Below are 116,474 nucleotides of genomic sequence, written 5' to 3' on the forward strand. Positions count from 1 at the left end.
CTAATGTTCCAAAAGCATACTAACATGGAAGAGTGGATGAGGAAGAAGCACCACATCTGTCCTCTGCTTTTTTTACCCTTTCAACATGCTCTTTCTTTTTTAGCTTCAAATCTTGGATAATATTTGTCACTCCAAGAGAAACAGCTCGTTGTTTCTTACCGAGTCCTCAGTAGCTAACAAACTCTTAGGGTCTATAGAGTTTAGGACTTCAAATTTGTTCTTTAAGCCCACTATAGCACCTTTTCCACCATCTTTTGTTGGTCTTGCTCTCCCTCTTTTAATGGGAGGGTTACTCCCGTTTTCAGTGTTTAGTGCTTCCACATGGGTAGCCTGATTTACTTCCTTAGCAACTTCTTTGCCAGAATTAACTCTGTCATTATCCTTGCAATACTTTCCAACTGTATCTACCAAACTTAAGGCAATCTGCACATAATGAACATCAACATTCCCTCCAGGATTAGCATCATAAATTACCTCCTTCAGATTACCATTTTGCTCAGTAGGAGCATTATCAATTTTAACTCCTGCTACAGTTGTGTCACTGCTAATTCCAGTAGCAGATTGTTTTATCTCCCTTTTAGGTCCCTTAACTCACCAGACATGCTCTACTCTCTTCCCTTGGGGACAGTATCTCACAGAGTGACCAAACCTACCACACGCATCATATGGAGCTGGCTTCCAAGGTACAGTGACCTTGATCATAACAATTGATTCATCACATAGCAATACATCAATATATTCTGGAATTTTTGAGCCCACAGAAATTTCCATACATACTCGAGCATATTCAATTCGTTCTCTTGATGTCGTTATTGAGTCCATATGCAGGGGTTTGCCAATTGCACTTGCAATGTAACTAAGCCCTTTTCTTGAGAATAATTCCAACGGACATTGTACAACTGAATCCATATCGGCATTCGAAACAGATCAAAATGCAATTCCCTCAGATTTGGTTCCCACTTCCTAAGGAATATATGTCTATGCTGAACATGCCAGGGACCATTTTTTAAAACCCAGTCCCTGGTAGAAGCATTGGCAAAAGAAAAGACAAATAGATTTGAGCCAGCCAAACTTACTTTTACCGGAGCAGCTTTACCCCACATCAACTCGATTACCTTCTGCAATGTTCCAAAATTTGGTGTTGATCCAATAAATTGTCCAACCAGCGCATATATCCACTCCAGGATCCCTTCCTCAAACACAAATTTCAGAGGCTTCACGACATAAGAACCCTCCACCTCCACCGAGGGAAAAAATCAAGTTCCTGCTCACTCCCTGCCGCAAAGAGCTTCCTCCAGTCCGCTATTGCTTCAGCAGACATAGCCCAACAAAACCCCTAAAAAATAATCGGGTTTTAGCAAGAAAGAATCAAAGAATCAAAGGAAAAAAGGGTTCATCTTCACTCGCTATTAGACCTGCTAACATGCATCGAGAGAGAAAACGGTTTTAGTCATTTACAATTTCTACAAAATAATTGTACGATAAGTAAATGACTTAAAAATGCTTAAAGACTTCCACAATTGATTAAATCTAAATCACTGAGTTAAAAAAATTACATCAATTAAGAATTTTAAATAATTTTAACTATTAAATTTTATCGATATTTTAGTGGTCATCGTCACATGACAAACTATGGTTCTGCCACCAGATATTTACAAAAGAAAAATTAAAATTTAAAAAAAAAATTAAATTATAAAAATTATTGAAAAACTCTATTTAAAAATAAAAAATAAAAAATAATATTCAAATTACAATACAAGTTTACAACCACAACAATAAATTAAAACACATAAAAATAATATTTTTTTTTATAATCATTAATACAAGAAAACTAATTCCTTAAGATTATTCAAAGAAAAAAATTTAAAAACTTAATCAAATAAAATTATTAAACTATGAATTATAAAAATTATTAATTGGTATTAAAATGTATACAATTTTATAAGAATCGTAAAACTTTATTAAACTATTTATTAAAATGAATTATTTTTTTCAAAATAGTTTTATGATTTTTATTTTTGAATGTAAAAGAGGCCAGTGGCCATTACAAAAGGAGATTAAAAGCGAATTAAACCAGGACCATGCAAGTCCCGGGCAGTATAGGCGGTGATTTCTTGGGGTGCATCAGTGAAGATGCGAATGAGGCCATCAATGGTTGTAGGAAATTTGGCATGGCAGTTAGCCGCAGTATCTGCTTCACGACGAATAAGGACAAAATCCAGCAACCAAGGCTTCGTCATTAAGCGGGCGATAGAACGAACAAAACTGACGGAACTAGAATGAGTTAACGGAGGAGAAATCAAGTCCACGCTAAATTAAGTCCTTCAAAGATTCCCCAAAGCTCAGCTTGCAGAGGAGTAGTGACACCAACAGATTTGTTGAAACCAACGATCCAATCACCGGCATTATTGCGGATTAGGCCACCAACAGATCCGAGGGAAGAAGAGTTATGAACTGCACCATCAGAATCGAGAGTGCACCAATCCACCGGGGCAGGCTTCCATTGAATCAATTCCGGCCTAGAGGCAGCCATACAATATAGAGAAGAAGGTTGCGCAGAGATAAAGTGCTCAGACCAAACTTTGCTTAATTTATGAATTCAATATAAATATTTCGTGATTAAGTATACTTATATTATTTAGGATCTATGTGAATTCAAATCATAATATTTACTTTAAAATTATAATACGTGAAAATTGTGCATCATCATCATCTATATCAATCGACTAACATGACATGATACCAAATACAAGTCAAAAACATCAATAATTGCAAAATTGGAAGCAAACAGTAAGTCACCAACTTGCATGATTGATGTAAAGATAAAGAAAGTGAACCATTTGAACGTACCTGAACTAAACGTCACTCTTCCACATCCACTGCTTCACAAGCTGTTCTAAAGTAAGCCTCGGGACATCTAGGCTTTATTTTGAACTTATTGCAAAACGGCAGACATGTCTCTGAGACATTTTCAGCCTCCAACATTGCATAAAACGTTAAATCCGATCCCCATCGTCTGATAAATAGATGCTTAATTTCTCAGGTGGATAATCATATGCCATCACTGATAAAACCGTGTTCACCACCATGCTCGACGGCTCTATCATTGGATCTGTCGTGCACACGAATTTGTCAATGCCCAGTAATTCGTTTCCGAACCTTGTCAATATTGAAGCAAATGATTTTCACTCAATCACCAAATAAACCAGCACATTATTGATTTAGTATACCTTTGAGAGAGCCTGTGTATGTAAGGAATACGATCCACACAGTTCCATACTTCCATCTACAAACTGTAGTGAGAAGCCAATAAAAAGTGAACCATATAGCTCCGACAGGAACAGGCCGGTCTAAGTCCATCTCGCAACTTTTCCTCCGACTGGGAAAACCTTACTCTGTAGAGTAAAACGAAACAGATGCGGAGCAAGATGGAAGCTGCAACAGACCTGAAATGAATTCTTCCCTAAGTTGCCTTGTTTCGAAGAGTGGAGCATTTTCAATTTTTACCATTTAGCTCTCGACCGAGGGTGTGCTATGATGGAAGATGTAGTAGTTCCTAATGAGTTTATGGATTGAGTGAGCCTTTTTTCAACGTCAGATAATGTATGGTGTTCGTAAGTTTATCCCAATATGGCATGCTTTTACGTAAGGGTTCATCATTGAAGATTACATGCTTGATGATGATATCACTTCCAATAGTTTAGGTAAGAATTATGTAGGTTGCACGTATTTTTATTTATGTCTGGGCCTTCTTTAAATGTGCCGTTGGTTAATGACGCTATATTGGAGGATTTTTTGTTTTTCTATACACCACGATATATTGCAGATTGTCGGATAGAATATGCTTGATTGGGATATCACTTCAAGGCTAATATCCACAAGTTAAATTTTGATACGTGTGCGCAAACATTCGCAGAAGAGATTTTCTACGGATTATTGGGTTTATTCAGACCACTAGGCTTGACATGATCATTGAAGGATAAAACATATTATATTTGATTCCTTTAATTTAAGAAGATAATTACTTAAATTAAAAGGATAGTGTTTGATTTGAACTCGAATTTCTTAGGATAAGATAAAAAAAATTGTTAGATGAGATTTAATCTCAATCGATTTTAGGTCATTGGGTCTAAGGGGACTTAACTATAAATAAAGAGGTTCTCTACCTCATTTGTAATCACTTGATTCATTCCATTCTTTCAGAGTAATAAAACTCATGCATTTACTGTTGAAAAGTCAATGAAAGGAAAATGGTGGCTAGCAAAATTGTTGAAAAGTCATGGAAAGGAAAACGGTGGCCAACAAATGTTGATAATTGAACCAATTTTTTGGTTGCTTTCAGTGGTGCTTTAAATGCACCGAAATATTGGAAATTAAATAACAGGTTTTGTAGACATTTGGTAAGGGATAATTACCAAATTGGTTTATATTTTTGGGTATTTATAAGATTAGTCCATAAGCTTCAACTATAAATACCCTAGCTCATTTAGCTTCAAAATCATCCCAAAATCCCAAATCGTTTCTTTCTCCCAATACTAGAGAACTTTCTTGTGAGTAGTGAGTGTTTTGTAAACACCTGTAAATTTTATCTCTTAGTAAAAGATCTGCAGCCATCCGAAGACGTAGGCACAATTGGCTGAACTCCGTTATCAATTTCGGGTAATATTTTTCTGCTTTTATTACGCATTCTCACTAATCTGGTTATAGGGAAATTACTTGTACTCAGATTTATTTCCCAACAACTGGTGATCAGAGCTTTTGGTTCTGAATTTTGTCAATTTTTTGCGAGGTTACTATTCATTACTATTCACATGAATAGTGAATTTCATGAATAGTAAAATTTTGTCGGTGATACGAATTTGTCGACGGAGGTGTTCTAATACACAGTGGTTCGCAAGAATTGTCAGAAACGATCCAAACAAAGCCAGATTCGAGTGGGAGTGATGGCTACAGACGAAGAAAATGTGAAAATTGAAAAGTTCGATGGTTCGGACTTTGGCTTTTGGAAGATGCAGATTGAAGATTTTTTGTACCAGAAAAATCAATATCAACCCCTCTCATGAAAGCAACTAGAGGGCATGAAGAATAAAGACTGAGCTCTTCTCGACAAACAAGCCCTCAGAGTTATCTGACTGACGTTATCCCGCAATGTTGCTTTTTAATATAGCAAAGGAAAATACCACGGCGGGTCTTATGGCGGCTCTCTCCAGTATGTATGAGAAGCCATCGGCCTCAAACAAAGTTCATTTGATGAGGCGATTATTCAATTTGCGGATGGCAGAAGGGGCATCAGTGGCTCAACACCTAAATGAACTCAACACAATCACAACCCAGTTGAGTTCCGTGGAAATTGAATTTGATGATGAAGTTCGAGCTTTAATTCTCTTATCATCTCTACCAGACAGTTGGAATGCTACTGTTACAGCAGTTAGCAACTCATCGGAAACAACAAATTGAAATTCGATGATGTTCGGGATCTGGTATTGAGTGAAGAAATTTGACGGAGAGAATCGGGTGAAGCATCAACCTCCTCAGCCTTGCACACAGAGTCTAGAAGAAGAACTTTAGAAAGAAATTCAAATCGTGGCAGATCGAAATCCAGAAGGGGAAAATCAAGAACAGGAAAGAAAGATTTTACCTCTTATAATTGTGGCAAGAAGGGTCACTTTAAAAGAGATTGTCGAGCACTGAAGAAAAATACCGACGCACAGGAATCTGCCAACATGACAGAGGAAATAGGTGATGCCATGATTCTAAGCGTCAACAGTCTGATTGAATCATGGATCTTGGATTCAGGGGCATCTTTCCACTCCACCCCATGCCAAGAAATCATGGAGAACTATGTCAGTGGTGATTTTGGGAAAGTTCATCTAGCTGATGATGAAACCTTGAAGATCGTCGGAAAAGGAGACACATATTCCTGGACCCTGAAAGGTATGAAACATATTCCTGGTCTCAAAAGAAATTTGATTTCTATAGGACAGCTTGATGGAAAAGGATATAGCACAACCTTTTTAGGCTGTGAATGAAAGATGACCAAAGGAGCATTCGTCATTGCTCGTGGTAAGAAGACTGGTATTCTCTATGTAACCTCAAATTTAGAGAATATCATTGCAGTAGCAGATGCTGATGGAAAATCAAACATATGGCACCAAAGGCTTGGCCATATGAGCAAGAAAGGGATTAAGACACTTTTGTCAAAAGGGAAGCTTCCAGATCTAAAGAATGTAGATGTCGGACTATGCGAAGATTGCACCTTTGGTAAACAAAAGAAAGTCAGTTTTGTAAAGATTGGCAAGACACCTAATGCAGAAAATTTAGAGTCGGTTCTGATGTGTGGGGATCATCTCCACTCCTATCTCTTGCAGGCTCACTATATGATCTCACCTTTATCGATGATTCTACAAGGAAGGTGTGGGTTTATTTTCTGAAGAAGAAATCAGAAGTCTTTGATACCTTCAGAAAATGGAAGGCCATGGTGGAAAATGAGACTGGTTTGAAAGTCAAGAGGCTGAGGTCTGACAATGGAGGAGAGTACAAAAATAGAAGATTCAGAGATTTCTGCGCAAACAATGGGATCAAAATGGAGACAACAGTTCCCCATGACACCGCAGCAGAATGGCATAGCAGAGCGCATAAACAGAACTCTGAATGAACGTGCTAGAAGTATGAGGATACATGACGGATTGCCCAAATTTCTATGGGCTGAAGCTATCAACACTGCAGCTTACCTGATCAACCGTGGGCCCTCAGTTCTTTTGGATGGCAGAATACCAGAGGAAGTTTGGAGCAAGAAAGAAATAAACCTTTCACACTTAAGAGTGTTTGGTAGTATTTCTTATGTACAGATAGATTCTGCTGAAAGAAGTAAACTTGATGCCAAGTCAAACAAATACGTCTTTGTTGGTTATGGTGGTGATGAGTTCGGTTACCAATTTTGGGACTACGAAAATCGAAAGATCATCAGAAGCAGATATGTCATTTTCAATGAGAATGTGATGTACAAAGAATGATCAACCATAGAATCAAGTAGCTCCAATACCGAAGATGAAACAAAAGAATTTGCTGAGTTCGAGGAGATTTCTGGAAATGATGTTCAAATCAGTCCTGAAGCAGTTCAAGAAGAACCAGGCACACCGAAACTAAGATGCTCCTCCAGAATTCCTAAACCAACCCAGCTTTATTCGTCTTCTTTGCACTACTTGTTGCTGACTGACAATGGTGAACCAAAGTGCTATGATGAAGCAATACATGTAGAGGATTCAATCAAGTGGGAGTCTTCCATGAAAGATAAGATGGACTCGCTTATGTCAAATCAGACGTGGGAATTAGCTGAATTACCACCATACAAGAAAGCACTCCATAACAAGTGGATTTACAGGATCAAAGAAGAGCACGATGAGAGTAAACGCTACAAAGCAAAGATTGGTTGTCAAAGGTTTTCAGCAAAAAGAAGGTATTGACTACAATGAAATTTTATCTCCAGTCGTAAAAATGTCTACAATCAGACTGGTGTTGAAAATTGTAGTTGCAGAGAATTTACATCTTGAGTAGTTAGATGTAAAGACAGCTTTCCTTCATGGTGATTTGGAGGAAGAAATCTATATGAGGCAGCTAGAAGGCTTCATAGAGGCAGGCAAGAAAAACCTGGTATTCTGGTTGAAGAAGAGCTTATATGGTTTAAAACAAGCTCCTAGACAATGGTACAAGAAGTTTGATAGTTTCATGGGTAGCAATGGTTTTACCAGATGCCAAGCAGTTCATTGTTGCTACATTAAGAGGTTCGACAACAACTTTATTATTTTATTATTGTACGTTGATTGATGACATGCTCGTTGCAGGCTCAGACATGCAAGAGATTATACACTTGAAGCAAGAATTGTCGAAGCAGTTTGCTATGAAGGATCTGGGCGCTGCAAAGCAGATTCTTGGAATGAGGATTAAGAGAGACACAAATTTGGGGACTTTGATGTTATCACAGGCTGAGTACATCAACAAAGTACTCTCCAGATTAAACATGTAAGATGTTAAACCAGTAAGTACACCTTTAGGTGTTCATTTCAGACTCTCCAAAGAATAGTCACCAAAGACAGAGGAAGAACGTGCACACATGGTGAAGGTACCGTATGCCTCAGCAATTGGAAGTCTGATTTATGCCATGGTTTGTACCATACCATATATTGCTCATGCAGTGGGAGCTGTTAGCAGGTACATGAATAATCCAGGCAAGGTACACTGGGAATCTGTCAAATGGATCCTTAGATATCTGCGGGGTACCACAAACAAATCACTTTGTTTCAAAGGTGGAGATACGATACTGACAGGCTATGTAGATCCTGACTTAGCCGAAAATGTTGACATCAGAAGGAGCACTACAGGGTATGTCTATACTCTAAGAGGAAACCACAGTGAGTTGGGTTTCTCAACTACAGAAGATAGTTGCTCTCTCTACAACTGAAGCAGAATATGTCGCTGTTATGGAAGCCAGTAATGAGATGGTTTGGCTCCAAAGTTTCTTGGAAGAGTTAGGCAAGAATTAAGAAAACAATATCTTGTATTGCGACAGTCAAAGTGTTATCCATCTAGCAAAGAATCTGTCTTTTCATTCCAGGATGAAACACATACAATTGAGATATCATTTTATCCGGTCTCTTCTGGAATATGGGATTTTGAAACTTGAAAAGATTAGTGGAGCTCAAAATCCGGCAGACATATTGACAAAGACGGTGACTACGGACAAACTGAAGTTGTGTTCAGCTTCAGTTGGCATGCTAGAATAATGAGACCATAAATGTTGTTGCATTGATCGAGGTGTGGAGACAGATTAAAATCAGTCTTCAAGTGAGAGATTGTTGAAAAGTCAATGAAAGGAAAATGGTGGCTAGCAAAATTATTGAAAAGTCATGGAAAGGAAAACGGTGGCCAACAAATGTTGATAATTGAACCAATTTTTTGGTTGCTTTCGGTGGTACTTTAAATGCACCGAAATATTGGAAATTAAATAGAAGGTTTTGTTGACATTTGGTAAAGGGATAATTACCAAATTGGTTTATATTTTAGGTTATTTATAAGATTAGTCCCTAAGCTTTAACTATAAATACCCTAGCTCATTTAGCTTCAAAATCATCCCAAAATCCCAAATTGTTTCTTTCTCCCAATACTAGAGAGCTTTCTTGTGAGTAGTGAGTGTTTTGTAAACACTTATAAATTTTCTCTCTTAATAAAATATCTGCAGCAGTCCGGAGACGTAGGCACAATTAGCTGAACTCCGTTATCAATTTTGGGTATTATTTTTCCCTTTTTATTTCGCATTCTCACTGATCTGGTTATAGGGAAAATACTTGTACTCGAGTTTATTTCCCAACATTTACTCTATTTGTTTCTTGTCATTTTGTCTCTAGTTTCTTAGCCTTTTTATGTTTGTTGCCTCTCTTCATGGCTTAGATAGCCCCACCATAGTTTACGATTCTGCATCTTATTCAACCCTAGAGGGTTTATGTAATATCCCAAAATCAGGGTGAGTGACTAAAATGGAATTTTTGAAACTTTGAAGTATGATTTCAAAAGATTATAAATACAGAGACCTATTTGTAAATATTTTTGAGGGATTGTTGGTAATTATTAAATGAAGTAAAGGGTAAAATGGGGATTTGACAAGGAAGATTTTTATTTTCCCTTATAAGAAAAGGAAACCACGTGGGAAGAGAGAAAAGGTTCGAGAGTTCTCTTCTCTTCTCTTTGTCCTTCTTCACACGTGAAGGCTTGAACAAAAGGTGAGTCTTCTATTTAGATAATTTATGATTAAATTTAAGGTTGGATTATGATCATTAGATGATAACTAAGCTTAAGGAAAGCTTAAGTTATCTTAAAATCAAAAGATAAAGGAGTTAGGGAAGATTAAAGATTTGGAGTTCTTGAGTGAAATATTGAAATAGAGTTTATAATAAGAATTGAAAGTTGAGTTTGACTTGCCATCAATAAGAATAAGAGATTTATGAAGTTAGAAAGGATTAATAACAAAGTTGAAAGTTTAGTAAGATTCTTAAAATTTTAAGAATCATGATGAGATATGGAAGATGAAGATGGTTTATATGGATATAAGTTGGTTTAAGTAATGGTAGTTGAGTTTAATGACATGATAGGGGCTTAAAATAGAAGAATTGAGTGAAAAGTTGATGGTTTTCGGGCTTAAAATACAAATTCTGGGCAAGGTGTATCGATGCACATTCAATGTGTATCGATGCACTCTTTAAAGAAGAAACATCGAATGCAATTAGTGCATCGATGCACCCCCTTAAAATGAAAACATCGAAGGTGATTGGTGTATCGATGCATGGGTAGTGCATCGATGCACATGTTAAATAATGCATTGATGCATTGTAGAATGTAACGATGCACTTCAAATGGAAAATATGAATAGACCTTTCTTTTGGTCTAAGAAATGATAGATTAGAGTATATCAATTGGATATTGATATGTATCAATGTGTGATTATGTAGATATCGAACATGAACAAGTTCTGGAATAATTATCAAGTTAAGATTCGATCGAAAGAGAGGAAATCATAAGTGGATTAGAACGTAGTGAGGCCAAGGTGAGTTCATATTAGATCGTATATGATATAAAATGGAAATAAGACTTGTGACAAGTCTATTTCCTATAGTGTTATGCATAAATTCATGAACATGAACATGTGTTTGTTATGAATTATATGTTGTTGTAGGTATGATATGACTTGTATGAATATATGTTTATATAAGGAATAATATGCATATGTGGTATATGAATATAAGAGATTCAGTGAATGAACATAGTTGATATGCAGGATTATATAAGAATAAGATATGAATCATATAATATAGGTTATATGAGAAATATATGTGAATAAGATATGATATATATGTTTATGAGAAACCATGCAAGTGACATGAACTATGTGATATGAATATATGGAATATGATACAAAGTGATGTGATTATATGGTCACAAGAGATAAGAGACAGGTGAAAGTGAACTAGGTGATTATATGAATATGTGACACGATATATTGCTAATGCCCATGTTATGTGTAAAGAGAGCTAGAGGTATAGTTGGCATGCCAAGAGTCGAGGGTCTAAGCGGTCCTTCGGGACATACAATGATCCTTCGGGATATTTCATAGTGGTCCTTCGGGAAAAATTTCATAGCCCCTAGTGGGAACCTATACGAGCTGTGGTGACAGCATAGTGCACAACCTCAATAGACTCACTTATATATAGTTCTCAAAAGTGTACAAAGACTAAACAAAGAGATAACAATGAAGATAGTACTTGTGAAGTATATGTTTTTGTGATATGAACTGTATTATATTATTGATATGATGATGTGTGTATGGTTTGAATGAGTCATATGTTGATAAAAAGATATGATTAAAGGTTATAAATGATAATAATATGGATAATAGAATAAGATTAATGATGGAAATAATGTGTGATTTGTATATGTATACTTTATATTATATATAACGATTGTGTGACATCATGAAGTGATGTGTTCATACATGTTTAAGCATTTAGAGTTTCCTTTATAAATTTAATGCCTCACTAAGTCATAGACTTAGCGTGTGATTGTTTCACACGTAGGTTACAGAAGCGAGAAGAGAAGCAAAGAAGAGTAAGACAGGTCAGCATCTCCCTTACAAAATTTCAGATCAGAAAATAGATGATTTAAATGTGTTTGGTTAATTTGAATATAGTTGGCATGTACTAATTGATTGAGTTGAATATGCTCTGATCGATTTTAATTATTTTGGTCAATTTATGTAAATAAATCGCTTTTATTTTAATGAAAGTTTTAAATTTTCTTTGAATTATGAGAATAGTCAAAGTTTGAAAAGTCAATGTGACACCTCAGACTCGTATTCGAGTCGGGTACGGGTTGGGGTGTTACATTTAATGGTATCAGAGCTAAGGTTTAACCGATTCTAGGCTTAAACCGAAATCAAATGAGGTTTAAAAATGTGTACATGCCAACTAAAAGTGAAAAATTCTGATCTGATAGTGTAAGGAGTATGTTGTCTTGCTAATAGAATAAGATTTGTATGATATAGTTGGAATTGATTATAGAAATTGTCAAAGTAAAGTAAATCGATAGCTGACAAATCTGATGGTGATAGCAATTCACCTGCCCTGGCCAGGCAGGATGAAGAGCAGAAACCTCAGAAAGTGTCTTATAAGATTAAAGGTTGATTTCAGAAAGTTGAAATCATATTAGAATAGTGATAGAAGATCTTTATTGTTTTGAATCGGAAAAGCGATATGGATTAGTTTTGTTAGTATATGGATAAGATAGAATATGGTGAACAAGTGTCACCATAAGAACGTTAAAAAGATCAAATGACGTGGTGAGTACTTATAGAAGAGCTCAAGAATAAGTGCATCAGTGACAAAGCGTATAAGATATAGAAAGCCAGAGTTTATGAGTTGAAACAAAGAATAGTGTTCTACATAAGCAAAAGTGTGGATATGATAAGAGATTGCATTTTAGAAGTAAAAAGTTAGTGTTGGCTAACAAGAATATGTGATGGGAATATACTGGAAGTATAAGATTATAAGATATTGTCAGGATATGATAACCAAATATGAAATGGATCTGGATACAGTTGTATATTTGGATCATGGTAATGTGGTATAGTAAAGGAAATAAGGATTTGTATATTTGAGTAAGCTGAGGATTGATAAGAAGAGTTGGAGAATGTGTATATCGATGATCAATTTATAAGACAAATGAAGTCATAATGTTGAGTTTGAACACCGGAATTTACAGGATGTATGAGAATAGAGGTGAAATTGATAAGTTAAGTAAACTAATTTTGAGATAATTTCGATTGGAAATGATGTATATGATTGGTAGAATATGGATTGTGCCCTAGATTGAACAGATGTTATTGACTAACTATCAGAGTAAAAGTATAGAGTTGTGAGATTGGAGGAAAAGATAAAGTTGAGTTAATCAATTATGATGTGAATCTGAATATAGTTGTGTATTCAGATCAGATAGTTGTGATGTAGAAAAGGATATAAATATTTGCATGAAACCTTAAGGAAGAAAAATACAAGTATAAGAAATGATAAAGAATGAAGCTCTGTATAAGAAATGGGTTATCAAAGCTATGAGGATGCAATGAAGATTGGTACATGGAGATGAGTATAGGTGATAAGACAAGAGTATGTGAACATGAAAGGAAAGGTATGATTTGTGTATAAGGAATAAATAAAGAAATGAAAGGGATAGAATTAAAGGATCGGATACGATAAAGGTTATATGGAAGTGTAGATGATAATTTTGATATAGAAAGTAAGAAAAGTCTGCAAGGTGATGTGAAAAGATTCTTTAAAGTGTATGTTGAATCATATTTAAAGAAGATTTAAGGTCATGTTCTTGGTTAAATGATGATAGAAAAAGAGTTTGGTTATGGTTATAATATAATTAGAGATGGATGTTACTGTCTATGTGATGAGTGACATTATATGGAATTTTAAAAAGGTCAGAGGAAAATACAACATCGAATGAGAGAAAAGACATGAATGGATTGAGGTTACTGTTTACTGTGTATATAATAAGTGACAGTAAATAAATGTATAAAGGAAAAATGAAGTTGAAGAACTAAATGAAGGAAAGGTTAAGTATAGGAGGCAACATGAGAACATTAGAAGGTATGTTCTTATTGGTATGTGCAATGAAAATTCGAGAACGAATTTTCTTAAAAGAATGGGAGATTTGTAATATCCCAAAATCAGGGTGAGTGACTAAAATGGAATTTTTGAAACTTTAAAGTATGATTTCAAAAGATTGTAAATGTAGGGACTTATTTATAAATATTTTTGAGGGATTATTGATAATTATTAAATGAAGTAAAGGGTAAAATGGCCATTTGACAAGGAAGATTTTTATTTTCCCTTATAAGATAAGGAAACCACGTGGGAAGAGAGAAAAGGTTACATAGTTCTCTTCTCTTCTCTTCTTCCTTCTTCATACGTGAAGGCTTGAACAAAAGGTGAGTCTTCTATTTAGATAATTTATGGTTAAATTTAAGGTTGGGTTATGATCATTAGATGATAACTAAGCTTAAGGAAAGCTTAAGTGTTGAAAACATTTTGATATTTCGATATAACAAATTAAGTTAAATGAATTTTAAGATTTTCCAAAATGATTTTCTAAAGTATGTTCGATAAATTTATTCGAATATAAAAACATTACTCCAAATATTTCAAAAATCATTTTTAATCCTTACTTAAGTGAAAAATTAAGTTTTAATCTTAAAACAATTTCAAAATAATCTTTCAAAGTATTTCGAACCATTTCAAACCCAAAATTTCCAGATTGCTCAGAGGGAACTGATTCCCTCCCATAGGGGGTACCGATTCCCCCCTGAATGGTTTGACTCTGAGATTTCCAGAATGCTCGGAGGGAACCGATTCCCCCATAGGGGGTACCGATTCCCCCCTATTCAACGGTCAAAATATTTGAATTTTACACTTAGGGAATCGATTCCCTATAAGGAGGAACCGATTCCCCCCACGCTCCAAGCTGTTTTATTAATTGTTTTCACACTAAAACGGATATATTATCTTCATTAATTATCCCCAACGTTCAGAAGAGATTCAATGTGTATTTAAACAAGTTCTGAAGCCCTTGATCAGTAAGAAATCATAGAGAAACAAGAGAGAAAGCATCAAACACAAAGTTTATGTAATTCAAGCCAATTTTCATTCAATATTCAACATTTTGCTTTCAAAGAACACTTATTGTGCTCATTTGTAATTTTCTTTGAGTGTTCTTTTCTTGTTCTAGAATTGTGCAAACATCTTACCTTGTGAGGTTTTCTTGTAAGTTTGCAAATTTGTAATCTTCTCTTTGGGAAAAAGAGTGTTCTCAAGAGTTGGGGTATACTCTTGAGTGAATTGTAAGGTTATCTCTTTGGCCTCAAAAGAAAGAACAAATTAGTGAATTTGTTGGAAAATCCTTAGTGTGGATAGCTAAGGTAGTGGACGTAGACTTTATTTGAGAAAGTCGAACCACTGTAAATCGCTGTGCAATTACTTTCAATTTTCTGCAAAAGCTTCCACAAAAATTTTTAATTGCCAATTCACCCCCCTCTTGGCCGATTCCGTCAATCGATTAACTCAACAATTGGCATCAGAGCCTAACTCATTTGAAGGTTTTATCGCCTTTTGAGTCGATTCGGGAAGAGTTATATCGATTATTAAAGTCATCAATGGCCTCCGCTTCAAACTTCGACTCCGGTCTCGATTCGATGCCCGTCAACAAGCCTCCTTTCTTCAATGGAGCTAACTATGCCTATTGGAAGAATAGAATGATGTACTTCATTCAAGCAAGTGACATGGGAGCATGGAATGCTGTAGAAGAAGGATACATCAAACCTCTCACTCCAAGGTTGTGGAGTGAATGAGATACAAGAATGTTCCAGCTCAACTCCAAAGCCATCCATATTATTTTTGTGCTCTTGGACCAGATGAATACGGAAGAGTTTCATCGTGTACAACCGCCAAAGAAATATGGGATAAACTTCAAGTCACACATGAAGGTACAGATGAGGTAAAGAAATCAAAAATTAGTATTCTAACGCATAGCTATGAAAATTTCAGGATGAAACCAATGAAGACATCAAAGCTATGACGGATAGATTTCAACGATTGTCAATGGTCTCAAATCATATGGAGAGATCATCTCAAATGAAAGCTGTGTGGAAGTTAGTCTACTCCCTCCCAAATCATGGCAATCAAAGAAGACGGCAATCATTGAGTCTAAGGACCTATCGTCCTTAACTCTTGAAGAACTTATCGGTTCACTCCTCACTCATGAGATGATGCTTGAAGATGAGGTGGACCTTGATAAAGTTTGAAGAGACACCAAAGGAAGGAGAAGAAGAAAAACATTGAAGTTGCTCTCAAATCCACAAATGAGAGTGATTCTAATGATGATGATGATGACGAGAAATGGCATTGTTTGCCAAACGGTTCAGAAAAATGATGAGACCTTACCCGAGGAAGAAATTTAAACGAAATGAAGGCCTCAAAGATGAACCAAAAGAAGGACCTGATCATTTGCTATGAATGCAAAAGCCAGGGCATGTCAAATATGATTGCCCACAATTGAAGAGGAAGGGTCAATCAAAGAATAAGCACAAGGCTCATGTGGCTACATGGATGAAGAAGGTTCCGATGAAGAGGAACAAGAAGTAGCAAACTTGTGCTTGATGGCATTCGGGGAAGATTCTAAGGTAACCTCTAACTCATCTGATTTTGATGATTTATCTTTGATAAGTTATTAGAGGAATATAATGGGTTGGCTTCGGATTATGAGAAATTATTTTTAAAATATAAAAATGATGTTTCAAAATTGAAAATGAAAATAAACTCATCCAAAACCAACAACGATCTTGAAAGTAAAATCAAAGATTTGCAATCAAACTAGAAGAGTTTGAAAAGAAAAATTTAGATTTGCAAAATTTACTTTAAAAGTCAATGATGATCATCAAAAGAAAATTGATGATCTTAAATCTCTTTTGATAAAGTTGGAACAAAACGTTTTGAAAAGGAAAAATTCAAAATTCAACTTTGTTAGAAAAGATTTTAGAAACTACAATCATAGAAATCCTCAACGAACCTTAAATGGTAAAATCTTTAAAAGTATATGGGTTCCTAAAGGACTCATTACATTAAAGATAAAGATCCTACACAAATGGATACCTAAGGGGACTAGGAGTTTGGAAAACTATGACTATGGACCCAAAGAATTTGGGTACCAAAAATTAGAAATTAATCTATGTTTGTAGAAAAGGAGCATTGCTACAAGGCACGGGAACAAATTCAAACTCATGGTACCTTGATAGTGGATGCTCAAGACATATGACCGGAGACAAAAGCCGGTTCATTGAGCTTAATGCCAAAAATGGAGGAGAATTGACTTTGGAGACAATCAAAAAGGTCACATTGAAGGTATTGGTACAATAGGTAATACCTCTTCCATACAAATTAAGAATGTTTTATATGTGAATGGATTAAAGCATAATCTATTGGTATTAGTCATTATGCGATAAAGGATTCAATGTCTTATTTGAAATTAATGGTTGTAAAGTTATTGACATTGCATCTAATCGGATATGCTTGTTGGTCATAGAATAGGAAACATTTACATGGTGCATTTAGATTCTATTGATATGACTAATTTGTGCTAGTTGCTAAGGATGAACATGATAGTTGGTTATGGCATAGGAGACTAGGACATGCTAGTATGAGTGTTTTGCAACGGCTAATTCAAAGTGATTTAGTTCGAGGGTGCCTAAGCTTAAATTTGATAATGATAAAATCGTGATGCTTGTGCTAAAGGAAAACAAAAACGAGTTTCTTTTAAATCTATTAATGATGTATCAACTAGTAGAGTATTACAATTGATCCATTTAGATCTTTTTGGGCCAACTAGAACTACTAGCTTGGAGGAAAACAATATGCTTTGTCTTGGTAGATGACTATTCTAGATACACTTGGGTTCTATTCTTAAGTACTAAAGATGAAGCATTAGAAAATTCATCACATTTTCAAAAATAATTCAAATGAGAACATCACATTTTCAAAAATAATTCAAAATGAGAAAGGTTACTCTATCACTAGTGTTAGAAGTGATCATGGAACTGAATTTGAAAATCTTGGATTCATTTGAGTTTTTAATTCTAATGGTATTAGCCATAATTTTCAGCACCTAGAACCCCTCAACAAAATAGAGTTGTTGAGAGGAAAAAATCGAACTTTAGAAGAAATGGCTAGAACCATGCTTTGTGAAATAATTTGCCAAATATTTTTGGGCGGAAGCCACAATACCGCTTGTTATGTTGTAAATCGAGTAATGATTAGGCCATTTTAAAGAAACTCCATATGAAATTCTCAAAAATAAAAAGCCTAACATTAGCTATTTTTCCTTTTGGATGTAATGTTTTGTTTTAAACAACGGAAATCTTGGAAAATTTGATGCTAAAAGTGATGAAGGAATTTTCTGGGTATTCCTTAAATTCTAAAGCTTATCGTGTATTTAATAAAAGAACTTTAGTTGTAGAAGAGTCTATACATGTTATTTTCGATGATAATCCCCGAGAAGGATTCTTGTTAATGATGTGTAGGTATTGTACAAGCAAATGACGTTAGACATGACGTTGGAGAATCATCATCAAAGGAAGAAACAAAAGATGAGGAAAACTCATGATCCCTCGAGAATCCAACCATTGAAGAAAGGGAAGTATCTTTTCCAAGAGTACAACTATGTCAAGGATGGTGAAATTATAGGTGATCCATCAAAAGGGGTAACCACTCGATCTTCTCTTAGAAATATCTGTAATTAGTTGCATTTATTTCATGCATAGAGCCTAAGAACATTAAAGAAGCATTAAAAGATGAACATTGGATATGGCTATGCAAGAAGAAAATTAATTGAGAGAAGTAAAGTATGGACATTAGTTGAAAGGCCTAGTATAAATCTATGTAGGTACTAGATGGTTTTTAGAAATAAACTTGATGAAAGTGGTAATAGTGAGGAACAAGCTAGACTTGTTGCTCAAGGGATACTCAAGAGAAGGCATAGACTATGATGAAACATACGCTCTCGTAGCTAGGATGGAAGCAATTAGAATGTTATTAGCATTTGCATGTTTAAATGAATTTAAATATCAAATGGATGTTAAAAGTGCATTTTTAAATGGTTGATCATGTTTTAAAATTGACAAAAGCTCTTTATGGTTTAAAACAAGCTCCTAGAGCTTGGTATGAAAGATTGTCAAATTTTTTAATTGAAAAAGGTTTTTCAAAAGGGAAGGTTGACACTACATTGTTTTTAAAGCATAAAGGTAAAGATTTATTAGTAGTTCAAATTTATTTTGATGATATAATATTTGGTTCTACTAATTATTCTTTGCCAAGAATTTTCTAAGCTAATGCAAAGTGAGTTGAGATGAGCATGATGGGGGAGCTCTCATTTTTCTTGGGACTCCAAATCAAGCAAAGAAAATGGAATCTTCATTAATCAAGCTAAGTATGTCAAAGATATGCTCAAGAAGTTTGGACTGGAAAATGGGAAACCTCATAACACTCCAATGAGCTCTTCAACAAAGCTTGACTTAGATGAAGGAGGTAAATGTGTGGATGTTAAATTATATAGATCCATGATTGGCTCATTGCTTTATCTAACCGCAAGTAGACCGGATATTATGTTTAGTGTTTGCTTGTGTGCTAGGTTTCAATCATGTCCTAAAGAATCACATTTACTAGCTGTTAAGAGAATCTTTAGATACCTTAAGGACACTCCTAGTTTAGGACTTTGGTATCATAGAGACTCTAGCTTTAGCTTGCATGCCTTTTCTGATGCAGATTATGGAGGATGCAAATTAGATAGGAAGCACCTCCGGTACTTGCCAATTCCTTGGAAATATGCTAATTTCTTGGTTTTCAAAGAAACAAAATTGTGTTGCATTATCTACCACTGAAGCGGAATACATTTCAGCCGGTAGTTGTTGTGCACAAGTTTTATGGATGAAACAACAACTTTTTGATTATGGAATTGAAGTAGGTACCATTCCTAGTGTGACAATACTAGTGATATTTGTCTCACTAAAAATCCCATCCAACACTCTAGAACTAAGCACATTGAAATAAGACATCACTTCATTAGAGACCATGTCACTAAGGAAGATAGTTTTTAGAATATGTTGATACTTTGCATCAATTAGCGGATATCTTTACAAAACCCTTAGACAAGGAAAGGTTTTGGACACTTAGAAGAGAATTAGGTTTAACTAACCTATCTTTACTTAGTGTTTAAAATAATTTAGCACTTTTAATAAATACTGAAAAATGCTTATAATAATAATTTTTGATTGCATTCTTGCTATTAGTTAGGGGGAGTTTATGATTCTTGATGAAAAATTAATTTTATGTTCAAAAATCGATTAAAGATTAATTTAATTGATTGAACATAATTATTTTTTCAATATATGAGTTGCCAATACCACTAGAAAATATTAATTTAGCATTTTGTGCTTAAAAAATCGGATTTTAGCATTTTGGTGCAGAGGGAATCGATCCCCCCCTGAGGGAACCGATTCCCCCTTTGAATGGGAACCGATTCCCCCCACAGGGGAATCGATACCCCCTGGGGTTCTGTTAAAATCGGACAGAACCTTCAAAACACCCAAAACCCTCCTTTGTTTTTTTTTCTCTTCCGCCGTTTCCTCTCAACTCTTCTCAAATCTCCATTTTTGCCTCAAATCAACGATATCAATCAGAAATCACTTCAAATATCATCTCCTAAACTTGCAATCATCATTAAAATCGTGCAAACAACATCTAAATCCCCTCAATCTTCATCTTTCAAGGTAATTTTTCTAAAACTCTCTATTTCATTGTTTTTGAACATAGGATTAGTTTTAATTAGTTCTAGGTTGAAATAGTGATCGGGCATTGATTTTTTAATGATTAGAAACTAGATGTTACAACTAATTTCATCAAAAACACAAGAATTTTCCAACATTTTTAAATTTTCGAAATTAAAAAAAAAATTGTTGTTTTTCAAATTATTGTGTTTTGATTAAATTATGTTGTTGTTATGAAAACTATACATATATTGTTTCTCAAAACCGTATTTTTCAAAAGTTTCTCAAAAACTTTGCCCATTAGGATTGATTTAGAGAACCTTGAAATATTGAGGACTCAATTGAGTTTTGGGATTAATATAATTGCATACATTTGTTTTTAAAATTGCAGGTTATTTGATCTACTCCGATTTCATTCACCATGTCCAATCCTAAACGTGCTAGGTCTTCATCTAGTCGTTCTAGTCGTCAACCAAATCCACCTCCTATCCCTCAAAATCCTATTCCAAATCTTGATCCTAACTTGACTATCCAAAATTCTTGTTTCAATCAACCGGGTCCTAAAGATTATCGTTATTGGTTTTACCAATATTTTGACTCATATAAGATTAGGGAAGAACGTATCCCATCTCTTCAAACTATGGTTGATATTAACTTTAAATATCTCCCTATCTTGCACGAATGGAAATTTGATAAACTTTTCGAACTTGAACCCATTGTTTATCATCAACTTGTTCGTATCTTCTACTGTAATGCTGTTTGTATCAAAAATCGTGACAAAACCAAAACCATAGGAGTGCGTTCCTACCTCCTAGGTCAATATTTTCATCTTGATCCGGCTTACATAGCCAATGCCTTAGGCTTGGATAATGAAGGTTTATCAAACGAAAAACATGTTTTAGGCTCTCGCTATAAACGAAATGATAGTGCAAGTGTTTTAGATCTCCATGAGCGTTTCCTTCATCTCATGATCACTTGGTGGTTTCGACCATCCGGGGGTCGATATTCAACTCTTAGAGCTTTAGATCTTTGGTGGTTGCATTGTTTTGAAAACAATATAAAATAAACCTCTCCGAGAATTTTGCTGAAATTGTTGAAACCGTTAACCTAGTGCCAAATAAGAAACTCTGTTCTTCACTAGTTTACGGTTGTATCCTTAGTAATCTCTTTTCTAAAGCTGAACTCCGAGTTGGTCTAGATGCCTCATTTCCTCTTAAGAAACAAATCAATCTTCTTTCTTTAACAAGAGCGGGATGGGTCAAAAATAAGGAAACCGGTGCATGGGTTCGATCTTCTACTCCGGGAGCTAGTTCTTCACAAGCTCCACCCGAAGCTGACGAAGATCCCGAGTTTGAACAATTAATAAGGGATATTGATGAAGTTGAAGAAGAACCTGAACAACCCGAGGAGCACGCACAACAATCGACTCAAATGCCTCCATATTTTCAATCCTTTATGGAGACATTTGATTTTCGTTATGCGACAATGGATTCGCGCTTTTCCTCTATAGAGTCTCATTTATCCACAATGGGAGCTCAACAATTAGAGATTCTTCAGGAGATGCGTGCAAACAATGAAGCAACCAATGCTCGTATTAATGAACTAACTCATGAAGTGGCTGCTATGCGAGCTCGTTTTCCTCCTACCGATCCAGATGCTTGATTTTGTGTTTAACTTTACAACTTTGAACAAAATGAATATTGTTTCAACATTTTGAATTGTTTGATTTTGTGGATTGTTGGATTGTTGGATTTATGGATAGTATGAACTTATATGTTTGGTGTGTTTTATTCGTTATTGCATCATTTACATCATTATTAGCAATATGACCAATTTTGCCATATCACATTATTTATGAATATTGATTACGGAACTAATGGCTAACGTTTCTCTTAATTGTGATCTTAGCAGCTTATGCATACATATACCTAATCAAATGGCTTAATATTTTTCACGTTTATTTGAATTTTTTTTTGATTTAACAAAAAGGGGGAGAAGAAGTGTGTTTAAGTAAGAAGTGTGTGTTTTTAAAATGATAAATGGGAGAAGTGTTAAAGTAAGGGGGAGTAATTTCAAAACTTGATTTCAAAATCTTAAAATTACTAAAATGTTTTGTTATATCAAAAAGGGGGAGATTGTTGAAAACATTTTGATATTTCGATATAACAAATTAAGTTAAATGAATTTTAAGATTTTCCAAAATGATTTTCTAAAGTATGTTCGATAAATTTATTCGAATATAAAAACATTACTCCAAATATTTCAAAAATCATTTTTAATCCTTACTTAAGTGAAAAATTAAGTTTTAATCTTAAAACAATTTCAAAATAATCTTTCAAAGTATTTCGAACCATTTCAAACCCAAAATTTCCAGATTGCTCAAAGGGAACCGATTCCCTCCCATAGGGGGTACCGATTCCCCCCTGAATGGTTTGACTCCGAGATTTCCAGAATGCTCGGAGGGAACCGATTCCCCCCTGTTCAACGGTCGAAATATTTGAATTTTACACTTAGGGAACCGATTCCCTATAAGGAGGAACCGATTCCCCCACGCTCCAAGTTGTTTTATTAATTGTTTTCACACTAAAACGGATATATTATCTTCATTAATTATCTCCAACGTTCAGAAGAGATTCAATGTGTATTTAAACAAGTTCTGAAGCCCTTGATCAGTAAGAAATCATAGAGAAACAAGAGAGAAAGCATCAAACACAAAGTTTGTGCAATTCAAGCCAATTTTCATTCAATATTCAACATTTTGCTTTCAAAGAACACTTATTGTGCTCATTTGTAATTTTCTTTGAGTGTTCTTTTCTTGTTCTAGAATTGTGCAAACATCTTACCTTGTGAGGTTTTCTTGTAAGTTTGCAAATTTGTAATCTTCTCTTTGGGAAAAAGAGTGTTCTCAAGAGTTGGGGTATACTCTTGAGGGAATTGTAAGGTTATCTCTTTGGCCTCAAAAGAAAGAACAAATTAGTGAATTTGTTGGAAAATCCTTAGTGTGGATAGCTAAGGTAGTGGACGTAGACTTTATTTGAGAAAGTCGAACCACTGTAAATTGTTGTGCAATTACTTTCAATTTTCTGCAAAAGCTTCCACAAAAATTTTTAATTGCCAATTCACCCCCCCTCTTGGCCGATTCCGTCAATCGATTAACTCAACATTAAGTTATCTTAAAATCAAAAGATAAAGGAGTTAGGGAAGATTAAAGATTTGGATTTCTTGAGTGGAATATTGAAATAGAGTTTATAATAAGAATTGAAAGTTGAATTTGACTTGCCATCAATAAGAATAAGAGATTTATGAAGTTAAAAAGGATTAATAACAAAGTTGAAAGTTCAGTAAGATTCTTAAAATTTTAAGAATCATGATGGAGATATAAAAGATAAAGATGGTTTATATAGATATAAGTTGGTTTAAGTAATGGTAGTTGAGTTTAATGACATGATAGGGGCTTAAAATAGAAGAATTGAGTGAAAAGTTGATGGTTTTCGGGCTTAAAATACAAATTCTGGGCAAGGTGTATCGATGCACATTCAATGTGTATCGATGCACTCTTTAAAGAAGAAACATCGAATGCATAAGGAGTGCATCGATGCACCCCCTTAAAATGAAAACAATGAAGGTGATTGGTGTATCGATGCATGGGTAGTGCATCGATGCACATGTTAAAGAATGCATCAATGCACTGTATAATGTATCGATGCACTTCAAAGGGAAAATTAAAATAGACCTTTCTTTTGGTCTAAGAAATGATAGATTAGAGTATATCAATTAGATATTGATATGTATCAATGTGTGATTATGTAGATATCGAATATGAACATGAACAAGTTCCGGAATGATTATCAAGTTAAGATTCGATCAAAAGAGAGGAAATAATAAGTGGATTGGAACGTAGTGAGGCCAAAGTGAGTGCATATTAGATCGTATATGATATAAAATGGAAATAAGACTTGCAACAAGTCTATTTCCTATAGTGTTATGCATAAATTCATGAACATGAACATGTGTTTGTTATGAATTATATGTTGTTGTAGGTATGATATGACTTGTATGAATATATGTTTATATAAGAAATAATATGCATATGTGGTATATGAATATAAGAGATTCAGTGAATGAACATAGATGATATAGAGGATTATATAAGAATAAGATATGAATCATATAATATAGGTTATATGAGAAATATATGTGAATAAGATATGATATATATGTTTATGAGAAACCATGCAAGTGACATGAACTATGTGATATGAATATGTGGAATATGATACAAAGTGATGTGATTATATGGTCACAAGAGATAAGAGACAGGTGAAAGTGAACTAGGTGATTATATTAATATATGACATGATATATTGCTAATGCCCATGTTATGTGTAAAGAGAGCTAGAGGTATAGTTGGCATGCCAAGAGTCGAGGGTCTACGCGGTCTTTCGGGACATACAGTGATCCTTCGGAATATTTCATAGTGGTCCTTCGAGACAAATTTCATAGCCCCTAGTGGGACCCCATATGAGCTTTGGTAACAGCATAGTGCACAACCTCAATAGACTCACATATCTATAGTTCTCAAAAGTGTACATAGGCTAAACAAAGAGATAACAATGAAGATAGTACTTGTGAAGTATATGTTTTTGTGATATGAATTGTATTATATGATTGATATGATGATGTGTATGGTTTGAATGAGTCATATGTTGATAAAAAGGTATGATTAAAGGATAAAATGATAATATGGATAATAAAATAAGATTAGTTATGGAAATAATGTGTGATGTGTATATGTGTACATTATATTATATATATGTGTGATATCATGAAGTGATATGTTCATACATGTTTAAGTATTTAGAGTTTCCTTTATAAGTTTAATACCTCACTAAGCCATAGACTTAGCGTGTGCTTGTTTCACACGTAGGTTATAGAAGCGAGAAGATAAGCGAAGAAGTGCAAGACAGGTCAGCATCTCCCTTACGAAATTTCAGATAAGAAAATAGATGATTTAAACATGTTTGGTTAATTTGAATATAGTTGGCATGCACTAATTGATTGAGTTGAATATGCTCTGATCGATTTTGGTTATTTTGGTCATTTTATGTAAATAAACCGCTTTTATTTTAATGAAAGTTTTAAATTTTCTTTGAATTTTGACAAGAGTCAAAGTTTGAAAAGTCAATGTGACACCTTAGACTCGTATTCGGGTCAGGTACGCATTGGGGGTGTTACAATTTGTTTGTCGCTTGATGAGCTTAAGTTCTCATAAGGGCATGGTGATGGCTTACTTAGGCACCCATTCAATCAAGAAAACATCTAAAGTCGCACAAATCAGCTAATCAAAACTCTAACTTCGTGATAAGTGTTGTTAGAATGAGTCATTATGGTGACACCGAGTGTTCCGAGTCTGGTTTTGGAAGAGGGATGTCATGCAAAAATGGTGTTTATGCAGAAAAGGGCATGGAGACTCATAGTGGGAAACATGAGGAAAGTTTAATTGATTCAATGGTTTCGAGGGTGTCCCGACTCAAGGACGCCTTAGTAAATTTGCAAAAGAGCCTTAAAACGGTGAAATCAAGTCTAGAGGAGTTAGACTTTACGGGAAAGGAGCACAAGGTTAAAATTCAAGGCTTATTAATATGATAAATGGACACCTTGAACAAGAGGGAGAAAATCTCAGCGTATATGACCATACTGGACACGCTGAATTATATTATCCCCCATTTTATCCTCTAGAATTTGCACTGAGGTAACTTGATGTCTTAGTCCTATGAATTGTAACATCTGTCTACCTGATGCCATAAAGGTTTCCTTACTTTAAGAGCTAGAGTCTCTAGCTTCCTTAAAAGGTAGAGTATAATAAAATGATTCGAAGTTATTTTTTCCCCCAAATGTCCATGATTCTAAAAAAATTGCTCTTTATGGACTCTCTCCATGGCCTTAGCTCGCTTCTTAGAACACATCCAGATTCATGGAGATTAACACTTCTTTTTCCATGGGACTCATTCCCTCAAAGAACCAATCACACCTTATCTTTTCAATCATAATCATCTCGAATGCAAATCGACTCAAGTGATTGAATTCACACTCATTCTCGTTGATTGATCCACTTCTTTGATTTAGATTAAAAAAAATTTATTTCATTTCTCAAAAAATAGATCCTCAATGTACTTATTCTTGAACTCTTCTAGGAAGAATTCCCAGGTCGCATTCTCAAGAGAGGCATTCATGGTGGTATTCGTCCATCATTTCCTCGCTTTCTCCTTGAGCAAGGAAATCACACCATCTAACTTCTTTGTATCCACACAACACATTCCCTCGAGTAAGATATTGGTTTCATTCAACTAATAGTCCACAACTTAATGACAATTCTAAAAATTAATCACATAAGAGTATCGGTTCTCCCCTTTAGGGTATCGATACTTTAAGTATCAATTTCAATTTAAGCTTCAAAGTCTAAATATTAATCACGGTATCGATACTATTAGGCTGAATATCGATAATGAAGGAATGGTACATATACCACTAGGCATGGTATCGATAATCCACTCTAGGGAAATCTAAAATTTTCCCTAAGTTTATATGGTATTGGTACTATAAGAACAATATTGATACTAAACTGAAAAAATAGTATGTTTAGGCCTAGAATGCACACTAACTTAACCTCAAATAATTTTAATCCGTCTAAAAGAACCTATAAACCACTTAGGGCATAGTCACATGCATATTACTCTTAGTAACTCCCTTACCACACTATGAGCCTTAAGGATTAAAGCATGCTACGTAATTTGTTATGAACATAGGGTTAAGAAATCTTAGATAAGTTAAGTTCAAAACATGACATACAATTTATCAATTGAGCATAATAAGTAATTGAATTAGCATTCTACTTAGATTACCAAGGGTACTGTATGCTAAAAGTTTAACCACCCATATGGTAAACTAAGCATGGCACAATACAATCATCAAAATAATATATCACCAAAATAAAGGTCCTTAGGGACTATACAACCCATAAATGACTAGTTAACCAAGTATTTAAGCTATCACTCATATACATACCACTAACACGGTCGAATAAATTAAAATAGAATAATTAATATGAATTGTTTGCGATGGCCCTCGAACGACGATGCAACAACTCGAACTATCATGATCCCCTCAAAATACCTATGTGTGAAGGAACACACATATACCTATGTGTGAAAGAACATACACGCATTAAAATTTCACTTAGTAAGACAGAAATAAGATATTTAAGAACATCAGAAAAATATAATGGTCACGATAGTCAGTATATTATAAGTCATTTTATAGTCACATATATTCTTACATACTCACTAGCATTATTTAACATTTTTAATCATCACAAGGGAGTTTATTATCATTAAGATGCTCAAAATGAAACAATATATCTAATTTAGGACACAAGTCAAAAAATAGAAAGAATGTCAACACATTTACTAAAGTAAAATATTATGCACTGAAATGCTAAACTTGCACCAAAGTGCCACACTATGCACTGAAGCGATATAATTGTACAAATATGTACCATAATGCAGCTGCTAAATTATATGACAAGTTTGTAGGTTGATTATAGAAATTATAGAATTATATTCCTCAATATCTAGCTGCTAACATTTAGGAATTAACAATAACATAGCTACTGATTTTTATGTAATTTTCTAATTTTGTGTATTTTTTCATAGATTAAACTATTTGTAATCTACAAATAGGTATCACTTTTATCAATAAAAATCAATTCAATAGAGAAAAATAGATTACTCACAACTGAAAATCTGGTACAAACACCTAGTTTATGCTTGGTATCAGTTTAGGTTACATGATCTAAACCCTAGAAATATGACCAATTCAACTTCTTTTGAAATCAATTCAAAGACAATGACTTGGATGTAACAAACTACTTCAACACAATGACTTGCAATTATCTCATGACTTGCAATGCACTACTAAATTTTCATCAAACTTTTGTGAATTTCATACTATGGGTTTGGGGAAAGTAATTGGTAGTGCTAAGTTGTCTAGTGGACTCTACATTCTTTAGGTGAAGTCACCTCAAAAACGACAAGCCTATTCAAGTTGTTCTCCTTCACCTTAAAATTTATCCATTGTTTCAAATTCCTCTTAAGATATTTTATTATGGCATTTTAGGTTAGGTCATCCAAATTTCCATTACCTTGCAATAATGTTACCTACTCTCTTTATTAATAAAAATCCAAAGTTGTTTACTTGTGACATTTTTCTTTTAGCAAAACAAACAAAAGTATCTTACCATCTTTCCACTTTTAAATCCCTTTATTGTTTATAGTTACATTTTGGACCTTTCAAAAGCAAAAATTTTAGATGGGTCACTCACCTTTATATATTATCATTTAAGAACAACTTAGACATTCTCAATGAGAGAAAAATTTGAAACTGAAAATGTCTTTAAAAAGTTTCAAAATATGGTAGAAATCCAATTTGGGAGCATTACTCAAATCTTTCAAATTGATAATGGTAGTGAGTACTTCATTAGAACCTCGAGATCCTACTTTCAAGAAAAGGGATTATATTGATTCTCCTCAACAATGGATAGTAGAGAGAAAAAATAGACACCTTTTAGAAGTAGCTAGATCCTCATTATTTTCCTTAAATGTCTCAAAACATTATTGGGCAAAGGCCATTCTTATTGTGACATAATTGATTAATATGATGCCTAATAAAACTATAACATTCCAATCCCCTATAGATGTCTTAGTTCAGATTTTTTTTCCAGCTTCAAGCTTTTTTCTTCAAATCTTTCTTTCAAGTTCTTTGGGTGTACTGTTTTTGTTCATATTCCTAACCCCTCCATGTCTAAAATAGATCTAAGGTCTCTTAAGTGTATTTTCTTGGGGTATTCCTCTACTAAGAAGGGATACAAGTGTTTCTTTGAACATCAACCTTAATATACCAAAACTACTATTCATGGGGAGAATGTGACAGAATTTCAGTTTCTTGAACCTAGACCAGCAACAAATATCTTTCTAGACCAACAACTTTCTCAACTGAACAATCCTACTGAATCATTACCTCTAGACCAGTAGTCTTCCTCTAATCCAAAAATATTTTTTCAGAACAGCAGGCCTTGATTTTCTAGATTAGCGGTTCTTTTTGCCTACTCAAAACTCACCAGTAACTCCACAAAGAATCTAACTTGTTTTGTTCAACTTGAAAAAATGGAGCTAAGTATATATAAAAAGAGGCAAAGACCAACCATAGAAGTTGTTATACAACCTAAAATTTTCCAGTGTTGGACTCAAGTCCTATATAGCCTTAGAAAAGTCCCAAGATAAGGAATGATCACAAATTGAAGCTCATATTCCTATTTTTGACAATATTGATCTACCTATTGTTCAAAGAAAGGGTGTTAAAAAATGTACAAATCATCCAATTCAAATATTGAAGAAAAGGTGTACATGCAAGTGCCATCGTGAATGGAAGAAAAATATGTTAATCAAAGGGTTTACAAATTGAATAAATCTTTATATAATCTAAAGCAATCCTCAAGGGTATGGTTTGACAGATTTTAAAAAAAAAGTCATTATAAAAAAATGACTATAAACAATGCCAAACATACACACCTTGTTTGTAAAGGTAACACCAAGTGGTAAGAAAGCTATTTTAGTTGTTTATGTTGATGACATTATAATTACCGGAAATGAAAATGATGAAATAAGAAACTTAAAAAACTACTGGATGGTGAGTTTGAGATGAAGGATCTTGGTAACCTCAAATATTTCCTAGGGATGGAAGTAGCTAGAAAAAAGGCTAGTCTTGTAATCAATCAAAGGAAATGTATAATTGATTTATTCTCGGAAATTGGGATGCTATAGTGCAAACCAGAAGCTACTCCCATGACATCAACCTAAAGTTGAGAAGGGAAGAGATAGACAGTCCAATCAACAAGGAGTAGTATCAAAAGTTGATTAGGAAACTCATTTATTTGTCTCTTACAAGACTTAACATAGTTTTTTCAGTTAGTATGCGAGCCAATACATGTTTGATCCTAGAGAAGAGCATCTTGAGACAATCAATATAATCTTGAGATACCTCAAGTTTACTCCTTGACATGGTTTATTTTAAAAAAATGAAAGTAGAATAGTTAAAGTTTTCACTAATTCAAGTTGGGCAGGGGAGCTAACGGATAGGAGGTCAACAAGTGGTTATTTCTCATTTATGTAGGAAAATTTGGTAACTTGGAGATGCAAGAAGTAGCTGGTTGTACCTGAGAGTAATGTTAAGGCAAAATACAAGGCACTTGCACTAGAAATCTATGATGAAATATGGCTATAAAGACTCCTAACAGAATTGGGACTCAGTGGTTTCAAATAGTTTGAGCTACAAACTAGTAGCAAGTTAGCTATTTGAATAGTTAAAAACTCTTTGCATCGTAACAAAATTAAAAATGTTGAGATAGATAGACACTTCATCTCCGAGAATGTGAACAATGAGTTGCTAAACTCAAGTTTAACTCTACTAAAGACCAATTACCTAATGTTCTCACGAAGACCCTTTGAAGAGTTACCTTTAATGAAATTACATCCAAGTTGAGACTCTACAACATATACTTACCAACTTAAGGGGGAGTGTGGGTTGATTACGGAAAGTAAGGAATTATATTCCCTAATATCTAGTTGCTAACATTTAGAAATTAACAATAATGTAGTTGCTGATTTTTATGTAATTTGTTGATTTTGTGTTTTTTTTCTAGATTAGACTCTCTTTGTGATTTATAAATAAGTACCACTTTTATTAATAAAAATTAATTAAATTGAGAAAAATATATTACTCACCAACTGAGAATATGATTCAAACACCTAGTTTCTATATGTCAAATACATCTTAATGCTCTTAATAAGTTTACTTGGGCACTTTAGATCATTTATCATCACATCGGTCCATAAAATTCACAATATCTAGATATTATGCTTTATAAATATTGGGATTCCACATGCTTTACATAATTTGTACAACTAACACACAACACATATAAGATATGGAGCTTCATAACTTAATGACAATTCTTATAAATGGTAAGTCTCATTACAAGCCTTCTAACTTTATCAATTATGCATTAAAATAACAATGTTCACTCACCTTTACACTTAATTACCAAAATAATCAAAATAAGATCAAAGATGACTTAAATCTCAACTTTCTTTTTTCTCCTAAAGGATCCAACCTATGATTCTTCTCTTGAAGCTATGGAACATACCACACATGCACAAAAGATAAATGAAAGGTGATGGCTCAACCAACTAGTATTAACTCTATTTAATTATTTTCTCCATAAACCCTAAACACTTTTTAAATTTTATACGTTTTTTTCTACTTTTCTCTCACTAGTTAAAATCCTCTAATATGGGGAAAATGATTATATCTAAATCTTATACCTAATGCTCTCCACGGATAACCGATCCTCTAAGAAATCATGTTGCCGTGATGAGAACCCGCCTGATGCTGGCGGTACCCCGCTTAATCCATCCTCTCTTGTTGTAGTTTATACTCAAGCTTAACAGAATACAAAGTGAAGTAACTGAACTTGTTATTCATCAAGGTAGTACACCATCATTTTATACATGATAACTTGTATACCAACTTTACCAGACTTAATTAACAGACTCGTAACCAACCTCTAACAGCTTTACCTAACCTGAATAACAACTAACTAACTCATAGTTCACACGTACATTAGTTTTTGCTACCTACCACGTATGCAGACATACATTCATACTTCAACATTCTCCCCGTCCTTCTCAACTCTCTCCTTTTCTGCCACCTGCACTTGTTGTCGAAACAATACATGAGCAGACTTTGGAAAGGGTTTTGTCAGCCCATCAGCAACCTGGTGCTCTGCAGGTACATAGTTTACTTGAATTGCTCCACAAGCCACCTTTTCACGTATGAAATGTATATCCAACTCTATATGCTTCGACCGAGCATAGAACACCGGATTAGCGCTCATGGCAACAGCACTTGTATTGTCACTCCAGACTATAGGAGCTGCAGCAGCCGTTTCACCCATATCAGAAAGCAAAGACCGAATCAAGACTACCTCAGCTATTGTATCAGCAATGTTGCGATACTCTGCCTCTATAGTCGAGCGATCCACAGTTTTCTGTCTCCTAGCACTCCATGACACCAAGTTACACCCAAGGAATACACACGAGCCCGAGACTGATATGCGGTCATCAACGTTGCTGGCCCAATCAACATTAGCAAACGCAGTCAAGCAGCAGGATTCAGACACAGAAGTCGGTCGAAACACCAAGCCATAGTCAATTATTCTACTTAAATAACTCAAGATCTGCTTCACAGTAAGCCAGTGACCATCACAAGGTCGATGCATATACTGGGCCACTCTACTAACACGGAATGATATATATCTGGTCTCGTATGACTCAGATACAGTAGGGAACCAACAACGCTTCTATACATGCACACATCTATAAACAACTTCCCAGCGTCACATGTTAAATTAGGCGAGACTACCATTGGCGTTGGTGTTGACTTAGCACTAAGCATTCCTGTCTGCTCCAGAAACTCGCAAATGAACTTACGCTGACTCAAAACTAGACGATCAGATAACCTACTGACCTCAACACCAAGGAAGTAACCAAGCTCACCCAGGTCCTTTAAGGAAAATTTCTTACCAAGTAGCCCAACAACCTCATCAATAGCACCACTCGACTCTCCTGTAATTATAATATCATCTACATACACCAAGATCAACGTACGAATTCCACCAACTTGTCGCACGAATAATGATATATCAACTGATGTACCACAGAATCCCAATTCTAGCAAGAAACGACGTAACTTTGCATACCATATTCGTGGCACTTGACGCAACCCATAAAATGCATATTTCAACTTACAAACTAACCGAGTGCCATCACTCGCCACTCGTTCAAAGCCTAGTGGCTGCACCATATAGACTTTTTCACCAAGTTCACCATTGAGGAAAGCGTTATTAAAGTCCACCTGCCTCAAGCTCCACCCACGAGTCACTGCCAGTGACAGTACAACACATTCACCGTGGTGGCTTTTACTGCCGAACTGAATGTATCAGTGAAGTCATTACCAGGTACCTGTGAATACCCTCGTGCCACCAACCGAGTTTTATGCCTCAGCACAGATCCATTAGCATTATACTTAATCTTGAATAGCCATTTACACCCAACCGCTGCTCTTCTTTCTGGTAACAGTTCAAGCACCCACGTGTCATTCCTTACTAGAGCATCATATTCAGCAAGCATAGCCTCTTTCCACTTTGGTTCTCTAAGAGCATGACTAATCATGTACGGCTCACTAGCACTTCCTTTAACCTGTGTGACAAACACTTTTGGCTTGAAAATACCTCATTTACTGCGAGTGATCATCGGGTGTTCATTGCCAACCACTGAACGCACTGTGCCATCTTCACATTGTCCAGATACATTAGCTTGAACCGACTCACCCATCAACAGCTCATCAGGCTGCTCTACTTGTCCTGGTATTACATTTTCCACACTTTCACCTGTACCAGTAGCAACATTCTGACTAGACAAATCAGTACTGCTACTGGAAGCAACCTCGGGCACTACCCCACTGCACACTAGTGTATGCCCAGTTCCACTATGACCAGCCTGACTACTCCTTGTACACACCTGCGAGGCACGACCACAGACACGTCGAGCACCAGGGACCACCATCAGTGACACCCCAGTACCCAAACCTTCTAAAACCGTCAACCTTTTCTTATCCACATATTCAGCAAACGGAAACACATGCTCATCAAATACTACATGACGAGATATATAGACTCGTCTGTCAGGCGCTAAGCATTGATATCCTTGATGACTTACACTGTAGCCCAGGAAAACACACGGTTGTGACCTGTACGCAAGCTTATAGGGCTGAAATACCATAAATGAGGAAAGCACCTACAACCAAACACCCTTAGGTGATCATACGTTGGTGGTTTCCCAAACAATTTCTCAAACAGAGTATGCCCTTGAAATACCTTAGTTGGTAGTCTATTAATCAAATGTGCGGCTGTTACAACCGCAAATGACCAGAACTTCAAGGGTAGAGAGGCTCGAGCTAGTAGTGTCAACGCCATCTTGAAGATGTGTTTGTGTTTTCTCTCTACAACCCTATTTTATTAGGATGTGTGTGGATAGGTCACTCGATGTTGAACCCCACACCGAATAAGCATAGCTGAGAGGGAGTGAAACTCACCTCCCCAATCACTCTGCACCGCTTTAATCTCCTAACCAAATTATGTACGCACTAATTATTGAAACAACTGAAATGCTCGAACTGCCTGCTCTTTTTCTTTCAGCAAGTACACCCAGGTGTGTCTCGAACACGCGTCTACAAACGACACATAGTACTTGAATCCATTCGAAACAATATGTCTTGGACCCCATAGGTCAGTAAAAACTAGCTGAAACAGATTTTCATACTGAGTTTTAGACGTACTGAACGGGAGCTTGTGGCTTTTACCCATATGGCATGGAACACATGTTGGAAGCAATTCTTTATTCATATTACTTGGCAAAGAAACGTTACAGTGTTTACAAACCTGCAACAACACCTTATGAGATAGATGACCTAAACGATCATGCCACAATACATATTGACTACTACTACTACTAGACTTATGAGCCAAATTTGCTTCAACATCTCTATCACGCCGAGCCAAAAAATCATCAAACTCATATAAACCACCAACTTCTCTCCCTCACAGCAGCACAGCACCCAACTTTTCATCCTGAACCACACAGTAGCCAGCATTAAATTCCAAAAATACTCTGTTGTCCCTAGCAAGCTTGGACACAGATATTAATTTCTTAGTTATTGAAGGCACATGTAATAAGTCACTTAGTATTAAAGACCGAGATGCAGTATGAACCGAAGTTCGACTAACTTTAGCAATTGAAATACCAGCACCATTGCCTATAGTTAACTTACTAGCACCTGTGTAATATGATCCATCCACAACCTCAACATCAGAAGTAACGTGGTGAGTAGCTCCTGAATCTACAAACCACAAGGTAGGGGAAGAACTTGTTACGGCTACATTTGCAAGTGGTCTGAGTTGGTCTTAATTCTCCAGACCTCCTGGACTTACACTTGGCTTACTTGTACAGGCACAAGCATTGGAATTATAGTGACACATATATTAGTTGTACGCAACCGCTCCTTGAATGAGCTTCTAACATCCGGTTCATCTATACCAGAAAATGACTTGTCAAACCTGTACCATCATCGATTGACAAGGTGGCCATTTTTTCCACATAACTGACACTGAACCTTGTCACGCCCTCGACCATGACCAGCCTGATTGTTATAGGTTGTGTGTCTGTCTGTCTTGACTTGATCTTGACGAGCGTATCGATCATACTTATCACCCACAGCATTCTTTACTTGTGCCACATTAGCAGCAACAGCCACACTGTCAAAGCGAGTGAAGTTTTTCTGTTGAGTCTCAGCATCAATAAGCACCGAGACTACTCCTTCCAATGTCAACGCATCACGACTGGCCGACAGCGCCGTTACAACCGGCCTATATTCTACTGACAAGCCATTCAAGATTGTGGCAATGTGTTCAAGATTGGACACCGGGCTGCCCACAATACTAACGCATCACATATCTCTTTAACTTGAGATATGCACACGTGCATCCCTAATTCACCCTTATGACCTACTTTTAGTTGATAGTGCAGATTCATCACCGCCGTCGTTGATTTACAGGCAAAGATCTTGTTTATAGTGTTCCATACCTGCACAGCCATTTCTGTCCCCACTAGATGTGGCGGTAAGGACTGATTGATCGTAGATAACAACCACGAGGCCAAGGCAATGTCTTGTGCCACGAAAACCTCATAATCCTCATTCTCAGTTGTTGGTGCCATCATCGAGCACAACCGTTGTAGGCGGAGAAACAATCGAGCCAGAAAGCAGCTTGTCAAGTCGATGGCTCCTCACCATTAACATCACTTGTTGTTTCCACAACAAGAAATTTCGGTCATCAAGAACAACGCTCAGTCGTTTATTGGTGAACCCTTTAGAAGCAAATCCCGAGCAATCGAAACTTCTAACAGCACCACTAGAGAGTGGAGAAACCGGAGGAATCATATCACCAGCGTATGCTCAGCCGTCTACGAGCAGACCTTCACCACGCCACTAGATCACCAGCATCTGATACCATGTTGTAGTTTATACTCAAGCTTAACATAATACAAAGTGAAGTAACTTAACTTGTTATTCATCAAGGTAGTACACCAGCCTTTTATACATGATAACTTGTATACCAGCTTTACCAGACTCAATTAACAGACACGTAACCAACCTCTAACAGCTTTGCCTAACATGAATAACAACTAACTCACAGTTCACGCGTACATTAGCTATTGCTACCTACCACGTATGCAGACATACATTCATACTTCAACATCTCTTGCCTTTCCTGATTTCACCGTGCCTATTAATCGACTGGCACCTGTTTCGGATAAAGATACCTTGATCGGTGGTGAACCCGCTACTGCCTCCATGGAAGATGATATTTTTTATGAGGAAGATGTTGAAGTTCTTGATGGAGATATAACTAGAGGGATGGTCAACGACTTGATTTCTTTTGATTTTTCAGACCGTATTCAGGATCTTGCCAATAAAAGTTTTAGCCAAATTGTTGTTGTTAAACTCCTTGGAAGAAGAATTGGTTACGTTGCTCTCCGAAACCGTCTCTATAATCTCTAGAAACCTTCCCAATTGTTCAAGCTCATGCACTACTATCTAATCTCTCTTTCGCACTTCATCGGACTATCTGAAGGCTCTTTCCGACAGACCTTGGACCATCTTTGGTAACTATCTAACAGTAGAGCCATGGTCGCCAGATTTCTCAACGACACAACCATACCCTAGCAAGATTGTTGCTTGGATCAGACTTCCAGGCTTGCTCGTCACCCTCTACAAACACGATCTCATCACCGAAATTGGTAAATGCATTGGCCTTGTCCTTAAAATCGATTATCATACCAAAAGGAACCATCGGGGGAGATTTGCCCGAATGGCTGTTACAATCGATCTCAACAAGCCCTTGGTGTCAAAACTGGTTGTGAATGGAGTTGTCCAAATCATGGAATATGAGTCTCCTACCCATGATCTGTTTCATCTGTGGCCGTTATGGACATATGAAAGACAACTGTGCTGAGCCTTATCCTGCTGCAATGAGCGATGTTCCTACCTATAACCAACCCGTTGACACAGTTGCTCAAGAGCCAAGCAGTGATCCCTTATTTAGACCTTGGATAGTGGTTAAATGCTGCCTCCGTAAGAACACTAAACTACCTACTGCTCCTTGAACCACCGGACAAGACGCTCACAATTCTGGGTCCAGATTTGCTCCCATCTCTGAAACGGCTGAGGAGCTGGTATGAATGCTAAAACTCAAGAAACTCCTGTGATGGCCCCCTCCACTATTCACGTACGTGAAACCAATGAAAACCCAACCATGTTCAACAAGAATGTAAAAGACTCCAAAACCAGCAAAGGCAAAGCCCAGATTCCCGTTCATGAACCACTGTCTGTCTCTATCATTGGGAACCGCACTGACCGCGTCAGGACTTCTTTCACCGATCAAGCTAGCATCACTCATCGGTCCACTAGTGAACCACAACGGGCTGAAATCCTGAACAAAACAAAGCACTCAGCCTTGATTATCTCTGAAAATTCTGATCCCAATGTTATGTCAATGCCAATGATGGGAGAGACCAGGAACGTTTTTTATTCTTCTGGACAGTCTCAATCTCCTTTGTGCACAGTATTTCCCATTGAACCAGGCCCTTAAAATCTTAAAGAATCTGATACGAGCCATTGTAACTCGTCTGATATGGAGATTGTCCTTCCAGGCACTGAAGTCGAGAACCAGGCTGAAGCTATGCTCGAGTAACTCCCTTTCCTCCTCTCATTTTTACTTTTAATGAATTGCAAAAAAATATATTGGAAAGTTCAGGGGTGCGGGCACCCAAAATTTGTTACTGTTGTTCATTAATATCTTGGCGATCACAAGCCTGATGTCATTGCTTTTGTTAAGCCACGTGTTAGTGGTAGAAAGGCCCACTCTATTATTCACTCTCTTGGGATTCTGAATTCTCACCGTATTGAAGCAGCTGGATTCTATGATAGTATCTGGATTTGTTGGTTTGACTCTGTCTCCGTTGATATAATCGCCGACCATTTTCAATTTATTCATATTTGTGTTACTAGTGCTACTGGCCAGAACTCTTTTCTAGCCATTATAGTTTATGCAAGTGACGTCAATTATAGTTTATGCAAGTAATGTCACACATAATAACGATTATACTGTAGGTTAGTTTTAATAGATGATTCACAAAAGAAAATTCGCCTAAAAAATAAAAAAAAAAGTCTCTAAAATTTAATAAAATATTATAAAATTAAAACTGTCCAAAATCAAAACTGTCTAAAATCAGTCCACAAGCCGGACTGTTATAGCCAAAAATATTGTTTATCAGAATTTTACCAAAAATAACAAAATCTCGAAAATCACTCTAAATTGAAATTCAAAATAAAATAAACAATCTGTAAAAAATCGGGCCGAAATCGGATTTAAAAAGACTTCTTAATTGACAATCGAAATATTATCATAAATAGTAAAAAAATATCTAAATCTAGTGATTCGGAGGGAAAACGGCAGAATTTGAGGTCGAAAAAAAGGCCACATGGAGCATAACTCGATGTGGAAAGCGTGTACGTCGAAAAGAGTTTTCCGGATTAGGTCTTATGTGTGATTCTGACACCCGTAGCCAAAGTTATGGCCAAAAGACTGAAGCACACTCAAAACGGCCCCAATGAGGAACATATCACAATCATTTCCCGCCTTTGCGCTGATCTGCCAACTCATGGTATCTCAGCGCCATCAAGGTGCAATCTGACAGCTCAGCATCATTTGTCTCGGATTCCCTTGCATCAGCAAGTCCTAACGCTTCAAAGCATAGGCGTCTCTAGGCCTGGCTACGCCATCTTACTGCAACCATTACAACACCATGGATCATTGTTGGCGAGTTTAATGCAACTATCAGATTATCGGACAGAAGTGGCGGTGCTAGCTCTACCCGTCCTTGCCGAGATTTTCAGAATCTAATCTATGACTTTGGTTTGAGAGATATGGGGCTTCAGGGTCCCCAATTCACTTGGACTCGTGGCTTGGTTTTCGCTAGATTGGACAGGGTTATTTTTAATTCTACAAAGATAACATCCCTGTTGATGATCACTTTGCGGGCAGTGGGATCCCACAAACGATACTCCTTTACTCCATCAGCATACACTAAGAATTTGTATTTCTTGGATTTTGGATTCAACTTTGAAATTTCTTGGGAGTTGTACATCACGTACACAATACTTCCAAATAAATGGAGGTTGAATAATCAACTGGTTTACCAGTCCACATCTCCATTGATGTCTTCACATCTATTGTAGTTGATGGAGCTAGATTCACCAAATAACAAGCGGTATTAACTACTTCTGTCCAAAATAATTTTTCTAGGCCTGCATCCCTCAACATTGCTCTTTTCTTTCTAATAAGGTTTTGTTCATCCGCTCTGCCACTCCATTTTATTGAGGAGTGTTCACCACTGTGAACTATCTTTTGATGTATTCTTTCTTGCAAAATTCATCAAATTCTTCACTTGTGTATTCTCCTCCATTATCTATTCTGAAACACTTGATCTTATTTCCAAAATCAAGTTCCACCCGAGCTTTGAAGTTTTTGAAAGTTAAAAACACATCTAACTTTTTCTTAATAGGATACACCCAACATCTCATAAGTAGTCATCAATAAATGAGATAAAGCATTTTGCTCCATCTAGGGATGTAACTGGTGCTTGCCATACGTCAGAATGAACCAATTTTGGAACATTTTTGCCTATAGATTTTGACTTGTTGAATTTCAATCGGTGTTGCTTACTTGTTATATAATGCTCACACAAAGTAAGTGATATCTTTGTTAAGTCTGGAAGTAGTTTTTTCTCCACAAGGACTTTCATTCCTTATTCTGACATGTGTCGAAGTTTTTGATGCCATAACATTGCAGAATCTGAACTACATGAAGCAACAGAGGCTTCTGCTTCTAGCAAAGTCTCTCCCTTCAGCATGTACAAGTTTGCTGCTATCTTTTCGCCTTTCATCACCACAAGCGCTCCACGGAACACCTTCATGATTCTTTTCCGTGTTTCAATCTTTCTTGCATTATTATCCAACAATCCATTGGATAATAAATTTTTCTTTAGGCCTTTCACGTGTCGCACATCTCAAACAACTTTAATTATTCCATCATACATCTTCAATTTGATGGTTCTCACACCAACGATCTCTACGGCATGATCATTGCAACTATACACAGATCCTCCTGAGACAGGTTCATAATGATGGAACCATTCTCTTCTTGAGGTCATGTGATATGTTGCTCCCGAATCAATGAGCCATATATATGCTAATCTCTGAAGTGTTTGTAGTATTGCCTTGTGGATTTGAGTTTTTACCTAGACTCCAACAATCCTTCTTCAAGTGACCCTTCTTTCCACAGTTGTAGCACTTTCAATTCTTCTTGCTTCTCGACTTTGATCTACCATATTTGTGATTGCTGCTTTGGCCACGTTCTGTTGATCTCCCTATCATCATTGTTAATGTTTCTGCTTGTTGCAGATTTACTTGTCTGTCTTCCTTGCTCTTGCGTCGATTTTCTTCTTGTAGAACAGCATCTGTAACGTCATCAAAGACTAGACTGGTAACATTACTGTTTGTCAAGTTGATGATGAGTTGATCATACGAATCAGGTAGACTTTGAAGTAGAAGTTCATCACATTCTTGTTCTCCTATTGTACATCTTAAGGATGTAAGCTGAGAAAATAAAGTGTTCAATATGTTTAAGTGCTCCGTCACTGAAGTACATTATGGCATACGGAGAGTGTACAATTTCCTCTTAAGAAAAATTTTATTGTGCAACGATGTGGCCTCGTATAGTTTGGTGAGATGATCTCATATCTCCTTAGTTGTCTTATTCTCCTCGATGCTTGACAATACTTCATCTGCTAATGCTATATGAAAGTTTCTCATAGCATTCTCGTCCATTTCGATTCATTTGTTGTCATCTGTGAAATCTATCGGCCTTTCACTGATAGTGCTAGACAAACATCTTTCCTCATGATGGCCTTCATCTTCAATTTCCACAATGAGAAATTTCTCTCATTGAACTTTTCAATTTCAAATTTCGTTGCCATAGCTTCTATTACGGATAGCTCCCACTATTTCACTATCGTGAATAATTCTCTAGAACCTTCAAAAAATGGGTAATACCTTTTTACTTTCTTATGTTGGAGGATCCACCTTTTAGTGGCAATAAAAATGAAGATAAAGAAGACACAAATTTTACGTGGAAAATCCCTAAATAATATAGGGTAAAAAACCATGGGCAAAGATAGAAGAATTTCACTATGAGAAAATAGGAATTACAACTTCTCTCGGTCTAAAAAAGAGAAAACAATAACAATTCTCTCTTGATAAAAAAGAGAAAACAACTCTCAAGAAAACTCTCTAAATTCTCTAGTATTGGGAGAAAGCTAGAATGATTTGGGATTGTTTTGAAGCTAAATGGGTTAGAGTATTTAAAGTTGAAGCTGAAGGACTAATCTTATAAATACCCTAAAGTTCATGGACTAAATGTTCAATTTTATCATCTCATTTTTTCAACAATTTTGGTTCCAGCTTTTTGTATCGAAAACTCACCGAATTGCAGTTTAATTTGACAATTGCAGCTGCCACCGAATTTGACTTTTAACAGTGTTTGATAAAGGTAAACAGTTGACAAAACGTGGACTGTCTGTGGGACATGTGAGGTGTTGTTGGTAATGTTTGAAGGAGTTGTTTGGGTAGTATAGTGGATGCAATGATTTCATTAGGTGTGTTGGTCATTGGAGGTATCATTAAGATTGTAGTAGAAATCGAGGGATTGAATAAGAAAAATAAGAAGGTAAGAGTTGTTTGAGGCATGCATGAAACGCTATCCTTAAGGATATTTCGTAAGAATGTGTACCCTCCAAGATTCAATGAACACTTTTACAAAGCAGAGAGCGAGGAGAACAAGAAACCAAGAGGAAAAGGAATTTGAACATTATAGTAGCAAATCAAACAAACTTGATTAAAATATTTGTAATATTGAAAAGATACGGGATTTACCATATATGTTCTTTTACTATACTATGATGTTCCTTTTGAATTAAAATTATGAGATTTTTTGACAAAAACATAGAGATCATTTTTATATAAAGAAATTGAATTAAATTATTTTTAAAATCATAGAATTCTTTTAAAATACATTTTATTTATAACAAAAGATTCTGATAAATTGTTATCACAATGTGAGATTGAAGATAGAAAGAAAAAAGGTTATGCTTTTGATGTTCTGTTAGGTATCCCCAGACATTGTTATTTTTTTATTAATATGGGTAAGTACAAGACGATATCTATTCAAAGATGATTTTCAATTATTTGACATTGAATGTTCGTACCCTGATATTTTTTATGCTTGAACCTGAAACCTCAAGGAATAACAACAATTCTTTCACTACCGAGGTCACTGAGTTCATGCAGACATTGTGAAATTTAAATAAATAAAATAGTGTTGTTTTTGCTACTGTGTCAAAGTTAGAAGTTGGTTTGGAGTTTTGTTGTTTGTGTTGTAGTTTTGAGTGTATGGGAACTAACGCGGTTTTTTATTAGAAGTAAAAAGTAAAACCCTTATTGTTACTTTCTCTGCTATCCCATTTTTTGTGTTCTTGTAAATTTCGAAATTAATATTTAGACTATGTCCCTATTTATTTGTTATTTATATTTGTTCTCGCAGCATGAATCAAATAATATTAGTTAAAAGATTTGTTATTTTCTCTTGAAGTTTCGAGTTCGAGCACCGTGTATTAGGAGTATGATAGTTGAACATATACATGAAAACCTTATATTACATTTTAAAAAAACTAATATATAAATGGTTGATAATCAAGTTTAAATTCAAGTCGAATTCATTTGATTTGAATATTAACTAAATTTTAATCGAATCGAATTCGAATAATTTACTATAAGTCTCGTTTATAACCCTACTAAAAAAAGAGTACTTGGTTTGAACTCGAAGAGCCACGACCACCACCAACCCCATGTATAACTGTGATATTCTTTTGTGCATTTTGTAACTCTAATGCTTTTGTTAATTGCCAGGATCTTGGCCGCTGCTGCTTGTGTTTATTTATTTATTAATAAAATATTTAGGCCCTGCTCATGTTTATTTATTTATTAATAAAATATTTTTGGTGAATAACAAATCAACCAATCGTACATCAACGTTCTGAATAAGAAATTCAACCAATCCCACATTATGAATAGTTAGTTTCCTTTGGATTTCAATGCTCAGGGAGAAGGAGAAATGGCAAAAGGTGATTACGTTCCACTCTTCGAAACAAGGCCGGTCAAGGGACGGATTCTTTTCCGGTCGATTGCATTGCTTGGTATATGCTTCATTTGTACGTATAGAGTCGGGTTTTTCCCAGTTGGTGGAAAATCTGAGAGATGGATTTGGATTGGATTGTTTCCTTCTGAGCTATGGTTCATTTTTTCTTGGTTTCTCAGCACAGTTTGTAGATGGAACTCTGTCTATCGTATTCCCTACGTACACAGGCTCTCTCAAAGGTATGGTATCTCCTACATGTGTGTACATACAATGATATATATGTGTTTATTCATTAGCTTCAATCTTGGAAAGGTTCGGGAAAGAATTACCGGGCGTCGACATATTCGTGTGCACGGCGGATCCGCTGATAGAGCCGCCGAGCATGGTGGTGAACACAGTTCTATCAATGATGGTATATGATTACCCACCTGAGAAATTAAGCGTCTATTTATCAGACGACGGGGGATCGGATTTAACGTTTTATGCCATGTTAGTACCCACCTGAGAAATTAAGCGTCTATTTATCAGACGACGGGGGATCGGATTTAACGTTTTATGCCATGTTAGAGGCTGCGAATTTCTCAATGTCATGGCTGCCTTTCTGCAACAAGTTCAAAGTAGAACCGAGATCGCCAGAGGCTTACTTTACGACAACTTCCGCACCAGTCGATGATCCTGTCAATGTCCAACAACACTGGCTTTCTGTTAAGGTATATCTAATGTTTTTATTCTCTTTCTAGTTTCTTACATGTCAATCATGCAACTTGCAAGTTGTTTCCTTCTATCAATACTTTTGCAGAAACAATATGAGGACATGAAAATGAGGATCGAGACCACCACAAAGTTGAACCGAATTCCAGAGCACATACGGATACAGCACAAAGGATTCCGTGAGTGGGACTTTGTTTCGAGCAAACGTGATCATCAAACCATTCTTCAAGTAATTAATCATACCTTATTAGTTTATTAATTAAGCTCTGAACAGTTGCGTTTTATTAGTTAATGGTGCTTTTTTAGATCCTAATCGATGGAAGAGACCCCAATGCTGTGGATATTGGAGGAAACCCTTTGCCAACTCTTGTGTATTTGTCAAGAGAGAAAAGACCCCAACATCACCACCATTTCAAAGCTGGGGCCATGAATTCCCTTGTAAGTATAATATACTATACATGTTTGAATACAAGGCAATTTAGTTTGCATGTTGTTGAATGAATTTTATGGTGAAAAAAAGATTAGGGTATCATCAAAGATAAGCAATGGTCCGATCATTTTGAACGTGGATTGCAATATGTATTCAAACGCCGCTATATGACTAAAAAACGCCACTAAAAATCTGTTTTGTTGTAGTGAACAATTCAGAGTCGATCAAATATTCCATGTGCATTGTCATGGATGAAGAGAAGGGAGACGAGGTTGCCTATGTACAGTTCCCTCAGAATTTCAAAAATATCGGCAAAAATGATATTTATGGAAGCTCTTTTCGAGTAATAAATAAGGTAATTAAGCCAATAACAGAAAAGGTTATATTCAAGCAATACATATGATTAATCTTGATGATGATCTCTTTGATCTGTATATGTCGTATCAACAACAATAAAGCTGGAGTTTCTAGGACTTGACGCAAATGGAGGGCCATGCTACCTTGGCACAGGATGCTTCCACAGGAGAGAAGCTCTTTGTGGTAAGCAATATGACAAAAAATACAAAGGTTGATTGGAAGAAACTAACTGATACCGAGGTTGAAGAAAGTGCAAGCCTCCTTGAAGAAACATGTCAAGTTCTTGCAAGCTGTACCTTTGAACGCAACACACCATGGGAAAAGAGGTGCATTTCATTCTTTCTCACTTGTGTAAAATACATACCTGTATTTCGATTCGGTTTGTGTTCGAATTCCAATGTCCGCAATCTCTTTCGGTCGCAGATGGGTTTGAAGTACGGTTTTCTGGTGGAAGATGTAATTAAAGGGTTGAGTATGCAGTGTAAGGGATGGAAATCGGTGTATTTAAACCCCGAAAGAGAAGGCTTCCTAGGAGTTGCTCCCATGGCATTATTAGAGACGCTGGTACAATATAAGAGATGGACGGAAGGTCACTTTGAAATTTTCTTATCAAGATATTGCCCCTTGTTGTATGGATATGGAAAGATCCCTCTTAAGCTTCAACTTGCTTACTGTTCTTACCACTTGTGGGCTGCAAATTGCTTGGCTACGTTGTATTATGTTGCTGTCCCAAGCCTCTGCCTTTTCAAAGGCTTCCCATTGTTTCCTAAGGTATCAACTTCTTAACCATTTATCTCGTAGGATCGAATTCAATGTTACATGAATGACTGTAAAACAATGGAAACCTGCAGATGTCAAGCCCCTGGGTGCTACCATTTGCATATGTTGCATTCGCACACTGTGGATATAGCCTCAGTGAATTCGTACTGTCACATCCTAATTTATGGGCAAAAATTTTTAGATTATAAAATATTAAGTTCAAAAGAATTATGGAGAAAATTCATGGACTTTAGTTATAATTTTTCCTCCCTTGTTTATTATAAATTTAAGAGAATTATAAAATATGTTAGTGCATTATTGTGAAATGATATGAAGTGGTTGGCAATGTCGGAGTCCACGGAAATTATTCTCAATTTAATGTTGGGGACAGCCTACTACTCTATCCTTATCTCATTGCGGGAATTGGATTTTATTGTTGTTGATATGAAGTGTTTGGCAAATAATAATTCAATCATACTGTTATTTTATTAAAGAAATTGAGTACCACTCAATAAGATAAGAGATATTTGTTTTAAGTGAGGGCAGTTCAGTTTTTATTAAGAAAAACGCTAGAAAAGAAGCTATAACTTATAGACACATCATGAACTTGTAATAATGACTACATGCACCGCACCTTTATCCTCATTGTAATGACTACATGCACCGCACCTTTATCCTCGTTGATGATAGCACACGCCACCTCCACCTTGGTAACTCTCTACAAAATTCAACATCTTGGTCTCATTTTGAATTGAACTTAATATGACCTTAATGGCCTTGATTTCAGGTCCCATTTTGAGACCTAAAGCAAGCTGGTTTGAGCTTGGGGAAAAAAAACGTGTACCTCTCTCGTCAGATTGTTCCCACTCATCTGATCTTTCCTCAAAGCTTCAGTAAGGATGTCATCTAAAAGGTCATCAGCATCATAAAGTGAATCTTTCAGTTTTTCAAGATAGTCTTTGACAAGATTGCTGCTCACAGTTTGCTCCTCGGCATCAAGAAGCACAACAGAGATCGCAGAGACGATGCTTATGAGGTCCTGCAGGTGGTCTTTGAAATTCCACATAAGCCAAGTTTTTTTAAGAAGAGGGGAGCTCAGTTTAGTGATGATGTCGAAAGCAATTGATTCTCCCATTGCTTGTGCTGCTGCTTCGAACTGAAACTAATGCAAGTGTTGGAAGTGATTTGGGAAGATGCCTGTTCGTGTTCATCGTTCGATTTCATTTCTGGAAGTGGATACGATTCTCGGTCTATGACTCCGAGTCAGTCCAGGTATGATTCAATGTACCAGGATTCAAGCGGTTACAATGCTCGCACCCCAGTAGCTTATGCGTAGGAGGAGATAGTTGGCGAGCCTGTGTAAGGGCGAAGATTGGCGGATAATATTTCAATTACGATTCGGTTTCGGCCATGGAATGAAAAAGAATTTCTAAGAGGGGACGAGATCGCGTGGTATGCAGACGGGAATAAGCTTGTCAGAAATGAGTATAATCCTGCTACATAGCACACTGGTAAGACTTGTTAAGCATGAAAGAATGGAGGAACTAAGAAAAGTATGAAGGTTAGAGAGAGCACGTGGATTGTAGGGAAAAAAAATTAATAAAGGATGAAGGGTAAATCACAACAGGAGTCATCCAAGTTTAGTAAAAACTTAACCTTGTCTTTTAGCCTCCATATTATTATGATCATGGCATAATGGTTTAAATAAGATCAATTTAGTGCATGATGTTAGTAATTAAATATTATTGGCTCTTCAAGTTTTTAGTTATACAAATTGGGTTTCCAAATTATTAATTAGATTCTAATAAATTATTTTTTTTATGGCGAGGAAAATTATTTGATGTTGTAATTGTAAATAGATTGTCTGTGTTCGTTAGAAAAAGATTTCAAAGTTAGAAATCAAGTTGGTGAGCTGGAATTCAAGAGTAATATTTTGGGTTTTGTTGACGTTCCGAGTTCGATTCCGACGTTCGTTTCGCAAATTCAAACCCGGTAAACTATTTTTCACTGATTTATCATCCGATTCGATTTGTTTTTTGGAATTAAGCTCCGTTTTTTTTTTTTGTAATTTCTGTTGATATGGATCCGATGAAATATTGGAAGTTGAATTAAATATCAAAGGCATTCGAATGGAATTTATATGGTCGATCAGTATGACACGGAAATCGAGGTAATACTTTACTACCACTTTATGCTTTATGGAACATGTTAATATTGGTAAATGCATGAATAAGATAATGTTGATTACTTTTGTGGAGTTGAATAATTTATACACTTGATATGAATGTGGTAGAAATTCTAGAACTGAATACGGATCGAATGACTAATATAAGAGATTGAGGAATTGTTAGAATTAAATTACAAGTTTGTGATTGGTGATAAAGAAATCAGCTCTGGATTTGTAACTTATATTTTATATCATCAAGGGTTAAATGTTAAAGGTACTTGGATGGAAAATTATGAGAATACTCCGGTATGGTAAAATTACGAAAATACCCTTATGTTGTAGGATGATAAGAATTGTCCCTGGAAGTTGGTTAATAACTCTGAAAATACATATTGATCCGATATAATTACAAATGTGCATAAGAAATAATAGTTTTGTTTAGAAAATTTGGATAACTGGTTTTTAACGCCAAAAAGGGTTTGCACAAGATGCTAGAAGTTTGTTAAAGAATAATTTCAAGATCATAGAATGTTCGGAAAAGTAATTAACCATAGGATCTTAAAATTATAATTATTTTCGTTAAGAGCAAATATCAAAATTATCTGGTTAAGAAATTACGAAAATGCCCTTGAGAGGTAAAATAGTCTGAGTTGACCCTGAATGAGAAAGTACTTTGAGGATTTGTACTTAACTCGATTAAGTAAGAATTTAATTGTTAATATCTTGTCTTTGTATAGAAAAATTCATGATATTATGTTTGTAAAATTTGAGAAGGCACTTGACCCGAAAATATTCGAGTAATGAGTAAATACCTGAAGAATAATTTATCGGGGGTATTCTGCTATCAGAATTGTTCGAAAGAAATGAAATAAATGATAAGATTGAATTTAATAATAAGATCGGACGTAAGAAAATGATTAAAATACACTGAATCTATAGAATGACCAAAATACCCCTGTAATGGAAATGACCCAAGAATATCACCAAGCTCAGGAATTATTGGATATCCTCGAGCTCTGAAATGAATGGAATAAAACTGAACACTAAAATTACCAAAATACCCTTATGGCCTATATTAAGTAAATGTCTTGGATTAATTAAGGAATCCAAATAAGCATAGGCATTGGACTACCTTTAAAAGTAATAGAACACAATTTAAGTGAGTATATCAACCCTAGAGCTATGTCAATACCTGGATGGCATAGATATTACTTGAATGCGTGTTCGTCTTCTCAAGTTTGGCTCGTTGATAAATTTTGGAAGTATTCAGCTCAACTCTAGATCGTATTCAGTACTAAGAATTGGACGTTTGTTCGACAAATCAACCACGAAGACCAAATTGAATGGAACGGAAGTACAACATGTATATGAAATTCAGTAATGTTTGAATTACTCTGGAAAATCCCGAAGTAGATGGAATAGACTTGAATGTTAAATGAACTAAGTAACCTCAAGGACTAAGGATTAAGTAAGTGATTTGAATGAGTTTAGAAACGTTTATGAACATACATGATGTAATGTTCTTATAGATCTTGAACTACAAATTAAGCACGTCAGCATTTCATGATATAGTGGAAGTGTGAACATGAAATAAAGGCATTGGAAGATTTATTCAGCAGTGATTCCAAAGATTATATATGGATTAGAATTTGTGATATTAAAGTGTAAATACCATGTAAGGACAATGAATTGATCAGTCGATAAGCATTAATTCTGGGAGATATTCATATGAAGTTGTTTGATAATGAAATCAATCGACATAGACTGTAAATGTCCTGAATCTTCATTTCTTCCTTATCAGCCAAGTCATATTTTGAATAACTGCTGATTTCGTTAGTTATTAAACTCTTCCTATAGCGATTCTAAATTTCGATATCTTATTGATATACTGAAGATTCATGATTCTCTACCTGCTAAGATTATACAGTACCTCTGAATAATTTCTGTAAACTCTGGTGTGTTCCCTAATCACCTGGATATTTTACCTGATTTTCGATTTGATTTCTATTATAATACCTGACTTGGATTCTGATCGGATACTTGACCTGGATTCTGATCGAATACTTGACCTGGATTTTGATCTGATACTTGACCTGGGTTATGTTTTGATTTTTGATATATCCGTTTACAGACGGAACATGTTTTATTTGGGGGGTAATGTTGGAGGAAGTATACCTGGAGGCTCCTTGGCTGTGTGCTCAGGGCCTTACTTACCGGCTCCTCGACTGTGTGCTCAGGGCCTTACTGGACTTGGCGGTGGGTGTATGATTCTGGGGGACCTACACATTTTGGACTTGAAGGATGGGGGTATATATATATATATGTTTTAAAAAGATCTGAAAAGTTACATGATTTTTGGGAACACACTAGAAAACCTATTATGATCTCTTGAACCTAAACATCCCAAATATTTTCCATCAGAACTGAATACTATCTGTTAATACCTGAAATATCAATGGTACCTCAGCTCAGCCAAAGAAATCTGTAGATATCTGAACCAATAAGGAAATATATGTTTATCTGTATCTGCACGTTCTTGAGCATCATCTGGTAGTTTTGTATTACTGGGCTTTTCGAAGCTCACTCTATTACTCACCTTTGCAGATTAAAAGAATTGTACCAGTGCAACTATCGTCATCACTAAGGGAGTTCTTCTGATGTTGTTTGCAGAGTATGGTACATGTGATTAGGGGGCATATAATTGTATTTTGTTTTAATATTTGAGTCTGAAAATATGTTTTATTTTTTTGTGTACTAATAAATCCTTTTATAAGTTACAAGTTTTAATAAAAGTTTTAAATTTTCTGCTATTTTTACAGTGGGTCGCTTCGGTGGCCCTAATGTGACACTCCAGATCGAATTGAGGTACCTGCATCGGTCTGAGGGGGTTACACGTATGGTGCAACGGCAAGTTTCGAGGTTGGTACAATGATCAACGGATGTGGATGTTCAAGAGAACTTCATACTTCTTTGCCTTCTCTGAAACCATCTGGAAGCTATTAGGGTATTCACAACTAGCCTTCATCGTCACCGCCAAGGTAGCTGATGAAGACGTCTCGAAAAGATATGAACAAGAACTGATCAAGTTCGGTGCCGCTTCACCAATGTTCGATATTTTAGCCACGCTTGCGATGTTGAACCTAATCGGTATGTTGGGAGCAATCAAGAGTGTCATCATCTCTAATGTTTTGGACCAATTTGGAGTGCAAATTCTGCTGTGCTTGGCTTTGGTGACAATCAACTTGCCTGTATACCAAGCATTGTTTTTCCAAAAGGACAATGGCAAGATGCATACTTCAGTTACTTGCAAGTCTTTTGTTTTTGCCGTGTTGGCATGCACTGTAGCCGCTATTTAATTTGAATTCACTAAATAATAATTATATTTATCTCTAATTCAGCAATTAATCTATATAATTATAAAAAATATTATTTGATATATTGTTTCAGTAAGGCTTATATCACAAATAAGTACTTAAATTATTTTTTTAGTCAAAATAGATACATAAAGTATTCAATCTTTTCTATATAAATTCTAAAAAGTTGACACAAGTGGCAGACGTACATTGTTGTTCAGGGTGGACACATGCCCGACCTGAAATTTGATTTCTTTTGATTAGTTATTTATTTTATTGACAGTGTCAACCTTGTAATTTTATTTGTTCTCAACCCACACAAAAAAATTATATTATTGATATATATATGTGGTCACACTAAAAAATAATTTTGGATCCAACATTGCATTAATTAAAAGATATTGTACATACTTAAGTGAAAAAATAGAATATTTCATGTATATATTTTAACCAAAAAATAATTTAAGTATCTATTTTTATAAAAAATATAACTTTGGGTATTTATTTTGAAAAAAAATTAAATACTTAAAAATTTATATAATTTAAATATTTATTTATAATATAAATCTTTGTGTAAATATAATTTATTTATTTTAATTTTAAAATTTTAAAACTTAAAAATCCTAACCATTTAGGATGAATGCCATTAAAATAGGCATAATATGAATAATAAATTTTACACGTGTATAAACAAATTTCCTTAGAAAAACCCTATAAAATGAAATGGTGATTTAAGCTTACCATCAAGGTGAGTAAAGAACCTAAATAAATCAATAATCGATTAAACCAAAATGTTTAATGGTTTAAAACTGTGCTTATTGACTGTGGGATAGAAGGAAAAAAACCCTAGTCGTTTTTCTCAAAATAATTTACGGTGGTATATTTTTTTTATTTTTCATTCTTGGTTGATATATAATAATACTATTTTTTTTGTGGGTTACCGTCGATAATTATATTTTTCCTTTAGTTTCTTATATCACAATTTTTACCTTTGATTTTTAATTTTCAATAACTTTATCTTTATAATACATTTTTCTCTACCATTATAGCATATTTTTTTTTGTATTTATGACACAATTTCGGTTGTTTGATTGTTGTTGTAGTTTATCTTTTTCCTCATGATTAGATTTAACATTATCACGACTGATCAAAATGACGTTTATTTATTATCATATTGATCTTTCCTGTTTTGAACTCTCAAATTGGATTTGGATACGTGATTTGCGTTTGTGAATAGTTTTTTTTTTTCACTTTGCTCGATTTTGATTTATGGTTCACCGATAGTCTTTAAGTAGTTTTATCCCTTTTTGTGATTTGTTTGCTGATAAGGCCAAATTTGTTCGTATCTATATTTTATTCGAGTTTTTTGGTTAAGTATTTAACTTTTTTTCTTATATAATCCGTGTGTGATCTTAATGGACTAGTTTTTGTATTAATTTCTAATAAAACTAGTTGATTTTGTAATATATATATATATATATTATGCTTATTAATTGAATTGAATTGAATTTTTTATTTAATATATAATTATTTTTTATAATATAAAAATAAGTATTTTATATCTCAAATAGCGAATATAACTTTAAAATATTGGAAATATATTACTGCAAAATTGATACGTGAGTACCGAGTAAAAAGTAAACTAAACTGAAAAATTAACTAAAAAATAAGTGTTGTAATTAAATATTAAGATTCAAGTTTGATCCTCACCAAATACAATTCATATATTTTTTAAAATTTTTCACCAATAACATATGTACTATGATTAAGAATTCAACTCGCGATGCAAATTTTAAACATTTGATGAGCATTAATGCAATTTAACTACTGTTGAAATCTTTTTAATTCCTAAAGCCCCGGAATATTTGCCGTCCCCAACAGCAGAGCAATTTTAGACGCTTTAAAGGAGAAAAAAGAAAACAAATTTACATGCAGGCGGCGATTAGATTAGATTACCCTCCATTCCCCCCCAAAAAAATATAGTCCACACCCACCTGCCTTTTCCCCCAAATTAATCTATATATTCCTTTATTTTTATATCTGAATTTCTGGGCTTCAATTTTGCCCCCTCTTTTCTTCTTGTTGTTGTGAATTTTATTTTGTTCTTTTTTAAATCAAACCCAGAAATGGGTTCTTCTTCATTTGTTATGTTGTTCTCCTATATTATATCTCTTTGTTTAATAAGCTGCGTTTGGGGTTCTTCTATTTGTTCGCATGAAGCTGATGTGTTCGTTAAAAATCTTCATTTTCAGTGCTCCCCTTCGGTTTCTCCAATCCCCCCTCTGAAGGTACGTTTTAATTCTAGCTTAATATTGTTGGAATTATCATTTATTATTTGTAGATTGCTTTGTTAGTTGGTTTAGGAAAATGGATTCTTGAGATTTAATTATTTTTCTTTGATTTCGGATTCTTGGTATTTACGCTTTGTTTCTTAATTTTGTAAAAAGAAGTCAAAATTATAGGAAATTTTGGGTTTATATAATGAATGATCGGGGTAGTTTTACGGAATTTTCATGACGTTATTGCATTATGGGGGTATTGGATTCTTACAATATAATTTAATTTGAATTTCGAAAAACAATAAATAAAGAATATAGAAATGAAGTTGCAAAATTGATTAGCCATTCATTCGTTAATATTAGTTAGTCTTGGTTAGGGCCTTTGAATTATTTTATTATCTTCTGGAACATTTTGACTGAAATTGCATTATCATGTATTTAAGCCTTGTGCAAATCAGCTGGAAATAAGCCGGATTGGTGAAATATGAAACATTAATGGTTTTTTCTTTAGTCGCCTACTTGTAGCTCTATGGTGGCAGGATTTTGTTGATTATTAGATTGTGGCTGGAAAAGAATCTATATTCTAGATGGCTGAGAACGTAAACTTTGTTATCTTTTTTATGTTTTGATCTCCAACTTCCTTCTAGGCTTAAATGACCCTCAATATGCAACTTTATTACTATCTCAATCTCTGATCAGAAACTGTTGTCTTTGTGCTTTCGGTTAAGGTATAGATCTAATGATGGTAAGAATCCATAGGATAGACTCGTTGTTCTTGAATTAATGGGTTTAGAAGATATGCGTGCACGCTAACATGCATATATACATGTGCATAGCTCAAATCATAATCTGTCTATCCTCTTTTTGGCCCTTTCAGAAGGAAAGCTAGCAGGTAATGTCTCTTTTACGAGTCTGTTTATAGGATATATCTGATGCCCCAAAAAAGTGATCATTGTAACCCAAATGAGTGTACATGAGATACAGGTGCTCAATGTCCCCTCACCCGATCAGGGATAAAATATATCCATGAAAATGAGTGCCCATGCAATTATATATCCATCCAAGTGTCTTCAGTTAACTGTTCTGACTTATGACTGTGGTTTTGGGATTGATGATTCAGCTTATTGAAGGGAGACTGAAACCGTAGGACTCGTTAAAGAGAGACCAATTTTTTAGTGTTTTTTATATAAATTAAACTTACGGTTTTATTATTTCATACGTCCCTTTAAATAAGAACCAAGCTCATTATATAAAAAGAGGAAAGGAAAGAAACAAACACATAATGGACTGAAATAAAAAAGCATAGTAAAAAAACTTAAGGAAAGAAATAAAAGCTTAACCTAAGCCTTGATTTAGATAACCAAAATTAACGGCCTTTCCTAACATTGATTTGACCCATAACATTAACCCTCTAATTTGAATTGATTTGTTGTATTATTATCTGGCTTATGATGCTTTAGTTAGCTAAATTCTGTGTGCTACTGAACAATTGAAAACTTCACCGTTAACTTACCGACAGAGATACTAAAAGAAGTTGATGTTGTCAGAAATACAAAAGGCAAACCAAGAATAGGAAACAACTCTTTCTCTGCATTCGCCACTTTTTTCTGTTCTACCTTAAAGGGAAATGTTTTCTTTTAATTCTATACAATTTTGTTAAAGAATACCATTATCTTGAGCATCAACTTGTATTTTTAAATATTAAGTGAATAACTAGGACTCATGCAATTGCCTTGCGGAGGATCCTCTAATCATCATAATTATGGTTCACAGATTTGTCAATTTTCCAGTAATTAGCTCAGATCAGTGTGTCATTTGATTGTATTTCAAGGATCAATATTTTGCACGACTTGCTGTTTCAAGGAGACAAACCTTCTGATAATCTTTTATGCATGTTTATAATTTTCCTTGCAGGTGGATGGCAGCTTCCTGGACCGAGCATTGATTTCCAAACAGAGAAATGGTTACACTTCTGTGCTCTTTTATGCATCCTGGTGCCCATTTTCACGCAGTTTGTACCCAAAGTTGGAAATTCTCAGTTCCATGTTTCCTCAGGTAGAGCATATGGCCGTTGAACAGTCTTCAGCTTCACCAAGGTATGCAGATACTTATCCTGCTTTAAGTATCGGTTTTTGTGAACTAATTATTTAATTGATGTTTCCTGTGTTGGACCTCTTGGTTTGGTGCACCATTACAAATGTACTTGAAAGCTTCCTTAAGAAAAAAGCATTTGTGAAAGCACGCATATCAATTGAAGTGATTTGTCTGCTAATGGAGTCTAGTAATCATGGCTTTTGGAGTAGTTTTCTATCAATTTATATGTTTTTGCTGTTGTGTATCCCGCCAATATATATAATTTTACTGTGTAAAATACCGAGTAAAATATATGAACATTAGATGCTCATGTCTGCTACTCAAGTAAAATACCGAACATATATATAATTTTACCATGTGATACTTCTTTTGTACTTCTTAACAAGTCCTTAACCGATGCCTGAATAAATTCTTTTATGAATAAGCTCGTTTAACTCGGCATACCCTTATGATCATTAATATGCAAAGCAGAATTATCAATCAAATAAACCATTCTTTTTCTTACCGTTGAAGTCTAATAATAGATTTCATAACTAATTCCTTTGATATGTGTCTATCACAGCATATTTTCAAAGTATGGAATTCATAGCTTGCCTTCAATTTTAATGGTGAACCAGACCACAAGGGTGCGATATCGTGGTTCAAAAGATATCCCCTCAATCGTACAATTTTATGAGAAAACAACAGGTATTTGCTCTCTGCCAAAAATATATCTTTTACTGCTTTTGATTATCAAGTAGATGACCCTGTACATTGGAAACTTCAGCTATATCTCTAGTTACGAAAAAAAATAATAACATAAATTTTGCTATTTTGTGTACTATGAAGCATAACAGAACTGTAGCACCTTATACATAACCCTAGTTTGTGAGTTGAGCATCATTCCAAGTTTATTAACAGGAGTCTCTGCATTATAGGATTTGAACCAGTTCAATATATGGCTGAAAGCGAGCCAGTTGTATCAGAAGGTGACAATAAATACATGATACAGTTGTGGAATGAAACCCCGATGGAGATAGTAAAACAGGAGCCCTACCTAGCATTTGCCTTTCTGTTTCTCTGTTTCAGAGGACTCCTATCCATATTCCCTAAAGTAATGTCTCGTCTCAGGGCTTTCTGGGTTTCATATGCTCCACACTTGAAGTTGGAGATCTTCGGTGAGACGAGTCAATTATTTGCGCGAGCCCTTCATATGGTTGATGTGAGAAGAGTTTGGACGAAACTGAGGCTGAGCAAAACAAGAAATTTCCATCAAGGTGCCAAGAGCGCCCGTGTTTGGGCTTCTTCACTGGCGTCGGTCTCTTTGGGCGAATCTTTTTCGGGCAGATCATCCTCATCCTAGTTTTGAGTTTTTCAGAGCTAAGCTAAAAACGCATGAAGGAGCCATATCAATCGGGTAGCGCATTACAAACTGCGATGATGCTTTGGGACATCGTAATCCCCCCCCCTCTCTCTCTGATATTAAATCAGATTGATAGTTTCGATACCAAAATCTGTTGAGTTTGAGTTGTAGGTGTTTTTTTGTGGGAGGAAATCAAGTAGAATGTATATTTGAGAAGTGATTTCTTTTTTCTTTCTGGTGTGTATATCACTCTTTATTTGTTTGAACATTTCTTACTTCACATCTGTTGAATGGCAAAGCTCATTGAACTGCCGTAACTTACTAGCGTTGCACACATAGGGTAAACTATGCGTTTAATACATAAACTATTAGTTTTAATCCGTTTTCATTTGATTAATTGTCTTGGAAATGACATTTCAGTCGATTTATTAGTCATGCGTAAACTCCATTCTGGTCGCTGAATTATTAGTCAAGTTATAAGTAAGTCGTATTGATTGAATGTTAAATCACAAAGCATGATAATGATACTATAAACTTGTTAGAATAGATAAAAGACCTTAAATGTAAAGCAAAAAAAGACTAGTTGAATTCTTAAAAAATAATTTTAAGTGCATAGTTGGATTTTTTATTCTCGAAGTGTGTTCAGATGTTGATTGAATATTATGAAACATGATTTTGATGTATTTTGGCATGTTTAAGGTGATTCGAGTATGCTTATTAACTTTAGGATCGATTAGGTGTGTAATTGTTAACTCAAAATTGGATGTTCAATATATTTTCTGCAATTTCTAATAAGAAAAGAATGTTCCTTTAAATAAAAGGATCGATCCATTTATAACTTAACTAATAGTAATTGATAAATTAGAATGTAGTTTAACCTAAAAGTTTGCTTTTAGCGTACTAGTGGTAATGAATGAGTCAATGTTTTAATTTATATAAATTATTTAATTGATTGCCTTTGTAGATATGAATATAATATTGATCATATTTGTAGACACCCGTTTTTGTCCGGGTCCTCTTTTTTTTTTTAATTTTATTATTATTATTTATTATTATTATTATTATTATTATATTAATACAAATATTTATATTTTGATGCAGGCTATTAAGCCCACCAATACATCCAGCCTAACTAAACCCTAAATAGATTAGAGTTTTTATCCTAATCCCCTAACCCTAAAACTACAGCAGCCAGTGACTATTCGGCTCCAACCGTCACCGCTTGGCCTTCCAACTTCCACAGCCGCACGCGTGAGCTGACGCCGTTAACTCCTCAAGCCATTACCGACAATCCTGAACCAAACAGTGATGGTAAATCTATCAACATTGACCGGTTTCTCAACCAAATCAGAGCAATAGTAAACCTAAATTGAAAACCTATTTAAAAAACGAAATAAATCCCGAAAATTCAGGATTTCACCAGCTACCAAATCAACCCATAATTTCCCTAAGTTCTAGATATCATCATTCAGCAACCACAACAAAAAGGAGAAGAGGCAACCATTTTAGGGGGGCATTCGGGTTTTCAAAAAAAAATGGAAAAATACCGAAAAAAACAAAGAATGAAAAAGGAAAAGCTCTCACCTTTGGTACATCGGCCACTACCGTTTCCTCACACGAGACACCACTGCAGTTGTGCGGCTTCACCGGACCAACAAGCCTTTCTGTTTTAAAGGTAAATGTTTTGTGTAATCGAGTTGGGTGGAGGACTCGGTTTCTAGGTTTGTTCTAGGAAGGTAGAGGAGAAAGAGAGAAAGGGGTGGGCCATTGTTCAGTTTAAATCCCCGTGGCCACCGATTTACGGTGGCCGGGGTGAGGGTTATTTTTCTCTGCGGTAGTGGAGAAGGGGAAGGTTATAGAGGGGAGGGTTGAGCGGCTGAGAGATGAAGAAAATAATGAGGGATTAGGGTTTAGAACCCTAAATATGGTTTATGACCACACAGTCGAACGACGTCGTTCTATGGGGACCTTATGCGTGTTTTTGGATTGTGGGTTAACTACATGTTTGGTCCCCCATATTTTGTAATCTGTTTGTTTAATCATTAAATGAATTTTCTAATATTCTGTTTCAGACGTGTATTTTACAATATTTGTATTTCAGTCACTAGTTTGTTTACTTTGTCATGTTTATGTATGTTTTACTTTAGTATCAATGTTTTTTAGTTATTTTATTTTAGTCACTGGTAGCTTGTGTTGTGTATTTTTTTTGACATTTGAATCTGGTCATATCATTTCTAAATATTTTATTTTAGTCACTGCTTCACTTTTGGTTTAATTATTAGTCGGTCTTAATGTTTTGTTTTAATTCATTTTAGTCCTGTATTATGTCTTTTAAATGTTTATATATCTAGCTGTTAATTTCATGTAGTTTTCATTTTGGTCATCAATTAATGATTTATATTTATTCTATTTTGGAGTTGATATTTTATACCTTTTCATTTTGATCCCTATTTGATCACTAGTGTGCTTTGGGCAAATACTTTGTTTTGAGCCCTGATTTGTGATTTATTTCATTTTAGTCACTAATTTTATATATGGTGTATTTTCTTTGATGTTTTAATTTGGCCATGTCTTTTGTAGGATTTTTATTTTAATCATTGTTGGGCTTTTGGTTTAAGTATAGTTTGATCCTTTATCTTTCTGTTTATCTCATTTGGTCACTAACAATATTTATGGGCTATTTTCATTTTTAACACCTGTATTATTTAATATGTGCAATTTGAACTATGGTAATTACTTTTTAGCCCTGTTAGTTTATGCTTTTACTAATTTAATCCATTATGTTTATGTATTTCTATTTTAGCCCTATTAATGTATGTTATGTCATTTTGTGGATATTTGACTTTAGACCCAATATTTGTAATAGTTTCGTTTTAGTCTCTGATTTCATATGATAGGTATTTTGGTAGATGTTCGAATTTATCCCTGATATTTGTGAATATTTTATTGTAGTCATTTATGTATGATTTTATTGTACTTGTTATTCGGTTATTTGTATTATGTAAATAATGTTTTTTAGTAATGTAAATATTTTATTTTTGTATTTCCAATTACATTTATTTTCATTATATTTTTATCTATGTATGAAATATTCGATTATATTTTCAAGAACACGTATGCGTAGAATGGGCGTGGAAAGTACCACTTGGTCGAAGTGGTACGATCCGATACGGCATTTTAACGACATAGGAACTTGCAACAAGTCGAGTATATTTTACTAATTAATTTATTTTAATAATGCAATGTGTGTTTTTTAATTCAGTATTTATTTCATTTTTATTTGAATGCAAACGTTAATTTCATTTATATTCGATTTGCATATTTATCAATGAGGGAATATTCTTTTATTAACTAGAAATAGTCGAGTTAGCTTTCCTGATGGAGGATTACTAATTTCGATATTTCTTTTCGAGTTAAAGAATTTTCTGTAATTAATTTATTCAAAGCAAATTGATTAAATTTCAATAAATGGATCACATCTTAATTTTATATTCGATTTGTAATTTCTACCATTACGACAATGTGTAAGCGACACAGTACCAGTTTTTGGGCGTTGTGGGGTGTTAATCTTTCCCTACACGTAACTGATTCCCGAATCCATTTAATCGAATCTTTGGTGACGCATACCAAATTTTGTCTTATAAAAATGATTTTTTAAAGATTGTTTTAAAAGACGTTTTTAGGTATTCGACCTGCCTAACCTAAAGGTCGATGGCGACTCTATTCAAATTATTCCAAATTAATTCCAAATTCCCCAATTTTTCTAAATTAAAGTCATAATCGTTTTTAAAATAATATTTAATTGTTTTACAAAAAATGGTTATGACAGCTTGGCAACTCCGCTGGGGACTTTTTTTAGAGAGTCAGGCTGTATGTCGTTTACATATTGTCATCTTGGTGGAAATTATGATTTCTAGTTTTAGTTAATTTATGATCCGTTTATTGAAATTTTTAATTGCTTCGGTTTTTTTTTCGTACTAACATTTTATTTTTGGCTTTCAGCTTTGTCAGGATTTTATCATTTTTCCTTGTTTTGTTTTCCTTTTGGGTCGAAGGTAGGTATGTTCCTCCTCACACACATCACTCGCATTGGCATAACATAAGCTCTAGACACGAGCTTCGACCCAAATTAGTTGGGGTGAATGCTTTACTCTCGTAAGAATTTATTCTTCGTATGAGTTTTAGCAAATAACCCATGGGATACATACCTTATACCTTCGTAGGGATTTATTCCTCGTACGGGTATAAGATAGTGAATCCCCTCGAATTGAACTCGTTCCGTTTGAAACCTGTAATGGGTGAGGATCGAGGGTCTGGCAGCCCAAGGGGGCACCGACATCAAGGACAATTCGAGTCCCTTTTTTCCGTTAGAGCCGAAACCAAGCATATAGTGAACCGTCGAACGATCACCCTAGGTATAGTCATACCGAACCTTTGTCCGTCAGTAGGTACCCAAAATAGGTGTACACGAAGGAGGAACGATTCTAAACCCTTTAAATTTGTAGAATATATTTTTTTCCCGAATAAAGCATGCGAACTAGATACCATGCAGTTAGGACCAATTTCCTGAAAATAGATCATTTTGGGTAGATAGCATGTCCGGGTAGGATTGTTATTTAATTGAAAGCATGTTTGGGTAGATATCATGACGGGGTAGGTGTTATATCCATCTATGAATTACATTTTTATTTGTATCATTTATTTTACATGTACTAACTTATTTTTCTCTTTTGTTTGTGTATACTAACTTATTTCTTCTCTTTTGTTTGTGTCATTTTGTCATTTGCATTGCATTGCATTGCATCATCATAATGCAAAAGTGTTGATCCGTAAGGGGATATTCGAGAGAAAATTTTCACAAGAAGAGATAAAAGTTTTCAATCAAGCGATCGCATACACAGACATGCATCGAGGGCTAAAAAGAAGTCCAGAGTACAAGAATGAGATTTTCTCGAAGATCGTGCATCATTCGAGACTGATATGATAATCCACTGATCTAAGGAGTAATCCAGCAGTAGATTCTCACCCACAATTATTCCATCGTTAACCATCAGGGAGTGAAGCACAAACTTCAGCATAGCCGCGGTATTAATGGAGTTAGTTTACAGAGCATAGAGGGGCATCGGTTCCAAGTACAAAGATCCGAGACGAAGCAGTGAGCTCGAAGATCGTGCATCATTCAATACTGAGATGATGATCCACTGATTCAAGGAGTAATCTAGCAGTGGAGTCTTATCTACAATCATTTCATCGCTAGTTATCAAAGAGCGACACACCGACCTCATTACCACCGAGGCATTAACAGAGTCAGCTTACAGAGCGCTTGAGGGGCATCATTATTGAGGACGAAGATCCGAGATGAAGCAGTGATCCATTCCAGGCTCACCATCTAAGCGAAGACATGTTTGTAAATTGGATTGTCTTGTAATGTGAAAACTTTTATTTCTGGTGAAGACTATTCTATGATATTCATCGTTGGGGTCAACATTTTTCCATCTGCATTTGCATCTTTTTATGTTGCATATATATTTTTAAGCATTTTCATATGCATCATTCATAAAAACATGAGATCAATTTGTGGAGAAGTCAGTGGAAGTAATCCTGATCACGTGACCATATTGAGAATATAAACAAGAAGCTGAAATCAACACGATAGAAGCTTGTTCGATTGAGTCTTCCAGGATGGTTCGAGAAAAGAGTCATCGTTCCCTGAGGTCTACGATGTTGATCCAGTGCACAATTTCCACCTAAGAAGCTCCAGACATTCCACCGAGAACTGCAAGACACTAAAGCACAAAATCCATAATATGATTTATTCAGGGGTATCCTAATACTAAGCCAGAGAAGTTATTGCATCAACCACTTGCATCCATAGAGATTGTTTTGTTTGAACTCGTTTTTGTTCTTTCTTCAATATTTGCTTAAATATTTTTAATCTTTGATGACTGAAATGATGCTACCTTCTAAGGTTAAATAATTGAACAAATTTTAATCTTTAGTTCTTTGAATATCGAATGAATTACATATTCTTTTAATTCTTCAAGAATTATAGATTTTTGACATATGGCAAGATTAGACCCTTTCTTATTCTGTCTAAACCCAAAATAAAATCTCTCGATTTTTTTTACCCGAAATAATTCCTGGTCACTACCAAAGAACCAAATTTTGACATTCTATCTCCTTAAGGCCTTGAAACATTCTTTCCACCTTGAAACACTGCATTTATTTTTTTTGAGACACAAAAGTCATACCCATACCTTTCTTTGAGTCAATAAAGTCACAATCGTCTTCTTAGACGTAAAACCAACATTTTCTACCAATAAAACCTACAGACATTGAGTACAAGATGTTCACTTGAACATAAACCTTCCTACAAAGAAGACACTGTGTGGGGCATCTCGCATCAATTTTCTGAAGACGAGCATGAGCAATTGAGACATGTTGAGAGCAAGAAGCGAAGAGAAAAAAATAGAATTCATTCAAAATAATTCTATCATGCATTAATTACTGTTTTCATTTAAATAAAAATTAATCCTGAAAATCTATCCCCCTGGGGATACCTCTTCTGCAAGGACTTCTGTGTATGAGATGATGAACGGCTTTCTTTCTTTATCCCTTCACAAAAGGAGAAAATATATCCCTTGTATCCCCATTGATCAAGGATCACCCTCCATATTGGGGGGCAAGTTAGAGGAAATCTGCTCGTATGAGTGAAGACCATTGATCCAGATAAGATACCAAAAGGTGAACCAAATACACAGTGCAAAGATCATATTAAAGCGAAGAGAAAAGAAAAACAAAGAGAAAGAAACAAAGTGAAAAAAAAGAAGAGAAAGTGGACAAAGAGCACATACAAAGAGTCTCTCGACTCAAATGGCACATCAAGTTTCAAACTATGAGATTGATCCAGAATTAGTTCACCAGAAGATCATAGAACATCAAGAGAAGACAAAGGACTAATACGAGCATATTCAAATTGAGCAAGACAAGATTGAAGGCATCAGAGTTAATTGATCCTTGGTTCAATCACCTTTCAACACTTGTTTGGGCCTATTTGTCCCTTTCTTTCATAACCGTGAACCATGGCCCACATTACGTGCCTAAAAAGTCCCTTCTAATCATACATGGATTTCTAAACAGAAGAGACTATCTTCAGATTTCATCCCGCTCATCAGGATTAATCTTTTATTTACAAAAGGTTTTCTAAAATCTTTAATGCATGATAGATAAAAAAATAGCAAAGGGGGGTTCAAGACGTAAATTCTTATTAACGTCTTGAAACCAAAGGAGGATTCGAGTTGAAAACCTGAAAAGGCGGCTCGAATATGAAGACTAATGCATAAGAGACGATCGCACAAATCCCTTGATGAGGTATCGCATAACATAAACGAGAACATGAGAGTTGGGAGTCAGAGAACACTTCCAATAACTGAGTACAGAAGCTACTCCATCAGATCAGAGAACATCAAATAAATGAGAACACTATACTTTTGACCAAAATTAACCACTTGAGACTTTTTTATCCTTCCTTACTTAACCATCTCTCAAAGATAGCATTGATCTTGACACTTGTCAAATAGCTATAATTTACTGAAGGATTAAAAGAGTAATTAATTCTTTGATATCCAATGAACTCTTGTTTTATGATTTGTCAATTGTGAAACCTTGAAAGGAGCAATGTTTTCAAAACTTTTGATTAAACATTTTTCAAAACTATTGATATTTTCAGACTTTTGAAAATAAAAGAAGAAAAAAAAACATTTTCAAGGATAATCTCTCTGGAGGCGTATCTTGGAATTCAAAAAATATCTATCTGAAGCTCAAGATCGAAGCTGGGGCAAGAGAAGCTAAATTTTAGGGCAAAATTTGATGGAATAAACAAATGGTCTCAGGTCAAGGTTTGTAAGAGTATACACTGGTGGAAATACGAACAAATTGAATCAATGATAGAGTGAAGACTGCTCTCGCAACAATTCTCCTTCCAGATTGAGAAAACATACGTCAACACATACATACATACATACATACATACATACATACATACATACATACATACATACATATATACATACATACACATACATACATGATACATAAATTTTGCATCAAACATTTATCATCATGTGTATTAAAGACATTTTTCTCCTCGCTTGAGGACAAATTCAATAAAAAAATCAAATAAATTTCATCTTGACATCCATCATAACATCCAAGATAGTCAGTCAAAAATACATCATTTTGATCTCTCAGGAAATCAAAGCTCAGAAATGACCAGATATCTCTAACTTGAAGAAGCAATGATTTGACTTCTTGAAGTCAACAATCAAGACATTTCCTCAACATACAGGAACAAGAAGACTATCTATCACCTTTGAGGTTTTTTTATTGAAGTAAAATTCAGTCTCATATGAGACATTTTTCCACAAATTTTGAGATTTTTCTAAAAACAAATTTTGCCTCGCTTGAGACAATTTCTTTCAAAACAAATTTCGTCTCATTTGAGACATTTTTCCTTTGAGATCCAAATTTTGAATTTGTTTCACATTAAACAAAGTTGATCTCATTTGAGATCGTATTTATTTCAAAACAAATTTCGTCTCGCTTGAGACATTTTTCCACAAATTTTGAGAATTTTAAAACAAATTGCGTCTCGCTTGAGACATTTTTCCTTTGAGATACAAATTTTGAATTTGATTCACTTAAAACAAAATTAATCTCACCTTAGATTGTTGTTTCTTTCAAAACAAATTTCGTCTCATTTGAGACATTTTTCCTTTGAGATCCAAATTTCGAATTTGTTTCACATTAAACAAAGTTGATCTCATTTGAGATCGTATTTATTTCAAAACAAATTTCGTCTCGCTTGAGACATTTTTCCACAAATTTTGAGAATTTTAAAACAAATTGCGTCTCGCTTGAGACATTTTTCCTTTGAGATACAAATTTTGAATTTGATTCACTTAAAACAAAATTAATCTCACCTTAGATTGTTGTTTCTTTCAAAACAAATTTCGTCTCATTTGAGACATTTTTCCTTTGAGATCCAAATTTCGAATTTGTTTCACATTAAACAAAGTTGATCTCATTTGAGATCGTATTTATTTCAAAACAAATTTCGTCTCGCTTGAGACATTTTTCCACAAATTTTGAGAATTTTAAAACAAATTGCGTCTCGCTTGAGACATTTTTCCTTTGAGATACAAATTTTGAATTTGATTCACTTAAAACAAAATTAATCTCACCTTAGATTGTTGTTTCTTTCAAAACAAATTTCGTCTCATTTGAGACATTTTTCCTTTGAGATCCAAATTTCGAATTTGTTTCACATTAAACAAAGTTGATCTCATTTGAGATCGTATTTATTTCAAAACAAATTTCGTCTCGCTTGAGACATTTTTCCACAAATTTTGAGAATTTTAAAACAAATTGCGTCTCGCTTGAGACATTTTTCCTTTGAGATACAAATTTTGAATTTGATTCACTTAAACAAAATTAATCTCACCTTAGATTGTTGTTTCTTTCAAAACAAATTTCGTCTCATTTGAGACATTTTTCCTTTGAGATCCAAATTTCGAATTTGTTTCACATTAAACAAAGTTGATCTCATTGAGATCGTATTTATTTCAAAACAAATTTCGTCTCGCTTGAGACATTTTTCCACAAATTTTGAGAATTTTAAAACAAATTGCATCTCGCTTGAGACATTTTTCCTTTGAGATACAAATTTTGAATTTGATTCACTTAAAACAAAATTAATCTCACCTTAGATTGTTGTTTCTTTCAAAACAAATTTCGTCTCATTTGAGACATTTTTCCTTTGAGATCCAAATTTCGAATTTGTTTCACATTAAACAAAGTTGATCTCATTTGAGATCGTATTTATTTCAAAACAAATTTCGTCTCGCTTGAGACATTTTTCCACAAATTTTGAGAATTTTAAAACAAATTGCGTCTCGCTTGAGACATTTTTCCTTTGAGATACAAATTTTGAATTTGATTCACTTAAAACAAAATTAATCTCACCTTAGATTGTTGTTTCTTTCAAAACAAATTTCGTCTCGCTTGAGACCTTTTCCCTTTGAGATCCAAATTTCGAATTTGTTGCACATTAAACAAAGTTGATCTCACTTGAGATCGTTTTCTCAAAAACAAACTTTGTCTCGCTTGAGACAATTTCTCTAAAAACAAATTTTGTCTCATTTGAGACTATATCTTAAAGCAAATTTTGTCTCGCTTGAGACATCATTTTCTCTCATAATACAAATTTCAAGGTTGTTGTACTTAAAGCAAAAGTAATATCACTTGAGATTTTCAAAGCTGATTTGTCTCGCACGAGACAGTTTCCCCTTTAAACAAATCCTGAAATTGTTTCATTTGAAACAAAATAAACACTTTTGAAAACACCTTTGAGATTGTTTCCCTAGAAATAAAATCGACAATCTTTGAATCTTTTTCTCTTAAAATGAAGTTTTGTCTCTCTTGAGACAGTTTCTCTTGAGATAAATCTTTGAGTCTGTTCCTTTTGAAAAAATCTTTGAGTTGTTTCTTTTGAAACAAATATCTTTGAGTCTATTTCTTTTGAAACAAAGTTTTGTCTCTCTTAAGACAATTTTGTGAAAAATCTTTGAGTCTGAAATAAAGTTGTCTCTCTTGAGACAATTTTGTGAAAAAAATCTTTGAGATTGTTTCTTTTGAAACAAAAATCTTTGAGTCTGTTTCTTTGGAAACAAAATTTTGTCTCTCTTAAGATAATTTCTTTTGAAACAAAAATCTTTGAGTCTGTTTCTTTGGAAACAAAATTTTGTCTCTCTTAAGATATTTTCTTTTGAAAAAAAACTTTGAATCTGTTTCTCTTAAAATGAATTATGTTATCTCTCTTGAGATAGTTTCTCTTGAAGTAAATCTTTGAATATGTTCATTTTGAAAATCTTTGAGTTTGTTTCTCTTAACAAAATCATCTTTGAGTCTATTTCTTTAAAAACATATGTTATATCTCTTGAGACAGTTTCTAATGAAAAACTAACTTTTGAGATTGTTTCATTTGAAACAAATTTGGTCTTACTTAAGATGTAATCCATCTTTGAGTCTGTTTCTTTTGAAACAAAATTTTATCTCTTAAAGGCAATTTCTTTTGAGAAAAAAAAATCATTGAGTTTGTTTCCTTTGAAACAAAATTTTGTCTCTCGAGACAACTTCTTTTGAAAATACCCACCTTTGAGATCGTTTCTATTAAAACAAATTTTATCTCGCATGAGACAGTTTCCTTTCAATGTCATCTTTGAGTCGTTTCCCTTGAAACGAATTTTGTCTCTTAAAACATTTTCTCTTAAAACAAGATCATCTTTGAGTTTGTTTCTCTGGAAACAAGGTTTTAGCCCTTAAAACAGTTTCTTTTGAAGAAAAATCTGAGTCTGTTTCTTTGGAAACAAAATTTTGTCTCACTAAGATACAATTTTCTGAAAAACAAAGTTTTGTCTCTTATGACAATGTTTTTTTTTAAAAAAAAAAATCATTAAATCTCTTTCTTTGGAAACAAAATTTTGTTTCTCTCGAGACAGTTTCTTTGAGAAAAATCTTTGAGTTTGTTTATTTGGAAAACAAAATTTACCATCTTTGAATTTGTTTCCCTTGAAACAAAGCAAATATCTTTGAGATCGTTTCCCTTGAAACGAATTTTGTCTCCCTTGAGACAATTTTATTCAAAATCCAATCTTTGAGTTTGTTTCTATTGAAACACATCTTTGAGTTGGTCTCCCTTGAAACCATTATCCCTAGAGATGGCCAGTCGTCCTCATCACGTAGGAATCATGTCATCCCTGACCAGATCTCCTCATCACGTAGGAGCCGTGTCAACCATAGATAACCAGTCGTCCTCATCACGTAGGAACCGTGTTATCGCCCTACCTAAAGATGGCCAGAACTCTTCATCACGTAGGAGCCGTGTCACCCCTAGATAACCAGTCGTCCTCATCACGTAGGAACCGAGTTATCACCCCTCCTAAAGATGACCAGAACTCTTCATCACGTATGAGTCGTGTCATACCCTGACCAGATCTCTTCATCACGTATGAGCCGTGTCACCCTTAGATGACCCGAACTCTTCATCACGTATGAGCAGTGTCGTTCCCAACAACCAACATTATCCAATTTCTAAGCATAGAAGGAAGAGAACCAGACAAAAACGTGTTATCTTATCGTCTTTGCCCTATTCTTGTTAACACAAGAATGTGCAAAGAGGGGCAGCTGTAGACACCCGTTTTTGTCCGGGTCCTCTTTTTTTTTATTTTAATTTTATTATTATTATTATTATTTATTATTATTATTATTATTATTATATTAATACAAATATTTATATTTTGATGCAGGCTATTAAGCCCACCAATACATCCAGCCTAACTAAACCCTAAATAGATTAAAGTTTTTATCCTAATCCCCTAACCCTAAAACTACAGCAGCCAGTGACTATTCGGCTCCAACCGTCACCGCTTGGCCTTCCAACTTCCACAGCCGCACGCGTGAGCTGACGCCGTTAACTCCTCAAGCCATTACCGACAATCCTGAACCAAACAGTGATGGTAAATCTATCAACATTGACCGGTTTCTCAACCAAATCAGAGCAATAGTAAACCTAAATTGAAAACCTATTTAAAAACGAAATAAATCCCGAAAATTCAGGATTTCACCAGCTACCAAATCAACCCATAATTTCCCTAAGTTCTAGATATCATCATTCAGCAACCACAACAAAAAGGAGAAGAGGCAACCATTTTAGGGGGGCATTCGGGTTTTCAAAAAAAAATGGAAAAATACCGAAAAAAACAAAGAATGAAAAAGGAAAAGCTCTCACCTTTGGTACATCGGCCACTACCGTTTCCTCACACGAGACACCACTGCAGTTGTGCGGCTTCACCGGACCAACAAGCCTTTCTGTTTTAAAGGTAAATGTTTTGTGTAATCGAGTTGGGTGGAGGACTCGGTTTCTAGGTTTGTTCTAGGAAGGTAGAGGAGAAAGAGAGAAAGGGGTGGGCCATTGTTCAGTTTAAATCCCCGTGGCCACCGATTTACGGTGGCCGGGGTGAGGGTTATTTTTCTCTGCGGTAGTGGAGAAGGGGAAGGTTATAGAGGGGAGGGTTGAGCGGCTGAGAGATGAAGAAAATAATGAGGGATTAGGGTTTAGAACCCTAATATGGTTTATGACCACACAGTCGAACGACGTCGTTCTATGGGGACCTTATGCGTGTTTTTGGATTGTGGGTTAACTACATGTTTGGTCCCCCATATTTTGTAATCTGTTTGTTAATCATTAAATGAATTTTCTAATATTCTGTTTCAGACGTGTATTTTACAATATTTGTATTTCAGTCACTAGTTTGTTTACTTTGTCATGTTTATGTATGTTTTACTTTAGTATCAATGTTTTTTAGTTATTTTATTTTAGTCACTGGTAGCTTGTGTGTGTATTTTTGTGACATTTGAATCTGGTCATATCATTTCTAAATATTTTATTTTAGTCACTGCTTCACTTTTGGTTTAATTATTAGTCGGTCTTAATGTTTTGTTTTAATTCATTTTAGTCCTGTATTATGTCTTTTAAATGTTTATATATCTAGCTGTTAATTTCATGTAGTTTTCATTTTGGTCATCAATTAATGATTTATATTTATTCTATTTTGGAGTTGATATTTTATACCTTTTCATTTTGATCCCTATTTGATCACTAGTGTGCTTTGGGCAAATACTTTGTTTTGAGCCCTGATTTGTGATTTATTTCATTTTAGTCACTAATTTTATATATGGCGTATTTTCTTTGATGTTTTAATTTGGCCATGTCTTTTGTAGGATTTTTATTTTAATCATTGTTGGGCTTTTGGTTTAAGTATAGTTTGATCCTTATCTTTCTGTTTATCTCATTTTGGTCACTAACAATATTTATGGGCTATTTTCATTTTAACACCTGTATTATTTAATATGTGCAATTTGAACTATGGTAATTACTTTTTAGCCCTGTTAGTTTATGCTTTTACTAATTTAATCCATTATGTTTATGTATTTCTATTTTAGCCCTATTAATGTATGTTATGTCATTTTGTGGATATTTGACTTTAGACCCAATGTTTGTAATAGTTTCGTTTTAGTCTCTGATTTCATATGATAGGTATTTTGGTAGATGTTCGAATTTATCCCTGATATTTGTGAATATTTTATTTTAGTCATTTATGTATGATTTTATTGTACTTGTTATTCGGTTATTTGTATTATGTAAATAATGTTTTTTAGTAATGTAAATATTTTATTTTTGTATTTCCAATTACATTTATTTTCATTATATTTTTATCTATGTATGAAATATTCGATTATATTTTCAAGAACATGTATGCGTAGAATGGGCGTGGAAAGTACCACTTGGTCGAAGTGGTACGATCCGATACGGCATTTTAACGACATAGGAACTTGCAACAAGTCGAGTATATTTTACTAATTAATTTATTTTAATAATGCAATGTGTGTTTTTTAATTCAGTATTTATTTCATTTTTATTTGAATGCAAACGTTAATTTCATTTATATTCGATTTGCATATTTATCAATGAGGGAATATTCTTTTATTAACTAGAAATAGTTGAGTTAGCTTTCCTGATGGAGGATTACTAATTTCGATATTTCTTTTCGAGTTAAAGAATTTTCTGTAATTATTTTATTCAAAGCAAATTGATTAAATTTCAATAAATGGATCACATCTTAATTTTATATTCGATTTGTAATTTCTACCATTACGACAATGTGTAAGCGACACAGTACCAGTTTTTGGGCGTTGTGGGGTGTTAATCTTTCCCTACACGTAACCGATTCCCGAATCCATTTAATCGAATCTTTGGTGACGCATACCAAATTTTGTCTTATAAAAATGATTTTTAAAGATTGTTTTAAAAGACGTTTTTAGGTATTCGACCTGCCTAACCTAAAGGTCGATGGCGACTCTATTCAAATTATTCCAAATTAATTCCAAATTCCCCAATTTTTCTAAATTAAAGTCATAATCGTTTTTAAAATAATATTTAATTATTTTACAAAAAATGGTTATGACAATATTAATATTCAATCTGCTTAGAATCACTAATACCCAATTTGTAGATAATTTTTATTCTTTTCTTCTTGTAAGTAAAGGTAGGTGTAATCAGCTCATCTAGTAGAATAACATATTAAATCCCTTAAATAATGTCAAATAATTAGATCAGTACAAATGAAACAAATTAGGTTGGGGAGTCATTTTTGTCTATGAAATACCCCATTTTAGGGATGGCAAAAAAATCGATCCCGTCGGGAAAAATCAAAAATCGAATTAAATGGGTCGAGTTCGGAGATGATAAAAGGAGACGGGTTTGGTAATCTCTGCTCCGAATACCCAGCCCGATACCCGGCCCGATAATATATATATATATATATATATATATATATATATATATATATATATAATAAATTTAATTTAAATTAAAAAATATTTATATAATATTTATATTTTTAATTTAAATATATATATCCGGCTCGATACTGGTTTAAATAACTGTTTATGCTAAATGGGAATACTCGTTTCCCTACGGTTTCCTCGCTTACCCGATGTGAATCTCTTTTAAATCCCTGTAATTTTTTAAACGGGGACATGTACACATTTTTTAAACGAAAATGGGAGACCAATTCCCGACCCGAAACCGTCCCGTTGCCATCCCCACCTGATTTAGATTAATAGAAAACCGGTGATTATATAGAGAAGGTTGTTGTGGGTTGGGGGCAATTTTCAGCTCCTAAATTTATTTCGGCATAAATTCTTGGACTGCAATTTGCAACGTATTATGAAGGCCGTGTTTGCTTTTCCATGGAAAACGACTTACAAAAATGGAAAATGACGGGTTATTTCTTGAATTATTAAAACACATCCCTAATACATACAAAAATGGATTAATTAATGTCAGATTTAACGCACCAATTTAATAGCAGAGAAAAAATTAAAATTAATTTATGAAGATGACAAATTCATTAATTTTAAATCATGATCTAAAAAGATAATTAAGATTTATCTTATTAAAAATAATTAAAAGATAAATGTAGAGAAATTAGAATAAAAGGGAAAACAATGAAATAAAAGAAGATACCAGATCATGGACACTTGTATCATCCTTCAAAAACTTACCAATCATTCTCATTCCAAGCAAACTCCTACAAGCAACCCACACTTCTTTTTTCCTTTTCTCCCTATTATCTTTTATTACATACAAATTATATTTTCTGTTTTAATATTATTTCTATCATTTAAAATTTAAAATTACAACTTATATATATATATATATATATATATATATATATATATATAATATTTACACATCTATATATAAAATAATAACCTTTTTATTTGTATCTTTGTTAGGAGGGAAAGATTAATGGAAGAAAAAGTGTTGTTTTTTTAAAAAAATTGACTTCGAGCGATTGGGTCTATAAAATATGTATATGTTATTAATAGTTAAGAAATATTTTTGAAGACTTGATGATTATTTTCATCCTTGTAGTAGATTCAATTTATCATTTTCACTCTTATAATATTTTTGCATCAATTTAATCATCAAAGTTGTTTAGGAACATCATCCTAGTCCTAAAAGTCTGTTTTGAAATACATAATTGTTAGCCTTAAGCGCATGTAGATGCTAGTAATTTCACATCAGTCAATATTATTGACGCATCTTAATGATGACGTGACATTTATTTAAAATATAAATAATAAAATATTTACTAAATACAACGATTAAAAAAATCCTCAAAATTTTAATTTAATCTCTTAATCTCACTGAAATAAATAATAAAATTTAGAAAAAAAATTATTTATTATGTTTAGTAAATATTTTAATATAATGTCTTAATACACAGACGTAAAAGACTAATGATTCTGTTAGTCAAAAAAATCAGATTTTAAAGACAAATGATACTCCAAAAGAACTTTGAGAGTTAAATCGATATAAAAATATCATAAAGTCAAAAATAATAAATTAAATATACTACAATAACAAAAGTAGCTCCTCCAGTTTTAAACAAATATTATTATCATGTAATTAATCTACACTAAATTAATATATATACATGAAATTTATTCTTTATACTACTATATAAGTTTATCTTAATTTTATATTATATATATATACATGAATTTTTTTTAATATCCAGGTGTTTGTTAAAGTGTCCAACACTTGTACTGATTTAGCAGAGATTGCTGGATTCATATTTAAAGAAAGTAATGGTATATCAACAATAAGTTGATATAATGAACGAGGCATTTGATTTTTGAAGTAAAATTTAAGGGTTTAAATTTTGATGTTTGTGAATGAGGTAAATTGAATTGAAAATATTATTTTTAATTCTGTAATATTTAATTTAGATTAATTGATTAATAAATATAATATTAGTGATTAATTAAAAAAATAAGGAAATATTAATGAAACTGGTACTTGAACTTGTAAGAGAAGGCATTCTGTAGGTGGGCCTCCCTTACATTGTCATCTCTTACAAGGATAAGCTCATCACTGTTGTATTTAAAGGCTTAATCTTTCACTCCATTACTAAAAATTCCACATGTAAAAGACCCATTTTTTTGGATCCAATAATTCAATCCTAAAAATGCTTCACCAGGAAATGGATATCGATGACTGGGTTTTCTTGCCCGACGATAGATTCTTGAAAATCAATCAAGATTCCGAGAAGAAGCAAGTCCATGGAGGGAACCGAGTGTCCGATCTCGTTCTACTCACCGATTATTTCGACAAAAGCCATCCTCCACCGAAACAAGTTGTCCCGCTGCCATTTCAACTGGAACCCAGAATCCTTAATGATCCGAAAAGGGTACCCATCGATTTCAGTTCCACGCCGTCGATGATCCTGGAGAAGATCAAAGAAGCCGGAATCGAATCGGTTGAAGGCGATCGGGAAGTGAAGACACAAGTTTCTTTCAGGAAACCGAGTTACAACAATGAATCCGTCGACATGACCAACAAAATGGACTCAACCAGGTCCACTACTAAAGGATCCATCCCTCAACTCGACGCAGCAGGTACGTTTGATTTCGATGACGACGACGACGGTGAGTTTTTGCAGAACACGCGGTCTCCAAAATTCAAGGACTCGATCGAAAACAACGAAGCCGACTGGGAAGAAAACTCCGGTGGGATCTGGAAATGGAGCTTGACCGGCATCGGAGCTATTTGTTCATTCGGTGTTGCTGCTGCTACCTTTTGTATCATCATATTCGGAGCTCAACAGAGGCTGAAACAACACCAACTGAACCAGAAACTGCTGTTTCAGCATTACACCGATGAAAAGGTAATCAAATTTCACAGGGAATATCTGTAAATTACAGCAAAATTTGGCCCCATTGTTTAGTAACTTTTGTGATTGCAGAGGATGAAACAGGTGGTTCATCAATCAACAAAACTCAATGAAGCAATCTCTGCAGTTAGAGGAGTTCCAATCACCAGGGCTCACATAACGTTTGGTGGTTACTATGATGGAATTTAAAAGCCAAGTCTCCTGGGGCTTCATCAGTGTCTGGTTTTGTACATAAAACAAGGGTATATTATTTGGATTATGAATCCTGAAAGCTCTATATTTTGTTGTGTTTAGTTTAGCCACTTGATTGCATCTTCATCTGATCATAATGCAAGTATAGTTTTTTATACTGTGGGAGTTGATGTTAGTGAAATGTCTGCAAATTCTGCACTTACTAAACTATATATGATCTCAGTTGGAAATACTCAAGGGCAGCAAATCTAGCAAGAGTTGTTCTCTTGGAATAGTTTCTGCCATTGCTGCACCTTCTTTACTATGAAAAATAAAATTAATAAATAATGAATATTTTTTACGACATCATATCTTTAAAAAATTAAAAAAGAAAAAACATGTAATTTATAAACTAAAAATTATTTTATCCCAAATATATATATATATATATATATATAATTTGAAAATATAGAAATTGTTACAACTATTAAAATATAAAAAAATAACTTTTGGTCTTTAGATTTAATGTTTTTTATGATTCCTGATATGTATTAAAGTCATTTTAATTTGACCAAGAAAATCATTAGAGTAAAATCAAGAGTTGTTTGTGAATAGAAAAAATTAAATTGGAAAGATTATTTTTATAATAATTTTTTATAAACTTTAACTTAATATAATTGATTAATAAATTAAACATAAATCTTTAAATAAAAAAGTTAATATAGTAAATTTGCTTAGATATAGGTACTTAAATCAGATATAAGTACTTAAATAAAAAAAGGTCGTATAGTGATATAATATTTTAAGATTGTATTTTAAAAATTAAAATGATGATATGGGTAAATTTGTTAGATAGCAGTTTAAACAAAAAATTATTTGTTAAATAGTATAAATGTTATAATATCGATAAAACATTATTCAGATTATTTGATGTTTTTGAAAAGACGCATGATACCTTTAGAAAAATGTACGAAAACACAATGTTTTTTTTTTCTGGATTACATATAATCCAGTAGCATAGATTCTGGAAATCAAAAATCATATAATTCAGAAGTCATAAAATGATTTGAACATTTTTCAATAAATATTATAATAATTATCATAATTGAGAAAATACTTTTTCAGTTTCTTATACGAGCCAATCTTCTTTTCTATTATATTTTTATAATATCTTATCTGATACGATTTTATAATATTATTCTTTTGTTTATTAAATTTTAAATTTAAATCCAAAGAGTTTTAAAAAAATTTGAAAAATAAATATTGTCTTATCCCTGTCAAAATTTAAAACTCCGTGACTCATTTGAAAGATAATTTAATTAAGGCATGTATCATTTTGGGGGGCTTCCTAGCTCATATAGGTTGTGGGAAAATTTTTTTTTTTTCATATAAAACATCCATCATATTATTTCTTGAATTAAAGTTTTTTATTGGTTTAAAGACGTTGTTTACTCCTGTGATCTTCTCCATTAGTCTGAATACGTCATGTAGTCGTGGGCTCTTCTCCATTAGCCTGAAGACGTCATACAGTCTTCGAGTCTTAATATTTGACTTGAAGACCCGTGGAGCACCTAATATTTTTGGGTTGGTACTGTGCGATTCACCTTAAATAGAGAAATAGTCCCCCAAATTGGATTACATTTAGAATTCTTTTTTCCCACACCATTTACTCAGCCATTTTGCCTATTTTGGGGGTGGGATCCTACACAAAATCAAACAATAAGCAGGTCTTTGAAATTGAAGAACACTTATCCACAATTCATTGAATATTTTTTATTAGTTTCAATTTCACAACAGAAGACAGTTCCTTTTCCTATTAAAATAAGTGCCCTGGGTGAGTTTTTAATCAAAATGGATCAAACTTAGAATCCACCCAATTAGCTGTCAAATGAATTTTATGTCCATTTAAATCATATGAAGATATTTTAACACACAATGAAAATGATTGATTGAATGCACACCCAAACAGATAAGCGTTATTGAGTCATGTCACACCTCAGAACAATTTGTCCACCATTTCTGAAAGTTTTATATATAAAAAGTATACTAACTATTTAATCACTCACCTATTCTCATATTTTTATTTTAATCATTTAATTATTTTTTAAAATATATTTAAAATGATGTTTTAATTTCATTTTAATTACTTGCGGTTGAAAAACATATAAGAGTTATTGAGTCATTTATGAAAGTTTTATAAAACAAGGGTAAACTCCGTATTTAGTCACCCAACTATTTTTATACTTTTATTTTAATCGTTCAATTATTTGTTAAATCATACTTAAAACTATGTTTTAGTTTCGTTTGGGTTATCTATTGTTGGAAAATATAAATGTCGGTTTGATTTTCTTTTATTTTTTTAATGATGATATTGTATTATCTTATGGTGATACATCAATATCATTGTTAATTTTTTAACGACAGATGATCGAAATAGACTAAAACATAACTTGAGGTATGATTTGAAATGAATAATCGAGTGACCAAAATAAAACCACTATAATAATTAGATGACTAAATAGGTAATTTATTCTATAAAAAATGGGTTGATATGGGTTTACATTGAAATTGAAGGATGTGATTGGGTTTGTTGGAAGGATGTGTTGGGTACCGAGAATCATTGCAAGTTGTGGGTGAGTTGGGCTGCCGTGTGTAGGCCTTGACAGTTGAATAATGTTCCAAAATATCCAGAAGATGCAAATTTGGTTTTTGTTTTAATGAGCTCCGGTTTGTCAAATCAATTTGATGACAAACAAACATTCATCTTGGTCAAATAATGTTGTTCAGAATTTGATTACTGGTATTTTGTAATGCCGCCATTCATGGACCACTTTAACTCGTTGCTCTCCTTGCTTACGTTAAGATTTTGAGGAGAGTTACATTTTTTTTATTAATCTTGAGTAATTATAATATAATATATGTTTTAAAGATTTTCAACTATTTGATAAATTTTTTTTTTATATTTTTATAGTCTTTAGTGTTCGAATCTGGAACCTATAATCCTCACTTGTAATCTTGGAAAGACAAAAATTAATAAACATAATTAGATTCTTCATACAAAATTTGGACTTAGTCGAGTGAATATTAAGTTCAATTGACCATAAAAAGAGGATCTTTATTGTTAAACTCATATTTGATGTCTAAATCACTAGCCCACTTCAAGAGTCATTTTTATTCATCAAATAACAAAACCATATCATCTCAACTCGTAAAATTTACTCCTTAAGATTTTATCGATCTTTATTCATTTAAAATTTAAAGGAAATTTTAAAGTTGAATTTATTGAATGACCTTAGTAGTTAAAGAGTGACATTTCTTTTTGAGATTCTAGGTTGGAGCAACTACGTCTGTGTGTTGTAAATGACTAAAAAAAGACTATAAACATATATTATCTTATAAGCGTCTTAGTCTTTAAAAAAATCTTATACCATTAATGTAAAAAGTCACATTTAACATCTATTTTGGTCACTATACATTTTATATCAACTAAATTTATCATAGAAAATATTTCATGATGCTTAAGCAAAAAGGGTACGTGAGATCATCGTACTTTTTTTTAGAAAAAATCAATGTGACATTTGTATTTTTTTTTTTTGCACCCAATGGACCCTTAAACTTAGAAAACAAATTCAATATGGCCTTTTGACCAACTGTTTCCGTCTTTTATCATTATGGTGTTGACGTGACAGTTAACAATATTGATGTGACAGTCCATAGTGATTGGTGACGTGGTTGATGATGTGGCAGATAAACTAAATTGATTTATTTGGTCGAGTTCGAGGGTCAAATTGACTCTTTTTAAAAAGTTCAAGAGCTTATTCGATTTTTTTAGAAAAAATAAAATTATTTTAAATTTAAAATATAAAAATATTCAAAAAAAAAATAAATATAAAAATATTAAATTACTAAAAATTTAAAAATATATTATTATATTTTACCTCGAATTTATTTTTATTTATATAAACATGAACTCGTCTATCATGTATAAATTTTATTTTATATGTTTACATCTAATTATCTTAAACTCTAAATGTCTCTTGAATTCGATTTCACTAATTTTTTTTTATAAAATTTAAATAAATAAATATTATAAAGTGTTATAAAAAATAAAAGTTATAAAATTAAAATTTATATATAAATTATCATTAAAATATATAATTAAAAATATTAAAAACAACTATAAAATTAAGAAGAACATTTTAGCAAATATAATATAATAGAGGAAAATTAAATTCACATAAACTTGATTTAATTCGACTTTGGTAAAGTTAAAGACAAAAATAACAAGCATATTGATTATTCTCAAGCAAGCTAATTATATTCTATTAAAAAAAGTAATTTCAGTTTATTAAAAAAGGGGAATTGTTGTGGTTCGCTTGAAATTCACTGCTACTGCATATTTGAGTGGCTTAATGAAAATATGAAATCAACCGACGTGATCCCATTGCGAATTGTGGAATAATGCTTTATTTTCTTTATAAAAAAACCTTAAAAACATGATTGGAAAACTGAAAAATAGATTAGAAAAAGGAATACACGAGAACAATGTAGGAAAAAGGAACGGAAGAGAATCAATCAAGTTTTTGTTTACCAATAAATTAGTATCTTACTTACAAAACAATTGGAGGTATTCAAATTTGAAATTTAAACTTCATGACTGTGATATCACTTTCCGAACAATTTAAACTTCATGACTGTGATATCACTTTCCGAACAATTTAAACTTCATTATATAATTTTTAATAGTTGAAGGACTCAAAATAACAATACTAATAATCGAAGTACCATTTATGTATTTTGCCCTAAATTTTTTAATAGAGCCGATTAAATTCTGAAAACAAGTTTAACTTTTTAGGGTAAACTACAGGATTGGTAACTTATATTTGTACACCTTTACTCACTAAATTAAAAAAATATAAGTTCGGTCACTTAAATTATCGTTTTATTAAGATTTAGTTACTAATCGTTAGTTTGATGATGTGCCACATTAGTAAAATGATGTAATTTTTCTGCAAACCCAAAATTGTTTAAGGATAAAATACCACTTTATTCATTTTTTTAATATGTTTTCTCCCTCAACCCTATCTTTAGCTTGCGCCGCACACCTCCATTGATGTTTATCTTCTCCGTCACCGGTCACCTGACGGATATGAAGCAAGAAGCTCCGGCAAATCGATCTCAAGCGACAATCATGTTTTACGCACTTGAGTTAGAAAATGGTGTTATTTCAAACTTCGAACAACCACAATCAGGTAGTAACTGCAACTAAAAGCAGCCGAGGTTGAATGGACCGAAAGTAAAAGGGTAGCAATAACAAACATTTAAGAGAAAAGTAGGTTGCACTGAAGGGGATATAGACGCATTGTTGAAGGTCGAAATTAAAACAACACATTTTTAATTGCATAATCTACATACAAATGTCACAAGATAGTTTCAATCCAGCAATATAAGTCGTAAAACTCATAGAAAACAGGTGTGCTGTCAGCTTTTAAGCACTAAAGAAGCTTAAAATCCTTTTCAAATGACGCAACAACCTTTTTATAGGGTTTAGGGTAAAGTAAAAAAGAGAGCAAAAATCCTAAACTTTAACTACAAAATAGTCGAAACAAGCAGCACAAGATTACTATTGCAACAATGACCAATTAGAGCATGACATCTAAAACGATAAAAGCGTAGTAAATTAGGGTTGTGCTTGAGATCGGTTTGTCGGAGTTTCTTGCTCCATTTTCGTCTGACCGGCGACGGAGAAATATACAGCAATGGAGGTGTGTGTCGCAAGTGAAACATAGGATTGGGGAAGAATACATATTAAAAAAATGGATAAATTGATATTTTGTCTCTAAACTATGTTGGGTTTACAAAAAGGCCCATGATTAGTATTTTATCTAAAATTCAATGATTTAAATAAAAATTAAATATTTTTACTAACGTGACACGTCATAAAACTAATGACAGGTAACGTTTCAGTGACCAAATCTTAATAAAACGATAATATAAATGATTGAAACTTATATTTTTTTGAATTTAGTGAGCAAAAGTGTACAAATATTTAATGAAATTGATCAATCATGTAGTTTGCCATTTTTAAATATAGTTGATTGAATTCTGAAGACAGGTTTAATTTGTTTTTGTAAGTTCAGTTATTATTTAGCATATTTTAGGATAAAAAAATTAATTTTACAAGTCTTAAGATGATGATAATGTTATATATTTTTATTTATTAAGTTTTTAAAATGTTTTAAAGAAATTTTGCTATCATTTTAATAATGTTTATGAAATTATGATTTTTTTTCATAAACAAAGGAAAATGAAGACAAAGGAGATTGAGACAAGCAGTGATGGGCGGCATGAAGGCGGATTTATATGCAAATTGTTGTATTAGAATCTATAATTGTGGACATGTATGTTTAATGTACAATATTATCACAAAGTATAACATAAAATTAAGTGATCAATTATGTTACATGTGTCATATTAAAAATTCACCAGTTATTTGAGTTCTATTTAGTTAAAATTCAGTTAACACTCAAATTGAATAGATTTAACTTAAATTTGAATTCGATTCGAGTTTTTAATGAGTCAAAGTGAGCTACTTGATATTTAACTCAAAAAGTTTATGAACAACTCAAAAAAATAATATATTAAATTTTTAATTTTGAAATTAAATTTATTAATAATATTAACATTTATATATATATATATATATATATTTAAGTGTAATATAAGATTTTCATGTACTTAATGTTTATGTTTGAGTTCGAGTTCGAGCTTCAATTTTTAAAAGTTTGAGTCGAGCTTGATAATTTTAAACTTGTGAGCTTTCAAATTTAGTTGAGCTCATATTTTAATTTTTTGATTCAATTCAAGTTTATATTTAAACTTTTTTAATTCAAATCAAATTTAATAATACTTGATATCTTCTCAACTCGTTTACGTCCATGAGTAAAACCTCTTTGATTTTTTGTCTAGAAAATATATTTTGAATTAACATGAAGGCCATATGTAATATATTTAAGCCCAACTGAAGGCCTTTCTAAAAATTTAGCCGAAGGATCCATTAAAATGGAAGTAATGGCACCCACCTCGCCAACCAACCCACTCGATATACGAACACCATATCCTCTTTGTTTTTGCTTCATCTCATCTCCAAAATTTCCTCAGAAACCAGAATTCACTAACAAAAAAAAAAAAAGTTGAAAGAGATTGAAATAGAAAACACCAACAACAGAGGAAGGCCCTTCTCAAATTCAATTGAGAAAGCAGTAACAGAGAAATTGCAGTAATAATTTAGGCGAACAGTAGAGGAAGACAACCAAATTTTTGTTTTTCTCGGGGATGACAGTATTTCACTGTATGATTTCTTCTTCTTTTGCTGATTTCCCCCCTAAGCTTCTTTTTTCTTACTTGGTAATTGATTTATTATTTTCCTTGGAGTTTTAGGTTCTTTTGAGGGAAGATTGTAGTGTATTTTCTTAGATCTTAAGGTCACGCAACTGATTCCTCTTAAAAAACTGCAAATACCCAGGCTTTATTTCATCATCACTTTGATTTTCACAGCATGAATCACCCAAATTGGTCTTCCCAAAAGAAAAAAGTTGTATTATTTCCACAATTCCACTTTCTTCAACAAAATCCGATTTCGGGTCTTTTGAATTTTATTCTTTCTATTCAACGTTGAGATTTTTTGGGGTAAGACAGTTGATTTTTTTTCATTTGTTTTTAATGGCAGAGATGGAGAAAGAAGAGAGGAGCCAAAGAGCATGCAAAACAATAGAACCAGAGGTGTTCTTACAGTGGGGGAATAGAAAGAGGCTAAGATGTGTGAGAGTTAAAGACCACCCTCAGAAGATCTCTCTTAAATCCAATACTATAATTCGTAGAAGAATCACTTCTCGTCTCTTAGATAAAGAATCCTCCCCATTTTCTCAATACACTCATCGTCTCACTAGGTATGAAGATCAATGCTTTTTTTTTAGAATAAAAAACATGAATTTTCATGGCTCGTTTTGATGGTTTGGGAAAAATAAAATGAGATTTTCTTTGTTTTCAAGCTTTTTTCTTTCTTGGAATTTTTTGATTTAACCCTTTTCTCTGATTTCTGAGAAGCTGTTGGATATGGGGTTTTCCCAATAAACCATCTGCCAGTGCCCAAGGATTTTCCGAGAAAATGACTAAATGAGGTTATGCACCTGGTTATCCCCTGTTTGGCTGCTGAGATTCGTTTGGTCTATTTAATTTTAGTTCTGTGACTGCCAAACATGGTGTTGAGAAATTTCCCATGTAAAACCATTGTAATGAAAATAAGCAAACTGGTAAAAATGTGAAACTGAAGTCCTCTTTTCTTGTACTTGTGGTTTGTAGGAATTCAGAATCAGCTATACTCCGATCAAGTGATCATCGGAAAGTGTTGTCGTCAGCCGAGAAGGAAGACAGGTACTACGCAACAAAGGGATCATCAGCAGTGGGATTGGTGGATGAGAATGGGAAGATTACAGTGGATAGCATCAATAATGGAGAAGATAAAAAAGGAAGGATAGTGTGGCCAAAGCTGTATATCACTTTGTCAAGCAAAGAAAAAGAGGAGGATTTCATGGCAATGAAAGGGTGTAAACCCCCTCAAAGGCCTAAAAAGAGAGCCAAAATCATCCAAAGGAGCTTACTTGTAAGTATAATCCAATTGCTTGGTAATCTGAAATACCTATCTATCAGTGTTTTTGACAATGTTTTTGTGGTGAGTTTTGGCAGCTGGTGAGCACTGGGGCATGGTTGACTGATATGTGCCAAGAAAGATATGAAGTTAGGGAAAAGAAGAGTTCTAAGAAGGTAAACATATGGTTTTGCTTTCTTTCTTTTAATTGACCACAATATAACTATCCTAGAGTTCTCGGGTTTGAGCATTTGTGTATCATTGTCAATGGCTAAGAAAGATTATTGGATCATTTGTAATCATTCAAGACTATTAAAAAAAGTTATTTTTATAGTTTTTCGATATGTTGTGCAGGATGCACATGTAGTTATCTTCACACTTTTTAATGCAGAGGCCAAGGGGATTGAAGGCCATGCGGAGTGTGGAAAGTGATTCAGATTGAAGACTATATGCCATACATCCATGGCTGCAGCAGCAGGAGCCTATTCAACTCTGATTTTTTTGAAGTATTTTTGCAGTTACTGTTAATGGTGTCGTTAAGAAATTTGAGAGAGAAAATATAGAAAAGTTTAAACAGTCTCTTGCTTGCTGGTGTATAGAAGTTGAAATCTACATTTTTATGAATGAAAACAATTGTACTTCTTCACCACTCCATTTTTTTACTGCATTTTGGTACCTTTAATTTGGCTTAAATGTTTAATTTGATTTATGAATTTTTTTACTTTAATTTTTTTTCCAACTAAGTACTTAAAATTGATTTTTTTAGTTCAAATTAATATTTGAATTTGGTTTGTTGGTTTAATTTGATATTTATGAATTTTTACATTTGAAAGTTACAGTTATTTGTCTAACTTAAATAGATCTAAATTTAAAATAATTCTATTCGAATAAAAAATTAAAGTATGAATTTAAGAAAATAAGTCAAGTTTAGATATTTAATTAAAAAATTATATTAAATTAAATTATGAAGTCAAATTTAAATATTAACATAAATTTAAAAATAAATTTACATGATTGAATTCTTAAAAATATCGAACAAGTATATATGCATATAAAAAATACACCCAATAAAAATACTTCTTGTGACATTCATTTTTAAAATACATATGCATATAAAAAATTATATATATATATATATATAATTTTGAAAAATCTGTTTTAAAATGTCACACCCCTAAAGTCGGGATTAAGTTGCAAAGCTCAAAGTTTTTATGCCTTTTCACGAGTTCTCAATAGTGTAGCGATAATGGTTTAATTACCCATTAGTCTAGGTTAAAACCCAAACTTCCCCTCTTTTCATTCTTTTTTTCTCATGGTTTGTGCAAACTTTTCCCTATCAACCGTTTCTAACTCTCTTTCAAACTCCTCATGTCACAACCCCAATTTAAAATAAAAATATAAATAAAATATAAATAATTAATTTAGTTAATTTATGGATTAAATTGTAAGTTTCAAAAGTTGTAGCTCGATTTTGAATCTGTAGTGAGTTTAGGAACTTAATTTCTCCTTTTTTTTGGTAGAGAAAAAAATAAAATAAGAATTAGATGGCTAAAGGGTTTTGAACCCCTATACCCACATATGGTCGAATATGCCTTAGTCGTTTAGGTTAGGACACTGCTGTGAGTTATTATTAATTTTTTTAAGGCTTAAGGCTCGTGTTATAACACCTAAATCCCCAAATTTCCCAACCTTAATCCCTAGTTGTCGCCTTCTCTCTTCGTCGAACCCATCACCATCCTACCACTATTAAGCGCACCACCACCACCATTCGACTTATCGTCGACCGGCGACCACAACCCGAGCATTATCGCACCGAGTAACGTCGTCGTTCGACGCAAATCGACGCTCGAACATATGACAAAAACCCCAAATCACACCTCTATTTTCAACGATTACTACCGATCTAGACACCCGCTTGCCTCACCGCCGCCACCACTGAACTCCCCACCTCCTTACGCTCAAAACCCAACCGATGGGTCATGTCGACATCGTTTGTTCGCTATCGGGGTAAAAATTTTAACCTTTTTGCTTTTCATTCAGGTGATTTTAGCTTATTTTGAGCGTTGTTATGGCTTAGTAATGGTGTTTGGATGGTCCCAGAGTGTTCGGTCGACCAATTGGACCTTCGTCGTCACTACTCGTTGATAATGCGCGTGGGGCTCCTCTGTCAGTCCAGGGGTCTTTTGGAACCGGTCCAGTCAGACCAAACTGGGTCGAGTTGAGCCAACTCGCTGAGTTAACTCGAATAGAGTCAACTCGTTGACTTTGATTGACTGTTGACTTGACCGTTGACTTTGATCGAAGTGGACTTTGACTTTGACCATCGTTGACTTTGACATTGACAAAAAAGTCAAATTTTCCAAAATTGCCAAATTTTCCAAAAATGAATATTTTATGTTTTTCGATATCCTGAGTCTGAATGTTAAATCCGTTTTGTCAAATTTGAACTCGAAAGCCTCTAAATTGACCGTCAAACCTGAGCATGCATATGTACTTGATTATTTTATTTAAGAATAATTAAAGTAAGGTTAATGACTGAACTAATATATTGTTATTTGAAGGTACATGAGACTCTCCTGACAGTTCGATAGCTCGACCCAACTCCTCTTGATCCGTTCGACTTCGTGAGCCAGTGATTACTCGTATGATCTATAAACCCTAAGAAAAATTCAAATTAAAATATTATTCTGATATTAACTTAGTTTACTATGAATTAGGTTTGAGCACTGCTGCAGAGCGTGGCGAGGTAGGTGTTCAGTAGATTACTGACTGATTCTTTTTGCTAGATGTGTTCCTAATGTGTTATATGGTTGTTTTTATATTATTGTTCTACTTGTTGTAAATTTTGAATGAATTATCTGATTTTAAATCTTGATTTATGGATTCCTGTTTTACGATTATAAATATGTTTGTCTGATATCTTCTCTCTGGTAACTTGTTTTACTAGGAAATGATTATTTTTTGAATTTTAAATTTAGTGTCTTTATTGATACCTTATACATTACTTTATTGGAATACTTCTGGGATGTTACCTGGAGTCTTTAAGGTGCAGCTCTGATCAAGCTGGTAAATCCTTATGGACCTAACGTGACCCTAGGGTGGGCACCTAGGCCCACTAGGACTAGAGTAAAACCTTATGGACTCTAAGGTAGTCCCTTAGGGTGGCTCCTCTGCTTTGTGCACTGGGCAAGACCTTATGGCTTGGGGGTACTACCCCAGGTGGGATCCTATGTTTCGGTTAGGGTACTACCCAAGGTGTTCCCTTAGGTTGGCTCTTATATCCAATAGGTATATGGTAAGTCATTATGGATGCAATTCTAGGAAACTGTATTTCGGTGTACGGTAGGAGGGTATATATGAATTTTAAACTATAAAATCTCACTGATTACTTTATATTACGTTATTAAATCATTTTTTGAATACTTAAATACAATTTTTTATTTGAACTATTGGGACATACTGAGCTCCTTAGCTAACCTTTTTATACTTTTCCCCTTTCAGATACTTTTGGATAGGCACCCCGGACCTGACACTTAAAGGATCGACACATTATTACAGTATATTTTGTTGTAATGTTTTTATTTTATGAAATGCCTTCATTTACAATGACATGTGCTTATATTTAAAATATTTATTTTTATAACTATTAATATTGCTTTTTCTACTGATGTTAGATTTATTGCGATTCAGATTATGACACATTTTATTTTACTCAGTTACTTAAGATTTTATCTTTCCTTGTTTAGATTTTATTGTTGTTACTATGTTTTAAAGATGTTATTTTGTAATATGGATTTAAATTATCGATGAATATTTTTGAAAATTTTATTGTAATTCGCTAGATCGGGTCATAATGCATAGACTGTGTCTAGGGGGTTACATTTAGTTGGTATCAGAGTTTTTGGTTTTTAAACCCCAGATTGTGAATTAGTTATACGTAAATAAAAACATTATTATGAAAACGCTTTACAATTTTCTGTAAGGCAATGTCACCTATTTTTACAAGTTTAATTGTGTTCGGTACTCCAGTATCAAATATAACCCCAAGTTTGACTCTTGCGTAGTGAGCCTGGGATCCTCCCTATGAGCATTAAACAAGGTCGTCGGCTTGGCCGCGGGCGAGGTTGAACTGCTAGGTTTATTGACTTTATAAATGATTCTAATGTAGATTCACCCCTACTCCTGGAATTGATATGACAACACCTATCAGGGGAGCGCCATTGTCTGGTTCTGATCCTAGGAGTGTGGTACTAGATGAGAATCTCGGTAGATAGTTTCTTCATTTGATTTAGGGTGCGGTTAGAGTAGCCAGTGCTTCACCTAAAGTTTCGATTACTCAGACCCTGATCGTCCATGGGGTCATGACTTGTGGAGGTCCAACTGGAGGAGTTCCTACAGAAGTTAAGGACTAGCTCTACGATACAGAGAGATGTATGGATCTGTTGGGATTGGATTCATCGAAGAGGTATTTAGGAGCTGTCTCGATGCTTGACAAGAACACCCATACTTGGTGCGAGTAAGTAGTGAGTAGTGTCCCCGTCAACTGTCTGACGTGGGACTTCTTCAAGGAGCACTTCAAGAATCATTTCCTTAGAGAGCGCTATTTGGCTGAGTGACGATAGCAATTTCAGGATTTGGTTCAATGATATATGACAATTTTCGAGTATAAGATAGAATTACTGAAGCTGATGAATTATGACTCTAGTGTGGTACCTACTGAGAGGGGTAGGTGTCGCAAGTTTTCTTAGGGACTCAGGCATGAACTTCGTAGACAGGTGATGACCCATCAGGATGAGGTATTTGATGTTTTGGTGGGCAGAGAAAAAGATGCTGAGAAGATTGAGGCCACAACTCCTGTTAGTAACTAAGTAGATCGAGAGCGATCTAGGAGGTCCTTTGGTCCGACTAAGTCTTCTGTACGCCTTAGGAAGAGGACTCATATCGCTATTTCTCATAGGAGCCATTATAGTTCTAGGCATACAACACCTCCGTCATAGCTCTTACTCGAGGTGATTAATCGTGTTTTTTCATTTTCCTGTTTATGACTTTTGTGGAAACTATCATACAGGAGAGTGTCAAAAAAAGGCAGGCACTTGTTTTTTATGTAGGTATATTGGTTACTTTTTGAAGAATTATCCATATCCGGTGTTTACAGAGTAAACATCCACTCCAGCACCTGCAAGTTCTTAGGCATATGTTCAGACCCTAACTAGAGGTCGTAGTTAAGGGAAAACTTCTGGATTTGTTTTCAGAACTGACAGTAGAGCATGTTCTGAACAAAACAGAAGACTATCAATATATGAGACTAGAGAACCAACTCTTGTGTATGCCACCAGACTCTAGATGATATAGACAAGAAAGAGGTTATCATAGGTACATTTACTATTTATTATGTTCCATACTTTGCATTATTAGACAATGACTCCACCCACTCTTATGTTTCGAGTTCGATATCCCAAGATCTTTAAATTTCAATAGAGGACACCGAGAGTTAAGTTACTGTTATGACTCCAGTAGGATAGTCAGTGGTTGTGAATAAGGTATTCAGACGTTTTCCTCTGGAGGTTCAAGGTGAAATTTTCCTTGTCGATCTTATGGAGGTTCTTTTAGTGGAGTTCAATCTGATTCTGGGATGGATTGGTTGAATGAACACCAGATCAATCTAAATTGCGAGTACAAGAGAGCTACTCTGAAGACTTATGATGGTCAGATTATTGTGCTAGTTGTTTAGTGTTAGGCTATATTTCTAATATAGTATCGACTTTGGTTGTTGATCGAATGATTCGAAAGGGGTATGAAACTTTCATTTTATGTATCTTGAACGCTAAAGGATCTTTATCAAAGGTTGAGAAGATTCGTACAGTTAGCGAGTTTCCCGATATCTTTCTTGAGGAGTTGTCGGGGTTACCTCCGGATATAGAGGTAGAGTTTGAGATTGAAACTTATCCCGGTTCTGCACTTGTTTCTATAGCACCATATCATATGGCCTTGAAGGAACTTAAGGAGTTGAAGGTCCATTTCCAGTAATTACTTGATCGAGGTTTCAACAGACATATTACCTCACCTTGAGGAACTCCGATCTTGTTCATGAAAAAGAATGATGGATGGCTTAGACTATGTATCGATTACCGAAAGTTGAACAAGTTTAAGTTTAAGAATAAATACCCACTCCCTAGGATTGATGACTTATTCGATCAATTGCAGGGAGCTACTGTATTTTCGAAGATTGATCTTTGCTTGGGGTACTATCATTTGAAAGTAAAGGGGTCAGATGTTGCAAAGACTGCCATCTGCACTAGATATAGGCATTATGAGTTTCTAGTTATGACTTTTGGTCTAACAAATGCTCACACAACTTTTATAGATCTGATGAATCATGTATTTCAACCTTATTTAGATCAATTTGTAGTGGTTTTAATTGATGATATTTTGGTCTATTCCCGGACTGAGGCAGAGCATGATGAGCATTTGAAGATTGTTCTGCAGACACTAAGAGACCATTGTATGTATGCTAATCTGAGCAAGTGTGAATTTTGGCTTTGGGAGGTGTTGTTTCTTGGGTATATTGTTTCTCTGAGAGGTATTCAAGTGGATCCGAGTAAAATTGAGGCCATTGTGAGTTGGAAACAAACCAAGAATGTTTCTGAGATCCATAGTTTCATGGGCTTAGACAGGTATTATCTACATTTTTAGGGCTTCTCGATCATTTCCACCCCTTTGAAAAACTATTGAGGAAGAATGTTTTGTTTGACTTGGGCGATGCACAACAAGAGAGTTTTGAGAAATTGAAGGCAGCTTTGACTTAAGCTTTAGTTTTGACTCAACCTGAGCCTGAGAAGGATTTTATAGTGTATAGTGATGCTTCACACTCTGGACTTGGTTGTGTTTTGATGCATGACGTGAGGGTAGTCATTTATACATCGCGAGTGCAATTACTCGGCCCATGATTTGGAGCTGACAGTTGTAATCTTTGCTTTAAATATCTAGAGACACTATCTCTACAGAGAAAAGTGTTACATTTTTACTAATCACAAGATTTTGAAGTATCTTTTGACCTAGAAGGAACTTAATCTGAGGCAGCATCATTGGCTTGAGCTTTTGAATTATGATTATGAGATTGATTATCATTTGGGTAAAGTTAATGTCGTTGCGGATGCATTGAACTGGAAGACGATAGTTGATCTAAGGGCTTTATTTTCCAGGATGAAGTTATATGATGATATCATTCTATTAGCAGAATTGTGGGTTAAGCCAACCTTGGCTGAGGCAATCAAGGCCAAACAGCTTCTTGATAGCTCTTTGCTTCCCATCTTTGAGCAAACTGAGCAAGGTACCACATCAGATTATGCTTTTGACTATGATGGATTTTTATGCTTTAAAGGTCGATATTGTGTACTTGATGATGCAGAATTGAGACAGACTATCCTCAGTGAGGCTCACGGTAGCCCTTATGCTAATGCACCCTAGTGGAGATAAGATATACCAGAATCTGAGAGAGAGGTATCGTTAGGTTAGCATGAAGAATGACATCTCAGATTTTGTGGCTAGATGTTTGACTGATTAGCAAGTTAAGGCAGAGCACTAACATCCGTCGAGTTTGTTACAACCTATCAAGATTCTTGAATGGAAATGAGAGCATATTACTATGGATTTTTTTTACTAGTCTGTCTTTGACTCTTAAGAAAAAAAGAGTTTGTCTGGGTGATTGTTGATAGATTTAAAAATTCAGCTCATTTTATTCATGTGTGGGTAAATTACTCTTTGGAAAAGCTGGTTAGATTGTATATCTAAGAGATCGTCAGATTGCATGGTGTTCCGCTGTCTATCATTTCTTATCGAGATTTGGGATTTACTTTGAGATTCTGGAAAGAACTGCATGAGGCTCTGGATACTAGACTAAATTTCAGTACATCTTTCTACCCGCAAACTGATGATCAATATGAGCGAATGATTCAGGTTCTTAAGGATATGTTGCAGTGTTGTGTGATTGATTTTCGTGGTAGTTGGGAGAACATTATGCCTTTGGCTGAGTTTGCTTACAATAACAACTACCCAGCTAGCATTCGTATGACATTGTACGAGGCACTTTTTAAGCGTAGATGTTGCACCCCGATTTGTTGGACTGAATTGTGTGATAGAAAAACTTTAGGACCTGAGTTAGTGCGAGAGTCTGAGGACACCAAAGAAGGAAAGACATCGAGTTTGAGGTTGGAGATCATGTTTTTTTAAAAGAATCTCCATGGAAAAAGTGTTGAGATTTGGGCGCAAAGGTAAATTGAGTCCAAGATTTATTGGGCCATAATGTATCCTGAAGAGAGTAAGACCAGTTGTATATAAGCTCGAGTTGCCTCCCCAGCTTCATCGTATTCATGATGTCTTTCACGTGTCCATTTTGAGGCTCTATTATCCATACCCTAGCCACATTATTCAGTTAGAGGATGTTGAGTTGAGGCCAAATTTAACCTCTCATGAGGAGTCTGTTCAGATTTTGGATCGAGATGAGAGGGTACTGAGGAGCTGATGGTAAAGGTTCAGTGGAGTAACTATGGCCTTGCAGAAGCCACCAGAGACAGAGGAATCAATACAGACTCAATTCATGCATATGTTTGCTTCGGGTAACTTTCGAGGATGAAATTTCTTTTAAGAGGGAAGAATTGTCACAACCCCAATTAAAAATAAAAATAAAAATTATAAAATTAATTTAGTTAATTTAGGTTTGTATGTTTCAGAAGTTCGTAACATAGTTTTGAACCTATAGGAAGTTCATAGACTTAACCTTAAATAAGGTGGCTAAAGGGTTTCGAACCCCTATCCCTAGATATAACCGCCCATGCCTTAGCCGTTTAGGCTAGGGCACTGTTGAGATATTTTATTATTAAATTTTTTAATGCTTAAGGCTCGTGTTATAAAACCCAAATCCCTAAATTTCCCAACCTCAATCCCTAGCTATCACCGCCTCCCTTCACCGAATCCATCACCGTCTGGCCACCATTAAGACCACCAACACCTCCATTTAACTTATCATCAACCGACGACCAAAACACAAGCACAATCTCACCAAGTAACATTGTCGTTCGTCGTGAATTGAAGCTCGAACGTGCGATAAAAAACCCCGAATCGTGCTACTATTTTTGACGATTATTACCGATCTAGACACATGCTTGCCTCGCCGCCTCCACCACTGAACTCCCCATCTCTGTATGCTCAAAACCCAACTGGGGGTCACGTCGACGTCGCTGATTTTGTTTTTCCACCGTCAGGGTAAGCGTTTCGTCCTTTTTTCTTTTGATTCCGGTGATGTTAGCTTATTTTGAGCGTTGTTATGGCTTAGTAATAGTGCTCGAATGCTCTTGGAGTACTCGTCGACCGACCAACCTCCGTCACCGCACTCGCCGCCATACGCTGACAGTGTGCGTGAGACTCCTTTACCGATCCAGGGTCTTCTAGAACCGGTCCAGTCAGACCAAACTGGGTCGAGTTGAGTCAACTCACTGAGCCAACTCGTTGAGTCAACCCAGTTGAGTCAAATCAAACAGAGTCAACTTACTGACTGACTGACCGTTGACTTTGATCAGAGTTGACTTTGGCTTTGACCACTGTTGACTTTGACCAAAAAGTCAAATTTTCCAAAAAGGCATAATTTATGTTTTTCTACGTCTTGAGTCTAAATTCGAAGTCTGTTTTGTCAAATTTGAACCCAAAAGTCTCAAAATTGACCGTCAAACCCAAGCATGCATATGTACTTAATTATTTTATTTAAGAATAATTAAATTAAGGTTAATGATTGAACTAAGATATTGTTATTTGAAGGTACATGAGAATCTCTTGACTGTTCGACAGCTCGACCCAACTCCTCTCGAACCATTCGACCTTGTATCAAATTATGAAATGTTTTGAATACAAACTCTTGAGATACTATTTTGGGATATTAGACTACATGTAACCCCCCAGAGCGATGCGGAGGATCCGATCCGATCTGGGAAGTCACATTAGGGCCACCGGAGCGACCCACTGTAAAAATAACAGAAATTTTAAAACTTTTATTGAAATGTGTAACTTATAAAATCAGTTATCACTATTTAAAAATAAAACAGATTTCTAGACTCGTATATAAATCAAAATACAATTACATGCCCCCTAATCACATGTACCATACTCTGCAACAACGCCGGAAGAACTCCCTTACTGAAGTCAATAGATGAACTAGTACAATTCTTTTAACCTGAAAAGGTGAGTAATAGAGTGAGCTTTGGAAAGCTCAGTAATACAGAACTACCAGATGATGCTGATGAACGTGCAAATATAGATAAATATATATTTCCTTATTGTTTCTGAACATTTATAGATTTTTATACTGAGTAGAGATCCTACTGATATTTCAGGTGGTGACGAACAATGAGCTTTCGGTTCAGAGAAATATTTCGGATGACTGAGTTCAGGAGATCATAATAGGTTTTCTAGTGTGTTCCCAAAAACCATGTAACTTTTCAGATCTTTTTAATATATATATATATATATATATACCCCCATCCGTCACGAACAAAATGTGTAGGTTCCCCAGAACCATACAACCCCGTCACGTCCAGTAAGGCCCTGAGCACACAACCGAAGAACCGGTAAGTAAGGCCCTGAGCACACAGCCGAGGAACCTCCAAGTAATCTTCCTCCAATAATACCCCACATAAAACATGTTCCGTCCGTAAACGGATATATCAAAAATCAAAACATAATTCAATTCAAGTATCATATCAGAATCCAGGTCATGTATCAGATCAGAATCCATATCAATATCAAATCAGAATCTAGGCCAGGTATCATAACAGAATTCAAATTTGAAATCAGATAAAATATTCATGTAGTTAGGGAACACACCAGAGTTTACATGTATTATTTAGAGGTACTGTATCAGGCAGGGAAACACAGTTCTTCAGTATGTCGATGGAATGTTGGAATTTAGAATCACTATTGGAAGAGTTCATTAACTGACAGAATCATCAGTTATTCAGAATGTGAATTATCAGGATATTATCTTATTCGGACAGTTTTCAGAAGCTGTACGTAATCAGAAGGGTATTCAGAATCCTTTACATCCATGTCAATTGATCGGATAATCGAACAACTTGAGAACGAAGATTCAGAACCTTAACAATCTATGTCGTCTGGTCAATTTATTTTCCTTCTAGGGTATTTACTCGTTAATACCACAAATTCTTATCCATAGACCATTTTCGGAATCATCGCTGAATAAATCTTCCAATGTCTTTATTTCATTTCCACGCTTCCACAATATCATGAAATGCTGACGTACTTGATTAATTTGTTCATAACCCATTGTAATTGTACACTACGCAAACTCATCAGAGTTTCCAGACTTATCCAAATCACTTATTAAATCCTCAGTCATTGAGGTTACCTAGTTCATTTAGCAGTCATGTCCATTCTAGTTACTTCAGGATTTTCCAGGTAAATCGGACATTTTCTGAATTTTGGATACATATTGTACTTTCATTCAGTTCAGTATTCGTGGTTGATTTGTCGAACAAATATCCAATTCTTAGTACTGAATATGATCTAGAGTTGAGTTGAGCTGAATACTTCCAAATTTATCATCGAGCCAAACTTGAAAAGACGAACACATATTCCAATAATATCTATGTCATTCAGGTATTGACATAGTTTTAGGGTTGATCTACTCACTTAAGTTTTGTTCCATAACTTTTAAAGGTAGTCGAACACCTATGCTTATTTGGATTCCTTAATTAATCCAAGACATTTACTTAATATAGGCCATAAGGGTATTTTGGTAATTTTGGTGTTCAGTTTTATTCCATTCATTTCAGAGCTCGAGGATATCCAATCATTCTTAAGCTTGGTGGTATTCTTGGGTCATTTCTATTACAGGAGTATTTTGGTCATTGTACAGATTCAGTGTACTTTAATCATTTCCTTCCGTCTGATCTTACTATTAAATTCAATCTTATCATTTATTTCAGTCCTTTCGAATAATTTTGACAACAAAACAACCCCGACAAATTGTTCTTCAGGTATTTACTCATAACTCGGATATTTCTGGGTCAAGTGCCTTCTCAGATTTTACAAACAGAATATCAGAAATTTTCCTGCACTAAGTCAGGATCTTAACAATTAAATCCGTACTTAATCGAGTTAAGTACGAATCCCCTAAGTATTTTCTCATTCAAAGTCAACTCAGACTATTCTACCTCTTAAGGCCATTTCCGTAATTTCTTAACCAGATAATTTCGATATTAGCTCTTAACGAAATAATATAATTTAGAGATCCTATGATTAATTGCTTTCTTGAACACTCTCTGATCTTGAAACGGTTCTTTTAACAAACTTCTAGTATCCTTCACAAACTCTCATAGGATTAAAACCGGTTATCAATAATTTCTAAATAAAACTAACATTTCTTATGCAAATCAACATTTTTATCATATCAATATATCTGTAAAAACCTCTTATCAAACTTCCATATTCCAATCTTATCTTTTTATAACATAAGGGTATTTTCATAATTTTACCCTACCGGAGTATTCTCATAATTTCTCATCCAAATACCTTTAACATTTAACCTTTGATGAAATAAATTATAAGTTACAGATCCAGGTTGATTTCTTTATGACTAAGCACATAACTTGTAATTTAATTCTAACAATCTCTTAATTTATTATAAAAGTCATCTGAACCATAATCAATTACTGAACCTTTTTACCGTATTCAGATCGAGTGTAGAACTTCATTAATTACACATATGAGACCAGACATTTCCATTCATGCATTTACCAATACCAACATGTTCTATAAAGCATAAAGAGGTAGTAAAGTATTACCTCGATTTTCGTGCAATACTGATCGACCATAAAAATTCCATTCGAACGCCTTTGATCTTCAATTCAACTTCCAATAATTCCTCAGATACATATCAACATAAATTATATCAGAAACGGAGCTTAATTACGATAAACGGATCGAATCTGGTGATAAATCACTGAAAGACAGCTTACCGGGTTCGAATTTGGCGAAACGGACTTCGGATTCGGATTCAGGACGTCGAAAGCATAAAATATGACTTTTCAAAAATTTGGAATTTTCGGTCAAAATCAAAGTCAACGGGTTTGACCGGAAATTTAGAGGCCTTTGGGTCCGAATTTCGAAAAACGGATTGCGGAATCGGATTTGGAACGTCGAAAAATGTCAGGATAGGTATACTCGGTCAAAAACAAAGGTCGTTTAATGCTCGATTAAAGCCCGTCAAAGTTTTGGTCAACAGTGGTCAACGGGTCAAAATTTCAACGGGTCGGGTCGTGTTAACGGGTCGGGGTCGGGTCGGGTCAGGTTATGACTGGTCAAACCGGTCAACTATGCACCAAAACCGATTAAACCGGTTATTTTTTTCTTCCCCACGCGCAGTTGAGGCGCGTGGGGGAGCGTGAACAGTGCTAAATTCCTGGAAAAATTCCTAAAAATTATTTTAAGCGATTTCGAAATACTTACAAAGCTCGGTTCAAATTTTTGAACGGCGGAGAGCTCTATTTCAACAAATCGGAAACTTTTAACGCTTCACCTCCACACGTGCCGCCGCCGCCTGAGAAAAGGGAGGACACCGGTGGACTCGGAACGGCACAAGGAACACGATGGTGCGGGAGGTGTCGTAAACGGATGACCCGATCGTCGTGAATCGATGAAAACCCAACTAAAATCGGGTTATTACCGATGATACTTCCGACTGAAATTAACGACGAACGGAGACGATTCATGACGAAAGGTTTGAGGGGTTTTGTTCCTCGCTCGACAATGAACACGATGGTGGTTTCGACTCGTCGATAGGAGGTCGGACGGCGAGTAGATCGGAGTTCAAAGAGGGATTGATGAAGAGGAAAATATGAAAAAATTTCTCCAGAAAACATACGGGGAGAGATTTATAATTCTCTCCAAAATAAAAATGGGTAAATCATGAGTTTAGCCACTGAATTTCTTACACTTCTTAAAGCGATCTACCAACTTTAAAATTTTGCAATTTAACCCACTGTTTCTTTCAAAATACCAAATTAAATCTACCACTTTATAATTTCTTAATTTTAACCCCTAAATTGGGGTGTTACACTACATGATTTAGCGTGCATTATTTTATTAGATATGAATATTTATTATTATTTATTTAAGAGATGTTTATATGTTTCACAAACTATTTTAATAATGTCAATATTTTCTTAAATGAGTTATGTTTTATGAATTATCGTTAGTGTGGTGTCCGAAGTTCGTTCATAACGCTTAGGCCGAGGTCTAAGAGGGTTACATAAAAAGAGAGAAAAACTCTGACAACAATAAAGACAAATAGTGCAATGAAACTCGCATTCTACCAAGATTTATTAATTGATCGGGTGATCAAAGATATTTGTATTATCCTACTATATGTGAATTTGAATCCTAACCATCATCTTATAAATGATATATCTATCTATTTAATAAAAAAAATGGCATTCCGCTGACATCTACACCCAATCTATACCTTCACACCTCATGGTCATTGCAAAAGTGATTATGATTAGCGGTTTTGATAATCTATCCCAACACAATCCCATCTTATGTCCCTAGGCTCCACGAAAATTTGATGGCACGTAAAAACATGGATTGTCAAATCTTGATCCCTTCACTAGATTAGAGCTATTGAAGATGTATTAGCAAATACGGTTTGCTACTCCCAGAGATTGTCACATGAGATAAGAAATTCACCGCTACCATTGCTCATAGTAAAATTCAAATGATGTTAAACAAACAAGCAGGCAGCAGTGTGCCAAACGATTGAGAAAATACACAGTGACGAATATTAAAGAATGGTGTTCTCTCTAGAAGTTCCGAGTTTAAATAACTGCGTCTGCAGGGTTTGTGTGTTTTATCGATGATCATGAAAATTTTTAAACAAATACTACTTTGTAATCACCCGACTATTCAAACAAAAAAAAAATACCCATACCTCATTATCACGTAGCACCAAAATCACCCAACTATTCCAACAACAAAAATATCCAAACCATTTGAGCCTTGTTTGAACTCCAGCATGACTTAACCCATGTGATCTCGGGCCTTTGCTCCCTACCCTCTGTAATTTATTCTCTTAATGTTTTTCAATGGAAGTTATATTTGTTCAGAAAAACATAGGCCACATTACTATGCCACAAATAATAGTCATTTGGTTACCAATAAGCTACTCTTAGTTTGCCGGTAAATCATGTATGATATGAATAAAATATATAGGGATAATATCAAATTTAAACCCTCAACGTTTATCAAAATTATCATTTTGATCCTTATTCTTTTTTTAGCATTTTGACTACTAGCATTTTATTTTAGGAGAAATGGCTCCTAATATTTTACTGAATAGTTATCGACTCTTATTCTTTTTTCTAAAGAATTTCGACATTATGCCAAATATGCCAAAATTATTATTATCAATGGCCAAAATGTTCAAAAAATAAAAATAAAAGTCAAAGTGACTATTTAATCAAACGATAATGGATTTTTTTAACAATATGCCAAATATGTACATTAAACTATCAATTTTATTTCATTTTAGTATTTAAACTTTCATTTGTTTCAAAATCATAACTAACATTTACTTTTTGTTTCATTTTAGTATCCCGCCGTTAAAAACTTATCGACACAGCTGAGTAGGCAATTTTTAATTAATTTTTAAATCATTATTTAAAATATGATTTAATTAATTTTATTCAACTAATAAGGTGGTGTGGTGACACATGTCACCACCTTATTAGAAAATCTCCCACCTCTCTATACATAATCTTGCCCAGAAAATGGTGAGACGATCTGCTAGTCGCTTCATCAATTGTCGACTACCATAAGATGTCCATTGTCGACTGACAGATGAAACCTAAACTTTCAAGTCCACACCTTTTTTTTCCTTTTGAACGTAATTTCGACATCCGTTTCATTGGGAAACGCCTCAATCTCTCCAAACTTGCATCTACAGTTGTCGACTACCATCTGCCGTCCATTATCAATCGCCGCATCCTTCGGCCGATGAAACTCAAACTTTCCAGTCCATATATTTTTTACCCTTTGAACAAAATTCGACCTTTGTTTCACTCGAAAATGCCTCAATCTCTCCAAACCTGCATCTACAATTGTCGACTACCATTTGTCGTCCATTGTCGATCGCTGCATCCGTCTGTTGATGAAACCCAAACTTTCTAATCCATACCTTTTTGACCCTCAGAACCTTTGAACGTAATTTCGACCTCTATTTCACTACGAAACGCCTCAATCTCTCCAAACTGACAATGAATTCTTCAATTTTTTCATCCTCTGATCTTCATCATCCATCATCTAATAGGCCAGAAACAAGACTATGTTAGTCAACTCATCATTTTCTCGTAGTCCACCATTTAGATTGGTCATCTTACCACTGAAGCTATCATCGAGAACCCAAAGGTAAAACTCTTCACCTTTTTTGTTTTAGTTTCTTTTCCTTTGTTTTGCTAATTTTTGTTTCCTTTTGTTCAACTCTTCACTATCATCATTCTCAAGCTATTACCGACTGTCATAGATACCAAACATCGAGAAGCTATTACTGATCTTCATCGTCCATCGTCTAATGGACTTGGAACAAGACTATGTTAATTGACTTATTATTCTCTCGTGGTCTACCATTTGGATTTGTCATCTGACCACTAAAGTTTTTATCGGGAACCCAAAGGTAAAACTATCCACCCTTTTTGTTTTATTTTCTTGTCCTTTGTTTTGCTGATTTTTGTTTCCTTTTTTTCTTCAATTCTTCATTATCATCATTCTCAAGCTATTACCGACCATCACATATACCAACCACCGGGAAGGTAAGTATTCTTTCTTGTTTCCTTTCGTTCTTCAACTCTACACTATCATCATTCTCGAGCTATTGTCAACTGTCACAAATACCAAACACCGAGAAGGTAAGACTTCTTTCTCTCTTTTGATTATGGTTTAATTTTGTTATGATTTTAGTTTGGTTAGTTTAGTTTGATTAGTTGAATGAAAATAATTAATTTTTTTAAAATAATTAAAAATTATCACGTCAGTTTGCTATTAAGTTTTTAACAACATGATACTAAAATGAAACAAAAAGTAAACGTTAGATATAGTTTTGAAACAAATAAAAATTAAGGTACTGAAACAAAACTGATATACTAAATGTGTAATTTATCCTAAATAAATAAAAAACTAAACATCGAAACAACAAAGATTATGAAATAGCCTGTTTCAGCCGATAAAAATGTACACATTTTTAGCACAGTTTGCATCCCAAAGCAGTAAGCCATAAAAGTTATTTCATACAAGTCCACTAAAAAAATCTGGTGCTCTTTAACTTTTCTTAGCCTAGGTCCAGGAAGAAACAAAGAAAATCTTTGAACCAAGATCTTTACATCAAAAAAATGTTTCAACCTTATTATATTTAAATTATAATTTTTTCTTTGTTGAGATTGCACATAGATGTAACTCTAGAAGAAATGTATACACTGAAGAGGAATTAGAACAATAACTTACCATTCCATAGTGAAAAATACTAAACTGAGACTAAAACTCGAGAACTATATACAAACTGAACCAAGGGTCGTCACTTACTGCCACCCCTACCGCATTCTGAAGGCTAACTAACCGACCAGATCTCTAGGTCTTGCAAGAGCTTCCCAAGAATAATTATCTGAAACAGCCTTACGATTGGGGTGTGTATGCAAATCTGAAAGGGGAAAGCCATCCAAATTTCAATCCATTTGAGGAAAAGTTCAACTTCCTCCACTAAAAAGCAACTGACAAGACTTAGGTATGAACCCATACACATAAATGGAGTGTCCAAGAATCATTGGATCAAATGCTTACCTGGTTTTGACCATTTTGGATGCTTAGGAGGCATTTTCTTGGAGGAAACATTGGCCGTGGCACCAAGAGGGTCATTTCCAGCAATTTCAGTAGCTATGACTTCTCCTTCTCGCTTAATACCAACATGTTTATGTGATGGCGTCTCTCTCTCTTGGGAGCAAAGCAAGGGGTAGGGATAGCTTTTGGGGAGGTAAGATTTCCACTTGCATTTATTTTTTCAAGAGAGACAATTAAATCCTTAAGGTTCTTAAGGCTATGAGGTTGGTACTCGGATTCAAGATTATGATCATCAATGCATTTGATAACAGCCATAAGATCAGCTATTCTTTTGGTGCTTGCCTCATTCTGTTGATTAATTTTACACATGTTAGATGGCTAAATGTTAAATGACACAGTCGGCTTTTAAATAGAGAGGAGATAGACAAACCCGTGCTGTAGGGGTCTTTTTTCCTTGTATCAAAATTCTTCTAGCTTCAATCTTTTTTTGATAAGAATTTCAGGCCTCGTTAAAATCCCCCTTCTTGATTAATGGAGTTTATATGAACTCCTTAATCAGTGGAAGGAGGAAAAGAGCGCCTTAGGATTTTATTGAACCATAAAATTACATAAGATACAACCATCATACACCCCACCAACCAAATAAACTTGAAACAACCATAAAACACCCGAAATATAAGACTAGAATAGAATCAGCCAATTCCTTCTTTAGCTAAGGCATCAGCCTCTAGATTGGCTGACCTATTAACCCATCTTACAACACCTTCTAAAACATTAAGCCTATGAACAATATCTTTGATCAAAAACGCATAAACATCAGGAACTAGATCCTCTTTCTTAATCCAGTCTACCGCAACTTTGCTGTCGCTTTCAATAATCAGACGACCCTTCCTGTCTCGTAAATTCGCATAGAACATTAGACCCTTTTGAATAGCTTTTAATTCCATAAAAGTTGGAGGTCCCGGACCAGCAGATTCCTTGAAAGAACTTAAAGTCAAACCCGAGGAGTCCTTTAGAACACCTCCTATCCCACTCTTCTTCCAATCTCTTGTAGTAGCCGCATCAACATTTAACTTTACAAAACCTTGAGGAGGAGGAGACCAAGGAAATATAGATACAAGCCGATTAGGATAAAGAGAGCACAAATCCCCTAATGAAGGGTCTGAAATAAGAGAATCCTTAGGAATAGACACCTCTTTGTACTTAGCAATGAACCAATAAGCTAGTCTAAACCTTCCTAGGAAAAAATATTTAGCCAAATCCAGCTTTCCCCCTTCAAACATAATGAGATTCCTTACTTTCCAAGTAGTCCAAATAACTGCCCCAGGAATAAAAGACCAAATTGTAGAAGAAGACTTCAACTCAGCCCAAGCAAGTAGGAATTTTTTCGCATTAACATGCAAAACAGACTTAATCTTCCAGAAATTCAGAAATTTATTCCAAATCATCCACACCACCGAACACGTGAAAAACAAGTGCGATGGAGACTCCACCTCTCTCTTACAAAGAGGGCACCTAATGTCTACAATTCCTTGTATTCCCCTTTTAACAAGTTCTGACCTAACAGCCAGCTTCCCTAACACCACTTGCCACATAAAGGACTCCACTCTAGGTGGAATCTGGACCCTCCAAATAATCTTCTTCCAGAAATATACCTCTTCCGAATCCGAAATAATGGTTGAACAAATCTTAGTGCCAGATTTAACAGTATATACCCCATCTCCAGTACCTTTCCAAATCACCCCATCACATAACTCCGTAGATAGAGAAACAGAGGAGATAGCATTCATCAAGTTAACCCACTCTTCTACTTCCCAGCTTTTAAATTTCTTCTAAACTGCACATCCCAACTCCAACCATATGAGCTGTAATTCCCAAATTCAACCTGTTTACCCATTCTGTTTGTGGAAATGGAGAACAATCGAGGGAAAATAATTAGAAGAGGAAATTCCAACGCCCAATTATCCTGCCAGAACCTAATTAATCTGCCATCCCCAACTCGGAAAGAATACAAACTTCTAAACTTAGAGCCAATACTGTCTTCTTTAAAGTGATTCAAAACCACCGATCTCCAAATCCAAGATACTCTTTGTGGGACTTTGTTGTCAAACATTAACCAAGATGGATCCATTTTGTATTTAGAACAAATGAATTCCCTCCAAACAGACCCCCTTTCATTAGCATACCTCCAATACCATTTTGCTAGAAGAGCTCTATTCATGAAACCAAGGTTTCTAACACCTAAACCCCCCTCGAATTTTGACTTGCACACATTCGGCCAGTTAACCCAATGTATCTTATTTTTACCTACTCCCCCACCCCATAAGAAATTCGCCATAATGGAGTTGAGAGATTTAAGAACCGTAGCCGGTATCTTAAATAAAGATAAATAATACGTCGGGAGCGAACATAGAACCGACTTTATTAAAACCAACCTTCTTGCTAATTACAGGGAAGCAGCCTTCCACCCCGCTAATTTATTCATAAAATTATTCACCACCGGATTCCAAAGTGCTGTAGAGTTCCTAGTAGCACCCAAAGGCAGTCCTAAATATTCAGAGGGAAAACTACCCACAGAACATCCGATAGAGTTAGCCCACTGCTGAACTTCTTCCTCATTCATATTCACACCAAACAGTTTACTTTTCTTCAAGTTGAGTTGTAAACCAGAAATCACTTGAAACACTCTAAGCACCCTCTTCACATTTAAAATCTGCGTCTTGGATCATCCGCGAACTGTAGATGAGATAGTTTTAAAGCATCAGCACCCCTTCCTAAAACCAGTCCAGAAAATAGACCCTGTTCCACAGCCTTCACAATTAGCAGATTGAGAAGTTCTTCAATAAAATTAAACAACAGAGGTGATAGAGAGCACCCCTGTCTAAGACCTTTAACCATTGTAAATTCCTCAGTAGGAACTCCATTCACTAAAACAGAAACTGAAGCTGTGGTTACACATTTTCTGATCCAACCTCTCCACCTGGAACCAAATCCCATTTTCTCCATTACTAGAAACAAAATGTCCCACTCCTCCCTTCGAAGTTCTTCATCAATAGTCTCCAGATTATTCTCTTGTCAAGGTGTTTGGGTGTGCTTGATTTCCATGTATTCGATTGTTCAATCAGCACAAGTTATAGTTTAGGTCCAAGAAGTGTGTTTTTCTTGGCTATAGCCCTTTTCACAAAGGATATAAATGTTTGGATGACTCGGATAAGGTGATTGTCTCCAGGCATGTTGTGTTTGATGAGGCAAGCTTTCCGTATGAAGTGTGCAAGGGTGGTTGTTCTCGTCCTCATGAATCCAGTGTTTCAACGGGACTGTTAACTGTTGTTGTTGCTTGTACAGATACTGCACCAGATACAGTTGCAACACCGAATACAACTCATGTACCTGTTATGGAAGTGTCTGGTTCTGCTCGTTCTGCTCCTCAACTAACTTCTCGAGAAGCTGTGGAGATGGTAGTTTCTCAGGGTAATGAGGCGATGCCTACACTGGATACAACTCCTATACCTGTGGCAGATTTTGGGTCTGCTGAACAGCCTCATGTCGTGCGGTTTCTGGTTCTGCTAATTAGTCTTCTTCCCAACGTGTTTTGGCGAGGAATGAGCAGAATGATGCATGGTTGACAAATGATTTTTTGGGTGGTAGTTCACGTGGAGTTATTTCTGTACCTGGGGAATGCTGTCCTATTTTTTAACAGTCTCGGTCTTCTACTCTTGGCATTCCCGAGGCTAGTGCCCTGTCCAATCCTGCACGGTGTGTTGATCATTCCTTGTTTGATCCTGTCTTGTGTGCATATAATAATAATAATGGTCTTTGTGTTCAGACTGAGCAAGGTTTAGTGGGCCCGACTTGTTCTTTACATGGTCAGGATGTTGTTGCATTGCCAGCTGTGCATGGTTCTACGTCTGGGTTTCATAATATTTATCCCATGGTGACAAGAGGGAACAATGGGATTCGAAAACCCAAGGCTCTGCATGTTGCGTATCTGGATAAGGAGCCTCGCTCTATTAAGGAAGTTTTGTACTTGTCTCCGCAATGGAAGAAGGCAGCACAGGAAGAGTATAAGGCCTTGATGAATAACGACACTTGGACTCTTATTCCTCTTCCAAAGGATAGACAAGCTGTCATCTGCAAATGGATTTTTAAGGTAAAAAGGAATCCAGATAGGTCTGTAACTCGTTATAGGCCAGACTTGTAACAACCCGAATATTTACAAAATAGTATTTAATTGAAATTGGAGGTTAATTGTGAAAATTGGCGAAAATTTAGGGACTAAATTGAAAGATTTTAAAACTTAGAGCTTGTTTTAGAGTTAAAGAAAATTCAGGGACTAAGCCCTGAATTTAACCAAAAAAGTTAGATAAGTTTGGGGTTATATGTTATATACGTGTGGTTTCTGTTTCAAAAAAGAAAACCACACCTCAATTGCTCCCAAATTCCCTTCCCCTACGTCGGTTTCCGACTTAAATCCAGACGCCGTCCGAATTCCGATCGTCGTTTTGAAACCACCGTTGTGTTCATCATCGAGCGAGGAACAAATCCTTCAATTTAATTGAAGCGAAACGCTGCCAAACGTCGGGAATTTACAGTCAAAGTCTCGACATTTTTGTTAGCTCTATCGCCGGGAAAATCTTAAATTCACCGCCGATCGTTGCTTTGTTTACGACACCTCCTGCACCATCGTGTTCCTTGTGTCGTTGCAAGTCCGCCGGTATCAACCTTGTTCGCCGTCGACGGCGGCGCGTGAGGAGGTGGAGCAGTCAAAGATTCGGCCGAGTTGAAATCGAACTCTCCGCCGTTCAAAAATTTGAACCGATCTTTGTAAGTATCTCGAAATCGCTCAAAATAATTTTTAGAAAATTTTCCGTAATTTTTAGACCCCCGGAGGAGGCCTCACGCGCCACACGCGCCGCCGCAGGGAGAGTGAATGGATGAAAACCGGTTTGATCGGTTTCGACCGGTTAGACCGGTCTGACCCGACCTGACCGACCCGACCCGACAGTTGACCGTTGACCGTGACTGTTGACCTCATTTGACCAAAACTTAAAATGGCTTTGACCGACCATTAAACGACCGTTAATCATTTCCAAGTATACCTATTCTGATAGTTTTCGACGTTCCGAATCCGTTTCCGAAGTCCGTTTTGTAAAATTCGAATTCGAAAGCCTCCAAATCAACGATCAAAGTGGTTGACTTTGACTTTGACCAAGAATTTAAATTTTTGAAAAGACATACTTTATGTTTTTCGACGTCCTGATTCCGATTCCGCAATCCGTTTGGCCAAATTCAAACCCGAAATCCTCCAAATTGATAGTCAAATCCTGAAAATGCTTATATACTTAAGAATTTAGCTTTGAACAATTAAGTGAGATTTGGGGCTGATAAATTATTATTGTTTGAAGGTACAAGAGACTCTCCGGATCGTTCGACAGCTCGACCCAGCTCTTCTAGATCAATTAAATCACGTGTGCCGGTATTCACTTGTAAGACCCGTAAATTTTATGATTTTAGAGATTTATTTATGTTACCCATAAGTAATATAGTGTTATTATAAAATAGGTTCGAAAACTGTAGCAGAGCGTGGTGAAACCAGCAATCAGTAGATTTACTATTTGAACCTATTATCGAGGTGTGTTCCCTAATTATTACTGAACTGTTTTATTGGTTTTAATATGATGTACACTGAGTTCTTTGGTTATTGTTTTATTGATGTACCAATTTAATGTGATGATTTATGGAATTTGTGTCACGGTGCAATTGAACTTTTGGATTGAATTACAATAGTATAGCTCTGATCAAGCTAATAAACAGAATGGGCCTAATGTGACTCTTGGGGCCCCAAGATACATTAGGTTGGCTTTCCTTGCTGTGTGCTTAGGGTAAGCTATATGGACTTGGACTTCTTTTTGCTGTGTGCTTAAATTAAGCTATATGGAAAATAGTTTTGGGAACTACTGATGGTGTACGAGTAAAGGGTTTAAACTATGATTTTCAAAAGTTAAACTCTTTTATGAATTTATGAGATTTAGTGGACTATGATTTGTTTAATGTACCTATTGTGATTTTAAGGTAATATTGGGACACACTGAGCCTAGCTCACCTTTCGAAAATGTTTTTTTCCCTTTCAGATACTGTTGGTTAGATATCTCGGTTCGAGCACTTGAAGGATCAACATATCTCTTGAAGTATATTTGATTGTAATGTTTTTATCATTCAGGTTGACTTTATTTTGGTGACATGAACCTTATTTTAAAGTATTGGATTTTATAGTGATTTCACTTTTGCTATTAATATTTGGTTTATCGTGATTTTGATTTTTAAGACATGTTTTAAATTAATTTTTTTCTTAATGGTATTATATTTATGAATTGGGTTTTGATAGTATAATATCATGTCATTTATAATGTGATTTTACAATGATTGAATAACGGTTTCAGAAAATATCTTTAAGAATCATGTATGTGATCCACTAGACTTAGTCGAAACGCATAGGCCGGGTCTAGGGGGTTACATTTATTGGTATCAGAGCTTTTGGTTTTTAACCCTCGGACTGTGTATGAGTCCACATTGAAAATACGGTTTTGAAATATTTTATAAAACAAGTTACAAAGGTCATGTCACAAAGTTATTAAGATTTTAACTGTGTTCGAGAATCTAAGTGCTTGTCTAACCCTAAGTTTTACCTCCTGTAGTAAACTCGAGATCCACCAAAAAAAATGAGTGCTAGACGTGGTCGTCGAACTAGCCGTGGACGAGGTTGAGTGGCTAGATTTGCAGACTTGATCGATGAGATACGAGTAGATCCCCCACCTCCGATAGGTGATCCTGCTTCTACGACCCCAACGAATCTGCCTCCTGCCGCTGGTATTGGCATAACTACATCGATCATAGGAGCGACCGATATTGAGTTAGAGTCTACCGGAGTTGCTTTGGATGAGAATTTTGGTAGACAATTTCTGCAGTTGATACAGGGAGCAGTCAGAGCTACTGGTGTTGTATCAGAGGTTCCTATTTCGCAGACTTTGATTGCCAATGGAGTTAGAACTTTAGAGGGACAGATTGGTGGAGCTCCTACTGAAGCTGAGGATTGGATCCAAGATATAGAGAGACGCATGGATCAGTTGGGTTTAGACTCAACTAAGAGATATCAGGGTGCTATGGCGATGTTAGATGGCAATGCCTACACTTGGTGGGAGTCAGTGACCAGTAGTGTTCCTACCGATTGTTTGACCTGGAATTTCTTTAAGGATCGCTTTCGGGGCCGTTTTCTGGGAGAGAGCTACTTAGCTCAGAGACGTCAGCAGTTTTAAGACCTGGTTCAGGGAGACATGACTGTTTCTGAGTATGAGATTGAATTCTTGAAGTTGCTGAAGTATGGATTCAGTATGGTACCTACTGAGAGAGATCGATGTCGTAAATTTGCCCTTGGACTCAGATACGAGCTGTGTAGGCAAGTTGTAACCCATCAGGATGAGATATTTGATGTGCTGGTGGGCAGAGCCAAAGATGCTGAAGAGGTGGAGGTTTTAGCTTCTCGTAGAGAGCGTGTTGAACAGGAACGATCTAAGAAATTTTCAGGCCCGATGGAGTCATCAGAACAATCTGGAAAAAGGACTCGTACTTCAGTCCCTTAGAGAGGCAATACACGTTTCAGGCCTGCAACATCCTCACTGTTAGTTGGCAGTCGAGGCGGTTCCTCGTCGTATTATCATGGGTTCCTCTGTGAGTTTTGTGGTAAACAACACACAGGAGAGTGTCGTAAGAAGATGGGTATTTGCTATCAGTGTGGATCTAGTGGTCATTTTTGGAGGGATTGTCCTCAGCTAGCTTCGTTTGAGCAGACCGCTACCCAGACTCCTGTGCGTTCTCATACTACAGTACAGACCCCAATTAGAGATCGTAGTCAAGAAAAGACTCGTGGTTCAGCGTCCAGGGCTGACAGTATAGCCCGACCTTAGTAAAATAGAGGACCAATAGTTTCTGAGGCTAGACAGCCAGCTTTGGTTTATGCCATTAGACGTCGGGATGAGAGAGATGAGCATGAGGTTATTGCAGGTACATTTACTATTTATTCTATCCCATACTTTGCATTACTGGACAATGGCTCCACCCACTCCTATGTATCGAGCTCGGTATCTCGAAACCTTCAAATTCTAATCGAGAACACTGAAAATAATGTTACGGTTACGAGTCCAGTGGGACAGGCGATATTAGTGAATAAAGTATTTCGGCGTTGTCCTCTTGAGGTTCAGGGAGAAATGTTTCTCGCTGATCTTATGGAGCTTCCTTTAGAGGAGTTCGATCTAATTCTTGGGATGGATTGGTTGAATAAACACAAGGTAAATCTGGATTGCGAATACAAGCGGGCTACTCTAAAGACTTCAGATGGTCGGACTGTTGTGTTAATTGGTGAACGGCGTGGCTATCTCTCCAATATAGTTTCAGCGATGGAAATTGATCGTATGATCCGGAAGGGATATGAGACTTTCATTGCTTATATTTTGAACACTAAAGGTTCATTGTCCACGATCGAAGAGATCCATACAGTTAGCGAGTTTCCTGATGTCTTTCCAGAGGAGTTGCATGGTTTACCTCCTGATAGAGAGGTAGAGTTCGAGATAGAGACTTATACGGGATCTGCACATATTTCTATGGCACCTTATCGCATGGCTCCAAAAGAACTTAAGGAGTTGAAGGTCCAATTGCAAGAATTATTCGATTGAGGATTTATTCGGCATAGTACTTCACCATGGGGAGCTTCAGTTCTGTTCGTGAAAAAGAAGGATAGGTCGCTAAGATTATGTATTGATTATCGGAAGTTGAACCAGATGACGGTCAAGAATAAATATCCACTACCCAGGATTGATGACTTATTTGATCATTTACGAGGAGCTTTTGTATTTTCTAAGATTGATCTTCGTTCGGGGTATTATCAATTGAAAGTTAAAGGATCAGATGTTGCAAAGATGGCCATTCGCACTAGATATGGTCATTATGAATTCTTAGTGATGCCTTTTGGTTTGACGAATGCTCCTGCAGCTTTCATGGATTTGATGAATCGGGTGTTCCGACCATATTTGGATCAATTTGTGGTGGTCTTTATTGATGATATTCTGATCTATTCTCGTACTGAGGCAGAGCATGACGAGCATTTGAAGATCGTTCTGCGGACTTTGAGAGAGCATCGTCTATATGCCAAACTAAGCAAGTGTGAGTCTTGGCTTCAAGAAGTGTCGTTTATGGGGTATATTATTTTTGCGCGAGGTATTCAGGTCGATCCAAGCAAGATCGAGGCTATTGTGAATTGGAAACGACCCAAGAATATCTCTGAGATTCGCAGTTTCTTGGGCTTGGCTGGTTATTATCGACGTTTTGTTGAGGGCTTCTCGATCATTGCTTCTCCTTTGACAAAGTTGTTAAGGAAGAATGTGCCGTTTGACTGGGGTGAGGCACAACAGGAGAGCTTTGAGAAATTAAAGGCAGTATTGACTCAAGCACCAGTGTTGATTCAACCAGAGTCCGGGAAGGATTTTATAGTGTATAGTGATGCGTCACACTCAGGACTCGGCTGTGTTCTAATGCAGGAAGGTAAGGTAGTGGCTTATGCATCCCGTCAGCTGCGACCGCATGAGTGTAATTATCCTACTCATGATTTGGAGTTAGCAGCAGTGATTTTTGCCTTGAAGATTTGGAGACACTATCTTTATGGAGAGAAGTGTTACATTTTCACGGATCATAAGAGTTTAAAGTATCTTCTGACCCATAAGGAGCTTAATTTGAGACAGCGACGCTGGCTAGAGCTTCTAAAGGATTATGATTGCGTGATTGATTATCACCCTGGTAAAGCTAATATTGTAGCGGATGCTTTGAGTTGAAAGGCGGTAACAGAGTTGAGATCTTTAATGGCCAGGATGAATTTATATGACGATGGCACTCTGTTAGTAGAATTACAAGTTAAGCCGACCTTGGTTGATGAGATCAAAGCTAAGCAGCCCCTTGATAGCTCCTTGCTTTCCATATTTGAGCAAGTAGAGAAAGGGACAAGCTCAGATTACGCCCTTGATCAGGATTAAGTTTAATGCTTCAAAGGTCGGTATTGTGTGCCGGATGATGCTGAGTTGAGGTAGACTATCCTTACGGAGGCTCATAGTAGTCCATATGTTATGCACCCCGGCGGAGATAAGATGTATCAGAATTTGAGAGAGAGGTATCATTGGGTCGGCATGAAGAATGACATCTCAAATTTTGTTGCGAGGTGTTTGACTTGTCAGCAAGTTAAGGCGGAACATCAACATCCATCAGGTTTGTTACAACCTATCAAGATTCCTGAATGGAAATGGGAGCGTATTACTATGGATTTTGTTACTGGTTTACCTATGACTCTTTCGAAAAAGGACTCAATTTGGGTGATTGTTGACAGACTTACAAAGTTAGCTCACTTCATTCCTGTACGGGTAAATTATACGTTGGACAAGTTGGCGAGGTTGTGTATTTCAGAGATTGTTAGATTGCATGGTGTTCCGTTATCTATCATTTCAGATCGAGATCCGAGATTTACTTCGAGATTTTGGAAGGCGCTACATACGGCTTTGGGTACGAGATTGGATTATAGTACCTCCTTCCACCCACAAACTGATGGTCAATCTAAGAGAGTAATTCAGATTCTGGAGGATATGTTACGGGGTTGTGTAATTGATTTTCATGGTAGCTGGGAGAACTTTTTGCCTTTGGCTGAATTCCCTTATAATAACAGTTACCAGACCAGCATTCGTATGGCACCCTATGAAGCACTCTATGGGCGTAGGTGTCACACCCCGATTTGTTGGACTGAGTTGCGTGATAGGAAGACGTTGGGACCTGAGTTAGTGCGGGAGACAGAAGACACAGTCAGATTGATCCGTGACCGTCTGAAAGAGGCATTTGATAGGCAGAAATCTTATGCAGATCAAAGGAGGAAGGATATACAGTTTGACGTTGAAGATCAGGTTTTTCTCAAGGTATCTCCATGGAAGAAAGTATTGAGATTTGGACGTAAGGGTAAACTGAGTCCGTAGTTTATTGGGCCGTATCGTATTCTGAAGAAAGTTGGACATGTTGCTTATCAGCTTGAGTTGCCTTCCCATCTTAGTCGTATTCATGATGTTTTTCATGTGTCTATGTTAAGGCGATACCGTCCAGATCCAGATCACATCATTCAAGTTGATGTGCTGAGACCTGATTTGTCATATGAGGAGGAGCCTATCCAGATCTTAGAAAGAGATGAGCGAGTTCTTCGGAATAGGCGTATTCCAATGATCAAATTTCAATGGAGTAACCGAGGCCCCTCATAAGCTATTTGGGAGACATTAGAGTCAATGGAGGCTCAGTTTCCTCAACTATTCTTATAAGGTAAATTTCGAGGACGAAATTTCTTGTAGAGGGAGAGAATTGTAACAACCCGAATATTTACAAAATAGTATTTAATTGAAATTGGAGGTTAATTGTGAAAATTGGCAAAAATTGTGGGACTAAATTGAAAGATTTTAAAACTTGGAGCTTGTTTTAGAGTTAAAGAAAATTCAGGGACTAAGCTATGAATTTACCTAAAAAAGTTAGGTAAGTTTGGGGTTATATGTTATATACGTGTGGTTTCTGTTTCAAAATAGAAAACCACACCTCAATTGCTCCCAAATTCCCTTCCCCCTACGCCGGTTTTCGACTTAGATCCAGACGCCGTCCGAATTCCGATCGTCGTTTTGAAACCACCGTTGTGTTCATCATCGAGCGAGGAACAAATCCTTCAATTTAATTGAAGTGAAACGCTGCCAAACGTCGGGAATTTATAGTCAAAGTCTCGACGTTTTTGTTAGCTCTATCACCGGAAAAATCTTAAATTCACCACCGATCGTTGCTCTATTTACGACACCTCCTGCATCATCGTGTTCCTTGTGTCGTTGCGAGTCCGCCGGTGTCAACCTTGTTCACCGTCGACGGCGGCGCGTGAGGAGGTGGAGCAGTCAAAGATTCGGTCGAGTTGAAATCGAACTCTCCGCCGTTCAAAAATTTGAACCGATCTTTGTAATTATCTCGAAATCGCTCAAAATAATTTTTAGAAATTTTTTCGTAATTTTTAGACCCCCGGAGGAGGCCTCACGCGCCACACGCGCCCCTGCAGGGAGAGTGAGTGGCTGAAAACCGGTTTGAACCGATTTTGACCGATCTGAATTGGTCTAACCCGACCCAACCGACCCGACCCGACCCGACCGTTGACCGTTGACCGTCTTTGACCAAAACTTAAAATGGCTTTGACCGACCATTAAACGACCGTTAATCGTTTCCGAGTATACCTATTCTGATAGTTTTCGACGTTCCGAATCCGTTTCCGAAGTCTATTTCATCAAATTCAAACCCGAAGGCCTCCAAATCGATAGTCAAAGTGGTTGACTTTGACTTTGACCAAGAATTTAAATTTTTGAAAAGATATACTTTATGTTTTTCGACGTCCTGATTCCGATTCCGCAATCCGTTTGGCCAAATTCAAACCCGAAATCCTCCAAATTGATAGTCAAATCCTGAAAATGCTTATATACTTAAGAATTTTGCTTTGAATAATTAAGTGAGATTTGGGGCTGATAAATTATTATTGTTTAAAGGTACAAGAGACTCTCTGGATCGTTCGACAGCTCGACCCAGCTCTTCTAGATCAATTAAACCACGTGTGCCAGTATTCACCCGTAAGACCCGTAAATTTTATGATTTTAGAGATTTATTTATGTTACCCATAAATAATATAGTGTTATTATAAAATAGGTTCAAAAACTGTAGCAGAGCGTGGTGAAACCAACAATCAGTAGATTTACTATTTGAACCTATTATTGAGGTGTGTTCCCTAATTATTACTGAACTGTTTTATTGGTTTTAATATGAGGTACACTGAGTTCTTTGGTTATTGTTTTATTGATGCTCCAATTTAATGTGATGATTTATGGAATTTATGTCACGGTGCAATTGAACTTTTGGATTGAATTACAATAGTATAGCTCTCATCAAGCTAATAAACAGAATGAGCCTAATGTGACTCTTGGGGCCCCAAGATACATTAGGTTGGCTTCCCTTGTTGTGTGCTTAGGGTAAGCTATATGGACTTGGACTTATGGGCCTAAGGATACAAGCTCTAAAGCTTATCCTTAGGTTGGCTTTCTTTTTGCTGTGTGCTTAAAGTAAGCTATATGGAAAATAGTTTTGGGAACTACTGATGGTGTACAAGAAAAGGGTTTAAACTATGATTTTCAAAAGTTAAACTCTTTTATGAATTTATGAGATTTACTGGACTATGATTTGTTTAATGTACCTATTGTGATTTTAAGGTAATATTGGGACACACTGAGCCTAGCTCACCTTTCGAAAATGTTTTTTCCCTTTCAGATACTGTTGGTTAGATATCTCGGTTCGAGTACTTGGAGGATCAACATATCTCTTGAAGTATATTTGATTGTAATGTTTTTATCATTCAGGTTGACTTTATTTTGGTGACATGGACCTTATTTTAAAGTATTGGATTTTATAGTGATTGCACTTTTGCTATTAATATTCGGTTTATCGTGATTTTGATTTTTAAGACATGTTTTAAATTAATTTTTTTCTTAATGATATTATATTTATGAGTTGGGTTTTGATAGTATAATATCATGTCATTTATAATGTGATTTTACAATGATTGAATAACGGTTTCAAAAAATGTCTTTAAGAATCATGTATGTGATCCACTAGACTTAGTCGAAACGCATAGGCCGGGTCTAGGGGGTTACAAGACTTGTGGCGAAAGGATTCCTTCAACAACCCGGTGTTGACTTTCATGAAGTCTTTAGTACGGTGGTGAAACCAACTACAATTCGTGTGATTATTTCTCTTGCTTTGTCCAAAGGGTGGCAGCTTAGGCAAGTTAAAATTAATAATGCCTTCTTGAATGG

General features: G+C 35.1%; 3 protein-coding genes, 1 long non-coding RNA gene and 1 pseudogene across 7 annotated transcripts; 4 read left to right on the forward strand and 1 right to left on the reverse strand.

The window, feature by feature from the left end:
- The first annotated feature begins 43,937 nt into the window (after positions 1 to 43,937).
- Positions 43,938 to 51,741, forward strand: LOC120185279 (annotated as a pseudogene).
- Positions 51,742 to 53,769: 2,028 nt separating this feature from the next.
- LOC120185339 (5'-adenylylsulfate reductase-like 5) lies at positions 53,770 to 57,765 on the forward strand. The gene is made up of 4 exons (XM_039189585.1): positions 53,770 to 54,026; positions 55,932 to 56,113; positions 56,674 to 56,798; positions 57,029 to 57,765. The coding sequence occupies exons 1-4, from the start codon at positions 53,865 to 53,867 to the stop codon at positions 57,451 to 57,453; spliced, it is 894 nt and encodes a 297-aa protein (XP_039045516.1). The 5' UTR covers positions 53,770 to 53,864; the 3' UTR covers positions 57,454 to 57,765.
- Positions 57,766 to 75,045: 17,280 nt separating this feature from the next.
- On the forward strand, positions 75,046 to 76,229 carry LOC120185340. The gene is made up of 2 exons (XM_039189586.1): positions 75,046 to 75,809; positions 75,888 to 76,229. The coding sequence occupies exons 1-2, from the start codon at positions 75,111 to 75,113 to the stop codon at positions 76,002 to 76,004; spliced, it is 816 nt and encodes a 271-aa protein (XP_039045517.1). The 5' UTR covers positions 75,046 to 75,110; the 3' UTR covers positions 76,005 to 76,229.
- A 6,860-nt stretch (positions 76,230 to 83,089) lies between these two features.
- Positions 83,090 to 85,300, forward strand: LOC120185270. 4 transcript variants are annotated; one of them, XM_039189537.1, is made up of 6 exons: positions 83,090 to 83,337; positions 83,427 to 83,470; positions 83,716 to 83,935; positions 84,348 to 84,648; positions 84,732 to 84,809; positions 84,988 to 85,300. In XM_039189537.1, exons 3-6 carry the CDS (start codon positions 83,718 to 83,720, stop codon positions 85,063 to 85,065), a joined length of 675 nt encoding a protein of 224 aa, XP_039045468.1. In that variant the 5' UTR covers positions 83,090 to 83,337; positions 83,427 to 83,470; positions 83,716 to 83,717; the 3' UTR covers positions 85,066 to 85,300. The 4 variants fall into 4 exon arrangements, with proteins under 4 accessions (XP_039045468.1, XP_039045467.1, XP_039045469.1 ...); XM_039189536.1 differs by lacking the exon at positions 83,427 to 83,470; XM_039189539.1 differs by lacking the exons at positions 83,090 to 83,337; positions 83,427 to 83,470 and adding an exon at positions 84,093 to 84,166 and having other exon boundaries at positions 83,825 to 83,935.
- A 16,964-nt stretch (positions 85,301 to 102,264) lies between these two features.
- On the reverse strand, positions 102,265 to 103,038 carry LOC120185306. Its single transcript, XR_005522108.1, has 3 exons — positions 102,953 to 103,038; positions 102,526 to 102,870; positions 102,265 to 102,385 (listed from the first exon to the last, which is right to left on the reverse strand). It is a non-coding gene; the product is annotated as an uncharacterized LOC120185306 (long non-coding RNA).
- Between the last annotated feature and the right edge of the window lie 13,436 nt (positions 103,039 to 116,474).

Source organism: Hibiscus syriacus, unplaced genomic scaffold (assembly GCF_006381635.1).
Source record: "Hibiscus syriacus cultivar Baekdansim isolate YM2019G1 unplaced genomic scaffold, ASM638163v2 tig00113096_pilon, whole genome shotgun sequence".
NCBI classification, from domain to species: Eukaryota; Viridiplantae; Streptophyta; class Magnoliopsida; order Malvales; family Malvaceae; genus Hibiscus; species Hibiscus syriacus.

Bases quoted from the DNA above. Each gene is read 5' to 3' on its own strand.
- LOC120185339 (XM_039189585.1), top strand. From the start codon at position 53,865: ATGGGTTCTTCTTCATTTGTTATGTTGTTCTCCTATATTATATCTCTT. The intron at 56,114-56,673 runs GTATGCAGATAC...TGTCTATCACAG, and splicing joins CAGTCTTCAGCTTCACCAAG to CATATTTTCAAAGTATGGAA. The intron at 56,799-57,028 runs GTATTTGCTCTC...TCTGCATTATAG, and splicing joins ATTTTATGAGAAAACAACAG to GATTTGAACCAGTTCAATAT.
- LOC120185340 (XM_039189586.1), top strand. From the start codon at position 75,111: ATGCTTCACCAGGAAATGGATATCGATGACTGGGTTTTCTTGCCCGAC. The intron at 75,810-75,887 runs GTAATCAAATTT...TTGTGATTGCAG, and splicing joins AGCATTACACCGATGAAAAG to AGGATGAAACAGGTGGTTCA.
- LOC120185270 (XM_039189537.1), top strand. From the start codon at position 83,718: ATGGAGAAAGAAGAGAGGAGCCAAAGAGCATGCAAAACAATAGAACCA. The intron at 84,649-84,731 runs GTAAGTATAATC...GAGTTTTGGCAG, and splicing joins TCATCCAAAGGAGCTTACTT to CTGGTGAGCACTGGGGCATG. The intron at 84,810-84,987 runs GTAAACATATGG...TATGTTGTGCAG, and splicing joins AAAAGAAGAGTTCTAAGAAG to GATGCACATGTAGTTATCTT.